The 144,179-nt window shown below is 46.7% G+C and overlaps 1 protein-coding gene across 1 annotated transcript; it reads right to left on the reverse strand.

The window, feature by feature from the left end:
- Window positions 1-94,375: 94,375 nt before the first annotated feature.
- Window positions 94,376-97,999, reverse strand: LOC143807863 (uncharacterized). Its single transcript, XM_077289851.1, has 6 exons — window positions 97,122-97,999; window positions 96,958-97,032; window positions 96,764-96,850; window positions 96,450-96,663; window positions 96,197-96,356; window positions 94,376-96,085 (listed from the first exon to the last, which is right to left on the reverse strand). The coding sequence occupies exons 1-6, from the start codon at window positions 97,329-97,331 to the stop codon at window positions 95,068-95,070; spliced, it is 1,764 nt and encodes a 587-aa protein (XP_077145966.1). The 5' UTR covers window positions 97,332-97,999; the 3' UTR covers window positions 94,376-95,067.
- Between the last annotated feature and the right edge of the window lie 46,180 nt (window positions 98,000-144,179).

Below are 144,179 nucleotides of genomic sequence, written 5' to 3' on the forward strand. Positions count from 1 at the left end.
GTAGGCCGTAACCAAAGTTGAAGGCCAAATGCAGTTTAATATCTGATACTATAGGTCGAAAGCCAGAAGGTTGAAGCTCAGCTTTATTCAGTTGAGGAAAAACACCAGGGAGGGGCAAACACCGTTAGTAGGCCCTAACCACCAATTTTTAAAATAACAGCACTTAATGAGAGCCAGAAGGTTGAAGCTCAGCTTTATTCAGTTGAGGGCAAACACCAGGGAGGGGCAGACACCATTAGTAGGCCGTAACCAAAGTTGAAGGCCAAATGCAGTTTAATATCTGATACTATAGGCCGAAAGCCAGAAGGTTGAAGCTCAGCTTTATTCAGTTGAGGAAAAACACCAGGGAGGGGCAGACACCGTTAGTAGGCCCTAACCACCAATTTTTAAAATAACAGCACTTAATGAGAGCCAGAAGGTTGAAGCTCAGCTTTATTCAGTTGAGGAAAAACACCAGGCAGGGGCAGAGACCGTTAGTAGGCCGTAACCAAAGTTGAAGGCCAAATGCAGTTTAATATCTGATACTATAGGCCGAAAGCCAGAAGGTGGAAGCTCCGATTTAGACAGTGGAGGACAATTTGAATTAGGGACTGCAGACAGACTTAGTAGGCTCTCCCCTGTGGACCATGCATCCAACACATTAACCCATTGCGCCGTAATGGACACGTAATCTTCCGTGGCCATGCCTACAGGTCCATGCGTCTGTTGTCAGGTGCACCTTTGTACTCACAGATTGCCAGAGTGCATGGACAATGCGGTCTTCTACATGCTGGTGGAGGGTTGGGATGGCTTTTCTCGCAAAAGAAGTGTCGACTGGTTAGCTTGTAGCGTGGTACAGCGTAGTCCATCATGGCCTTATTAATAGTAAATAAAATATATAACTAGGCTCTATGAACTTTTAAATAGGTTCCAGGGGTATACGGGCAGCATTGGTGTGGTCAGTGGAGGAGTATTGCAAGTAGGGGCCGCAGACAGGCTCACAAAGGCCTAAAATAACAAACAATAGGCTCATGGCAGTTTTATATCGGTTACATGGATACACGAGCAGGCAGCATTGTGGTCAGTGGAGGAGTAATGCAAGTAGGGACGGCAGACAGGCTATCAAAGGCCTAAAATAACAAACAATAGGCTCATGGCAGTTTTATATCGGTTACATGGATACACGGGCAGGCAGCATTGTGGTCAGTGGAGGAGTATTGCAAGTAGGGGCCGCAGACAGGCTCACAAAGGCCTAAAATAACAAACAGTAGGCAGTCATGGCAGTTTTATATCGGTTACATGGATACACAGGCAGGCAGCATTGTGGTCAGTGGAGGAGTAATGCAAGTAGGGACGGCAGACAGGCTATCAAATGCCTAAAATAACAAACAATAGGCTCATGGCAGTTTTATATCGGTTACATGGATACATGGGCAGGCAGCATTGTGGTCAGTGGAGGAGTATTGCAAGTAGGGGCCGCAGACAGGCTCACAAAGGCCTAAAATAACAAACAGTAGGCAGTCATGGCAGTTTTATATCGGTTACATGGATACACAGGCAGGCAGCATTGTGGTCAGTGGAGGAGTAATGCAAGTAGGGACGGCAGACAGGCTATCAAAGGCCTAAAATAACAAACAATAGGCTCATGGCAGTTTTATATCGGTTACCTGGATACACGGGCAGGCAGCATTGTGGTCAGTGGAGGAGTAATGCAAGTAGGGACGGCAGACAGGCTATCAAAGGCCTAAAATAACAAACAATAGGCTCATGGCAGTTTTATATCGGTTACCTGGATACACGGGCAGGCAGCATTGTGGTCAGTGGAGGAGTAATGCAAGTAGGGACGGCAGACAGGCTATCAAAGGCCTAAAATAACAAACAATAGGCTCATGGCAGTTTTATATCGGTTACATGGATACACGGGCAGGCAGCATTGTGGTCAGTGGAGGATTATTGCAAGGAGTGTCTGACACAGTTAGTACTCCAAAAAAACAAATAGATGTTAATGTCTCGCAAAACAACTATAAGTAAAAAAAGGGTGGCATGCTTAGGTACAGGGGTGGGCTCATCTGCAGAGTTTATGACAAAGTAATTTGGCAGTAAATTAGTATTTACTGGTGTCTATATAGGACACTGACCCAGACTACTTTAACTAGCATCATAGATGCAAACAAATTGGTATTGTTTGTCAGTGCCAGGCATTGAATGATGTCAGTGCATAGACTACACATTGGTGGAGCTGTGCGAGATAATTTTGCACGTGGTACAGCACAGTTTGAGCTGGGGGGGGAACTCTCTTGTGGCCGGCGGTACCGCCCCAGGGCCCCTCATGTTACAACGGCGTGTCTGACGTTGGGTGCGCACCACCACCGCCAGAGACACTACATTGTACTATGAGGGACCCAGTGGCAATGCCGTCGACCAAAAGCGGGCACACCCGCCTCTTCAGACAATCAGCACTGTAACGGGTGCTTGCGCCAAGTGGCGAGACAACGGCCCCGTGGGGGGATTGTTCCCTTTGGGGGAGGTGTAAACATGTCGTATGCTGGACAAACAGCTGCTGCAAATTAACAGATTGGAACACTCAGTAAGACCAGCCCACAAGCAAGACCTTTTTATAGGAAAGCTAGGTGTCAGCCGGGAAAGGTGGGGCAAAATAATTTGAAATCCAGGAGTGGTTCATTTTAATGAAGGTGAGATCATCCACATTTTGGGTAGCCAGACGAGTCCTTTTTTCGGTTAATATTGAACCAGCAGCACTAAATACTCTTTCTGATAGCACACTAGCTGCTGGGCAAGCAAGCTTCTGCAACGCATATTCTGCCAATTCAGGCCAGGTGTCTAATTTTGATGCCCAGTAATCAAATGGGAATGACAGTTGAGGGAGAACATCGATAAGGGAAGAAAAATAGTTAGTAACCATACTGGACAAATGTTGTCTCCTGTCACTTTGAATAGATGCTGCAGTACCTGTCCTGTCTGCGGTCATTGCGAAATCACTCCACAACCTGGTCAGAAAACCCCTCTGTCCAACGCCACTTCTGATCTGTGCACCCCTAACACCTCTGCCATGTAGCCCCCTGCAGCTTGTGTGAGAACCATCACCGGCGCTGTGTGCTGGGAATGCCTGAATCAAATGGTCTACAAGAGTAGCTTGTTTGGTTGCTAAGATTTGTTCGAGGTTCTCATGTGGCATAATATTTTGCAATTTGCCTTTATAGCGAGGGTCAAGGATGCAGGCCAACCAGTAATCGTCATCGCTCATCATTTTAGTAATGCGTGGGTCCTTTTTGAGGATACGTAAGGCATAATCCGCCATGTGGGCCAAAGTTCCTGTTGGCAAATCTGCGGTTGTGCTGGTTTGAGGGGCAGTTACAGGCAAATCTACGTCAGTTGTCTCCCTTAAAAAAACAGAACCCGGCCTTGCAACGCCACTAATTTCTGTTGGCCCAGGAGAAGCTTCCTCATTAAAAAAGTACTCATCCCCATCATCCTCCTCGTCCTCCTCCTCCTCTTCGCCCGCTACCGCGTCCTCTACACGGCCCTGACCAGACAATGGCTGACTGTCATCAAGGCTTTCCTCTTCCTCGGCTGCAGACGCCTGCTCCTTTATGTGCGTCAAACTTTGCATCAGCAGACGCATTAGGGGGATGCTCATGCTTATTATGGCGTTGTCTGCACTAACCAGCCGTGTGCATTCCTCAAAACACTGAAGGACTTGACACAGGTCTTGTAGCTTCGACCACTGCACACCTGACAACTCCATGTCTGCCACCCAACTGCCTGACCCGTGTATGTGTATCCTCCCACAAAAACATAACAGCACGCCTCTGTTCGCACAGTCTCTGAAGCATGTGCAGTGTGGAGTTCCACCTTGTTGAAATGTCGATGATTAGGCGATGCTGGGGAAGGTTCAAAGACCGCTGATAGTTCTGCATACGGCTGGAGTGTACGGGCGAACGGCGGATATGCGAGGAAAGTCTGCGCACTTTGAGGAGCAGGTCGGGGGACCCCGGATAACTTTTCAGGAAGCACTGCACCACCAGGTCTAAGGTGTGAGCCAGGCAAGGAATGTGTTTCAGTTGGGAAAGGGCTATGGCAGCCATGAAATTCCTTCCGTTATCACTCACAACCTTGCCTGCCTCAAGATGTACAGTGCCCAGCCATGACTGAGTTTCATTCTGCAAGAACTCGGACAGAACTTCCGCGGTGTGTCTGTTGTCGCCCAAACACTTCATTGCCAATACAGCCTGCTGACGCTTGCCACTAGCTGTCCCATAATGGCACACCTGGTGTGCAACAGTGGCAGCTGCGGATGGAGTGGATGTGCGACTGGGGTGTGTGGACGAGCTCTCGCTTCTGCATGAGGAGGAGGAAGAGGAGGAGGGGGGGCGAACGTCTACAGCCAACTCTTTCCTTGACCGTGGACTAGGCAAAACTGTCCCAATATTGCTGTCCCCTGTGGACCCTGCATCCACCACATTCACCCAGTGTGCCGTGATGGACACGTAACGTCCCTGGCCATGCCTACTGGTCCATGCATCTGTTGTCAGGTGCACCTTTGTAGTCACAGACTGCCTGAGTGCATGGACGATGCGGTCTTTAGCATGCTGTTGGAGGGCTGGGATGGCTTTTCTAGAAAAGAAGTGCCGACTGGGTAGCTTGTAGCATGGTACAGCGTAGTCCATCAGCGCTTTGAAAGCTTCGCTTTCAACTAACCGGTAGGGCATCATCTCTAATGAGATTAGTCTAGCAATGTGGGCGTTCAAACCCTGTGTACGCGGATGCGAGGATGAGTACTTCCTTTTCGTAACAAGAGTCTCATGTAGGGTGAGCTGGACTGGAGAGCTGGAGATCTTGGAACTAGCGGTGGTGCCGGTGGACATGGGTGACTGAGAGAGGGTTGGAGATGGTATTCTTGCCGGTGCCCTACATGCAGTGTTTCCTACTACTAACCTGGTGATTCCCTGACTGCTTTGGCCTGGCGACGAAAGCTGCACAGATACTGCAGGTGGTGTGGGAAATGGTCGGCTTACAGGGAGGGAAGGGATGTAGCGTTGCTGATTAGCTTCATTGGGAGAGGGTGCTGCAACCTTTAGGGACGTTTGGTAGTTAGTCCAGGCTTGCAAATGCATGGTGGATAAATGTCTATGCATGCAACTTGTATTTAGACTTTTAAGATTCTGACCTCTGCTTAAGGTTGTTGAACATTTTTGACAGATGACTTTGCACTGATCATTTGGATGTTGTTTAAAAAAATGCCAGACTGCACTCTTTCTACTATCGGATACCTTTTCAGGCATTGCAGACTGAGCTTCTTTAACCGGATGGCCACGCTGTCCTCCAACTGGTTTTGGTTTTGCCACGCGTTTTTGGCCAGATACGGGCCCGGTAGATGGAACCTGTTGTGATGTTGATGCCTGCTGCGGCTCCTCCTCCTCCGATTCAGAACTACTGCCACCTGCACCCTGTTCCCCCAATGGCTGCCAATCGGGGTCCACAACTGGGTCATCTATGACCTCCTCTTCTATGTCGTGTGCGATTTCGTCTGTGTCACCGTGTAAGCCGGTGGTATAGCGTCCGTGACGGGGCACCATAGTGTCCGCTGGGTTTGATTCTGCCTCAGTACACTGCGAGGGCAATGTTCTGGTCTGAGTCAAAGGAACAGCAGAGTAATCTGGCTGTGGCTGTGCATCTGTGCACTCCATGTCCGATTCAACTTCTAATGGACATGGCCTGTTAACTGTTTCACTGTCTAACCCAGGAACGGTATGTGTAAAGAGCTCCATGGAGTAACCCGTTGTGTCTCCTGACGCATCCTTCTCTCTTGTTCTGGGTGAAGAAGACAAGGAAGCGACTTGTCCCTGACCGGGATCATCCACTGACGATGCACTGCTCTGACATTTGGCACTTTCCGAGGAGGAGGCGAAAGAGCTAGAGGCAGAGTCAGCAATGAAAGCCAATACTTGTTCCTGCTGCTCCGGCTTCAAAAGTGGTTTTCCTACTCCCAGAAAAGAGAGCGTTCGAGGCCTTGTGTAGCCAGACAAGGAACCTGGCTCAACAACTCGAGACTTAGGTGCTGTACTGCTTTTACCACGACCACCTGATGCTCCACCACCACTACCATCATTACCAGCTGACAATGACCGCCCACGGCCACGACCTCTTCCACTAGACTTCCTCATTGCTTGCAAAACGTAACCAAAGTAACACTATTTGTTACTGTAAAACAACTTATAAGGTGATCTCAAACTTCTGTAGGATTTATATATACCTTTATAGGTGCCTGACACTGAAAGGAAAATCAGGCCCAATGTTACACACTAGGTTTTCTGTGGCCCAATAATTTGAGACCGATGGCACACACAGGCCCAGCACTCAAGCAGAAATGCCAATCTTAATCTCCCACTATTTTTTTTTTTTTTCTGGGAGAATTTACCCAAAAAAAAAAAAAAAAAGGCCCAGTATTACACAGTGTTTTCAGTGGCACACAATGAGAGAGAGATGCCACACACAGCAATGGCACGGAGGCAGACTTGACAATATTTATCTCCCACTAATTTTTTTTTTGGAAAAGGGAGAATTTAGGAAAAAAAAAAAAAAAAGGACAAGTATTACACAGTGTTTTCAGTGCCACATAATGAGAGAGATGCCACACATAGCAATGGCACGGAGGCAGACTTGACAATATTTATCTCCCACTAATTTTTTTTTTGGAAAAGGGAGAATTTAGAAAAAAAAAAAAAAAAGGCCAAGTATTACACAGTGTTTTCGGTGCCACACAATGAGAGAGAGATGCCACACACAGCAATGGCACGGAGGCAGACTTGACAATATTTATCTCCCACTAATTTTTTTTTTGGAAAAGGGAGAATTTAGGACAAAAAAAAAAAAGGCCAAGTATTACACAGTGTTTTCGGTGCCACACAATGAGAGAGAGATGCCACACACAGCAATGGCACGGAGGCAGACTTGACAATATTTATCTCCCACTAATTTTTTTTTGGAAAAGGGAGAATTTAGGACAAAAAAAAAAAAGGACAAGTATTACACAGTGTTTTCAGTGCCACACAATGAGAGAGAGATGCCACACACAGCAATGCCACGGAGTCAGACTTGACAATATTTATCTCCCACTAATTTTTTTTTTGGAAAAGGGAGAATTTAGGACAAAAAAAAAAACAGGACAAGTATTACACAGTGTTTTCAGTGTCACACAATGAGAGAGAGATGCCACACACAGCAATGGCACGGAGGCAGACTTGACAACATTTATCTCCCACTAATTTTTTTTTGGAAAAGGGAGAATTTAGGACAAAAAAAAAAAAAGGACAAGTATTACACAGTGTTTTCAGTGCCACACAATGAGAGAGAGATGCCACACACAGCAATGCCACGGAGTCAGACTTGACAATATTTATCTCCCACTAATTTTTTTTTTGGAAAAGTGAGAATTTAGGACAAAAAAAAAACAGGACAAGTATTACACAGTGTTTTCAGTGTCACACAATGAGAGAGAGATGCCACATACAGCAATGGCACGGAGGCAGACTTGACAATATTTATCTCCCACTAATTTTTTTTTTGGAAAAGGGAGAATTTAGAAAAAAAAAAAAAAAAAGGACAAGTATTACACAGTGTTTTCAGTGCCACACAATGAGAGAGAGATGCCACACACAGCAATGGCACGGAGGCAGACTTGTCAATATTTATATCCCACTAATTTTTTTTTTGGAAAAGGGAGAATTTAGAAAAAAAAAAAAAAAGGACAAGTATTACACAGTGTTTTCAGTGCCACACAATGAGAGAGAGATGCCACACACAGCAATGGCACGGAGTCAGACTTGACAATATTTATCTCCCACTAATTTTTTTTTTGGAAAAGGGAGAATTTAGGAAAAAAAAAAAAAAAAGGACAAGTATTACACAGTGTTTTCAGTGCCACACAATGAGAGAGAGATGCCACACACAGCAATGGCACGGTGGCAGACTTGACAATATTTATCTCCCACTAATTTTTTTTTTGGAAAAGGGAGAATTTAGAAAAAAATAAAAATAAAAAAGGCCAAGTATTACACAGTGTTTTCGGTGCCACACAATGAGAGAGAGATGCCACACACAGCAATGGCACGGAGGCAGACTTGACAATATTTATCTCCCACTAATTTTTTTTGGGGAAAAGGGAGAATTTAGAAAAAAAAAAAAAAAGGACAAGTATTACACAGTGTTTTCAGTGCCACACAATGAGAGAGAGATGCCACACACAGCAATGGCACGGAGGCAGACTTGACAATATAACTCCCACTAATTTTTTTTTTGGAAAAAGGGAGAATTTAGAAAAAAAAAAGGACAAGTATTACACAGTGTTTTCGGTGCCACACAATGAGAGAGAGATGCCACACAGCATGGCACGGAGGCAGACTTGCCAATATTTATCTCCCTGCAGTTATCTCAGAAAAGTATGGCAGGCAGCTGAAAAGGACTGCTGCACACAAAAGTGTGGACAAACACACAAGATAGCTGTGCAGAAAGGAAGGAAAAACAGGATTTGTGCTTTGAAAAAAGCAGTTGGTTTACAAAGCGGCGTACAAACAAAGCACCGCAGCTATCAGGGAGCCTTCTAGGGCAGCCCAATGAGCTACAGCGCTGAGGAAAAAAAAAGTAGCTTCCACTGTCCTGCAAACAAAAGGTGGTATTGGACAGTGGAAATCGCTACAGCACAAGCGGTTTGTGGCTTTATGTACCCTGCCTATCACTATCCCTGCTTCCGAAGAAGCTGCAGCAACCTCTCCCTACGCTCAGATCAGCAGCAGTAAGATGGCAGTCGGCGGGAATGCCCCTTTATAGCCCCTGTGACGCCGCAGAAAGCAAGCCAATCACTGCAATGCCCTTCTCTAAGATGGTGGGGACTGAGATCTATGTCATCACGCTGCCCACACTCTGCGTCCACCTTCATTGGCTGAGAAATGGCGCTTTTAGCGTCATTGAAACGCGACTTTGGCGCGAAAGTCGCGTACCGCATGGCAGACCCCACACAGGGATCGGCTCGGTTTCATGAGACGCCGACTTTGCCAAAAGTCGGCGACTTATGAAAATGAACGATCCGTTTCGCTCAACCCTAGTTTGAAAGGGTTAAAAAACACACACACACACTTGATTTAAAAGTATTTTAATGAAATAAACACAGCGGTTGTTTTAATATTTTATTGCTCTCTCAATCCATTTGCAGACCCTCGCTTGGCAAAACAATAAACCCACAATATACATACCTTATGCTGACCCGTCACATCCCACGAGGTAATCCATCTGAAGTGGTTAAAATAATTTACAAGCAGGAGCCCTGCAAATGCAGCTGTGCTCGTGCTTGTAATTCCCCGGCGAATGAAGGAAATGTAGGTCATTGACCTACATTTCCTTCAGTCGCAGTGATGCGCCCCTGCTGGATGTTCTCATGAACTGCAGCCTGGGAACTTTTTCCCACGCTCCAGGTCATATGAGGACATCCACCAGGGGGTGCATCACCGCGACTGAAGGAAATGTAGGTCAATGACCTACATTTCCTTCATTCGCCGGGGAATTACAAGCACAAGCACAGCTGCATTTGCAGGGCTCCTGCTTGTAAATTATTTTAACCCCTTCAGATGGATTACCTCGTGGGATGTGACGGGTCAGCAGAAGGTATGTATATTGTGGGTTTATTGTTTTGCCAAGCGAGGGTCTGCAAATGGATTGAGAGAGCAATAAAATATTAAAACAACCGCTGTGTTTATTTCATTAAAATACTTTTAAATCATGTGTGTGTGTGTGTTTTTTAACCCTTTCAAACAATTGGATTAATAATGGATAGGTGTCATAATTGACGCCTCTCCATTATTAATCTGGCTTAATGTCACCTTACAATAGCAAGGTGGCATTAACCCTTCATTACCCCATATCCCACCGCTACACGGGAATGGGAAGAGAGTGGCCAAGTGCCAGAACAGGCGCATCTTCCAGATGTGCCTTTTCTGGGGTGGCTGGGGCAGATGTTTTTAGCCACGGGGGGGCCAATAACCATGGACCCTCTCCTGGCTATTAATATCTGCCGTCAGTCACTGGTTTTACCACTCTGGCGGAGAAAATTGTGCGGGAGCACACGCCAATTTTTTCCGCCATTTAACCCTTTTTTTAGCAGCTACAGCGCCCAAATTTTGCATACACAAACTACTAACATTAGTAGTGTGGAAAATGCAAAAAAAATGGGGATATGAGATGGTTTACTGTATGTAAACCATGTCTCATATCCTGTCGGGTTTGGGAAGGAGAAATGAAAAGCCGGCAATTGAATTACCGGTTTTTCACAGATATCGCGCTGTAGTAAATATAAATACAGACTATATATATATATGTGTCTCAATGACATATATATATATATACTGTATATATGTTTTCCCGAATATTTGAGCACATAAATCCATTAGATGTCGGTTTTGCAACCCTGCGAGAAAATATCGCAGTACGGATGCCATAGGGATTACATACGGAGGATGCCATGCGCAAAATACGCTGACACACCCTGCCTACGGATCACTATTTTGGGAACATTTCTCCGTATTACGGCCATAAAATACGGACCGTATTGTCTTACGCCGAGTGTGACGCCGGCCTAAGGATTTCCTAAGAAACAAGTAATCCCTGCCTTTGTTGTGGCTGTCGAACAAAAGCAAAACATGCAGCTGCGTCAACTCGAGCATTTTTTTTTATCATGTCGAAAATACTTGAATAGGACACAAGCATACTCGGATAACACCTTATCCGAGCATGTTCGTTCATCACTAATTTCAGTGCAGGGACCCAGCATTTCCCTGCACTGCAATGCATTTCAGCTGAATGCGCATCCAAGAACGTACATCCTCCTGAAATAGTTACTGGTGTTGATGGTCACACCCTCAGCGATTGCAATAGTTGCGCCCCATGTGAGATCATAGAGCAATACAGAACATCAATTTTGGAGAAGAGCTATGGTTACCATTATGTTTGGACTGGCCCACCAGAGAACCGGAGGATTTTCCAGTGGGCCCAGGCACTGACACCTGCTGGCATACTGTCTAGCAGCTGCCTAGGGTCCACACTGCTCCAGGGGCCCCCAGCCAGTGGCTATGGGGCTCCTGAGTCAAGGGGGCCTGCCCTGTGCCAGCCTAATAGCAGCTGGAGACAGGATCCTGTCACCGCTGCTAAAGCAAAATGAATATTCACGCTTCCGCACTCCCCTTTGGGCATGGAGAGGCGTAAATACCATTTCTCTTTAATAGTGGGCAGTATTAACCGCAGGCTGCAGCTAACACTGCCCGCATGTAAAGCCTATCCATCGCACCTCACACACATGCAGGCACACACACAGCGCAGCACCTCCCGGCTTCCTGTTTGAGACAGCCCAACTTGATGACATCATCATCCAGCATGCTGTCTCAGACAGAAAGCTGCCAGCGAGGAAGAGGCTGCCAGGATGTGCTGCTGCTGCGGAGAGGTGAACTGTGCTGTGTGTCTGTGTGCCTGCATGTGTGTGTGTGTGTGGTGGTGCTGAAGGATAATGATATTGGTGGAGGGAGGCAATGATGGAGGTGATGGCCAATGATGGTGGGGGAGGCAATGATGGAGGTGATAGGCAATGATGGTGAGGGGAGGCAATGATGGAGGTGATGGGCAATGATGGTGGGGGAGGTAATAAAGGCAGTTACTGTATAGGCAATGATGGTGGGGAGGCAATGATGGAGGTGATAGGCAATGATGGTGAGGGGAGGCAATGATGGAAGTGATGGGTAATGATGGTGGGGGAGGCAATGATGGAGGTGATGGGCAATGATGGTGGGGGTAGGCAATGATGGGGGTGATAGGCAATGATGGTGGGGGGAGGCAGTGATGGAGGTGATAGGCAATGATGGTGGGGGAGGCAATGATGGAAGTGATGAGCAATGATGGCGGTGATGGGCAATGATGGTGGTGGGGGAGGCAATGATGGAGGTGATGGGCAATGATGGTGGTGGGGGAGGCAATGATTGAGGTGATGAAATGGGCAATGATGGTGGTGGGAGAGGCAATGATGGAGGTGATGGGCAATGATGGTGGTGGGGGTGGAGGCAATGATGGAGGTGATGTTGAGAACAATGATGGGGTGGAGAGGGGCTGCATTATACTTTATGAGGGTCTACATTATATTCTGTGGGGGGACTGCATTATTCTCAGGGGACTACATTATATTCTGGGGGGCTACATCGTACTATATGAGGGGAGCAGCATTATGCCCTATGAGGGGGTTTCAGTACACTCTATGCTGGGGCTGCATTATATTCTGTGGAGGGGCTGCATTATTCTATATGAGGGGAGCTGCATTATACCCTATGAGGGTGCTACATTATATTCTATGGTGGGGACTGAGTTATACCTGAGGGGGTTGCGTTATATTTTGTGGGGTGCTGCATTATATTCTATGAGAGGGGGCTACATTATATTTTATGAAGGGGGCTACATTATTTTATGAGGGGGGCTACATTATATTTTATGAGGGAGGCTACATTATATTCTATGAGGGGGCGACATCATATTCTATGAGGGGACTACCCCTCTATGATTCTACCTCAACCCCTGCTACATAATTAAGATGTGTACTACCTTATATTATAACCTGATATTAGCACGTTTTACCGCACAATTGGTGGTCTTGTATTTATTTCTACGTAGCTACTTAGTGGGCCCCAAGAATGATTTTCTCTGGTGGGCCCAAGGTGCTCCAGTCCGACACTGATTACCATCCCCTTGACTATCAACACTGAAACAGCATAAAAGATTCAATATGAAACAGGAAAGACAGATTAAAATAACTGCACTCTCTGGAAAGTAGCATTATTTAGCCAAGGTATTCTGGTAACAAGTTCTCTTTAAGATTCTTTACCAGTTAATTAGTTTAAAAGAATCTAATTAAATCCACTGGGATTCAATGTTGCTCCTGGGGTCATTATTTTTATATGCATTTGCATGGTTGTGTAACTATATGGATAATTAGATCAATCATTTTGATTCTATTTACATTCTTTTGATTTTAGTTGTTCATTCTACACTTTAACCTTTATATTTCTCACTAAAAAAGAAAATGCAGACACTTTAAGAAACTAAATTGTTCAAGAAATAAGGTATTTACAGTAAACTCATACTACCTGTTCTTACCAGGGGGATCAATTAATTGAATTTCTGTGAACATTAAAGAATGTGTTCTGCTATATGAATGCACAACAACAAGGTCACGTTTAAATATGGTACAGCAATCAGTAATTGCTGGCTGTCACAAAGTACTGACCTTCAAATTACTGACGCTTGGAAGTTATAAAAGTAGGCATCAGCAAGGTTGATGTATATTTGCAGTGCAACATCTTTTGATTGATATTGGGCCTACTTTCTTTGCAGAGAAGAGCAAAATATTCTTTAGCTTGCGATGTTTGCATCTATAAAATATTTCACTTTACTACACTGTTCAAATAAATTATGGGAACATTGTCCCATTAAATTTCAGGGATAATAATCTGTTCAATTAAGAAGTGATTGGTAATCAATTTCATCTGCTTTGGAGCAAATCAAGTTACAACAGGAGCAGTAGAGACAGGACAGCTAGATAACTCCCAAATGGTGAATGGTTTTGCTAGTAGTTAGATACAATTCCTCTCTATATAGTTTCTGTTTGATTCTTTCATAGTTTTGCATTTTCTACTTCGTGTCACTAATGGCAGCATGAGGTGATACCTACACCCCACTCAGGTTGTACCCGCTCCAGGATAATGTAAGAAGCGGGAAATGGGAGAGAGGGAGTCAGCTCACCGTGGTGTCAGATACAGCCAGGAATGTTGCACGGAACAACCCGGGAACAGGTGTATCATCAGGAAAAAAAAGAAGTACTCCAGTGAGATGGGAAGTAGTAGTGAAATCCAAAAATATCTTATTGAGATAAACACATTAAAAAGTGTGGTAAGATAACCAGCAGCAATAGTGTTCAAAAATGATTTAATCACTTTTTCTACTCAACACAGCCCTCAATGTAATGAAATTATTCATATTATCAAGAACTATCTAGCCATATTGAACCAGTACATAAAACTTTCCAATATTTTACATGACACACATGTCATATATGTTGCTAGGAAAGCTGCAACAGTTGGATCAATATTATCCCCTAGTCACTTGAAACATACCCCCCAAAAAACTCATGGCTCGCCCTCAAAGACTTTTTTAAATATGGCAGCAATGTCTTCTTGCGATCATGTACACAAAACAAAAATTTACATCTTTCTCCACTGGTCAGAAATTCACCATTCACAATTTTATAAACTGCAATACCGCAAGAGTCATTTACCTTATTGACTGTACAGTCTGCCGCATTCAATAAGTTGAATGCACTATTGAACCTCTCAAGAAATGCATCAGACGGTAATTATCTGATGCGCTCAACATCATCATGGCACTTTTCGCATGTACATGCATCGAATCTGTCTACCTTTATGTTTAGAAGCATCAAAAAAGTTTATAAGCCTAGCAGAGGATGTGATTTCAGAAGGAAAATCCTCAGTAAAGAGTCCTTCTAAATGTTTACTCTTAAAACCAGAGCTCCGTCAGATTTAAATATCAGACAGGATTTAATTTTACAGTATAACTAATACAAGTTTCATGTTCTTGTCTTTTTCATTACTTTCCTGTTTATTGTTATGGCATTTTGTGTTTTATGTACCCTCTTGATAAGTTCAATTTCATCTCAGATGTTTCAATTCACATGCATTTGCCTCATTGGACATTTGCTAACACGTGTTCTAATCTTGACTTTGCAGCTTGTAACCATGAATATGGCTTTTTAAGCTGAAATGCATTGGTCAGTGTGCTATTGGTGATCTTACCTCACTTTACATGAGTAAAGCAAAACAGGGCTCTCGAAGGGTTTTAACCCTGTAGCAGGACAAACATCTGCTTCTTTATATGAATTGCAACAGCAGGAGCCCTGGAAGAGCCCTATAAAATGACTTCTGGTAAAAAAAATGTATGCCATACATATGACATCCAAATTTTTTTGAATGGTTGAGTCTCTTCCGATTTATGAAAGAAACCAGTGCATGCTGCAATTTTTTCACAAGCAGATTCGGTCAATAAAAAAAAATCACTCATCTTCACTGCCCCATTGAATTACGGTGGTCTGAGTGTGGTCTGATGTTTTTACTGACCACATAAGGCTAGGTTCCCATTGCGTTAATGGGATAGCGCTAACGGACAGCGTTGCACGGCGAAAATGTCGCAATTAACGCCGTGCAACGGGTCCGTTAGCGCACCCATTGACAGCAATGTAAATTTAGCCTGCAGTGCATCACTAGCGCGTGCCTTTTTCGGCTCGCGCTAGTGATGTGCCGTTCTTCTGTGACGCGCCTCGGACGCTGCTTGCAGCGTCCGCGGCGCGCCCGAGGTCCGTTCCCCGCTCTCGCAGATCGGGGATCTGCGAGAGCGGGGACGTTAACGCGACCCCTGAACGCGGCCCCTAAATAAACATTGCGTTAGCGCAATCCGCTAGCGCTAGCGCTAAACGGATTGCCCTAACGCAATGTGAACCTAGCTTAAGACCAAAGGCATTGTCATGTGAAAGAACTCTGAAAGTCACTTCCATCCCACACTCTTATATGAGCTGAATAGTCTATTTTCAGGTCAAGTGACAAAAAAGAGGACCAAAGTAATGCTAATGTAAACGAGCGAAGATGGTGATCAGTAACTATTTTAATATATGTGCATTAAATCTCATACATAATTAGAACAATTTAGAAAACACAAATTATTGCGACTTCTTTAACTATTTAGGAAGATTAGAGTTGTTAAAAATTATAAAAATCTAAACACAGAAAACGACAGCTCACAATTGTCTGCATCACTCGCATCTTGGGTGCACGACAGCCTGAAGTGGCAAAGAAGTATAATTTACAAGAAGAAGTCGACACTCCAGTTCCCCTGGTTCAGTACTCTCTTGGAAATTCATGTGCACAAAGATGTGGTCTTCAATACATCTTACATGATTCACAATATAATTCCTTATTCATACATGTAATTGAAAATAGAGTCTGGAGAGAAGAAAATAGGAGGTGGAGCTGCGTGGAAGTAAGTATACTACACATAAAAAAGTAGACAATCAGCTGGGGGATGTGGGGAGAAATGAAAATGTTGCCAGACTGCTTCTTTACAGTAATCAAATAATAAAGGGAGATATGTTACTAATTAACACAAATCAATGAATTTCTATCAGGTTTTGGGCTGACCAGAGATCTGTGCTAGGAAAGATTGGGTTGAAAATTAAGACTCATTTAAGGTAGAACATCTAGAGGCCAACTGTGAATAGGAACCTGTCACCAGGTTTTCCCAATATAAACTAAAGCCATCAACTTTGACTGCTCTTTTACAGTAGTCCACAGACTTGTAAGCTCCCAACATCCCCTACATATGACAAAAAATTACTTCATATAGTTCTAGCATATGGTGCGGCCCAGTCCGGTGGGCATCTTTTTTAGTGCCTCCTAATTGCCTCCAGCTGCCTTCCTCCTGGATTGATTAATGTGGATGAAACGTCCAATGTCATTCACGAACAGCATTTACAACTTTCAATTGAACATCAAAGTAAGACATGGTGGGTGAAGGATTGGTGTAGGCCTGCTGTGCTGGGAGCCCTGATACCACATGCAACAGGTCAACCTATTTTCATGTTCAGCCACACTCAGGTGGCACAAATATCTGGTTCGTAGGCTACTATTGTCAGGAAAATATAAGGTTAGTAACATGGGTAGTTGACTCCAAGGAAGTGGAGGCCTGAAGGTCTTGGAGGCCTACTGCTACAGGCAACACGAATGAAGGAGACCCAACCAGAAGTCTACACATTTACAAGGTGGTGGAACCACTGTACCCTATTCTGTAACTAGGTCGCTTACCAAATCCCAACTCGGATAAGTGGCAGCAGGCAAAAACTGTGACCCAAGGAGGGACAAGGAGGTGGCACCAGGTGCAACTCCATGGCTGACCTTCAGAAGGTGGCAGCTGACCCCCTACAGCGGGTAGACTGTTAACAGCCCAAAGGAGAGATGAAGAATGAAGGAAGGCACTGTAGCAACTCTGGAACCATGGGTGCAGATGGGACCGGCTGAGGAACAGAAAAGCAGTGGCAGGTGTTGGCTGGACCGGGTGCTAGATGGGCACTGGCAGCAGGTGCAATCTGGACCGGCTGTTGGACACAAGTGCACAAACAGGTTTGAGCAGATGGGCATAGACAGGTAAGAGCAGATGAGTACAGGGTAGACAGGCAGATGGGCGGACCTGGGGAACCTGACAACTAGCAAGCATGCAAGGCAAACTAACGACGTAGCTCAGGCACTTCCATATTGGAGGAGAAGCCTTAAATAGAAGGTGTCACTCAGCTGTAGGCTGGAAATACCTTTGAAGGGTAATGTAGCGGCGCTAATGAAAAAGAAGCATAAAAAAGCAGCTAGTATAGCCCCTAAACCACACAGGGCGAAGAGAAACTCCGATAAATACAATTTAAAATAAATACCTGCGCTAAAATATGCATATGCGTTAAATAGTAACTATTTACCTATCAAAAGGGGAGACAATGCTGGAAACAAAAGGATTACCCATATGTAAGTCCACCAGGACCTTCGGACTCTAAGAGCAAGGATAAAGATTTGAAATGGATATATGCAAATACTACTATATTCCACAATTTAATAGACAGATCAATACTAGAACTAATATGACAGCTATGCTTTTAAAACAATATAAATTAATTAATCTCGTCGAGGATTGCGGAGCTGTATTCCTAAAGTTGGACACGCGATAGTAATCCAAAAATACATACATAGTAATACATACTATTCGGCGTGCAGACACCTGAAACTGAAGAGAGCCAGCGGTGGAGACATATGTGCTCTTGTAAAGTTGCAGTACGATTGTTACTTTCCTTCTGATGATCAGCGACGTGCGGAGGTGATAATCCCTCGGCGTGCTGTCCCGGCCGGTGACAGCCGCTCATGCAGCAGGAAGTAAGTACGAGATGAGCGCTCCGTAACGTTGCAGCTGATAGGACCTTCGGAGAATTCGGGTCACGTGTCCAATACGTCACGTGGTGCCCCAGTTGAAAGTACGAAGCACTGTAGGAGCCAAGATTAACCAACGCGTTTCGGAATAAACACGGATTCCTTCTTCAGTACTTTCAACTGGGGCACCACGTGACGTATTGGACACGTGACCCGAATTCTCCGAAGGTCCTGTCAGCTGCAACGTTACGGAGCGCTCATCTCGTACTTACTTCCTGCTGCACGGGCGGCTGTCACCGGCCGGGACAGCACACCGAGGGATTATCACCTCCGCACGTCGCTGATCATCAGAAGGAAAGTAACAATCGTACTGCAACTTTACAAGAGCACATATGTCTCCGCCGCTGGCTCTCTTCAGTTTCAGGTGTCTGCACGCCGAATAGTATGTATTACCCTCTTTTTGGATTACTATCGCGTGTCCAACTTTAGGAATACAGCTCCGCAATCCTCGACGAGATTAATTAATTTATATTGTTTTAAAAGCATAGCTGTCATATTAGTTCTAGTATTGATCTGTTTATTAAATTGTGGAATATAGTAGTATTTGCATATATCCATTTCAAATCTTTATCCTTGCTCTTAGAGTCCGAAGGTCCTGGTGGACTTACATACGGGTAATCCTTTTGTTTCCAGCATTGTCTCCCCTTTTGATAGGTAAATAGTTACTATTTAACGCATATGCATATTTTAGCGCAGGTATTTATTTTAAATTGGAAATACCTTTGGTTCATGTGGCTGGTTCCTTTAAGAGGGAAGAAGTGAGTGCCCTTAGCATTCTACATTGTAGCATTCTACAATTGAACCTTGGGGGACACTGACACATAGGGGGCGACATGAGGAGGTGATGTGTGAGTGGGAGATACTGAATGTCCCTGTCTGTAAAGTACGAGGAGATCCAAGAAAGGGCCAAGTCTGTAATGTCAACAGATCAGAAAGTATGTAGTAAGAGGGAATGGTCCACTGAGTCAAAGGCAGATGCCGGGTCCAGGAGAAGGAGGACAAAGTCGTGTTGCTTTCATTTGGTGGTTGGTAGGTCATTGGTGATTTTAGTCGGGGCAATTTCAGTGAAATGGTGCAGTCTAAAGCCAGATTGTAAGCGGTCAAGGAGGGAGCAAGAGGAGAGGTGAGAGGACAGTACTTTGAAGGCAGAGGTGAGAAATGATATAAGGCGATATCTAGACATAGAGGATGGGTCAAGGGTGGGCTTTTTGAGGATGGGTGTGATCGAGGTATGTTTCAATTAGGAGGGAAGATACCAGTTGTGACAGGTTGAAGAGGTGGGTTAGGCTTGGGACGAAGACAGTGGTAAGATTTGGAATGAAGTGGGACGTTGTTGTGTCAAGTTCACACGTGGTGAGGCAAAGTCATTAGCTAAGATGAGAGGAGAGAGAGGTGAAGCTGGTGGATGTAGGAGAGAAATGGAAGTGCTGAGTCTGTAGATCTGTTCACACATTGTATGTAATGGGCATCAGAAGTGTACTCCAAAGATTCACAGACTCAAGAGGAGGAAATCATCTGAACTGTTGGCCAAATTTTTAGTTTGATTCATGGCCGGATGAAGTTGGGTCCGAGCATAATCGAAACCCTAGTCAACAAATGTTTATCCCGTTGGATGAAGGTGATCCATTCATGACGAGACTCAGATACTTGAGATGCTGTACTGTGCTGTCAGGGCAGTAAGAGGAGGAGGGTGACTCTCAGGGCAAGGAGTGGGAGAACAGAGAGGATGCATTGGTGTACCACACGGCCAATCCCTGATTGAAGGCTGGCTGTTTCATTAGGTATTGCACCTGTGCATTTGCCATTTTATTTGGGTCTGCTGCACTCTGTCTGTGCAATTGTATCGAGGCCCATTTAGACAGGTAAGCATCTGCCTGTTTTTGGTGTTTTTTCCTTGAATTTTTCCTCTTTTGATGTTTTTCATGTTAGAGTAGGACTGGCAAACGTAAGGACTAGTGTTGAGCATTCCGATACCGCAAGTATCGGGTATCGGCCGATACTTAGCGGTATCGGAATTCCGATACCGAGATCCGATACTTGCCGCGTATCGGATACCGGAATCGGAAGTTCCCAGGATTCAAACTGCACAAATTTGTACGAAATCAGCCAATGAGAATGATTCCAAGTGTGGGCACATCCTGTTCAGCATGGAGGGCATGAAACTACTGGCAAGGCTGTGATTGGCTGCTGAAATGATGTCATGATGCAGTTTAAAAGTCGCTGGCGCCATTTTGCGCTCACTCTGCTGTGAATTCAGTTAGTGACAGGACGCTGTTTGCTGACTGAGGGCCAGTTTAGAGATAGCGATTTGCTTCTTTGTGCTTTTCCAAGGCTAATTTAGCAACCGCTGTGTTCACCTACTAATCACCTTGCTTTTGCCTTGTAGCGCTGTTTTCATAGCGATCTGCAAGGTCTGTGTGTGTGTGTGTGTGAGTGCAGCCCACTCTCTAGTCTGAGTGCAGCCACATAGGCCATCCATAGCTGGTTGTATTCAGTTCAGGGAGGGTGGTTCATTGCCTCATACTGTTCTTTTTTTTTTTTTCCAAGTAGTGTAGTCTGCTGCTAATTTTTTCAAAAAAATCCTATTAGTGTCTTTCCACCCGTCTCCAGCTAATTTGTGGAAAAACACTACATAGGATAACGTAGAGGAGGGTTTTTGGGCCTTGCAGCGCCGTTTACGGCTGTCTGCACGGTCTCCGTGTGACTGCAGCTCGCCCTGTAGTCTGTGAGCAGCCATAGCCTGGTTGTCTCCAGCTCAGGGTTCTTCACTGCGTCATACCGCAAAATCAATTTTCCTTTTGTTTTAAGTAGTGCAGGCTGCTGCACATTTTTTCAAAAAATTCCTATTAGTGTCTTTCCACCCGTCTCCAGCTAACTTGTGGAAAAACACTACATAGGATAACGTAGAGGAGGGTTTTTGGGCCTTGCAGCGCCGTTTACGGCTGTCTGCACGGTCTCCGTGTGACTGCAGCTCTATCTGTTCTCAGTTCAGCCCCCAAAAATAAATAAATAATAAAGTTCACCAAACACACCAGTGACACCACTTTACATTTGTGTAGGCCACATTAGCTCATATTAAAGTCTAGTCCACACTTTAGAAAATTAGTGTTTCTTATACCTGTTAGGAGTTGTTCAGGAATAAGCACACAAAGCTGTTAGTACTTTTCTGCTTATCTTTATCAGTCAACCAAGATGAAGAAGGCAGTGAGTAAGGCATGTGGGCGTGGGCGTGGGCGCGGAGCAGGGAGGGGACGTGAGGATTCTGTGCCTGCTGCGGGCACCGGTGACTCATCAGCACCCACTTTCACCAGGGAACAGTCATTCATGCGCAGCTTTGTTGCAGAGCGCCGTACACCGCTGCTGCGTGAAGAACAAATTGAAGCCGTTGTCGGATGGATGGCAGCTAATGCATCAACTTCAATTAGTGCCACATCCTCTCAGACACAGAGCACTGGAGAGCAGCCATCTGTCTCTTCACCACCTGCCAAATTGCCCAGGCAGACAGAGAGCCCAGGACAGGAGCCGTCTCTACTTCTGTTCTCTGAATCTCTTGGCTTGGAAACAGGGGGCCAGCCAAGCAGCATTGGAGAAATGGAAGAAGAGGCAGGGTGCAGTGATGCCCAACAGCTTTTTCTCTCTTCCTCTGAAGAGGCGGGTGGGCCAGTGGCTCCTGTCACCACATCGCAGGCCGCATCAGCTGATGATGACACTCAGGTGCCACTTACTGGTGCGTGCTCTGCTGCTGAGACTACCCAGGAGGAGCAGTTGGGGGCAGAGGGTAGTGTAGATGATGAGGTCCTTGACCCATCTTGGCGTGAGGGACAGGAAGGTGGTGGGAGCAGCTCTGAGGAAGAGATTCCCCGTACGGCCCAAACAGGGATAGGGAGGGGGAAGACTGCGGATCCTGCAGCCTCCACTTTGGCACCCATTAGGAGCATGTCTCTTCCAAAAGCCAAAAAGGGCGCTCCCAAGACTTGCAGTGCCTGGTCCTTTTTTGACACAGTTGCAGATGACATTTGCTATGTCAAATGCAAGGTGTGTCATCACAAAGTCAAAAGAGGGAAAAATGTCAGCAACCTCAATACCTCCAACATGTGGAAACATGTGCGTACCAGGCACGCGGCGGAGTTAGAAAAACACACTGAAGAGCTAGGCCAACCAACAGCGGCAGCTACCACCTCTTCAGCTCGTGTTGCCTCTTCCTCCAGCTCACACGCAGCTGGTTCGGCTTCCTCCCAGGAACGCCGTGGAAGAACCTCTGGCCTTGTTGTCCAGAGACCCGCTGTAATTCCACCCGCAGCACCACTTTCCCAGTCATCCACACACTCCCAGCCCAGTCTACAGCCATCGGTAGTACAGGCATGGGAGAAAAGGCGGCCTTTCTCGTCAAACCACCCACGAGCACAGGCTCTGACTGCAGGCATTGCCAAACGTCTGTCACTGGAAATGCTGTCATTCAGGCTGGTGGAGACTGACAGCTTCCGTGACTTGATGTCATTGGCAGTCCCACAGTACAATGTGCCCAGCCGCTTTTACTTCAGCAGGCAAGCCGTCCCTGCCCTGCACAAGCATGTGGAGGGACACATAAAACACGCGCTACTGAATGCCGTCAGTAGCAAGGTCCACCTCATCACCGATGCGTGGACCAGTCAACATGGACAGGGGCGATACCTTTCCCTCACTGCCCATTGGGTTAATGTCGTTGAGCCGGGTACAGACCGTGCGAGTGGCGCAGGACGTGTCCTGCCCACTCCAAGGATTGCAGGAATCCATTCTGTACGCATTGACTCCTCCTCTTACACCAGTTCCTCAGAATCATCGCTGCAGGAGCCGTCACAGTCCACCTCCACATTGACCCGTGATGAACGTTTACCTGTAACGACCGATATGAGCACAGCCGTGGCCAAACGTCAACAGGCCGTCTTGAAATTAATTTCTTTGGGGAATCGAAGCCACACAGCGCAGGAGCTCTGGAATGCCATCAAGCAGGAGAGCGATGTGTGGTTTGTGCCAGCGAATCTCCAGCCAGGCATGGTAGTGTGTGATAATGGCCAAAATCTGGTGGCAGCTCTGGGCCTCGGCAACCTCACTCACATCCCATGTCTGGCACATGTGCTCAATTTGGTCGTGCAGAGTTTTTTGAGGGACTATCCGGATCTTGATGCACTGCTGCACAAGGTCCGCCTAGAGTGTGCCCACTTGCGGCGTTCCAGCACGGCAAAAGCGCGCATTGCGGCTCTGCAGCGCCGACACCACCTGCCGGAACATCGCATCATATGTGACCTACCTACCAGGTGGAATTCCACGTTACATATGTTGGAGCGGTTGTGTGAGCAGCAGCAAGCTGTAATGGAGTACCAGCTGCATCAGGCGCAAAGAAGTCGCACTCCGCGCTGTTCAGACTTCACAACCACAGAGTGGGCCACTATGAATGACGTCTGCCAGGTTTTGCGTCCCTTCGATTATTCCACGCGGATGGCGAGTGCAGATGATGCACTAGTCAGCATGACTGTCCCCCTTATCTGCCTGCTTGAAAAATCACTGCAAGCGCTAAGGGATGATGTGGAAGAGGTGGAGGATGAGGATTCACCATTTCCATCATCTTCTGGACAGTCAGCGCCACGTGGTTCCTCACAAACGCGTAGGCAGGGGACAGTTTGTGAGGGGGATGAGGAGGAGTCAATGGAGGAGGAAGACATCCGTCCAGAGGAGGGAGTTACACAATTGTCCAGTACTCAGTGTGTACAGCGAGGGTGGGGTGATGATGAGCGGGCAGAGATCACGCCTCCAGCAGGGGACAGCGTTTCTTGGGCAGTTGCCAGTCTGCAGCACATGGTGGATTACATGCTGCAGTGCCTGAGAAACGACCGCCGCATCGCCCACATTCTCAACATGTCTGATTATTGGGTGTTCACCCTCCTCGATCCTCGCTACCGGGACAACGTAGAAAGCCTCATCACACCGTTGAACCGGGAGCGAAAAATGCGGGAGTACCAAGACACACTGGTGAATTCCATCATCTTCTCCATTCCAACTGAGAGAAGTGCTGCTAGTGCATTACAAAGCAGCTCAGTGCGTCCAGGCAGTGGTGGAGGCTCTGCACAAAGAGGGAGCAGAAGCAGTGCCTCTGCCCAAGGCAAGACCAGTATGGCCGAACTGTGGCACAGTTTTCTGTGCCCGCCACAAAAGACTACACCATCACAGACGGCTCCAGTCAGCAGGAGGCAACGGTTCCGTCAGATGGTGACAGACTACATGTCTTGACCTCTTGCTGTACTCCCAGACGGCTCTTCCCCTTTCAAGTTTTGGGTCTCAAAGCTGGATACATGGCCAGAGCTAAGCCAGTATGCATTGGAGGTGCTGGCTTTCCCTGCGGCTAGTGTATTATCGGAACGTGTCTTTAGTGCTGCAGGTGGTGTACTAACTGACCGTCGCATGCGACTATCCTCCGATAACGTTGACCGGCTTACTTTCCTGAAAATGAACAAGGCCTGGATCTCGCAGGAATTTGCCACTCCTCTTCCTGATTAAATAATTAGGTCACTGTCTACGTTATCCAGGTCTCCTGTTGTGTTCATCTTTCTACCACCTGAACTTAAATTCCTGGGCTCCAACACCGCCAGTTGAGGCTCAGAAGTGCCGTCTGCACAGTCAAAACATACGACCCAGTGTTATTGGGTTTCAGTAACGTCAGCTGATCCCCAGCTGTGTAGCCGGCAATGTGTCCTGCGACCGCCACGCTGACACAACAACTGAAATGTAAGGGAACCTGTCCCCCCCCCCAAGGCGTTTGTTACTGAAAGCCATCTTGTGCAGCAGTAATGCTGCACAAGGAAAAGGTAGCTATTTTTGTTTAGCTCCTTGCACACGCAGAACTTAACACTTATAAAATGTGTCCACTGATACCGTAAAACCGTCCCGGAGGTGGGACTTTCCTTCGTAATATGACGCAGCACAGCCGTCATTCCTACCCCCTTGGCGCCGTGCCCCGGCTCCTCAGCGTTGTTTGATTCCGTCCCGGAGCCTGCGCTGTTATGTTATCCCTTGGCCAGGCACACTTAGCGCTGCCCGTCTTCTGACATCATTTGGTGTCAGGATGGCTGCGCCTGTGCGGCCGCGCTGGGCGAGAGCCCGCCTCGCAGTGTCTTCTGATTTAATCCCACTGGGGGCCTGAGATCCATGGACATGCGCAGTGCATATCTGAACCTCCACCTCTCACTCATCTCCCTACGGCTTCTTCAGACTGTGCGGTGTCAGCTGGTCCCTAATAGCATGCCACGGCCATGACACCGCACAGTCTTAAGAAGCCATAGGGAGGGGAGTGAGAGGCGAGGATATGCACTGCGCATGGCCATGGATCCCAGGCCCGCGGTGGGATTACATTAGATGACACTGCGAGGCGTGCTCTCGGCCAGCGCGTCCGCACAGGCGCAGCCATCCTGACACCAAATGATGTCAGAAGATGGGCAGCGCTAAGTGTGCCTGGCCAAGGGATAACATAACAGCGTAGGCTCCGGGACGGAATCAAACAACGCTGAGGAGCCGGGGCACGGCGCCAAGGGGGTAGGAATGACGGCTGTGCTGCGTCATATTACGAAGGAAAGTCCCACCTCCGGGACGGTCTCACGGTTTCAGGGGACACATTTTATAAGTGTTTAGTTCTGTGTTTGCAAGGAGCATAATGAAAAGAGCCACCTTTTCCTTTTGCATCTTTTGTGCTGCACAAGCTGGCTCTTTCAGCTACAAACGCCTTGGGGGGGGGGTTAAAGGTTCCCTTTCGACTTTCTCCAATCAGGCTTCGGCCTACATTGTGTTCCTCTGCTTTTCCTCCTGTCCCTGGGCTCCAACACCGCTAGTTGCCGTCCAGAAGTGCTGTCTGCACAGTCCCAACAGTCCCTCCTCTGTTATTGGGGTTCAGTAACGTCAGCTGTTCCCCAGCTGTGTGTGTGGCAATCCCTCCTATCTCCTCCACCTCCTCCTCCTCCTCCTGTCCCTGGGCTCCAACACCGCTAGTTGCCGTCCAGAAGTGCTGTCTGCACAGTCCCTACAGTCCCTCCTCTGTTATTGGGGTTCAGTAACGTCAGCTGTTCCCCAGCTGTGTGTGTGGCAATCCCTCCTATCTCCTCCACCTCCTCCTCCTCCACCTGTCCCTGGGCTCCAACACCGCTAGTTGTTGCCTGGTAGTGCTGTACGCACAGTCAACAGTCCCTCCTCTGTTATTGGGGTTCAGTAACGTCAGCTGTTCCCCAGCTGTGTGTGTGGCAATCCCTCCTATCTCCTCCACCTCCTCCTCCTCCACCTGTCCCTGGGCTCCAACACCGCTAGTTGTTGCCTGGTAGTGCTGTACGCACAGTCAACAGTCCCTCCTCTGTTATTGGGGTTCAGTAACGTCAGCTGTTCCCCAGCTGTGTGTGTGGCAATCCCTCCTATCTCCTCCACCTCCTCCTCCTCCACCTGTCCCTGGGCTCCAACACCGCTAGTTGCCGTCCAGAAGTGCTGTCCGCACAGTCCCTACAGTCCCTCCTCTGTTATTGGGGTTCAGTAACGTCAGCTGTTCCCCAGCTGTGTGTGTGGCAATCCCTCCTATCTCCTCCACCTCCTCCTCCTCCACCTGTCCCTGGGCTCCAACACCGCTAGTTGTTGCCTGGTAGTGCTGTACGCACAGTCAACAGTCCCTCCTCTGTTATTGGGGTTCAGTAACGTCAGCTGTTCCCCAGCTGTGTGTGTGGCAATCCCTCCTATCTCCTCCACCTCCTCCTCCTCCTCCTGTCCCTGGGCTCCAACACCGCTAGTTGCCGTCCAGAAGTGCTGTCCGCACAGAGCCAAACACCTCGCCAATGTGTTAGTGGGGTTCAGCACCGCCAGTTGTTCCCCTGCTGTGTATACGGCAACGTGTACTGCGACCGCCACGCAGGCACAACAAGTTAAATTTAAGGGAACCTGCCCCCCCCAGGCGTTTGTTACTGAAGGAGCCACCTTGTGCAGCAGTAATGATGCAAAGGGAAAAAGTGCCTCTTTTCGTGGTGCTCCTTGCACATGCTGAACCTAACACTTATGAAATGTGTCCCCTCCTACCGTGATACCGTCCGGTAGGTGGAACTTTCCTTTGTGATGTGACGCAGCACAGCCGTCATTCTTACCCCCTTGGCGCCGTGCGCCGCCTCCTCAGCGTTGTTTGAATCAGTCCCGGAGCCTGCGCTGTTAGGTTAGCCCTTGGCCATGCACACATTTTGCGCTGCCCGCCTTCTGACATCATTTGGTGTCAGGCTGGCTGCGCCTGTGCGGCCGCGCTGGACGAGATCCCGCCTCTTAGTGTCTTCTGATTTAATCCCACTGGGGGCCTGAGATCCATGGACATGCGCAGTGCATATCTGAACCTCCACCTCTCACTCATCTCCCTACGGCTTCTTCAGACTGTGCGGTGTCAGCTGATCCCTAATAGCATGCCACGGCCGTGACACCGCCCAGTCTGAAGAAGCCGTAGTGAGGGGAGTGAGAGGTGAGGATATGCACTGAGCATGGCCACGGATCCCAGGCCCGCGGTGGGATTACATTAGACGACACTGCGAGGCGGGATCTCGGCCAGCGCAGCCGCACAGGCGCAGCCAGTCTGACACCAAATGATGTCAGAAGACGGGCAGCGCAAAATGTGTGCATGGCCAAGGGCTAACCTAACAGCGCAGGCTCCGAGACTGATTCAAACTACGCTGAGGAGGCGGCGCACGGCGCCAAGGGGGTAAGAATGACGGCTGTGCTGCGTCACATCACAAAGGAAAGTTCCACCAACCGGACGGTATCACGGTAGGAGGGGACACTTTTCATAAGTGTTAGGTTCAGCATGTGCAAGGACCATAATTAAAAGAGCTAAGTTTACCTTTTCCAGCATTAGTGCTGTACACGATGGCTCTTTCAGCTACAAACGCCTGGGGGGGGGGGGTTAAAGTTTCCCTTTCAACTTGCTCCAGTGCAGGCTTCGGCCTACACTCTGCTCCCTCTCCTCCTCCTGCTGACCCTGGGCTCTAACACCGCCAGTTGGGGCCCAGATGTGCTAGCTGCACAGAGCCAAACACCAGCCAATGTGTCAGTGGGGTTCAGCACCGCCAGCTGTTCCCCTGCTGTGTAGCCGGCAACGTGTCCTGCAAATGCCACGCAGACACAAAGCTGCCGCCAGTGCAGGCTTCGGCCTACACTCTGCTCCCTCTCCTCCTCCTGCTGACCCTGGGCTCTATCACCGCCAGTTGGGGCCCGGTACTGCTAGCTGCACAGAGAAAAACACCAGCCAATGTGTCAGTGGGGTTCAGCACCGCCAGCTGTTCCCCTGCTGTGTAGCCGGCAACGTGTCCTGCAACAGCCACGCAGACACAAGAACTGAAATTGAAGGAAACCTGTCCCCCCTCGCCCAGGCGTTTCTACGTTTTACAGCCACCTTGTACGACAGTAATGCTGCATGTGTGCAAGGTGGCTCAGAAACTTATTCTCCTTGCCCATGTTGAACTGAACACGTCTAAAATGAGTCCTCTGCGACCATTAAAACGTCACTCAGGTGTGATTTTCCTTTGTATTGACACGCAACAAGCTCCTTGGTAGCGCTGCCCGTCTTCCGGCATCATTGTTTGGCTGCCTGCGCCTCTGCGGCCGCCTTGCCCCACACAACGCCCCTCGGTGTCTTATTTATTTGGACTGCGAGGGTGTGATTGATGGGCATGAACGGTGCATTTCTTCGCCTGTCCCTCATCTCCTTCCGCCTTCTTCGGACTGTGCGTCTTCATGGTCGTGGCATGCGATAAGGGATCAGCTGACGCCGCATAGTCTGCAGCAGGTGTAAGAACCCAAGCGAGAGGCGAACATATGTACTGCGCCAGGCCATGAATCCCAGCCCCGCAGTGTGAAACACTGTAAAGACACTGCGGGGCTGGGATTCATGGGCATCGCGAACCGCAACGGCCGACATTACATGATGTCAGAGGATGGGCAGCGCTAACAGCGCAAGGCCAAGGGATAACACGAAAGCGCAGACTCCTGTGCAACAAATAACGATGCTAAGGAGGCCGCGCAAAGCACCAAGGTGGCATTTTTGCCAGCTGTACTGCGTCTCTTTACGAAGGGAACTCACGCCTCAAAATCAGTTTGACTGTGTAAGGGCCTAAATGTTATACGTGTTCCTTTCAGCGTGTGCAAGGAGCAAAATTAAAAGAGCAACCTTTGACTTGTGCAGCATTACTGCTGCATAAGCTGTGGCTCTTCTAGTTTGTAACACCTGAGGGGGGGTTAAAGGTTACCTTTGAAATTGGTTCAATTAGGCTTCGGCCTACATTCCGCTCCCTCTCCTCCTCCTGCTGACCCTGGGCTCTAACACCGCCAGTTGGGGCCCAGATGTGCTGGCTGCACAGAGCCAAACACCTCGCCAATGTGTCAGTGGGGTTCAGCACCGCCAGCTGTTCCCCTGCTGTGTAGCCGGCAACGTGTCCTGCAACAGCCACGCAGACACAAGAACTGAAATTGAAGGGATCCTGTCGCCCCACCCCCAGGTGTTTGTATGTTTTACAGCCACCTTGTACAGCGGTAATGCTGCATGTGTGCAAGGTGGCTCATAAACTTATTCTCCTTGCACATGTGGAACTGAACACGTCAAAAATGTGTCCTCTGTGACCATTTAACCGTCCCGGAGGTGTGACTTTCCTTTGTAATGACACGCTGCAACCCCCTTGGTAGCGCTGCCCGTCTTCTGGCATCATTGTTTGGCTGGCTGCGCCTCTGCGGCCACCCTGACCCACACAACGCCCCTCGGTGTCTTATTTATTTGGACTGCGAGGGTGTGATTGATGGGCATGAGCAGTGCATAAGTTCGCCTGTCCCTCATCTCCTTCCGCCTTCTTCAGACTGTGCGGCTTCATGGCCGTGGCATGCGATAAGGGATCAGCTGACGCCGCACAGTCTGAAGCGGGTGTAAGGACCCGAGTGTGAGAGGCGAACCTATGTACTGCGCCAGGCCATGAATCCCAGCCCCGCAGTGTTTTAACTATGTAAAGACACTGCGTGGCTCGGATTCATGGTCATCGCAAACCGCAACAGCCGACATGAAATGATGTCAGAAGATGGGCAGTGCTAACAGCGCAAGGCCAAGGGATAACACGACAGCGCAGACTCCTGTACAGCAAATAACAACGCTCAGGAGGCTGCGCCCAGCACCAAGGTGGGATTCTTGACATCTGTGCTGCGTCTCATTACGAAGGGAACTCTCGCCTCCAACACAGTTTGACTGTGTAAGGGCCTAAATGTTATACGTGTTCCTTTCAGCGTGTGCAAGGAGAAAAATTAAAAGAGCAACCTTTGACTTGTGCAGCACTACTGCTGCATAAGCTGTGGCTCTTCTAGTTTGTAACACCTGAGGGGGGGTTAAAGGTTACCTTTAAAATTGGTTCAATTAGGCTTCGGCCTACACTCTGCTCCCCCTGCAGAGCCTGGGCTCTAACACCGCCAGTTGGTGCCCGGTACTGCTAGCTGCACAGAGAAAAACACCAGCCAAAGTGTCAGTGGGGTTCAGCAACGCCAGCTGTTCCCCTGCTGTGCAGCCGGCAACGTGTCCTGCAACAGCCACGCAGGCACAACAGACCCAAAGCTGCCGCCAGTGCAGGCTTCGGCCTACACTCTGCTCCCTCTCCTCCTCCTGCTGACCCTGGGCTCTAATACCGCCAGTTGGTGCCCGGTACTGCTAGCTGCACAGAGAAAAACACCAGCCAATGTGTCAGTGGGGTTCAGCACCGCCAGCTGTTCCCCTGCTGTGTAGCCGGCATCGTGTCCTGCAAAAGCCACGCAGACACAAGAACTGAAATTGAAGGGATCTTGTCGCTCCACCCCCAGGTGTTTGTGTGTTTTACAGCCACCTTGTACAGCGGTAATGCTGCATGTGTGCAAGGTGGCTCATAAACTTATTCTCCTTGCACATGTGGAACTGAACACGTCAAAAATGTGTCCTCTGTGACCATTTAACCGTCCTGGAGGTGTGACTTTCCTTTGTAATGACACGCTGCAACCCCCTTGGTAGCGCTGCCTGTCTTCTGGCATCATTGTTAGGCTGGCTGCGCCTCTGCGGCCGCCCTGACCCACACAACGCCCCTCGGTGTCTTATTTATTTGGACTGCGAGGGTGTGATTGATGGGCATGAGCAGTGCATATGTTCGCCTGTCCCTCATCTCCTTCTGCCTTCTTCAGACTGTGCGGCTTCATGGCCGTGGCATGCGATAAGGGATCAGCTGACGCCGCACAGTCTGTAGCAGGTGTAAGGACACGAGCGAGAGGCGAACCTATGTACTGCGCCAGGCCATGAATCCCAGCCCCGCAGTGTTTTAACTATGTAAAGACACTACGGGGCTGGCATTCATGGGCATCGCGAACCGCACCAGCCGACATGAAATGATGTCAGAAGATGGGCAGCGCATGGCCAAGGGATAACGCAACAACGCAGACTCCTGTACAGCAAAATGCGATGCTCAGGAGGCCGTGCCTCGCACCAAGGTGGTGTTTTTGCCAGCTGTGCTGCGTCTCATTATGAAGGGAACTCCCGCCTCCAAGACAGATTGACTGTATAAGGGCCAAAATGTTGTACGTGTTTCATTCAGCTTGTGCAAGGAACAAAATTAAAAGAGCAACCTTTGACTTGTGCAGCACTACTGCTGCATAAGGCGTGGCTCTTCTACTTTGTAACACCTGAGGGGGGTTTAAAGGTTACCTTTAAAATTGGTTCAATTAGGCTTCGGCCTACACTCTGCTCCCCCTGCAGATCCTGGACTCTAACACCGCCAGTTGGTGCCCGGTACTGCTAGCTGCACAGAGAAAAACACCAGCCAATGTGTCAGTGGGGTTCAGCACCGCCAGCTGTTCCCCTGCTGTGTAGCCGGCAACGTGTCCTGCAAATGCCACGCAGACACAAAGCTGCCGCCAGTGCAGGCTTCGGCCTACACTCTGCTCCCTCTCCTCCTCCTGCTGACCCTGGGCTCTAACACCGCCAGTTGGGGCCCGGTACTGCTAGCTGCACAGAGAAAAACACCAGCCAATGTGTCAGTGGGGTTCAGCACCGCCAGCTGTTCCCCTGCTGTGTAGCCGGCAACGTGTCCTGCAACAGCCACGCAGACACAAGAACTGAAATTGAAGGGAACCTGTCCCCCCTCCCCCAGGTGTTTGTATGTTTTCCAGCCACCTTGTACAGCAGTAATGCTGCATGTGTGCAAGGTGGCTCATAAACTTATTCTCCTTGCACACGTGGAACAGAACACGTCTACAATGTGTCCCCTGAGACCATTAAAACGTCCCTGAGGTGTGACTTTACTTTGTAATGACACGCAACAACCCCCTTGGTAGCACAGCCCTTCTTCTGACATCATTGTTTGGCTGGCTGCGCCTCTGCGGCCGCCCTGCCCGACACAACGCCCCTCGGTGTCTTATTTATTTTGACTGCGAGGGTGTGATTGACGGGCATGAGCAGTGCATATCTTCGCCAGGCTGTCACTCAGCTCCTTCCGCCTTCTTCAGACAGTGCGGCTTCATGGCCGCGGCATGCGATAATGGATCAGCTGACGCCGCACAGTCTGTAGCAGGTGTAAGGACCCGAGCGAGAGGCGAACATATGTACTGCGCCAGGCCATGAATCCCAGCCCCGCAGTGTGAAACACTGTAAAGACACTGCGGGGCTGGGATTCATGGGCATCGCAAACCGCACCAGCCGACATGAAATGATGTCAGAAGACGGGCAGCGCATGGCCAAGGGATAACGCAACAACACAGACTCCTGTACAGCAAAATGCGATGCTCAGGAGGCCGCGCCAAGCACCAAGGTGGGATTTTTGACATCTGTGCTGCGTCTCATTACGAAGGGAACTCTCGCCTCCAACACAGTTTGACCGTATAAAGGGCTAAATGTTATACGTGTTTCATTCAGCGTGTGCAAGGAGAAAAATTAAAAGAGCAACCTTTGACTTGTGCAGCACTACTGCTGCATAAGGTGTGGCTCTTCTAGTTTGTAACCCCTGAGGGGGGGTTAAAGGTTACCTTTAAAATTGGTTCAATTAGGCTTCGGCCTACACTCTGCTCACCCTGCAGAGTCTGGGCTCTAACACCGCCAGTTGGGGCCCGGTACTGCTAGCTGCACAGAGAAAAACACCAGCCAATGTGTCAGTGGGGTTCAGCACCGCCAGCTGTTCCCCTGCTGTGTAGCCGGCAACGTGTCCTGCAACTGCCACGCAGACACAACAGACCCAAAGCTGCCGCCAGTGCAGGCTTCGGCCTACACTCTGCTCCCTCTCCTCCTCCTGCTGACCCTGGGCTCTAACACCGCCAGTTGGGGCCCAGATGTGCTAGCTGTACAGAGAAAAACACCAGCCAATGTGTCAGTGGGGTTCAGCACCGCCAGCTGTTCCCCTGCTGTGTAGCCGGCAACGTGTCCTGCAACAGCCACGCAGACACAACAGACCTACAAATGCCTCCAGTGCAGGCTTCGGCCTACACTCTTCTCCCCCTGCTGACCCTTTGCTCCAACACCGCTAGTTGGGGCTCTAAGAAGACAAGCTTGAATAGGTCCCCATCCTGGTTCCAGCACCGTAAGCTGGTTCCGGGCAGAGCCTTTGGCTTAGGTGCCTCCCTCTGGGTATCCGAGTTCCACCAACGTCAGGTGGTCCTTGGTAGTGCTTTCAGGCACGGGTACCTCCTGCTTAGTAACCGGGTTCCAGTAACGTCAGCTGGTCCTCGGTAGTTCCATTGGCTCTTGGACCTTCGGCTACCCATCCGGGTTCCAGTACCGTCAGCTGGTTCTCGGCAGTGTCTTTTGCTCTTGTACCTTCTGCTCCCCATCCTGGTTCCAGTACCGTCAGCTGGTTCCGGGCAGAGCCTTTGGCTTAGGTGCCTCCCTCTGGGTATCTGAGTTCCACCAACATCAGGTGGTCCTTGGTAGTGCTTTCAGCACGGGTACCTCCTGCTTAGTAACCGGGTTCCAGTAACGTCAGCTGGTCCTCGGTAGTTCCATTGGCTCTTGGACCTTCGGGTAGCCATCCGAGTTCCAGTTCCATCAGCTGTTTCTCGGCATTTTCTCAGCCTTCTTGTACCTTCTGCTACATTTCCAAGTTCAAGACCCTAAAGACGACGACCCGGAAGACCACCCCTAAGATGACGACGACACCAGAGACGACGACCACTGAGATGACGACGACCCTGGAGACGCTGACCCTGAAGACCACCCCGATGACGACGACCCCGGAGACGACGACCCTGGAGACGACGACGACATGGGAGACCGAGAAGCAGAAGAACAAGAGGCTGCAGAACAAAGAGCAGAAGAACATTAAGCATAAGACTAAATATCAGAGCAAAAGATATTATCTAAATTATAAGCAGAAGAAGACTAAGCAGTGTATGGGGGTGAGTCCGTTCCTCCTCGTGGTGCCCCTGGATAAAGCCTGATGCTGCAGGCCAAACTGAACGCGGACAAATGTAACTCTTTTGTGACAGGCAGAACGGAAGGTGTAATCTTCAAACTTTTATAGATAACAACTACGGGAATGCCTGTCACAAATAAGAATATGATGAAGAAGTTGAATATGAAAAAGATAATAGTTAAATAAAAAGAATATGAACAATGTAAAAAAAAAAAAATATAGGTAGAAGAAGAAGAAGATGAATAAGGTGAAGATAGTTGATGTCAAAGAAGCTGATGATGAGGATAATGAAGAAGAAAGTGTGGGAGAAGTAAAAAAGAAGGTGAAGGACGTGGAAGTAGTGAAACATCAATATCTGAAAAAAAAATAAAATAAATAACATAGTCAAAATCTTTCTAACGCCGAACGTCATAAAAAAAACAAAAAAACCTGCTATTCTATTTGTTTGGGCTAAACCTCTGTGCCTTTAATGTCTCCGCCACCTCCCCCAATACATCCTACATTATTCTTAGTTGTTTTCCTTCATGTAGAATGAACCTACAAGGAAAGAAAGGGTTTATTTTAATTCCGATATTTTCGTCCCATTGACTTGCATTGGGATCGGGTATCGGTATCGGATTAGATCCGATACTTTGACGGTATCGGCCGATACTTTCCGATACCGATACTTTCCATTATCGGAAGGTATCGCTCAACACTAGTAAGGACCCTTGACGTGAGTTGCCAGCTTACATATTATGGCCAGAATATCAACCAATACCTTACATATATTTATATGTTTTGTTTTGCACGTTGCATTTTTTGCAGGGTGCAGTTGGGCCCAAATGGTTCTGTACACTGTGGCCTCTGTTCACTCAGGATGCATTGTAGCACTGGGCAGCCCGCCATAGGTCGTTATTAATAGGCTGGAGCCAGATGCTCTGCATTCCTTGTGTGAACACGCCACATACAAAGTATATATCTTAGGGCATTGGTGTACCACACGGCCAATCCCTGATTGAAGGCTGGCTGTTTCATTAGGTATTACACCTGTGCATTTGCCATTTTATTTGGGTCCGCTGCACTCTGTCTGTGCAATTGTATTGAGGCCCATTTAGACAGGTAAGCATTTCTGCCTGTTTTTGGTGTTTTTTCTTGAATTTTTCCTGTTTTGGTATTTTTCATGAACTGGCACATGCGCAATCAACCGCATCTTCTGATTCTTCCTCCTTTCTCACTGTGACAAGTGTTGTCACACAGGTCTCCGGCCGCAGAACCTCCACTTGTTTACCCCCTACATTTGGAGTGACTGAGGGCCTGTCAGTTGATGAGGAAGTGGACTTATCTGCTGTTTTTGATTGATCTTACATACCAAGCACACCACATCTATCTCAATCACCTTAGCATCTCCGCCTGCACCTCTCTCACAGTCCAGCAGCTTGTTGTGTTCACCCTACTCCACCCTGTGTCAGCACAGCAGCGCGCCCTCATTTGTGCAGTTGTGCTCACGTAAAAGATTCTTTCTTCCTACACTAACAGCTTGAAATTCACCACCTTCTGTCTACTAATAATAATAACGTTTATTTATACATTGCAAACATATTCCGCATAGCCTTACAAGCCAGCAGTTCATATAAAACAGTCAAAAGTTACCAAGGTTAAGGTAATCAAACAATTAAAGCAAAACTAATGACAACTATGCTCTTTTGAGCCTACAATGTACAATGAGGTGGGGGTGACACAATTTACAGGTGCTTATTTACAATGATGGTACAACCATCTTGAGGTAATGGGGGTTAGATAAAGGCTGCATGAGTTTTTTGGGTACTGCTGAGTTTGATGGCAAATTATGCTCAGAGAAGTAGAGAATAAGCTATATATAAAAAGGACTTTGATTAGGGAACGCGATAGGCCACCCTAAACAGATGTGTTTTTAGGGAGCGCCTAAAAATGTGTAAGTTGTGGTTATACTCCTAATTTCATGGGGGACAAAGGGTAACAGGTGAGTTATCTAGGTAGGAGATTGAACTGAGCTGGACAAAGTCCAGATCAGGGGTGTTACCGTCTTTGTGTGTCTTAGAGTTTCAAAGTTGTGAGAGGCCACGAAAAGTGGCTAGTGATAGAAAGTGAGATGCAGTTGCGGAGGTGGGGCTGGTGAAGTCTCCCAGGAAAAAGGTTGGCAATTCAGAGAACATGAAGTATGGCAGCTACACATAAAAGTGGTCAAAGAAGTGGGTGGGTGAGCCTGGGGGCCGGTATATGACTGCTACTTTGAGGGAGAGGGGATGGAACACCCTGATGGTGCGAACCTGAAAAGAAGAATGGCATCCAATCAGCCTGTATTTATTGATTTAGTTAAAAACAGGATTGTTGTTGGCAGCGAAGAGTGTAGGGTTATCGTGGAGTTAGCAGTGATTGTACAGTGGGATATACTCATATTCCATGTGTTCTAATCTGGCGGTCGATAAGCCACATGCTAACTATTACTTTTCTGAGAAATAATTATTGTGAATAGCCTGCGGCCTCCTCAAATGATCGTCACCCAATCGTGTCATTGTCTATATGATAGGGGCCAGCTGAGAGCTATTCGCTACAAAGATCACAGTGCTTATTTCTGCATGACTCATGGCCTGTGATCTCTGTGATTATTGCATGGCCACTCCAATCTGTTGGCCACGTAAATGCAGCCTTTCCGCCTTGTGGATACAGACAGTTTCCGAAAGCTGATGGCCATCACAGTCCCCCAGTACCAGTTGCCCAGTCACCATTACTTCTTTAAGAAAGATGTGCCTGCACTACAGTAGCATGTCACAGTCAACATCACACTGACACCTGGAAAAGCAAGCATGGAAAGGGGAGTTATATCTCGATGACTGGGCACTGGGTGACTCTGGTGGCTGTGGGGGCAGTCGAGCAAAGGGCTGCTCCACAAGTCTTGCAATTCCCAAGACTTGCAGGGCGATTGGGGATGGAGAAATAACCCACTACACACCATAAGATGGATAACTAAACTACTAGACAACAAGGGTTGGAGAACTAAACTATTATACAGCTAGGGTTGTAGAACTAAACCACTACCCATCATAAGATGGATAACTAAACTACTAGACAACAGGGGTTTGTGAACTAAACTACTAAATAGCTATGATTGCAGAACAAAACAAATTAACGAAAATAGAAAAAATTGGAGTCCGGCTCAACAGGGCTGGATTTTCCTTTTATTTTTCAAAAGAAATTATAGTGCATACAAAAGAAAAATGTACATGGTCGACATGACCCAGTCGAAGCGTTTCGACTGTCATGTCATGACGAGTCATGAGTAAGACTGCCTAGTGCAATCGAAATGCGTCGACTGGGTCATGTCGACCATGTACATTTTTCTTTTGTATGCACTATAATTTCTTTTGAAAAAGAAAAAGAAAAGGAAAATCCAGTCCGGTTGAGCCGGACTCCAATTTTTTCTATTTTCCTTGATGTGAGGCCAGGGCGAGGCCGGAGTCAGGGCGCCAGGTGGATGAGCATGGAGCAAGTGTGTGAGCTGGAATCAAATTTCTATAAAACAAGTGAACACCAGAACATGTAGAACTAAACTAATAGACATCAGGGGTTGGATAACTAAACTACTGTACTAAACAGCTATGAATGCAGAAGGAAATAAATACACACCAAAACATGGAGAACTAAACTAATAGACAACAGGGGTTGGAGAACTAAACTACTAAATAGCTTGGGTTGGAGAACTAAACTAGTACACACCAGGGGATGGAAACCTAAAGCAGTAGACACCAAGGTGTCACTAGCCACCATGTCTTGGAATCCCCAGGGCTTGCAGAACAAACCTCTATATGTAACCTCCTCTAGGCCTCCACCTGCACCCTCAACCTCTGCCTTAATTAAACCCCCCCACCTCCGTACTGCGCAGCCAGGGCTCCCCGCAATCAGGCAGTGTTCACATTAATATGCCTCAGAGATTGGTCATACAGATCAACAGTTGTGGACAGCTATCCATGCCGAGTTTGAGCAATAGATGTCTACACTCAACCTGGAGCCAGGGAATGTTGTGTGCGATAACGGTGCAATCCTGGTGGCAGCCCTTCGCCAGGCTTACACATGTGCCTTGCATGGCTCTCATCCTCAACCTGATGGTACAGCAATACCTCCACCACTGTCCCAGCCTGGATGCTCTGTTGCAGAAACCACTGTCGTTGTGTGCTCACTTCCACCATTCCACTTCAGTTGTTCACATTTCCAAAAATTAGTGGCAGACACTAACAAAGTGGCATCAATTTTACCACAGTAGAAATATTACAATAAGGACCGACAGGGCTTCCACTACACTCAACCCAGCAGATGGATACCCAACCAGGAGTGTTCACATTTTAAAAATTAGTGGCAGACACCAACAAAGTGGCATCAATTTTACCACAGTCGAAATATAATAATAGGGGCTGACAGGTCTTCCACAACACCCAACCCAGCAGATGGACACCCAACCAGGAGTGTTCACATTTCCAAAAATTAGTGGCAGACACTAACAAAGTGGCATCAATTTTTCCACAGTAGATATATTATAATAGGGACCGACAGGTCTTCCAATACACCCAACCCAACAGATGGGCATCCAAGCAGGACTGTTCACATTTCCATAAATTAGTTAACATCTCCAGCAGCAGCAACAGCAAGCACAGATGACCCACTAAAGATATCAGAGACTGCAATTATGTGAAAACAATGCAGCACACTAAAAAGTACAACATCCAGTAACAGAAGTTGTCTTTGGATAGCACGTCACATTGTTGGTTCACTAGTGCTTTCAGAAACATTAACACCTACCCCACATACACCTTAAACACCAAGCATAATCCCCCTTACACCATGACCTCACTATTTTCCAGTCATGTTGATCAGATAGTGAGAAAGGAGCACACTGTTAGCAACTAAAAATTAGATTTTTTACTGTGCACAACCTCTGCACACAGCTGAATTTCAAGAGCACAAAATAAGGTAAAATATGGCATGATAAATCACATTACTCAGAGAAGAAAGATTTTTTTCAGTGTGGATGAGAACTGGATGACAAAGAAGATATGCTCCAAACTATTTTTTAAATAGATGTCCCATACTGTATGACGTTAGCAACTGATACAATTTTGGGGGGCCTGTCAATGAGGCCTGTATAACATTGATACATGTTCCAAATAATTTCAAAGTGAGATGTCCCCTTCTGAATGACGTTAGTAACAGTAGAATGTGTTTTGGCCTGTCAATGAGGCCTGTATAATATCGAATAGATCCTACAAACAATTTCTAATTAAGATGTCCCTTACTGTATTATGTTAGTAACAGAACACTTTTTGGGGGCCTGTCGATGAGGCCTATATAACATTGACTACATGCTCCAAACAATTTCAAAGTGAGATGTCTCCTACTGTATGATGTTAGTAACAGAAATTTTTTTTTTTGGGGGGGGGTTGTCGATGAGGCCAGTATGACATTGACTACAAGCTCTAAACAATTTAAAAGTGAGATGTCCCCTAATGTATTAAGTTAGTAACAGAAGAATTTTTTGGGGCCTGTCAATGAGGACTATATAACATGGGGACTATATGAGGAATTTATAAAATTCAAACTGAGATCTCCCCTTCTGTATCACGTTAGTAACATAAAAAATGTTTTTAGTGTGGATGAGGCCTGTATAATCTAGAAGATTGCCCATGGTGTTAGAACGCCCTCTTTCCTACAGTTACTGCTGGTAAGGTTCAGGTTTGCCAGAGAAATATGGCTGGCGTGCCATTAGATGTACTGATCAGGGCATGACGACAGTGGGAATGGGAACATGCAACAGGATCAGGTGAGAAATTGGATGTCAAAGATGCACATAATCTAGAGATAGGCTCAAAACAATTTCAAACTCAGATCTCAGCTGCTGTATCACGGTTGGAAAAACAATTTTTTTAATGTGCACAGCCCTGCACACAGAACAATTTCAATGGCACTAAATGGTAAGGTTGGATATAGCGGGCTGTATCATGTTTAGCAATATAAAAAAATATATATTTTAATGTGCATAAGGTTTGCAGACAGCTTCATATCCCCGCCACAAAATGACAACGTGGGATACATCAGACTGTATAACGTATTGCAGCAAAAAAAATATTTTTTAAATGTGTTAGGTTTGCAGACAGCTTCATATCACCACCAGAAAATTACAATGTGGAATACGGCGGGCTGTATCACATTTTGCAACAGAAAAAATTATTAATTATTGTCAATGTGCGTTAGGTCTGCAGACAGCTTCATATCACCACCACAAAATTGCAACATGGAATACAGCGGGCTGTATCACGTTTACCAACAGAGAAAAACAATATATTTTTAATGTGCATAGGTCTGCATACAGCTTCATATCACTGCCACAAAATGGCAACGTGGGATATAGCAGGCTGAATCACGTTTTGCAACAGAAATTTTGTAATATTTTTTATGTGCGTTAGGTATGCAGTCAGCTTTATATCACTACCACAAAATTTAAACATGGAAAACAACGAGCTGCATCACGTCTACCAACAGGAAAAAAAAATATTTTTTTAATGTGTGTGAGGTCTGCATACAGCTTCATTTCACCACCACAAAATGACAACATGGAATATGGAGGGCTATAACACGTTTTGCAACAGAAAAAAATATTCATTTTTTTAATGTGCGTTAGGTCTGCAGTCAGCTTCATATCACCAGCACAAAATTTAAACATGGAAAACAGTGGGCTGCATCACGTTTGCCAACAGAATTTTTTTTTTTTTAATGTGCATGAGATCTGCAGAGAGCTTCATGTCACTGCCACAAAATGACAACGTGTAATACAGCAGGCTGTATCCCGTTTTGCAACAGAAAAAATTTATATATTTTTTAATATGCGTGAGGGCCGCAGACAGCTTCATATCACCGTCACAAAATTACAATGTGGGATACGGCAGCAGGTATCCCATTTAGCAACATAAGGGGTGTAATTTCCAAAATGGTTTTGGCACATCAGTGGATCTTAAAATGTAATGCGGCATCCTCTATCAATTCCAGCCAATATTGAAATTTCACAAAAAACTGTGCAGTTGTTTTTGTCCTGTTACTCTTGTGCAATTTTTGGGGGGACAAAGAAAAATTTTCATTTTATTTACCCACATTGCTATAAACCCTGTGTAAAAATCCTTTCCTCTTGTATGGAAACAGCTCGTTTACATGCAAAACCATGCAGCCATTACTATTAGCTTTGTTGTCTTGCAAGTGAAACAGCTGTTTCTCTGTAAGATTAAGTGACTATGCAGGGAAAGTGAAAATATTCTCTGGCTGTATTCACATACAGAAAACATGCAGCTGCTTTTAACTGTAACAGCTCTCTGCTGCATGTTTTCTGCATGTGAATACAGCCATAATGTAGGCAATGTCCACATCTCATCGTCAGTATAAGGCATACCACAGAGAAAAGTTAAAAATCCAAAAGACATCTCCAGAGAGATGACTTATTACCCTCACATTGAACATACAGGATTAATTATAGCTCAGGAAAATAGAAAACTATCTATAACTAGTAAGTGTGAGAACACTAACACTTCAACCTTCATTGAAGTAAAGACCTCCTACAATGACCAGGTAATCACAGCAGATAAATGCTTTCAGAAAAAGACAGCAAGACTGAGATTTGTTTACACAGAGCTGGTGAAGTATACTTCCAAACCAACCTCCAATCAAAGAATCATTCTTAGGCATTTTGGATCCAGTGGTCAGTGATGAATATTGGGGTTTGCATTAATCCAATATTTAAGGAAGATTTCTTTTTGGTGTCACAGTGAAGGGACGTACGCATTCACTCACATCACTGTTAGGCCGGCAGAACTCCTTCAACTTAATATTGGTCCAATGGATGGTGCTATCTATGCCATGTTTCAACTCTATAGACAGATAAAATTGTGATAAGAAACATGACAACAAAGGTCAAAGATTTCCTGAAAATTAGGGATTTCATAAAATTCGAACAGACCTAGCAAATCTCACAACCAGCCCCCACATGAGCTAACCAAAGAGGAGTAACCTTGATCTAATATTAAGCAGAATTTGTGCCTGTCTTTGTTCATCCTGTACCGCTATAGCATGCAAACATGAAATATATGAAATTTGAATTGCATTACTGCTCTAAAAAATGGGAAAAATTTGAGAATTCTTAATGCACAAATTGGCCAATGCCAATTCATGTATACCTGCAGCCATGTGCTTAGTATTTTCCTATTTTCTAGAGCAGTAATGCAATTCAAATTTCATATATTTCATGTTTGCATGATATAGTGCTAAAGAGTGCTACTTTATTTGTATAAGTATATATGGAGATGGCTACTCTTAGTAAACACCTGTACACATCTGTTTTTCTGTTTGGAAATGATGGTCAGTCTTTTGATATTTGTATACATAGGTTCTCTGACTGAGCACTCCACCCACCAGCCTCTGGGGGACTTAGTCACAGCTGGATTCTACCTTCACATATAATTGTAGGCTATCAGCCCATGAGAGGGATCCCAGTAAGATAGGTACCAGCAGTGAGAATCACCTTATCAGGGATGCAGGATATACATGAATTAACATAGTAACATACCGTAGTTAGCAAGGCCGACAAAAGACGTTTGTCCATCCAGTTCAGCCTACATTCCATCAGAATAAATCCCCAGATATACGTTCTTCTAAAGAATCTAATAACTGTAAGATACAATATTGTTATGCTCCAGGAAGACATCCAGGCCTTTATTCAACCTCTTGACTGAGTTAGCCATTACCACCTCCTCAGGCAAGGAATTCCAGATTCTTACTGCCCTAACAGTAAAGAATCCTCTTCTATATTGGTGGAAAAACCTTCTCTCCTCCAGACGCAGAGCATACCCCATTGTGACCATCACCTTCTTTGGTATAAACAGATCCTCTTAGAGATATTTGTATTGTCCCCTTATATACTTATACATCGTTATTAGATTGCCCCTCAGTTGTCTTTTTTCTAGACTAAATAATCCTAATTTTGCTAATCTCTCTGGGTATTGTAGTTCCCCCATCCCCTTTATTAAATTTGATGCCCTCCTTTGTACTCGCTCTAGTTCCATTATATCCTTCCTGAGCACTGGTGCTCAAAACTGTACACAGTACTCCATGTGCAGTCTAGCCAGGGATTTGTACAGAGGCAGTATAATGCTCTCATCATGTGTATCCAGACCTCTTTTAATGCAGTCCATGATCCTGCTTCCCTTCCAGGTAAGTTTATCATTAACTAGGATTCTCAAGTCCTTCTTCATGTCAGATTTACCCAGTGGTTTCCCATTCAGTGCGTAATGGTGATATTGACTCCTTCTTCAAATGTGTATAACCTTACATATATCATTGTTAAACAGCATCTGTCACCTTTCGGCCTAAGTTTCCAAGTTATCCAGATCCATCTGTAGCAGAATACTATCTTCTCTCTATTGACTGTTTACATCGTTTTGTATCATCTGAAAATATTGATATTTTACTATGTAAACCTTCTACCAGATCGTTAATAAATATGTTGAAGAGAATAGGTCCCAACACCGACCCCTGCGGTACCCCACTGGTCACAGCGACCCAGTTAGAGAATATACCATTTATAACCACCCTCTGCTTTCTATCACTAAGCCAGTTACTAACCCATTTACACACACTTTCCCCCAGACCTAGCATTCTCATTTTGTGTACCAACCTCTTGTGTGGCACGGTATCAAACGCTTTGGAAAAATCAAGATATTCCATGTAAAATGACTCACCTTGGTCCAGTCTACAGCTTATCTCTTCATAAAAACTGATTAGATTGGTTTGACAGGAGTGATTCCTCATAAACCCATGCTGATATGGAGTTCCTTTTTATCTTATGCATTTGTATATACCATATTGTTTTGCTCCCATTTTTTATCATCTTTGTATATCTTTATAAACACTGCTTACCTTTCTGGATTAAATATATACAATTTAATAGCTCTGTTTCTTTTGCTCTGTAAACTGCACCCCTGAAGCTATGCACCACCTGTAATCCATGTCCAATCGCTCTGTATAAATGATTTGTGATGGCAGTTTGTCCTTTCTTTTGTCGTTATTTATGAGCTGGCAGTAACGGTACCGGAGCATATATACCAAATGTTGGAATCAGTGGTGTATTTGTCATACTCTCGCTGTGAGTTCCCAAATAAATGGTCTAGTAGTGGAACCAGCTATGGCCTCGTCCATCGCTCGTCAATCAATTGTCTAATTGCCCTGACAATTGGAGGCAGCGGAGTTGCATTCCCCTGACAAACTGGTGGCAGTGGTGGGATCTGCGTAACCTCTCCAGTGTCATCTGTGACAAAGTTATAACAGTTATGAGATCTGTGTGGATGGTATCCTTGACAACTGGTGGCAGAGGTGGGATCTCTGTGGCCACCCCGGCTGTTATCCTTGAATAGGCAGTTAGGAAATGTATGCTGTTAAGTTAAAGAGTCCACCGCTCAGTTAATTAGAGAGGTTCTAAGACTGATGACAGGTCGGAAAGTAAGCAGATCAAATGAAGTTCACTACAGTGGTTGTGGACCACAACTGATGGCCTGAAACTCATTTTAAAGTGCAAAACTAGGAGAACCTGTTGGATGAAACATCTTTATTGGGATGAGGCCCTAGACAAAACTGGTGGTTACATACTGCTCCCTGATGACAACATTGTGAGACAACTAAAATTTGATAGTAAAACCCTCATTAAAATTCTTATGCTTCAACAAGTAAAAAATTGATGTGAGCACATTGATTCTACAAACAATGAAACTGGGAAAGAAGGCGCAATAGGATCTTAACTGGGAACAAAAAGGTGGCAAGGAAAGGGATCCACTCATCTTATATAGTTGCTACAGAGCAACATGTAACTGGCATGAGAAAGCTATCAGCTGCTGCACGGACATTGGTCACTAGAAGGACCAAGCAATGAAAAATGATCGGGAGGGAGATGTCACTCCTGCGCTGCTGCTAATGAATCCACAATGGTTTCCAACGGATAAAAGTTTATTCATAAAACAGGTTTACAGGGTCAACGTGTTTCGAGGTAGCGCAAGACCTCATCATCAGGACAGAAACCTGGTGACTTGGAAAGAGTTAAAGTAAAAAAACTTTTATGCTTACCTTTCCTCACCTGTTGTTACACCTCCTCCATATTTGCCACAGATCTCCAGTCTTCTACACCGGTCTACTATTTTCCCAGCCTTCTGTTCCTTCTCCATTCTGAGGTGTGAGCTCAATCTTAGGTTTGTCATTTGCCTGACATTGTCTTTGTGATTGTGGTTTAATCTCCTGCACCTGAGTGACATTTTTGGGGGCCACCCTCTTTCTCAAGTTCTATTTTCAACTACTAAAAATGAATGTTTATTTCAATTGATGAATATAAAGAAATTGTTGAAATGAAAAAGTTAATGTTACCATCGGTTCTATTACAATAATTTTGAACATTGTGGGGGAGTAGCTGCATCACAGCATTGTATTGTTAAAACGAAGAAACTTATTGAGGTCAATAGGTTGACATAGTGTGGAGGATGGATGCACATTATAACTTACCTTCACTCTGTCTAGCATTCATACCCATCTGCCTCTATACATCTTCTCTCTGGCAGTTATTCCCTTTTATAAACTGTTTTACAGTTATTATAACAACTATATCTTCCCCCTTTGTCTAAATACTCCACACTTTGACAGCCTATTATGTTGTTTCTTTTATTTTCTTTATTGACAGTATTGAATATATAGCAGTATGAGGTACGATCTGAGAAAGCTGAGCCACAGGGGTCACAAATCAAAATCAATATGTTCTCTGTGTGGACTGCTAACATGTTTACATGCTTTTATTAAATGTTAGGGCACACACATAACAGCAGAAACTTAAAGAGAACTAAGATAAAATAAGATAAAACTAAAACAAGATAATTTATTAGTTGTATAATATTTATGATTTGCACCATAGGAATTTGATTTAATCAATCAGATTTGTTAGGCTTATTAAATGCAAAATAGCATTATAATTGAAAAACAAATAAATGAATCATAATGTAGCATGAAATGACTTACAATTTTCCTTTACTTCCCACATTAGTAAAGCATGAAGGCGTTGAAGTGGTTTGCCTGGATTTTATTTTTCACTATGATTTATTCCTTCTAAAGACGTTACAGAGATCCAGGGGATATTCATTACGTGTGGAGGGAAGGCGATTCAGGCAGCTAAAAGAAAAAGGTTCCGTATAGTAAATACAGTCAGGCTGTGGAATACCCTCCCACAGGAGATAGTAATGGTAGACACTATATCTGGATTTAAAAAAAGGCTAGAAACTTTTCTCAAAACATAAGGCATCGAGGGTTATAAATCTAACAAATAGAAAATGTATAACTGGCGGAGAAAGGTTGACTTTGACGGACCTATGTATTTTTTCAACCTACATAACTATGTAAAGCCAGTTTATCCCATACCAGCTTTTGCTTATAATTAAACATTTCCTAAGGTTTGTTATTCTCAATATGTCCCACCTGAATCTGTTGAAATTCAGAGAAAGGGAACGAAAAGCGCTCTATGTGTGAACCAGCTGGGAACAAGAGGGCAACCTCAACATGTTGGAGATGCTCAACTGAGGGGGTTGTGCTCCTCAGGCACAATGCTGATATGCAACAGAAGGAAATTCCACCAGGCTGCTGATCCTATAGCCAGGACCATGAAGATATCTAGATAAGAGTAAATACACTGATGATGTCTGGCACTGCCGCAGAAATGATAGGCAAAGTGGTAAAGAAGGCAAATTTATTCAGTTTAAAACAAAGCATAACTGGGATGAAGAAAGGTAATACTGTAAAAATATCCATTACTAGACCAAAAGTATATTCTTGAAACATTATTAAGCCTCATTTCAACAAGCAAAAAATTACTAATAATGCGTGCTCTCTATACATTCGTTCATACCTTACGGGGATAATGTGGATAGTCTGAAAATCCAAAATGACTCCCTGTTTATTACTTTTTGGAACCTATTAAAGCATTTGTCAGAAATCTGCTTTTAAAAAAAATAATAGTAAGCCCTTAGTACTTTTGTGGTGTGTATGAAAAAAGTGTCTGGATAAACTATGGTTTAAAATCCCATTGTTAATATTCAATGTGAACTTTTGGTGTAGAAACAAATATTTTTACGGTATTACCTTTTAATATATGATATAGATATTTATATTTATGTATTTTTATACTGTATGTATGTATAAAGTATATATCATTTAGTCCCTCTTGTAATGAAAGAATCAAGTGGTCAATTGAATCACACCTATCATGTGAGGTTAAAAGTTTGAATAGTCTGTTTCTTTCACAGACTTGATGAAGGTGACAGATTGTCCCAGAAACATTAAGTTTTAAACTGAAAAAAATCTGACTACTTTACCATCCTGCCTATCATCCTTGCAGCAGCGTCCAACATCATCGCCGTCTTTACTCTTATCTGGATTCCTGCTGCAGTTCTGCGCCTTTCATTTTAGATCTTGTGCTTTAAATCCAAAATGGGTTTACCACCCCTAATGTACATGTAAGTAATGATGATATGTACATTGGCAAGGTGTACAGCCACATGAGAACCACAAAACATAGTCCATGCATGTACGTTCAACCTCAGTAATGGAGCCTTCACTGTAAGAAATCTGCTGCGGACTTCTTGTGCCGTAGCTAGGAATCGTAGTAGATGGGACTGGGATGGGAGTAGGACTGGGGACATGAGAGATGTAGTGAGCAGTCATTATACTTTCTTGGAAAACTAGCACATGTTCATTGGAGCCTTTTTCATTACCTCTCCTGTTCTCAGTCAGCTCAAACTCAAAGAGCCTTTCATTGTGGAGATGGATGCTTCAGAGCAGGGCCGGCTCCAGGTTTTTGAGGGCCCGGGCGAAAGAGTCTCAGTGGGCCCCCCTTTAACACATACCACGATTCATGATCGCATATAAACACAGTCATGTAGTATATAACACAGCCCACGTAGTATATAGCACAGCCACGTAGCATATAACACAGCCATGTAGTATATAACAGCCCACGTAGCATATAACACAGCCACGTAGTACATAGCACAGCCCACGTAGCATACAACAGCCCATATAGTATATAGCACAGCCACATATTATATAACACAGCCCACGTACTATATAGAACAGCCATGTAGTATATAGCACAGCCCACATAGCATATAACAGCCCATGTAGTATATAGCACAGCCACATATTATATAATACAGCCCACGTAGTATATAGAACAGCCATGTAGTATATAGCACAGCCACATATTATATAACACAGCCCACGTAGTATATAGAACAGCCATGTAGTATATAGCACAGCCCACGTAGCATATAACACCCCATATAGTATATAGCACAGCCACATAGTATATAACACAGCCCACATAGTTTAGAGAACAGCCATGTAGTGTACAGCACAGAACACGTAGCATATAACAGCCCACGTAGTATATAACACGGCCCACATAGTATATAGAACAGCCATGTAGTAAATAGCACAGCCCACATAGCATATAACAGCCCACATAGTATATAACTTGGCCCACGTAGTATATCGAATAGCCATGTAGTATATAGAACAGCCATGTAGTATATAGCACAGACATGTAGTATACAGCACAGCCCCCCTCCCCCCAAGAATGGCACCATAGTCCAGTACTCACTGTTAGTTACAAAAAAAAAAAACACTCCTCACCTCTCAACATTCCCGCGCCGTTTTGCTCCCTCTCTGCTCCGGTCTCAGCAGCTCCCGCTGCACTGCCTGACACACAGCGAGTGCGTGATGACATCATCGCGCACACGCAGTGGCAGTGTCAGAGGCAGAGTGGGGAATGATGGGAGAGGGAGCATCAGGTGACGCTCTCTCCTCCATCATTTGCTTTGAACTTTACCGGCAGACGCCGGTAAAGTTCAAAGCGGCGGCGGGGGAGTTGGCGCTTGCGACAGGCGGCCCACCTGCCTCACAGGGGCCCCATAGCAGCTGCGTGATGTGCTGCTAGCTGAGGGCCCCTGGGGGAGCGGGGCTCTAGGCACTGGCAGCTGCCTGCCCCTAACGCCGGCCCTGAATGGGCCCCCCTGTCTCACCAGGGCCCCGGCACTTGCCCGGGTACGCCGGGTGCTGATGCCGGCCCTGCTTCGGAGGTCAGGGCAGGGATTCAAAACTCTGACCAACCTGGGTCCATGTGCATTATTTTCTGAAAAAATTATTGTCTGCTGGAAGAAATTATGATGTTGGGAATCGGAGTTTTTGGCAGTTAAATTGGCCTTTGAGGAATAGAGCCTTTTTTAGAGTGGGCGGTTCATCAAGTTACTGTGGTCACTGATCATAAGAATCTAGCTTACATTGCATCAAATAAATGAATAGCCCCCAGACAGGACAGATGGTCCTTGTTTTTCTCTATTTTTCTCTAGGTTTAATTTCTCCATCACATTCAGGCTGGGGTCCAAGAATGTGAAAGCTCATGCATTATCTTGCAGTCTTGATTTAGTTTCACCTACAGAAACTTTACAGCCAATAGGGAATGTTCAGTGAGTCCTAGGTAGGTGATAAGGTTTGGTTATAATCTAAAAATATTAAACTTTAAGTGCCGTCGGAAAAGTTTGGTCCAAAGTTTATTGGTTCATATAAGAGGTGATCAATCTTGTGACCTTTAGACTGAAGCTTACTCCATCTCTTCAGATCCCTAATGTTTTCTATAGATCCCTATTAAAGGAGTTTGTCCCTTCGGTAGTATCTCCCTCATCTCCACCTCCTCCAGTTTTGATCAATGGCTTGGAATATGAGGTTCAAAGGCTCGTGGATTCTCGAATGGTCCGAAATTCCCTCCAATACCTCATCCACTGGGGCTGATATGGACCCAACGAGAAATCCCAGCTCGAGATGTGAAAGCCGATCTGTTAGTCAGGGCCTTTAATTTGAAATTTCCTGGTAAGCCAGTAAAAAAGTGCATGACTGGAAGATTGCATGTTGTCCTCACAGTAATCAAGTATATTTACCTTCATTGTAAAACAGACAAAAGATTCCACTTAAAGAAGCACTCACACTTAACTTTCTATTTCCTAAACCTATGTAAATGTATATGTAGTGTAAGTGTGATATTAAACTCACTGATAGTTGGTGTTGAGTCCTTATCAGTCCCCGGCTTACTAATATAGGAATCCAAGTAATGACACGCAGCACAAGAGTTGTGTGATCATATGCAGGGATCGCCCAGGAGCGCATCTGGCCCCCCTGGTCTCTCACCCCTCTTTTTATATGGCAAAGAGATAAGCATTACAGACATGCGTACAAGCGCTCATATTCTCTAACAAAAGAGTATCTATTCTACTGATAACGTTCAACTTCTGGAATGTAGGTTAAAGGTCACAATAACAAGAAGGAATGCGTCCATAAAAGGAAATGTCTACCTTGCTCAAGTTTGCTCATATGAGCCAGACGTTTCTGAATAGGAAGACAAAATGGATTCTTCAATCTGATCTCTACAATTCCCCCCTTTGACATATTCCTTTTATGATCTATCACAAATCCCCTTTAACATATCCATATTTTAGATTACCACAGGGCCAAAGACAAAGCCTTTATTTTTGGTATTACACATGTACACGCTTGTATTCAATAAGAGAATCAAATCTAGTATCAATTCTTCCGTTTAACTCTCACAACCTTTTCTTTGTTCTGCAATAAGTATACTAAAATATAAAAACAAAAATTAGTACGGTAATATTAATTAGAATCACTAGAGGATAACATAAGAATAAAGAAGAAAATTTATACTCTTGCATCTATTACACAAAGTTTATCTGTGCATACTGAGATACCCTCGAGCACAATCTGGAATAGTACGTATATGACTACAATAATCATAACTATATGTATTATGCTCTGCATAATCCCAGCAACCCACCCGCCGATTCCTCTGAACCAGTTGGCTGGGTTGAGAAAAGAGAAAGTATCAGACCACCAGCTATCCTTATTCTGGTCATTGTCTTTATCATACTGATCTCTGAGTCGTTGTACGTCCTTTAATTTAAATGTCATGTACTAATTTTCTATGATGTTGCACGAATCTATTGTTCAAAGGGGTTAAAGAATTTAGTCTATCCCATGCCTCCGTTGAGGTTAATACTATTAACATCAATGTTATGAGTTTTATACTGCTCTTTTGCAATGGCTTGCATGTATCCATGATGCCTTTCCTTCAAGCTTGACTGATGTAGGTGTTGTCAACAGGACTTGGAAGGGTCCGTCAAATCTTGGTTCAAGAGCCTTTCTGGTGTGTCTTTTTACATAGACTTGATCACCTGGTTCCAACTTGTGACTTCCTTCAGTGTTGTCAGGATCTGGAAGGGAAGCAAAAACTTGTGCATGCACCTTAGTTAATTGTTTCTGAAGATTTTGCACATAAGAAGTCAATGACTCAATATTTAACACAAGTTGCTGTGGAAAATAACATCCTAAATTGGTAGTCCTGCCAAACAAAATTTCATATGGAGACAGTTTAGTCTTACCCCTTGGGGTATTGCGTATTGAGTAAAGGGCCAGTGGAAGGCATTCTGTCCAAGGCTTTCCTGTTTCAGCCATGGCTTTCTGTATTTTTAATTTTAAAGTTCCATTCATGCGTTCCACCTTACCAGAACTTTGAGGATGGTACGGAGTGTGTAACTGACTTTCAACACCCAACATTTTCAGTACATTTTGAAATATTTCTCCAGTGAAATGAGTACCCCTATCTGACTCGATCACTTCAGGGAGACCGTAACGGGGTATCAGTTCGGCAACTAGCTTTACAGCAGTGTTTTTAGCTGAAGCCTTCCGAACTGGATAGGCCTCTGGCCACCCTGAGAACATGTCCACACACACCAACACATACTCATACCCATTACTTTTTTGGCAGCTGGATAAAGTCTATTTGTAATCGCTGAAACGGATAGAGAGGTCGGACGTGGTGCTTCATAGGGGTCTTTGTTGTCTGTCCGGGATTATGTGCCAGGCATATAACGCATGCAGCACAATAGTCTCTTGCATAGTTGCCAAAACCTGGAGCCAACCAGACTTGCTTTGCCAGTAGTGTCATTGCATTTGCAGACACATGAGTAGGGTGGTGCAGTCCACCAACTACAATCGGGTACCAGGCTCTAGGTAGACATATTAGTCCATCTTTCTTCCAAATTCCTGCTTGTTCTTCTGCCCCTTCCTTTTTCCACCTGTCCCTCTCCTCTTCTCCTGCATCTTCCTGTGCTTGTCTCAGTCTATCTTCAGTATTTTCTGTGGGGTTTACAGTATGAACCTGCTGTAAGGGTTTGACCGCTGCTGCCTTGGCTGCTTTATCAGCCCTATCATTTCCCCTAGATTCCCTAGTGTCGAGTCTCACATGTGCAGCTACCTTAATTACTGCTACTTCTTTTGTTTCTTGTGCAGCCTCTAAGATCTGTTTGATCAGAGAAGCATGTTTTACATGTTGGCCTGACGCTGTCATGTAACCTCTAGCTCTCCAGATTACTCCAAAGTCAAACACAATACCATGTGCATACCTAGAATCAGTGTATATATTAGCTGTCTGATTCTCAGCTATTTTTAGCGCTTCAATCAATGCTGTTAGTTCTGCTTCTTGTGCAGACTGTTTCGGTGGAAGAGGTTCTGCTTTGAGAGTTTCAGATTCTGACACAACTGCATACCCTGTATGGAAGTTACCTGTGTCATCTGCAAACCTACTACCATCTATAAACAGCTCTAAATCTGGATTTTGAAGTGGTGTTTCGGATACATTGGGTAAGCCTACCGTTTCTTGTAAAATGAGCTCTGTACAATCATGTGTGTCTGTAGGGAAAAAATTTGCGTGTGGATCAGTGTCCTTATTCCCCCCTTCAGACTCGAGAGGTAGCAGTGTTGCTAAATTAAGAGTCTGAAGCCTAGCAAATGTGATAGTCTGGTAGCCCTAACGCTGGAGCTGAAACAAGGGCATCTTTTAATTGTTGGAACGAAATCTGACCTTCTTTTGTCAACAAATAAGGTTCACTTTTTACACAGTCATACAGTGATTGCATTAGTTGACTGGCATGTATAATCCATTGTCTACAATGAGACACTATTCCTAAAAATGCTCGTAGCTGTTTATGATTTCTAGGCTCATTCATCTGTCTTATTGCTTCAGTTCTTTGAGGTGTAAGATGCTTTTTACCTTGAGAAATGCAATGACCTAGAAAGACCACTTTGATCTGACAAACTTGTAGCTTTTGTCTATTCACTTTACACCCTTCTTTTCCTAGAAAACATAGTAAACTCACAGTGGACCTTTCTGCTGTTTCTAGATCTGGGCAGCAAAGTAGTAGGTCATCCACATACTGCAAAATTACTACCTGTGATTCAGGTTCAAACCTTTGAAGAACTGTTTGTAGGGCATTTGAATAAAGAGTAGGGGAGTGTATCATTCCCTGTGGAAGGCGTGTCCACGCCAACTGTTTGCCCTTAAATGTAAATGCAAATAAATGCCAACTATCTTGGTGTAAAGGAACCGAGAAAAATGCATTTGAAAGATCTATTACAGTAAACACTTGAGAACTGGCTGGTATCTGTGATAGTAACGTATGAGGATTGGGTACAACTGGGGTGATTGGATCTAGAACTTTGTTTATTTCTCTTAGATCATGTACCATACGATATTTGGGCATAGAACTCTTATCAAGAGTTCTCTTTTTGACTGGATACAGAGGAGTATTAGCAGGTGATTGTATCTCTACCAAAACTCCTTTCTCTCTATATCCCTCTATCTGTTTTGTAATTGCTAATTCCTGCTGGGCACTCACAGGGTATTGTCTGAGCTGTGGGAGAACAGTTCCTGGTTGCACAGATAATTTTACAGGAGAGATATGTAATAATCCCACATCAGTGTCACCCTGTGCCCACAGTGTTTCTGGGATCATTGAGAGATCTAGATCTGTGGTGTACTCTTTTTCTTCAGCATAATCCTCAAAAGCCTGAATTCTGACATATTGTTCTAATGATTCTGCATCATCAGGGATAGTCAACATAACTGTGCCATCTTCCCTAAAATTGATGTTAGCTTCTAATTTCTTTAGGACATCAGTTCCTAACAGACATGTTGGGGCACCTCTGGCATACAAAAATCTGGATGCAAAACATTTAGGTCCTAATGAGACCTCTAGGGGCACAGTATATGGCAGTGTTCGAATTACCCCATCATAACCCTCAGCAAAAGTTGTTTGTTCTGAAATATCTTCCGGATTTGGAAGAAAATCTTGATTCAAAATTGAGGAAGTTGCACCTGTATCTATCAAAAATGGAATCTCTCTCCCCCCCACATTCACCTGTATCATAGGTCTCCTAGCTGGTAGGGAAGTTTGTAACACATCGAGTCAATCTGAATCTGGTATGGAACCATCTATGATGGTAGATTTCTGCTGGTTGTCCGTTTGGGGAGGGTTATTTCTGGGAACAAATTTGCCTGACTTTATATCTGCCAACTTCTTCCTGCACTCTCTTTGGAAATGACCTGGCTTTTTACAGTAGTGGCAAGAAAAATTATGTCTCGCTCGTCCTCCTGTATTAGCTTGTGCTATTCTAACAGGCTTATGATTCTCTCTCATATCCATGGCTATTCCTAAACATCGTTGTTTCACAATATTTGGTTGTTCAATTGTTCTCCAATCTGGAGTAGAGGATTTAAATTTTTCTCTGATTTTCGGATCTAGCCCCTCTATTAATTGTTTTGTAAAAAGTCTCCTTACTGAAGCATCAGTCAAATCCAATCCTTCATCCCTAAAGCTATTTTCTAGTTCCTGACTATATTCTTCAATACTTTGCCCAAATTTCTGCATAATCACACCTGTAGACCCCCTTTCCCTCTGTTTTCCCCTCATGAAAATTATTAATGCCTCTGTGAACTGGGTACCTGATGCTTCTGTCTGTAAGGCACCCCCTTCTGCCACTGGTCTATTGGGCTGTAGGTGTGTCAATAATTCCTGAAAAAGTCCGGGGGACATTTTCATTCTACATAATTCTTCCCCGTCCGCCCAGACCCCAGCATGAGTCTGCATGATTTGTTGTATATACTGTGCAAATCTAACTGGAAACTGGATAGGATCTGGTGCGTTATGTAAGAGGGACATACCCTCAGCAGGGGACCAAGGGAAGTATTGTCTGGTCTGATGATATCTGGTGTTCATTACCCCGTCAGCACCAGCTTCTCTAAAAGGTCTTGGTACTACCCTAACAGGGGCAAGTACAGCGCCATATCTAGGTGTACCACAGGCTAGGCAATCATTTCTCCAATCTGGATTTTGTTGTCCACAGTGTGAACATTCCCATCCTCCTACCCCACCAAGATTGGGATACAAGGCTGGAAATTGTTTTCCTCCTTCTGCTCTTCCAGATGGTAGAAATGATTGGGCTTTTGGATCTAGGTAAGGTGGTGGGATTATATCACAACTTTTTCCCTTTCCCATGATCCATTTGGAAGTGTCTGGATCATACTTCCAATTCTCCTCTTTAGCTGTTTTTGAGACCTCTATCATACAATGTATGATTTCTTCCCACCCATTATCTTTGATAATTCCACCTCGTTCTTTACTCAGTCTTTCCCATTCTGTACTGAACATAAGTGCTTCTGAAATTCCCAATTTTCCTCTTACTCTTCTAATCTGACTTCTGACTGCCTTTCCACATCTTTCCTGTATGATATCTGCTGCTTCCACTTGTCCTAAGACAGTTTTGGTCTGTTTATTTCTCATTTTAGCTATTTCTACCCCAGGTGACGTTTGGACAATCACTGTGGTGATGTCTCGTTGCCTTCTCTCCTAGGGAGCTAAAATATCCTTTCAATATTTGCTATTTCTACCCCAGGTGACGTTTGGACAACCACTTCCTCTGTTGGTGGCGTCTCGTTGCCTTCTCTCCTAGGGAGCTAAAATATTGAAGGGCTCGTCTGCTCCGTTTCTTCTAATATGCAGGACGTACTTAAGTGCTATTATGCACACAGACCCAGCAACACCATACAGATCACAAAACTTTCTGTGTCAGTTAGCATACTTGTCCCAGGCTCATGAAAACCGCGTCCTGGGCTCATTCTATCACACCTTATCCAGGGAATGTAGAAACAAGTTCTATAGGAGAGTCAAGCATGGGCGGAGGTCTCCCAGAAGGACGCTACCTCATAACCCAGTTAGGCTGACTTCACCAATAACCTTGTTCTAACAATCGTGGCTTATTGTTCTACGTACTTCTATTCTTCTTTCACAACATGTCACAACCTTCACACTGTTCACACACTGTTCACACACTGTTCACACACTGTTCACACACTGCCAGGGACTAGACTCATAAATCTATACAATATGGTAACCCGAGTTTTATAGGTATCTACTCACTACTAGACTAACCCAGCGTGACACGGCTCATAGAGATCTTTCGGATAATACAGGGCAGATAAAAGAGAACTAATAATGTCTCTTACCTGGCCAGGTTTTTCAGTTCATTTGCCGTCCATTATCCGAGATCTCCGTTGTCCGTATCCGCAGGTAAATCTCGAGCAAACACTCTTATCTCAGGTCCCTGTTCGATGCGCCAAAGAAATGTTGAGTCCTTATCAGTCCCCGGCTTACTAATATAGGAATCCAAGTAATGACACGCAGCACAAGAGTTGTGTGATCATATGCAGGGATCGCCCAGGAGCGCATCTGGCCCCCCTGGTCTCTCACCCCTCTTTTTATATGGCAAAGAGATAAGCATTACAGACATGCGTACAAGCGCTCATATTCTCTAACAAAAGAGTATCTATTCTACTGATAACGTTCAACTTCTGGAATGTAGGTTAAAGGTCACAATAACAAGAAGGAATGCGTCCATAAAAGGAAATGTCTACCTTGCTCAAGTTTGCTCATATGAGCCAGACGTTTCTGAATAGGAAGACAAAATGGATTCTTCAATCTGATCTCTACATTGGCTTCACCAGTTACCAGCCCCACTCAGATCATTTAACAGTTGTCACGTGACAACTATTCCAATTTGTCGGATCACAGAAGGGTTTGTATGTGAGCCGGAAGACACTTTTGCAATATCAGGATCGGTGAGATTTATTGCAGGAGTGTGATCTTTGATGCAGATCAGGTTCCTGCTGCGCCTCTGAGATCATAGACCCAAACTCCAGTGTCACCCAATCTGCATGAAAGGTCAGTCTGCTGTAATAAATCACAAAGCGCCTCAGATAGAGCAACCGCAGACACAATACAGACTTCGGTTCTGGACTGATCAACTCTGAACCTGAAGGACATCACATATTACAACAATATGTATCTTTCTTTATATGTAATGTACAATATACTATGTGATTTCTTGCTGCCAGGTCCAGGTTTGATCTGCTGAAGAAACAGATTATTATAGTGCTTTGGAACAAAGCACTATACTGTTATTCCACCGTGGTAAACTTCTTCTTATTCTTATTATTCAGTCCGCACGTAATGCGGCCCGAACCGCTAAACTCACAGACTCCAGTGAGGTGTCATTTCGAAGCCAGCGTTCCTGAGAGGTGTGCTAAGTATTTTTCGTGTCGATCGGATTTGTAGTTTTTGCGCAATTTGTGTTTGAAAAAAGTCTTTCAATGCGTTTCAATGGAGAAATTTTCCTATACGTTTATAATGGGCTGGTTTCTGAGGCAATTTCTAAAAATAACTGCCACCTGGCTGATTAGCTCATTGATATGCGCAGTCAGACACAGTTACTATGCCAACGCCTATGAAATCTACATCAGCTCACCAGGTCACAAGTTTTGTCAGATAATATCAGCTCTTAAAGTGACAGTACAGCACAATTCCAAACCACTATCCGTAGTCTTATGATTATTAGACTGTGGCCCGATTCTAACTCATCGGGTATTCTAGAATATGCATGTCCACGTAGTATATTGCACAGCCACGCAGTATACAGTGCAGAGCCGTGCAGTACACAGCGCAGAGCCGCGCAGTACACAGCGCAGAGCCGCGCAGTACACAGCGCAGAGCCGCGCAGTATAAAGCGCAGAGCCGCGCAGTACACAGCGCAGAGCCGTGCAGTACACAGCGCAGAGCCGCGCAGTATAAAGCGCAGAGCCGTGCAGTACACAGCGCAGAGCCGCGCAGTACACAGCGCAGAGCCGTGCAGTACACAGCGCAGAGCCGCGCAGTATAAAGCGCAGAGCCGTGCAGTACACAGCGCAGAGCCGCGCAGTACACAGCGCAGAGCCGCGCAGTACACAGCGCAGAGCCGCGCAGTACACAGCGCAGAGCCGTGCAGTACACAGCGCAGAGCCGCGCAGTTTAAAGCGCAGAGCCGTGCAGTACACAGCGCAGAGCCGCGCAGTACACAGCGCAGAGCCGTGCAGTACACAGCGCAGAGCCGCGCAGTATAAAGCGCAGAGCCGTGCAGTACACAGCGCAGAGCCGCGCAGTACACAGCGCAGAGCCGCGCAGTACACAGCGCAGAGCCGCGCAGTATAAAGCGCAGAGCCGCGCAGTATAAAGCGCAGAGCCGCGCAGTACACAGCGCAGAGCCGCGCAGTACACAGCGCAGAGCCGTGCAGTACACAGCGCAGAGCCGCGCAGTATAAAGCGCAGAGCCGTGCAGTACACAGCGCAGAGCCGCGCAGTACACAGCGCAGAGCCGTGCAGTACACAGCGCAGAGCCGCGCAGTATAAAGCGCAGAGCCGTGCAGTACACAGCGCAGAGCCGTGCAGTACACAGCGCAGAGCCGCGCAGTACACAGCGCAGAGCCATGCAGTACACAGCGCAAAGCCGCGCAGTATAAAGCGCAGAGCCGCGCAGTATAAAGCGGAGAGCCGCGCAGTACACAGCGCAGAGCCGAGCAGTACACAGCGCAGAGCCGCGCAGTAGACAGCGCAGAGCCGTGCAGTACAGAGCGCAGAGCCGCACAGTATAAAGCGCAGAGCCGAGCAGTATACCGCGCAGAGCCATGCAGTACACAGCGCAGAGCCGCGCAGTACACAGCGCAGAGCCGCGCAGTACACAGCGCAGAGCCGCGCAGTACACAGCGCAGAGCCGAGCAGTACACAGCGCAGAGCCGCGCAGTACACAGCGCAGAGCCGCGCAGTACACAGCGCAGAGCCGCGCAGTATACAGCGCAGAGCTGCGCAGTACACAGCGCAGAGCCGCGCAGTACAGAGCGCAGAGCCGCACAGTATAAAGCGCAGAGCCGCGCAGTACACAGCGCAGAGCCGCGCAGTACACAGCGCAGAGCCGCGCAGTACACAGTGCAGAGCCGCACAGTACACAGCACAGAGCCGCGCAGTACACAGCGCAGAGCCACCCAGTATACAGCGCAGAGCCGCGCAGTACGCAGCGTAGAGCCACGCAGTATGCAGCGCAGAGCCGCGCAGTATACAGCGCTGAGCCGCGCAGTACACAGCGCAGAGCCGCGCAGTATACAGCGCAGAGCTGCGCAGTATGCAGCGCAGAGCCGCGCAGTACACAGCGCAGAGCCGCGCAGTACACAGCGCAGAGCCGCGCAGTATACAGCGCAGAGCTGCGCAGTACACAGCGCAGAGCCGCGCAGTACAGAGCGCAGAGCCGCACAGTATAAAGCGCAGAGCCGCGCAGTACACAGCGCAGAGCCGCGCAGTACACAGCGCAGAGCCGCGCAGTACACAGTGCAGAGCCGCACAGTACACAGCACAGAGCCGCGCAGTACACAGCGCAGAGCCACCCAGTATACAGCGCAGAGCCGCGCAGTACGCAGCGTAGAGCCACGCAGTATGCAGCGCAGAGCCGCGCAGTATACAGCGCTGAGCCGCGTAGTATACAGCGCAGAGCCCCGCAGTATACAGTGCAGAGCCCCGCAGTATACAGCGCAGACACGCGCAGTACACAGCACGGACACGCGCAGTACACAGCGCAGAGCCGCGCAGTACACAGCGCAGAGCCGCGTAGTATACAGCGAAGAGCCACGCAGTATATAGCGCAGAGCCGCGCAGTACAAAGCGCAGAGCTGCGCAGAGCTGCGCAGTATACAGCGCAGAGCCGCGCAGTATACAGCGCAGAACGCGCAGTACACAGTGCAGAGCCGCGCAGTACACAGCGCAGAGCCGTGCAGTACACAGCGCAGAGCCGCGCAGTACACAGCGCAGAGCCACGCAGTATACAGCGCAGAGCCGCGTAGTATACAGCGCAGAGCCGCGTAGTATACAGCACAGAGCCACGCAGTATACAGCACAGAGCCACGCAGTATACAGCGCAGAGCCACGTAGTTATACTGCCCAGTCACGTAGTATATTGTCCAGTCACATAGTATACTGCATATCCCTGTTAAAAAAAAAAAGAATTAAAATAAAAAAGTTACATACTCACCTCCTGGAGCGGCCGGTATCTGATGGTTGTTGCACCTCCTAGAGCGGCCGGTACACGATGCTTGTTGCACCTGGAGTGGCCGGTACCCGATGCTTGTTGCGCGCTCCGGTCCCAAGAGTGCATTGCGGTCTCACGAGATGATGACGTAGCGGTGTTGTGAGACAGAAAGACGGAAGTGCCCTTAGACAATTAGATAGTAGATTACCCCGCTCACCAATTCGGAACCCGAGAGGCCCGGCCCACCAAATCGGACCCCGAGGGGCCCGGCCCACCAAATCGGACCCAGAGTGACCCCGCCCCCTAAATCAGACCCAGAGTGACCCCGCCCACCAAATCGGACCCAGAGTGGCTCCGCCCACCAAATCGGACCCAGAGTGACCCCTTCCACCAAATCAGACCCAGAGTGACCCCTTCCACCAAATCGGACCCAGAGTGACCCCTTCCACCAAATCGGGCCCAGAGTGACCCCGCCCACCAAATCGGACCCAGAGTGACCCCACCCACCAAATTGGACCCTGAGGTGCCCAGCCCACCAAATCAGACCCTGAGGTGCCCAGCCCACCAAATCGGACCGAGTGACCCCACCCACCAAATTGGTCCCTAAGGTGCCCCGCCCACCAAATCGGACCCAGAGTGGCTCCGCCCACCGAATCGGACCCAGAGTGGCCGCGCCCACAGAATCGGACCAAAAGTGACCCCGCCCACCGAATCGGACCTAGATTTACCCCGCCCACAAAATCAGACCCAGATTGACCCAACCCACCAAATCGGACCGCCTGAGGGGCACCCAAGTGTGAAAGTCTTGCAGGGGCAGCCCGGGCACCATTCCAAAGCACTATCTGTAGTTCCTTCAGGAAATACCCATCTAGTTCTTATTATTATTCAGTCCGCACGTAATGCGGCCCGAACCGCTTCACTCACAGACTCCAGTGAGGTGTCATTTCGAAGCCAGCGTCCCCAAGAGGTGTGCTAAGTATTTTTCGTGTCGATCGGATTTGTAGTTTTGGCGCAATTTGCGTTTGAAAATGTTTTTTCCCCTCATTGTAATGCTTTTCAATAGGGAAATTTTCACATAGGTTATAATGGCCGGGTTTCTGAGGCAATTTGAAATGTACCTGCCACCTGGCTGATTAGCTCATTGATATGCTCAGTCAGGCCCAGTTACTATGCCAACGCCTGCGAACTGTACATGACCCTAGCAGGACAGTTTTGGCAGATAATATCAGCTCTTAAAGTGATAGCACAGCACAATTTCAAAGCACTATCTATAGTCTTATTATAATTATTGCCCCGCTCACCAAATCGGACCCAGCCCGCCAAATCGGACCCAGAGTGGCGCCGCCCGCCAAATCGGACCCAGAGTGGCGCCGCCCGCCAAATCGGACCCAGAGTGGCGCCGCCCGCCAAATCGGACCCAGAGTGGCGCCGCCCGCCAAATCGGACCCAGAGTGGCGCCGCCCGCCAAATCGGACCCAGAGTGGCGCCGCCCGCCAAATCGGACCCAGAGTGGCGCCGCCCGCCAAATCGGACCCAGAGTGGCGCCGCCCGCCAAATCGGACCCAGAGTGGCGCCGCCCGCCAAATCGGACCCAGAGTGGCGCCGTTCGGCCAAATCGGACCCAGAGTGGCGCCGCCCGCCAAATCGGACCCAGAGTGGCGCCGCCCGCCAAATCGAACCCAGAGTGGCGCCGCCCGCCAAATCGGACCCAGAGTGGCGCCGCCCGCCAAATCGGACCCAGAGTGGCGCCGCCCGCCAAATCGGACCCAGAGTGGCGCCGCCCGCCAAATCGGACCCAGAGTGGCGCCGCCCGCCAAATCGGACCCAGAGTGGCGCCGCTCGCCAAATCGGACCCAGAGTGGCGCCGCCCGCCAAATCGGACCCAGAGTGGCGCCGCCCGCCAAATCGGACCCAGAGTGGCGCCGCCCGCCAAATCGGACCCAGAGTGGCGCCGCCCTCCAAATCGGACCCAGAGTGGCGCCGCCCGCCAAATCGGACCCAGAGTGGCGCCGCCCGCCAAATCGGACCCAGAGTGGCGCCGCCCGCCAAATCGGACCCAGAGTGGCGCCGCCCGCCAAATCGGACCCAGAGTGGCGCCGCCCGCCAAATCGGACCCAGAGTGGCGCCGCCCGCCAAATCGGACCCAGAGTTGCGCCGCCCGCCAAATCGGACCCAGAGTTGCGCCGCCCGCCAAATCGGACCCAGAGTTGCGCCGCCCGCCAAATCGGACCCAGAGTTGCGCCGCCCGCCAAATCGGACCCAGAGTGGCGCCCCCGACAAATCGGACCCAGAGTGGCGCCGCCCGCCAAATCGGACCCAGAGTGGCGCCGCCCGCCAAATCGGACCTAGAGTGGCGCCGCCCGCCAAATCGGACCCAGAGTGGCGCCGCCCGCCAAATCGGACCCAGAGTGGCGCCGCCCGCCAAATCGGACCCAGAGTGGCGCCGCCCGCCAAATCGGACCCAGAGTGGCGCCGCCCGCCAAATCGGACCCAGAGTGGCGCCGCCCGCCAAATCGGACCCAGAGTGGCGCCGCCCGCCAAATCGGACCCAGAGTGGCGCCGCCCTCCAAATCGGACCCAGAGTGGCGCCGCCCGCCAAATCGGACCCAGAGTGGCGCCGCCCGCCAAATCGGACCCAGAGTGGCGCCGCCCGCCAAATCGGACCCAGAGTGACCCCGCCCACCAAATTGGTCCCAGAGTGACCCCGCCCACCAAATTGGTCCCAGAGTGACCCCGCCCACCAAATCGGACCCATAGTGGCCTCACCCCTTTAGGGGCTACAACTACCAAGCCAGCGCCTGAGGGGCACCCAAGTGTGAAAGTCTTGCTGGGGCAACCCGGGCACCATTCCAAAGCACTATCTGTAGTTCCTTCAGGAAATACCCATCTAGTTTTGATTGTAATTATAGTGCTTTGGAACAAAGCACTATACTGTTATTCCATCGTGGTAAACTTCTTCTTCTTATTATTATAGTGCTTTGGAACAAAGCACTATACTGTTATTCCACCGTGGTAAACTTCTTATTATAGTGCTTTGGAACAAAGCACTATATTGTAATCCGATCGTGGATAACTTCTTATTCTTATTATAGTGCTTTGGAACAAAGCACTATACTGTTATTCCACCGTGGTAAACTTCTTATTATAGTGCTTTGGAACAAAGCACTATACTGTTATTCCACCGTGGATAACTTCTTCTTCTTCTTATTCTTATTATAGTGCTTTGGAACAAAGCACTATACTGTTATTCCACCGTGGTAAACTTCTTCTTATTCTTATTATTCAGTCCGCACGTAATGCGGCCCGAACCGCTTCACTCACAGACTCCAGTGAGGTGTCATTTCGAAGCCAGCGTCCCCAAGAGGTGTGCTAAGTATTTTTCGTGTCGATCGGATTTGTAGTTTTGGCGCAATTTGCGTTTGAAAAAAGTGTTTCAATGCATTTCAATACGGAAATTTTACCATACGTTTATAATGGGCCTGATTTCTGAGGCAATTTCTAAAAATAACTGCCAACTGCCACCTGGCTGATTGGCTCATTGATATGCGCAGTCAGACTCAGTTACTATGCCAACGCCTACGAACTCTACCATGACAGTTTTGCCAGATAATATCAACTCTTAAAGTGACCCACCCACCAATCGGATCCCGAGGTGCGCAGCCCACCAAATTGGACCCCGAGTGGCCTCGCCCAACAAATCGGACCCAGAGTGGCCTCGCCCACCAAATCGGACCCGGAGTGGCGCCGCCCGCCAAATCGGACCCGGAGTGACTCCGCCCGCCAAATCAGACCCGGAGTGACTCCGCCCGCCAAATCGGACCCGGAGTGGCGCCGCCCGCCAAATCGGACCCGGAGTGGCACCGCCCGCCAAATCGGACCCGGAGTGGCGCCGCCCGCCAAATCGGACCCGGAGTGGCGCCGCCCGCCAAATCGGACCCGGAGTGGCGCCGCCCGCCAAATCGGACCCGGAGTGGCGCCGCCCGCCAAATCGGACCCGGAGTGGCGCCGCCCGCCAAATCGGACCCGGAGTGGCCCGCCCACCAAATCGGACCCGGAGTGGCGCCGCCCGCCAAATCGGACCCGGAGTAACTCCGCCCGCCAAATCGGACCCGGAGTGGCGCCGCCCGCCAAATCGGACCCAGAGTGACGCCGCCCGCCAAATCGGACCCGGGGTGGCGCCGCCCGCCAAATCGGACCCGGGGTGGCGCCACCCGCCAAATCGGACCCGGGGTGGCGCCGCCCGCCAAATCGGACCCGGGGTGGCGCCGCCCGCCAAATCGGACCCGGAGTGGCGCCGCCCGCCAAATCGGACCCGGAGTGGCGCCGCCCGCCAAATCGGACCCGGAGTGGCGCCGCCCGCCAAATCGGACCCGGAGTGGCGCCGCTCGCCAAATCGGACCCGGAGTGGCGCCGCCCGCCAAATCGGACCCGGAGTGGCGCCGCCCGCCAAATCGGACCCGGAGTGGCGCCGCCCGCCAAATCGGACCCGGAGTGGCGCCACCCGCCAAATCGGACCCGGAGTGGCGCCGCCTGCCAAATCGGACCCAGAGTGGCCCGCCCACCAAATCGGACCCGGAGTGGCGCCGCCCGCCAAATCGGACCCGGAGTGGCGCCGCCCGCCAAATCGGACCCAGAGTGGCCCCACCCACCAAATCGGTTCCAGAGTGGCCCCACCCACCAAATCGGACCCAGAGTGGCCCCACCCACCAAATCGGTTCCAGAGTGGCCCCACCCACCAAATCGGACCCAGAGTGGCCCCACCCACCAAATCGGTTCCAGAGTGGCCCCACCCACCAAATCGGTTCCAGAGTGGCCCCACCCACCAAATCAGCACCTGAGTAATGCAAACACCTCAGAATATCTCAAAACCTGAGGTAAAATACTGAGTGATGCGAACACTTCAGAATATCTCACGCCCTGAGTTGTCTACTTGTCCATAGGATTTTTGAGAATCGTGAAGTAAACCTCTGGGAGAGGTGAGCACCTCATAACTGGTTATGTTATGTTATGTACAGTAGATCTTTGGATGAGGCAAATGCCTCAGAGTGGGCCATATTGTGAGGTAACGCTCTGGGAGAGGAAAACGCCTCAGAGCTGCTAGTACCGTGAGGTAATTGTCTAGTTATTATAGTGCTTTGAAAAGCACTATCTTGTAATCTGAACGCTGCTAATTTATTATAGTGCTTTGAAAAAAACACTATTTTGATAATTCCTTGCTCTCAGTTCTACTGTATCTAATTGAGGGGGAAAAGCCTATTGTGTATGTTTTGGCTTTCTAATAGTTATGGATTCGAGCTGAAGGCACATCTTCAAACAGAAAACTTAAATTACACAAAAAATTGATAATATGCTTATTTTTTTGTCAATCAGCTGTGTGGTCAGCTGAAGTTGATTGCTGTGATGCAACCTAGGATTTTTACTTTCACTTTACCTCAGCCTGTGTGAGAGAGCACTTCAACATCTATTCAATTGTCATATTACACTGAACAGGTTAGAAAAATTATATGTAATTAATATATTAGTGATCATACATTTACTTATTGGCTCTTGTTATTGTCTGGTGCATTTTTTTTAACATTTGTTGGTAACTTATGGGACAGACACATTTTGGAGTCGCCAGTTGTTTTATGACAGGATTTTTCCATTACTCTGTTATTTGGTAGGATTGTTCTGAGAGGATTTTTCTATTTTGCTATATTCCCACTACTGTTATAGGTTTCCTATCACAGAAAAAGCTGAACGGGAGCATTTTTACCTTCAACTTTGCTACAGCCTGTGTAACCGAACACATCATCATCAATTCAATTAGCATATTACAGTGAACAGGTTAGAGACATTTTATGTAATTAATATATTGGAGATGATACATTTACTTACTGGCTTTTGTTATTGTCTGGTGCATTCTTTTTGGGGTTTTTTCTGTTAACCTATGGTGACAGATCCATTTCTGACCCACCATCTGTTTTATAGAATTTTTAGATTAGGTCTTATTCACACAGGAAATTAGTGCTAGCAAAATTGCTTTGAACAGAGGTGATTTTTTTTCTATGGGCTCCTATGGTAGAATAATTGCTAGCAATTTAAAATTTAAAAATTTAGGGCAGTGCTTTCCTGTCATAGGACACCATAGTAAAAATATAGTCTCTGTTCAAAGTGATTGTTCACTAGAAAAATCGCTAGCAATAATTGCTAGGGAAAATCGCCTGAGTGAATAAGGTCTTAGGCTTCATGCACATGGCCACTTTTGCCCAGTGCTGCTGGTAATTATCATTTTGATTTTCTCCACCATTACCATTATAGGTCAGTGACCTACTGTATAATCAGCAATTACCACTGGTCTTTTTGCTGGCCCCATTGAAATAATTAGGGCGCAGTCCTACTATGAATTTTCGGTGGTGATAATCGCAGCCAGAAAAAGCACTTGTGTGAATAGGCTCTTAAGGCCCCATCACACAGTACGAGATTTGTCATAACGATTTGACAATCTGTGATGTAGCAGGCTTGTAACTCTGACTTCATACTGTGTGAAATACTGTACATGGTTGGGCCCCTGCTCTTCTTTGTATAAGGTGAAAGTTCAGCCCTTTCTTTGCTCCTAGGAATCCTGCTGTGACCGCGCTATCGCTACATGTGACAGCGGGATATGACATTGTATACATATGTCGCAGAATCACAATTGCAGAGGTTATCTGCCAGTGTGACAGGGCCCTTACTCTGTTATTTTAGAGGATTTTTCTATTAAGCTACATTTTCAGTATTGTTACAGGTTTTTGGTCACCTGCTCTGTCATAGAAACAACTGAACGAAAGGCAAGAGGAGAAAAATGTATTAATTTTTGTTCTTTTTGATAGTGGGAATGGAATGGATTCATTTGGCCTCTGTGGTATGCTTTCCGTTTTTAAAAATACAAAAGCAAAGGTTGCAACCCTTTTGTTTCTGTTTAAAAAAACTGAAAAGAATACAAATGAATATAAAATGAATCATATAATTTCCCATTGCCTTCAATGAGAACAAAAACGAATCAATTTTTCTCCATTTTCTTCAATTCATGGATGGAGTAACTTGTAGAGAAAGGGAGTCAGAACAGTAGAAGTCAGCATTTAGGGCTAAAACACACGGCCAAAAAAAGCATCTGAATTCAGATGCTTTTTTTGGGCGTGTGTGAAGCTCTGCCCGCGAGTAAGCAGTGCAGAACTCTGAGGCTCAGGTGAGCCTCCGAGTACAGGCCAGACCGACCATGGCACTCAGAGACTGAACTCTGAGCACTGAGCAATTGTCGGGTGCTCAGAGTTCAGTCCCTGAGTGCCGTGTTCAGGCCGGGCTGTGCTCTGGGGCTCACCTGAGCTGCAGAGTTCAGTTCTGCAGACCAGGCATCCAGGGTGGATATCCCTGTCCAAATTTAGATGGGAATATTCACCCGTGTGTCTTTGCCCTTACTTTGACAGGATTTTTCAGACAGAATTTATCTATTAGGTTGTGTTCACACATTCATTTTTTTCAGTTATGCTGATCAGTTTTTTTTTCATTTGGCTGCACCAAAAAAAAAAAACATCTGTTTGCTTCAGATCCATTTTTATTTCAGTTTTTGAGTAACACAACAGCACAGGCTGCAGCAGAGATGTTTAAGTGTATAAAGCTAAAACAAAATGGATCTAAAGCAAACTGAAGCCATTCCGTTTTTTCAAGCTTCATTGAAATCAATAGCAGAAAAATGATTTTGTTACATGCTAAAACATATGTACGAGCACAATTATTGCGTGACTATATAGTGTGGCATCACACAACCCTGTTGCACAAAAATGCTATTTATAGTGCTTTGGAACAAAGCACTATACTGTTATTCCATCGTGGATAACTTCTTCTTATTATTATAGTGCTTTGGAACAAAGCACTATACTGTTATTCCACCGTGGTAAACTTCTTATTATTATAGTGCTTTGGAACAAAGCACTATACTGTTATTCCATCGTGGATAACTTCTTCTTCTTATTATAGTGCTTTGGAACAAAGCACTATACTGTTATTCCACCGTGGTAAACTTCTTCTTATTCTTATTATTCAGTCCGCACGTAATGCGGCCCGAACCGCTTCACTCACAGACTCCAGTGAGGTGTCATTTCGAAGCCAGCGTCCCCAAGAGGTGTGCTAAGTATTTTTCGTGTCGATCGGATTTGTAGTTTTGGCGCAATTTGCGTTTGAAAAAAGTGTTTCAATGCATTTCAATACGGAAATTTTACCATACGTTTATAATGGGCCTGATTTCTGAGGCAATTTCTAAAAATAACTGCCAACTGCCACCTGGCTGATTGGCTCATTGATATGCGCAGTCAGACTCAGTTACTATGCCAACGCCTACGAACTCTACCATGACAGTTTTGCCAGATAATATCAACTCTTAAAGTGACCCACCCACCAATCGGATCCCGAGGTGCGCAGCCCACCAAATTGGACCCCGAGTGGCCTCGCCCAACAAATCGGACCCAGAGTGGCCTCGCCCACCAAATCGGACCCGGAGTGGCGCCGCCCGCCAAATCGGACCCGGAGTGACTCCGCCCGCCAAATCGGACCCGGAGTGGCGCCGCCCGCCAAATCGGACCCTGAGTGGCGCCGCCCGCCAAATCGGACCCGGAGTGGCGCCGCCCGCCAAATCGGACCCGGAGTGGCGCCGCCCGCCAAATCGGACCCGGAGTGGCGCCGCCCGCCAAATCGGACCCTGAGTGGCGCCGCCCGCCAAATCGGACCCGGAGTGGCCCGCCCACCAAATCGGACCCGGAGTGGCGCCGCCCGCCAAATCGGACCCGGAGTGGCCCGCCCACCAAATCGGACCCGGAGTGGCGCCGCCCGCCAAATCGGACCCGGAGTGGCGCCGCCCGCCAAATCGGACCCGGAGTGGCCCGCCCACCAAATCGGACCCGGAGTGGCGCCGCCCGCCAAATCGGACCCGGAGTGGCGCCGCCCGCTAAATCGGACCCGGAGTGGCGCCGCCCGCCAAATCGGACCCGGAGTGGCGCCGCCCGCCAAATCGGACCCGGAGTGGCGCCGCCCCCCAAATCGGACCCGGAGTGGCGCCGCCCGCCAAATCGGACCCGGAGTGGCGCCGCCCGCCAAATCGGACCCGGAGTGGCGCCGCCCGCCAAATCGGACCCAGAGTGGCCCCACCCACCAAATCGGTTCCAGAGTGGCCCCACCCACCAAATCGGACCCAGAGTGGCCCCACCCACCAAATCGGTTCCAGAGTGGCCCCACCCACCAAATCGGTTCCAGAGTGGCCCCACCCACCAAATCGGTTCCAGAGTGGCCCCACCCACCAAATCGGTTCCAGAGTGGCCCCACCCACCAAATCAGCACCTGAGTAATGCAAACACCTCAGAATATCTCAAAACCTGAGGTAAAATACTGAGTGATGCGAACACTTCAGAATATCTCACGCCCTGAGTTGTCTACTTGTCCATAGGATTTTTGAGAATCGTGAAGTAAACCTCTGGGAGAGGTGAGCACCTCATAACTGGTTATGTTATGTTATGTACAGTAGATCTTTGGATGAGGCAAATGCCTCAGAGTGGGCCATATTGTGAGGTAACGCTCTGGGAGAGGAAAACGCCTCAGAGCTGCTAGTACCGTGAGGTAATTGTCTAGTTATTATAGTGCTTTGAAAAGCACTATCTTGTAATCTGAACGCTGCTAATTTATTATAGTGCTTTGAAAAAAACACTATTTTGATAATTCCTTGCTCTCAGTTCTACTGTATCTAATTGAGGGGGAAAAGCCTATTGTGTATGTTTTGGCTTTCTAATAGTTATGGATTCGAGCTGAAGGCACATCTTCAAACAGAAAACTTAAATTACACAAAAAATTGATAATATGCTTATTTTTTTGTCAATCAGCTGTGTGGTCAGCTGAAGTTGATTGCTGTGATGCAACCTAGGATTTTTACTTTCACTTTACCTCAGCCTGTGTGAGAGAGCACTTCAACATCTATTCAATTGTCATATTACACTGAACAGGTTAGAAAAATTATATGTAATTAATATATTAGTGATCATACATTTACTTATTGGCTCTTGTTATTGTCTGGTGCATTTTTTTTAACATTTGTTGGTAACTTATGGGACAGACACATTTTGGAGTCGCCAGTTGTTTTATGACAGGATTTTTCCATTACTCTGTTATTTGGTAGGATTGTTCTGAGAGGATTTTTCTATTTTGCTATATTCCCACTACTGTTATAGGTTTCCTATCACAGAAAAAGCTGAACGGGAGCATTTTTACCTTCAACTTTGCTACAGCCTGTGTAACCGAACACATCATCATCAATTCAATTAGCATATTACAGTGAACAGGTTAGAGACATTTTATGTAATTAATATATTGGAGATGATACATTTACTTACTGGCTTTTGTTATTGTCTGGTGCATTCTTTTTGGGGTTTTTTCTGTTAACCTATGGTGACAGATCCATTTCTGACCCACCATCTGTTTTATAGAATTTTTAGATTAGGTCTTATTCACACAGGAAATTAGTGCTAGCAAAATTGCTTTGAACAGAGGTGATTTTTTTTCTATGGGCTCCTATGGTAGAATAATTGCTAGCAATTTAAAATTTAAAAATTTAGGGCAGTGCTTTCCTGTCATAGGACACCATAGTAAAAATATAGTCTCTGTTCAAAGTGATTGTTCACTAGAAAAATCGCTAGCAATAATTGCTAGGGAAAATCGCCTGAGTGAATAAGGTCTTAGGCTTCATGCACATGGCCACTTTTGCCCAGTGCTGCTGGTAATTATCATTTTGATTTTCTCCACCATTACCATTATAGGTCAGTGACCTACTGTATAATCAGCAATTACCACTGGTCTTTTTGCTGGCCCCATTGAAATAATTAGGGCGCAGTCCTACTATGAATTTTCGGTGGTGATAATCGCAGCCAGAAAAAGCACTTGTGTGAATAGGCTCTTAAGGCCCCATCACACAGTACGAGATTTGTCATAACGATTTGACAATCTGTGATGTAGCAGGCTTGTAACTCTGACTTCATACTGTGTGAAATACTGTACATGGTTGGGCCCCTGCTCTTCTTTGTATAAGGTGAAAGTTCAGCCCTTTCTTTGCTCCTAGGAATCCTGCTGTGACCGCGCTATCGCTACATGTGACAGCGGGATATGACATTGTATACATATGTCGCAGAATCACAATTGCAGAGGTTATCTGCCAGTGTGACAGGGCCCTTACTCTGTTATTTTAGAGGATTTTTCTATTAAGCTACATTTTCAGTATTGTTACAGGTTTTTGGTCACCTGCTCTGTCATAGAAACAACTGAACGAAAGGCAAGAGGAGAAAAATGTATTAATTTTTGTTCTTTTTGATAGTGGGAATGGAATGGATTCATTTGGCCTCTGTGGTATGCTTTCCGTTTTTAAAAATACAAAAGCAAAGGTTGCAACCCTTTTGTTTCTGTTTAAAAAAACTGAAAAGAATACAAATGAATATAAAATGAATCATATAATTTCCCATTGCCTTCAATGAGAACAAAAACGAATCAATTTTTCTCCATTTTCTTCAATTCATGGATGGAGTAACTTGTAGAGAAAGGGAGTCAGAACAGTAGAAGTCAGCATTTAGGGCTAAAACACACGGCCAAAAAAAGCATCTGAATTCAGATGCTTTTTTTGGGCGTGTGTGAAGCTCTGCCCGCGAGTAAGCAGTGCAGAACTCTGAGGCTCAGGTGAGCCTCCGAGTACAGGCCAGACCGACCATGGCACTCAGAGACTGAACTCTGAGCACTGAGCAATTGTCGGGTGCTCAGAGTTCAGTCCCTGAGTGCCGTGTTCAGGCCGGGCTGTGCTCTGGGGCTCACCTGAGCTGCAGAGTTCAGTTCTGCAGACCAGGCATCCAGGGTGGATATCCCTGTCCAAATTTAGATGGGAATATTCACCCGTGTGTCTTTGCCCTTACTTTGACAGGATTTTTCAGACAGAATTTATCTATTAGGTTGTGTTCACACATTCATTTTTTTCAGTTATGCTGATCAGTTTTTTTTTCATTTGGCTGCACCAAAAAAAAAAAACATCTGTTTGCTTCAGATCCATTTTTATTTCAGTTTTTGAGTAACACAACAGCACAGGCTGCAGCAGAGATGTTTAAGTGTATAAAGCTAAAACAAAATGGATCTAAAGCAAACTGAAGCCATTCCGTTTTTTCAAGCTTCATTGAAATCAATAGCAGAAAAATGATTTTGTTACATGCTAAAACATATGTACGAGCACAATTATTGCGTGACTATATAGTGTGGCATCACACAACCCTGTTGCACAAAAATGCTATTTATAGTGCTTTGGAACAAAGCACTATACTGTTATTCCATCGTGGATAACTTCTTCTTATTATTATAGTGCTTTGGAACAAAGCACTATACTGTTATTCCACCGTGGTAAACTTCTTATTATTATAGTGCTTTGGAACAAAGCACTATACTGTTATTCCATCGTGGATAACTTCTTCTTCTTATTATAGTGCTTTGGAACAAAGCACTATACTGTTATTCCACCGTGGTAAACTTCTTCTTATTCTTATTATTCAGTCCGCACGTAATGCGGCCCGAACCGCTTCACTCACAGACTCCAGTGAGGTGTCATTTCGAAGCCAGCGTCCCCAAGAGGTGTGCTAAGTATTTTTCGTGTCGATCGGATTTGTAGTTTTGGCGCAATTTGCGTTTGAAAAAAGTGTTTCAATGCATTTCAATACGGAAATTTTACCATACGTTTATAATGGGCCTGATTTCTGAGGCAATTTCTAAAAATAACTGCCAACTGCCACCTGGCTGATTGGCTCATTGATATGCGCAGTCAGACTCAGTTACTATGCCAACGCCTACGAACTCTACCATGACAGTTTTGCCAGATAATATCAACTCTTAAAGTGACCCACCCACCAATCGGATCCCGAGGTGCGCAGCCCACCAAATTGGACCCCGAGTGGCCTCGCCCAACAAATCGGACCCAGAGTGGCCTCGCCCACCAAATCGGACCCGGAGTGGCGCCGCCCGCCAAATCGGACCCGGAGTGACTCCGCCCGCCAAATCGGACCCGGAGTGGCGCCGCCCGCCAAATCGGACCCGGAGTGGCGCCGCCCGCCAAATCGGACCCGGAGTGGCGCCGCCCGCCAAATCGGACCCGGAGTGGCGCCGCCCGCCAAATCGGACCCGGAGTGGCGCCGCCCGCCAAATCGGACCCGGAGTGGCGCCGCCCGCCAAATCGGACCCTGAGTGGCGCCGCCCGCCAAATCGGACCCGGAGTGGCCCGCCCACCAAATCGGACCCGGAGTGGCGCCGCCCGCCAAATCGGACCCGGAGTAACTCCGCCCGCCAAATCGGACCCGGAGTGGCGCCGCCCGCCAAATCGGACCCGGAGTGACGCCGCCCGCCAAATCGGACCCAGGGTGGCGCCGCCCGCCAAATCGGACCCGGGGTGGCGCCGCCCGCCAAATCGGACCCGGGGTGGCGCCGCCCGCCAAATCGGACCCGGAGTGGCGCCGCCCGCCAAATCGGACCCGGAGTGGCGCCGCCCGCCAAATCGGACCCGGAGTGGCGCCGCCCGCCAAATCGGACCCGGAGTGGCGCCGCCCGCCAAATCGGACCCGGAGTGGCGCCGCCCGCCAAATCGGACCCGGAGTGGCGCCGCCCGCCAAATCGGACCCGGAGTGGCCCGCCCACCAAATCGGACCCGGAGTGGCGCCGCCCGCCAAATCGGACCCAGAGTAACTCCGCCCGCCAAATCGGACCCAGAGTAACTCCGCCCGCCAAATCGGACCCGGGGTGGCGCCGCCCGCCAAATCGGACCCGGGGTGGCGCCGCCCGCCAAATCGGACCCGGGGTGGTGCCGCCCGCCAAATCGGACCCGGAGTGGCGCCGCCCACCAAATCGGACCCGGAGTGGCACCGCCCGCCAAATCGGACCCGGAGTGGCGCCGCCCGCCAAATCGCACTTGGAGTGGCGCCGCCCGCCAAATCGGACCCGGAGTGGCGCCGCCCGCTAAATCGGACCCGGAGTGGCGCCGCCCGCCAAATCGGACCCGGAGTGGCGCCGCCTGCCAAATCGGACCCGGAGTGGCGCCGCCCGCCAAATCGCACTTGGAGTGGCGCCGCCCGACAAATCGGACCCGGAGTGGCGCCGCCCGCTAAATCGGACCCGGAGTGGCGCCGCCCGCCAAATCGGACCCGGAGTGGCGCCGCCCGCCAAATCGGACCCGGAGTGGCGCCGCCCACCAAATCGGACCCGGAGTGGCGCCGCCCGCCAAATCGGACCCGGAGTGGCGCCGCCCGCCAAATCGGACCCGGAGTGGCGCCGCCCGCCAAATCGGACCCAGAGTGGCCCCACCCACCAAATCGGTTCCAGAGTGGCCCCACCCACCAAATCGGACCCAGAGTGGCCCCACCCACCAAATCGGTTCCAGAGTGGCCCCACCCACCAAATCGGTTCCAGAGTGGCCCCACCCACCAAATCGGTTCCAGAGTGGCCCCACCCACCAAATCGGTTCCAGAGTGGCCCCACCCACCAAATCAGCACCTGAGTAATGCAAACACCTCAGAATATCTCAAAACCTGAGGTAAAATACTGAGTGATGCGAACACTTCAGAATATCTCACGCCCTGAGTTGTCTACTTGTCCATAGGATTTTTGAGAATCGTGAAGTAAACCTCTGGGAGAGGTGAGCACCTCATAACTGGTTATGTTATGTTATGTACAGTAGATCTTTGGATGAGGCAAATGCCTCAGAGTGGGCCATATTGTGAGGTAACGCTCTGGGAGAGGAAAACGCCTCAGAGCTGCTAGTACCGTGAGGTAATTGTCTAGTTATTATAGTGCTTTGAAAAGCACTATCTTGTAATCTGAACGCTGCTAATTTATTATAGTGCTTTGAAAAAAACACTATTTTGATAATTCCTTGCTCTCAGTTCTACTGTATCTAATTGAGGGGGAAAAGCCTATTGTGTATGTTTTGGCTTTCTAATAGTTATGGATTCGAGCTGAAGGCACATCTTCAAACAGAAAACTTAAATTACACAAAAAATTGATAATATGCTTATTTTTTTGTCAATCAGCTGTGTGGTCAGCTGAAGTTGATTGCTGTGATGCAACCTAGGATTTTTACTTTCACTTTACCTCAGCCTGTGTGAGAGAGCACTTCAACATCTATTCAATTGTCATATTACACTGAACAGGTTAGAAAAATTATATGTAATTAATATATTAGTGATCATACATTTACTTATTGGCTCTTGTTATTGTCTGGTGCATTTTTTTTAACATTTGTTGGTAACTTATGGGACAGACACATTTTGGAGTCGCCAGTTGTTTTATGACAGGATTTTTCCATTACTCTGTTATTTGGTAGGATTGTTCTGAGAGGATTTTTCTATTTTGCTATATTCCCACTACTGTTATAGGTTTCCTATCACAGAAAAAGCTGAACGGGAGCATTTTTACCTTCAACTTTGCTACAGCCTGTGTAACCGAACACATCATCATCAATTCAATTAGCATATTACAGTGAACAGGTTAGAGACATTTTATGTAATTAATATATTGGAGATGATACATTTACTTACTGGCTTTTGTTATTGTCTGGTGCATTCTTTTTGGGGTTTTTTCTGTTAACCTATGGTGACAGATCCATTTCTGACCCACCATCTGTTTTATAGAATTTTTAGATTAGGTCTTATTCACACAGGAAATTAGTGCTAGCAAAATTGCTTTGAACAGAGGTGATTTTTTTTCTATGGGCTCCTATGGTAGAATAATTGCTAGCAATTTAAAATTTAAAAATTTAGGGCAGTGCTTTCCTGTCATAGGACACCATAGTAAAAATATAGTCTCTGTTCAAAGTGATTGTTCACTAGAAAAATCGCTAGCAATAATTGCTAGGGAAAATCGCCTGAGTGAATAAGGTCTTAGGCTTCATGCACATGGCCACTTTTGCCCAGTGCTGCTGGTAATTATCATTTTGATTTTCTCCACCATTACCATTATAGGTCAGTGACCTACTGTATAATCAGCAATTACCACTGGTCTTTTTGCTGGCCCCATTGAAATAATTAGGGCGCAGTCCTACTATGAATTTTCGGTGGTGATAATCGCAGCCAGAAAAAGCACTTGTGTGAATAGGCTCTTAAGGCCCCATCACACAGTACGAGATTTGTCATAACGATTTGACAATCTGTGATGTAGCAGGCTTGTAACTCTGACTTCATACTGTGTGAAATACTGTACATGGTTGGGCCCCTGCTCTTCTTTGTATAAGGTGAAAGTTCAGCCCTTTCTTTGCTCCTAGGAATCCTGCTGTGACCGCGCTATCGCTACATGTGACAGCGGGATATGACATTGTATACATATGTCGCAGAATCACAATTGCAGAGGTTATCTGCCAGTGTGACAGGGCCCTTACTCTGTTATTTTAGAGGATTTTTCTATTAAGCTACATTTTCAGTATTGTTACAGGTTTTTGGTCACCTGCTCTGTCATAGAAACAACTGAACGAAAGGCAAGAGGAGAAAAATGTATTAATTTTTGTTCTTTTTGATAGTGGGAATGGAATGGATTCATTTGGCCTCTGTGGTATGCTTTCCGTTTTTAAAAATACAAAAGCAAAGGTTGCAACCCTTTTGTTTCTGTTTAAAAAAACTGAAAAGAATACAAATGAATATAAAATGAATCATATAATTTCCCATTGCCTTCAATGAGAACAAAAACGAATCAATTTTTCTCCATTTTCTTCAATTCATGGATGGAGTAACTTGTAGAGAAAGGGAGTCAGAACAGTAGAAGTCAGCATTTAGGGCTAAAACACACGGCCAAAAAAAGCATCTGAATTCAGATGCTTTTTTTGGGCGTGTGTGAAGCTCTGCCCGCGAGTAAGCAGTGCAGAACTCTGAGGCTCAGGTGAGCCTCCGAGTACAGGCCAGACCGACCATGGCACTCAGAGACTGAACTCTGAGCACTGAGCAATTGTCGGGTGCTCAGAGTTCAGTCCCTGAGTGCCGTGTTCAGGCCGGGCTGTGCTCTGGGGCTCACCTGAGCTGCAGAGTTCAGTTCTGCAGACCAGGCATCCAGGGTGGATATCCCTGTCCAAATTTAGATGGGAATATTCACCCGTGTGTCTTTGCCCTTACTTTGACAGGATTTTTCAGACAGAATTTATCTATTAGGTTGTGTTCACACATTCATTTTTTTCAGTTATGCTGATCAGTTTTTTTTTCATTTGGCTGCACCAAAAAAAACAAAACATCTGTTTGCTTCAGATCCATTTTTATTTCAGTTTTTGAGTAACACAACAGCACAGGCTGCAGCAGAGATGTTTAAGTGTATAAAGCTAAAACAAAATGGATCTAAAGCAAACTGAAGCCATTCCGTTTTTTCAAGCTTCATTGAAATCAATAGCAGAAAAATGATTTTGTTACATGCTAAAACATATGTACGAGCACAATTATTGCGTGACTATATAGTGTGGCATCACACAACCCTGTTGCACAAAAATGCTATTTATATTTGCTATTCTGAGGTGATTCTTACTGTTGAAAACAATGCGTTCAGACTTTTGCCATGATTCTCTGGTGCAAGATTTCTGGCAAACACTTGCCCGTGTTTTTTAGCCGCTATACATCTGTCTTTTAGTTTAGTTGCTCCAAAAAACAGATCAGTATGAGAACCCCTTTACACTCTTCAATCATTGTTCATCAATTGTTCGGCAGATCTGTGGTTGCAGTGAAATTGTGGACAATCAAGGCCAGATTTGTGGCCATGTGCAAATGGAATATGTCCCCAATTTAACAGCAAGCACTGATGTGATGAACCATTAATAAACAATCATTGAAGTGTATAAATGGGTCCTCAGGGTTCATTGACATCTACATTTTGACAGATCCACCCTACTCTGCTTTTCAGCAGCAAGATGAATTGGTAACACACATAGAAACTATTACTAAAGGGGGTCTAATACTGTGATGTTGCTATAAGCGATTGTTGACAAGCATCGCTCATGGCTATATGCTGGTATGTTGGTCGCTTTGGTTAGACCCAGTGATACTCACTAGTAATCATAGCAACTTATTGAACAATTAGCCATGGTTGCAATTCTTCTAAAATATGGCAATATAAATACATTGCTGTGGTTTTAGCAGTATTGCTAGAATTGCATTTAAATGCAGTATTTGCCTGTCGCTAGTGACAGGTGAATGACTTGCCATCTCCCAGGCATAAGCAGTTAAGTATGATTTATTGCTCAGTACCCAGTTTGTGGCTGCATTCAAAGCTAGTAATATTGCTTGTTAGATGGCTGATGCCAGCCAATATCATTGATACTGATGTTCATTGTGTAAACCTCCCCTAACACTGACAAGAGGAGACCATGTACTAAAATTGCGTTAATTTGCTTGTGCTTTTTATAAGTGGAAAGACAACTCATGTATGCAGTATTTTTATCCTTGTTTATAAAAAGTGCTAGCAGATTAACATTATTTTAGTCTATGGTTCCTCTTTTTAGTGTTATGGGGGGTCACATGCACAGATATCTCTAGAAATATTGTTTGTTAGAGGCTGGCACCAGCGATCTAACGAACAATATCACTATATTAGAAGTGGGCTGCAATTCTGGCATCCAGTTATGAATTAATTGCTTGATGTGTAGCAGATTGTGGTCCATTCTGATGTTCACTATAGCTAATTGATAGTGCCATTTGAAAGCAGCTCTAGTAATATCACTAGACCTGAGCAATGTATTTTTATTGCCGTGGGTGTAGTGGAATCACAAACTATGATTTCTCTCTCTGATTAGCAGCCTTGACTGTTTGTGGCTGCCAGGGATCATTCACAGTGATATTCTCATGTGTAAACCTCCACTTAGTGCACGATGTTACAATGCGTTTTACTGAACTATGCAATAATGTAGATGTAAATGTAGCCATAGGACTAAAACACACGGGCAAGACTTTCGCATAACTGTTGTGTGATAAAATCTTCCTAGCAGTTGCAGCTCATAGTTTTTAATGGGCTTAAACAGATGGATGTTTTTCTTGCCACAATGGCGGCAAGTAAAAAAAGTGCTAATGTGTTATTCTGCTGTGGGTATCGCAGCACAGTAGAACAATCTAATATAATAGTCAAGCGACAAGGTCGTGTGATGTTACAACAGTGCCGCATGACTATCACACAAGCCCATGGGGGTTCACTCTTAGGGGAGCTTTACACACTATAATATATTTGGTAGTGATTGCTAGTAATTGTCGCTAGTGTGATTGCATGACCCAACGTTTGTTGCATTCAATCTTAGAGATGATCACTAGCGTTAAAAACAGCTTGTCTGGTTGGTCGTTTCAACTGCTGCAATGCAAAATCAATTCTATTACATTCCAATACAATTCACTCCATTTGAGATAATGAAAGTTACTGCGATCTAAAATCTGCTGAGCATCTGCAATCAATTAGTGATGGATTGCTCTGTCAGGTTTGTGGCTGCATTCAAATGGAAAAATATCGGCCACATACAGCTGGCACTAGCGATCACCTGCACAATATCATGAGCAATACATTGTGTAAAGCTCTCCTTTGGGTGTGTTTACACGATACAATCATTGTATGTCTGGTTGTTGACGGAAGCAAATTTGTGCAGATACAATATAATATCTTTCCTTTTGTACACAGCCACATATCTGGCAGTGCGCAATTAATTGCTCAAAAGTCATAGGTCATTTGCAGTCTGCTTTTCAGTGATATTTGCACAACTGTTGCAATGAATTTGTAGTGTAGCCAATGAGGCAAATTTTCACTGACGCAAATGTTTTAGTGAACGACTATTAGAAGTAGGATACACTGTCCTATTTGAGATTGGACATCCAATGTCAGATCCTATTGAGCTCTATGGGTCCATTGCTTACTAAGGCCAGTTTCACACGTCAGTGGCTCTGGTACGTGAGGTGACAGTTTCCTCACGTACCGGAGACACTGACACACGTAGACTCATAAAAATCAATGCATCTGTTCAGATGTCATTGATTTTTTGCGGACCGTGTCTCCGTGTGCCAAACACGGAGACATGTCAGTGTTCGTGGGAGCGCACGTATTACACGGACCCATTAAAGTCAATGGGTCCGTGTAAAACACGGACCTCATACGGACATTCTCCGTCTGGGGTCCGTGTGCGTGCAGGAGACAGTGCTACAGTAAGCGCTGTCCCCCCACATGGTGCTGAAGCCGCGATTCATATGTTCCCTGCAGCAGCGTTTGCTGCAGAGAAAATATGAATAATAGTGTTCAAAATAAAGATCTATGTGTCCGCCGCCCTCCCACCCCCTGTGCGCCCCCCCCGCTGTTCAGAAAATACTCACCCGCTCCCACGTTGGCTGTCACTCCTTCCTCTCTGCCCCGCGCCTTCTACTGTATGCGGTCACGTGGGGCCACTCATTTACAATCATGAATAGTCGGCTCCGCCCCTATGGGAGGTGGAGCCACATATTCATGACTGTAAATGATCAGCCCCACGTGACCGCATACAGGAGAAGATGGGGCCAGACCAGGAAGGAGCGACAGCCAACGAGGGAGTGGGTGAGTATTTTCTGAACAGCGGGGGGGGGGGCGCACAGGGGGTGGGGGGGCGGCAGACACATAGATCTTTATTTTAAACACTATTATTCATATTTTCTCTGCAGCAAACGCTGCTGCAGGGAACATATGAATCGCGGCTTCAGCACGATGCAGGGTACCACACGCGTGGGTACCACACGTTCCGTGTGGTACCCACTCGCCATACGGGCAGCACACGTGTGCCGCACGTATGGCCTACGTGAGTTCCCAGGCACACGGACACGGATAACTCCGGTAACGATTTATTCCGGTACCGGAATTATCTGGACGTGTGGGACAGCCCTAAATTAGCATCCAATTCAACTATCTGACAGTCTGATCTGATTTTTAAAGATCAGACCTGTCGGACTTTAATGTGAGATTGAATGTTGATCCATAGGAATCAATGGCTCCAACATCAAAATTGGATAGGGTACAATTAGATGCCATCAGTAGCATCTGACATTGGATCTGACTTTGGATGTTGGATCTCATGTCAGACAGTGTGTGCTAGGTCTTATTTGGCTGCTAGTGATTGTCGCAGCGCTAAAACTGAACTATTGGTTGTGTAGTCACAACAGCCACTATAGCTAGTGATGGATTTGTCTAAGGTCATGTTCACACTTGTCGGATTACAGACTGATTCTTCTGTCAGAATTTTCAGTAGGATTTTTCAGTTCCGTAGGCTTAATCTGAATTAACCCATAGGCAGCAATGTAAAACAGTCAAATCCCTGTGCACACTTGCTAGGGGAATTTTCTGACCGGATTCGTCCGGATTTTTCACTCCGCTGCATGTTGTTGTTCTCGTCGGATCCATGTCGGAGCTCCGATGGGGGCAATGCATTGTAAAAAAACCCGCTCCTAAATTCCGCCGGTAAATCCGATGCCAAAAGCAGTGGATCGGATTTATCGGCAGAATTTCAGCGCCCAATCCGACGGAAGAATCAGTCTGTAATCCGACAAGTGTGAACATAGCCTAATATCATAGTGTCTAAACCCATCTGTAGGCTGGGCTTACATGCCTAAATAATTGTGCTATCATTATAATGATTAAATAATTATTAATTCAGAGCTATGTTTGCAGTGAAATCTTGTACATATTGTTCAATTTGTACATGGCCACAAACCTGGCACTGAACAATTTTTCACTGAAAATCGTGTGTTGTCCTGCAGTCTATGCATGACTAACAACTTTTGGAGATAAATCGTTCAATGCCAGGTTTGTGGCCATGTACAAATGGAACAATATGTCCCCGATCTAATGAACAATGATTGCACAATCATTGAAGAGTGTAAACCTTATGTCTGTTATTTGACAGCATTTTGTTTCTGAAAACATGTTGCTAAAGGGATGCATTATCATTATTACTGTACAGAATGCCACGCAAAGGGAAACGATCTGAAGCTCAAAAAAAACGCTTGCAAAGAATCAATATTTCTGCTTGTGAAAAGTCTGGTAAGCTGCCACTTGGTCATAGCATAGAAGAGAAGAAGCAGTTAGAAATTGTGTGTGATGCTGCTGAATTACAAAAAGAACAGGTCAAAAGCGTTACTTCTGTACAAGCGTCTCATAGTCAGGGCGATTACAGGTATACAGAATTTTCCAGAAACAAACAGTGCACATGTAATTCCCTAATTTTTCTCATTGCCCTTAATGAGAACTCAAAGTTATCAAGTAATGATCTTGATTATATTTTGAAAGAGGGTGACTTGTTGTATACAAGCACAAAGCAAAAGCTAATTACTGAAGGCAAGTTTGTGCATGACTTTTTAGCTCATGATGAGCTTCCAGACACTGTTGTGTACAATATGCATACATACAGTGTTATTAAATTTCCCTCACAGTATGGATATTTAAGGAAGCGGGGACCTGATGGTGCGCCAGACTTTTTGGAACTTTCTGAAAGATTACAGTGTCTGTCTTCAGATATAAAATATGCACTACTCACAATGAGCAGTCTGACTATTGCTGTGTTCTGCAATAGTTTAGGCCACTTTGGTTTTTTCGATCCTCACTGTAGGTCTCCTGAAGGATTGTTCTCTGACACAGGTACTGCTGTAATGGTGACTTTTGAATATCTGAATGACATGATTGAAAGACTGCTTTTATTTCATGCATTGCTACCAACACCTGATGACTGCATTTATGAGTTTATGCCAGTTATGTTTATCTGTACAATGGACAGTCAGCAGGCAAACAGTTCTTCTAATATACAATCTGCAGTGAGCGAAAAGAATGCACCAGTCGACGAATGTGGTACTTCAAATTTAAACACATTAAACATGCTAAAGCGTAACAAAAATAGAAGACGCAGAATAGTAATAGCAAATAAACAAAAGAAAATGTACCATAAAGAGGTCATCAAATTGAGAAATCATATTTATTATGAAAAAAATAAGACAAACATGTTAAAGAACCAAAAAGACAAGTATTTAAATTATTCTCATTTTAGAATGAAACAAAAAGCATTTATTACAGATCGATATTCCCGTGATGCGCACTACAGGATGAAGCAACAATTATATGTCAAGTTGCATTATTCTAGGGATGCAGATTACAGACTGAGGAAAAAATCATGTGCAAATGTACGTTATGCTCATGATCCAGAGTACAGACTGAGGCAAAAATCATATGTAAATGTACGTTATGCCCATGATCCAGATTACAGACTGAGGAAAAAATCATATGTAAATGTACGTTATGCCTGTGATGCAGACTACAGATTTAAACGGATAGCATACATGAAGAAACGTTATCTCAATTACCCTGAATTTCAAAGAAAACGGAAAAACTACATGCGACAGTATGCATCAGACCTTCAAAACAAACAGAATAGGAAGCAACGTTTTGTAGAAAAATACAAAAATGAAACTTATTTCAGAATGTTTCATAAAATGTTATGTGCTTTCAGGATACAACAAAAATATAAGCAGTCTAAACTTCAACTAATTCGACAAAAAATGAAAGCAGTTAAATCAAATTCTGATGACAGGGTTAGTGCTATAATGCAACAAGCCATTGACGCCTTTCATATGGAAATACAGAGTGGACCAACTCACATCTGCACAAGCTGTCACAGAGCCCTGTTCCCCAAACAGGTGAAAGTGTGTAAACGTGAGAAATATAAAAAAAACACAGCCATGGTATCACATTGTCTTACAGGGAAATATGTTCATGTTTGTAGTGATGGCTGTCAACATGTAGAACTATGTGCAGTACCTGAAAGGATGACAGAGTGGATTTGCCACAGCTGCCACGAAAACCTAATGACAGGAAATGTTCCTCCAATTGCAGTTTTTAATAAGTTAGAACTGGCGCCAATTCCAGCTGAACTTGCTGACTTAAACATACTCGAAAGACACATAATAGCACTATATATACCATTTGCAAAAATAATCACTCTCCCTAAAGGGCAACAGAGAGCGATCCATGGTTCTGTTGTGTGTGTTCCATCAGAAGTGGAGACAACAGTCAATGCTTTACCGAGACCCATTAGTCAGTCTCAGTTGTTAAAAGTAAAACTAAAAAGACGACTTAATTACAAAGGACACTACCAATTCCAAACGTTAAATATGTGCAAAATACTAACTGCACTGCTTAAACTGAAAGAAGTACATTCAGAATACAAAAATATAGATATCATTCATAATAGCTGTCACTTTGATCAGCTATGTCATGACTTAACAAATGAAGATGATATAATAGAAAACATATCTGAAATTAGAGATGATATTCAACAAGCAATTGATTTAATGGAAACAGACAATTGGGATAACATTACAGTAAACGAAGAAGCAAGACCCAATAGCCAACTCCCAGAACCCTCAGAAGAAAACATTGATCAGGAGGACTTGCATGCTTCGGATCAAGAAACTAATGAACAGAATGGCGCTTGCTACTTTGATAGTTGTTTACAGCCATCTGATATTGCCCAAGAGCTTATAGCATTTGGTGAGGGTATCTTTTGTGTTGCACCATCAGAAGGAAAAAAGCCAGTGAGTTTTTTTAGAGTACCAAAACTAGAGGCTATGGCTTTTCCAGTTCAGTTCCCGACTGGTATTAACACCTTAGATCAAATGAACAGAATTAGGAATTTGACTCCGAGCAGGTACTTTAATGTACGTCTCCTTTCTGTCGACAATCGTTTTGCTATTGATTCAAATTATATTTTCTTTGCACAGTTTGTCACTGAAATGCATTTAGCAACATCCAGTATGTCCATTCAGCTCCGGAAAGGAAAACCTGTGACCAGAGATGGACGTAAAATCACAGTTCAAATGCTGAAAGATAAGAATGAAGTTGAAAGACTAGTAAGGAATAAAGATGCAACTAGATTTATGCAGCCATTGAGAGGCACTCCAGCTTATTGGGAGAAAACCTTGAGAGATCTTTTTGCTATGCTTCGTCAGTTGGGAACTCCAACTTTCTTCTGCACATTTAGTGCTGCAGAAATGAGATGGCCAGAAGTCATTCAAATAATAAAGGCGCAGCAAAATGAGCAAGTTAATTTTTCTGAGATGGACTGGGCCTCAAAATGTGAAGTTTTACATAGTAACCCTGTAACAACTATGCGTATTTTTGAAAAAAGAGTAGAAGCACTACTAAGACATCTACTCTTGTCACCCGCACAGCCTATTGGAGAGGTCATTGACTACTTTTATAGAGTGGAATACCAAGCTAGAGGATCTCCACATATACATCTTTTGGCTTGGTGTAAAGATGCACCTGAATTTGAGAAAGATCCCGATAAAAAAGTGTGTGAGTTCGTGGATAGATATATAACATGTCAGCTACCGGATCCTAATGCAGACCCAGATCTTTACAAAATTGTAACTGAAGTACAAACTCACAGCAAAACACATTCAAAGTCATGTAAGAAAGGAAAAAAACATTGTAGATTCGGATTTCCAAAGCCACCAGTAGAACATACTTATATAACGAGACCTGTTCCAGCACAGACCAGTGAAGAACAAGCAGCTGATTCAGACAGTGATCCATCTGTCATGTCCCTTGAAAAAGCAAAAAGGAGACTTAAACCCCTTTGGGATTTACTGCATAAACCTGAGGCTTCATCTGCAAGCATATCCCAACTACTTGCACAATGCAAATTAAGTCATGAGGAATACAAGTGTTGTATAAGTTTCCTAAACAGTTCTAGTGCGCTAATGATGAAACGACAGCCAAAGGATGCCTGGGTAAATAATTATAACAAGCATTTGTTAAGAGCATGGAATGCAAATATCGATATTCAGTATATATTAAATCCACACTCTTGTATAATGTATATTTTATCATACATTTCAAAAGGTGAACATGAGATGAGTCATTACCTTAAAAGAATTGTTGCCGACACAAGACAAGCTAACATATCTGATCGTGATGAAATGAAACAGATTATGCAGGCCTATTCTAAAAATCGAGAGGTCAGTATTCAAGAAGCCGTTGCCCGTGTATGCAGTCTGAAACTTAAATCCTGTTCTCGTCTTGTTGTATTCATACCCACTGATGACAATGCCTTAAAAATGAGTTTGCCTTTGAGGTCCTTAAATGATAAAAGTCCAGAATCAGAAAATGTTTGGATGTCAGGAATAACAGAAAAATATCAAAACAGGCCAGACACACCAGAGTTTGAAAACATGTGCATGGCAGAATTCGCTTCCACTTATAGAGTAGTCTATGGTAGGCAGAGAAAAAGCAGAAATGTCCTGTCCCTTCTAAATGGTATTGGATCCATTCAAAAACGAACACAAGGAAAACCTGCTGTCATTAGATATGCTCGATTTTCCCAGAAAAATTCTCCTGAGAAATTCTATGCCACAGTACTAAAACTATACCTACCCTACCGCTCACCTACACAGCTCAAACCAAAAGATTTCCCATCATACGAATCTTTCTTAGCTTGTGGAACTGTACAGCTTCCTGGAAGTAACTGTGTTCAGACCGTGTTTTCAATTGTCAAAAAAAATAGGGCACCGTACGAAAAATACAGTAAAACAGTCGAAAAGGCCATTGAAGAGCTTGAAAAAAATGGACCGATGGAGGATGCATGGGCGACACTTGCTCCAGAGTCTGAGCTTATTAGACTGGAGTGTATTTCAGAGCGTGAGGAGATAAACCCTGAGGAACTGAACGAATTAGATGATGTTCCTGAATACAGTAAAAGTCCCAAAAAGAAATGTACCACAGCAGCAACATTTGAAGGACCTGTTGCAAACCCTGCTGTGATGAAACAGATGTATCAGAATCTGAATCAAAGTCAGGCATCCATTTTCTATACAATACGTAAATGGTGCGTAAGACGTGTGTGCGGAGAAAATCCAGAACAGTTTTTTCTATTTGTGACTGGTGGAGCTGGTACTGGTAAATCACACCTCATTAAATGTATCTATTTAGAGGCATCAAAGATACTTCAGAGGCTTCCCAGGATTTCTGAGGAAACTGATATTTCCATGCCTACTGTCCTACTCTCAGCCTTCACTGGCACAGCAGCCTTTAACATTTCAGGCAAAACTTTACATTCCATTTTGAAATTACCAAGAAGTCTTAAACCACCATACCAGGGGTTGGGAAATTGTCTTGATGAACTGAGAGTAGCGCTGTCAAATGCTGAAATTATTATTATTGATGAGGTGTCCATGGTCTCCAAACCACTGTTTGCTTACATCAATTGGAGGCTACAAGACATTAAAGGTATCAAAAAACCTTTTGGAGGCATGTCTGTTCTAGCAGTGGGAGACTTCTACCAGTTGCCACCTCCAGGTAAAGCGAAACCTCTCTGTGTTTTTGAAGACCACATGCTTGATTTCTGGCAGGACCTCTTTCAGGTAGTTACCCTCACGGAAATAATGCGCCAAAAAGAGGATGTAGCGTTTGCCGAACTATTAAACAGAATTAGATTAAAAGGCAAGGAAGAGGCAATATCTGAAGTAGATAGAGCCTTACTTTCTCAGCAGTTTGTGACTCAAATTGAAGATTGTCCAAAGGACGTCCTTCATGTGTTTGCCAGAAATAAAGATGTAGATGAGCATAACGCAGCCATTATATCTGCTTTGCATTCTGTAGTGATAAACATCGATGCACATGACTATAAAAAAGATCTTAAAACAGGGCGGATGGAAAAGCAGAAAATACCTTTTGCAAGTCAAAAAGGGGATCTGCCAGACAGGCTACAAGTTGCTGAGGGTGCACATGTGATGCTGATTAGAAACATAGATGTGGAGGATGGACTAGTAAATGGTTCATTTGGAAAAATTGCTGCTATTGTTTCCCAATTAGAAGATGATAAAATAGTTGTAATGAAGCTTGGTGTTGAATTAGATAATCCAAATGCCGGACAGAAGAATCACAACAGGACATGCACACCAACAGGTAACTTGGTGTATATAGAGAGAATAGAAGAGCCCCTGAGCAAAAAAGGAGTTGTTCGTCACCAGTTTCCTATTAAACTTGCTTTTGCCTGCACAGTACATAAGGTGCAAGGCATGACTACAACTTCTGCAGTAGTTTCATTAAAGCATATTTTTGAACCAGGCATGGCATATGTTGCTCTCAGTAGAACAACTTCCCTTTCTGGACTACACATTTTTGACTTCAATGAAAATCAAATCTATGCTGATCCACAAATCACAAGATCTTTGGAAAACATGAAAATAGCAACAGTCAATAATGCTATGCCTTTACTCAATAGTCTTCAATGGCCAAGTTCTCCTTTTCTAACATTTATTCACCACAACGTGGAAGGACTGTCAGTCCACATTGATGATGTGAGAAGTCATCATGAAATGTGTCGTGCAGACATTTTATGTTTCACCGAAACTCATCTTTCAGGCCAATTTGTCAGTAATGACATAGAATTACAAAACTATCAAATGTTTAAAAGAAACAGGCAGGTTTCATATTCAACCTATTCTAATCTGTCTAATAAGAATGGCGGTGGAGTAGCCATCTATGTGAAAAATGACATTCAAGCAAGTCCAATGCAATATATGCAGAGCGTGACTGACCTTGAGTTCCTGGTTTTGAGAGTTGAGGCACCAATTCCATCTCTAATTTCAGTAATTTACAGGCCTCCAGATTACAGCACTAATCTGTTTTTGCCACAACTCTCTAACTTGTTGAATTCTTTAGAAATTATTCAACATGGTCCACTAATTATTTGTGGTGACTTCAATGAGGATCTATTGTCAGATAGAAAGAAGCCCATATTTGAAATGCTGCAGTCCAGAGGCTACAAACAGCTAATTACAGCAGCTACTACAGAGAAGAATACACTTCTAGATCATTTGTATATTTTCAGCCAGGAGTATTGTGCCGAATCTGGTGTACTCCAGACATATTACAGTTATCATAATCCTGTTTATTGTATTTTAACCTAATTTGCACTCCTGTAATCAATTGATCTCCTGCAGTACTGCTAGACATGTGGTTCTCCTCCCATTCCTTTCCCTGTGGAGGGTTAAATGGCAGGAGCTAAACTCAGGACAGGATGCAGGCAAGCACCTGATGTGTTGTGGATCTTTTCTCTTTTATGAGGGAAGCGCAGAGACTGGGAGTAAAAGTATGATTACAGTTTACTAACTAGTTGGCTGGGTTTTGACTTAATCTCCTCTCTATTCCACATGCACTCTAGCAATGTTATCTTTACTGAACTCAGGGCCAGGATGCAGACAAACACCTGTGCTGTGGATCTTTTCTCTTTTATGAGGGAATAGCAGAGACTGGGAGTGCAAGTATGATTACAGTTTACTAACTAGTTGGCTGGGTTTTGCCTTAAGGTACCGTCACACTAGGCGATATCGCCAGCGATCTGTGACGTTGCAGCGTCCTGTATAGCGATATCGCTATGTTTGGCACGCAGCAGCGATCTGGATCCTGCTGGGATATCGCTGGTTGCAGGGAGAGTGGACGAACTTTCTTTCGTCGCAACTCTCCCGCTGACACCGCTGGATCGCCGTGTGTGACGCCGATCCAGCGATGTCTTCACTGGTATCCATGGTAAACATCGGGTTACTAAGCGCAGGGCCGCGCTTAGAAACCCGATATTTACCATGGATACCATGGTAAAAGTAAAAAAAAAAATCACTACATACTCACCGTCTGTTGTCCGTCACGTCCCCTGGAGCTTGCCGTACTGACTGTCTCAGCGCCGTCCGGCCGTAAAGCAGAGCCCAGCGGTGAACCTGCAGTAACAGCGGTTCACCGCTGGGCACTGCTGTTACGGCCGGCCGGCGCTGAGACACAGTCAGTGCGGCAAGCGCCGAGGGACATGAAGGACGACAGAAGGTGCGTATGTAGTGTTTTTTTTTTTTTTACATGGGGACTTCGGCATCGCTGAAGACAGTTTCAGCGATGCCGAAGTCGCTTGGTCGCTGGAGAGAGCTGTCTGTGTGACAGCTCCCCAGCGACCACACAGCAACTTACCAGCGATCACGTCGCTGGTCGCGATCGCTGGTAAGTTGCTCAGTGTAACGGCACCTTTAATCTCCTCTCTATTCCACATGCCCTCTAGCAATCTTATCTGTACTGAACTCAGGGCCAGGATGCAGACAAACACCTGTGCTGTGGATCTTTTCTTTTATGAGGGAAGAGCAGAGACTGGGAGTACAAGTATGATTACAGCTTACTAACTAGTTGACTGGGTTTTGGCTTAATCTCCTCTCTATTCCACATGCCCTCTAGCAATCTTATCTTTACTGAACTCAGGGCCAGGATGCAGACAAACACCTGTTCTGTGGATCTTTTCTCTTTTATGAGGGAAGAGCAGAGACTGGGAGTACAAGTATGATTACAGTTTACTAACTAGTTGGCTGGATTTTGGCTTAATCTCCTCTCTATTCCACATGCCCTCTAGCAATCTTATCTGTACTGAACTCAGGGCCAGGATGCAGACAAACACCTGTGTTGTGGATCTTTTCTCTTTTATGAGGGAAGCACAGAGACTGGGAGTAAAGCCCCCATTACACATAATGAGATCGTTAGCAAGATCGCTGCTAAGTCACCAGTTTTGTGATGCTACAGCGACCTCGGCAGCGATCTTGCTGTGTTTGACACCTAGTAGCGACCAGACCCCCGCTGTGAGATCGCTGATCGTGACGTAACGGCCTGGACCATTTTCTGATCATTCCTCTCCCGCAGGGCGGCATGCATCAGCGTGTTTGACGCCTAAGCAACGACCTCCACAGCGATTTCCTGGTGCGTGGCTCGTCTAACAGGTCGGCGTATGGGTCGTTACAACGACCCATATCGTTGCTGTGTCGCTGTGGACGTAGTTGTTTTTGACATCTCACCAGTGATCCCAATGATCATTTCGCGACGTTCCAGCGATCCTGGCCAGGTCAGATCGTTGTTGGGATCGCTGGAGAGTCGCTTAGTGTGATGGGACCTTTTAAAGTATGATTACAGCTTACTAACTAGTTGGCTGGGTTTTGGCTTAATCTCCTCTCTATTCCACATGCCCTCTAGCAATCTTATCTTTGCTGAACTCAGGGCCAGGATGTAGACAAACACCTGATGTGTTGTGATCCATGTCATGTCAAATCCATCACGGATCACCTTCTGATGGAGAGGGGCGCAAGTGGAAACGAAGCCTAACCCTGTACTGCTGAGTGGGGTATCTTGCCTCAGCAGTCCTTTTACGTTTACTTATACTGTTGTAGTTTATTTTGTCTTTACTAGTTCTGTATTTACCTGAGACTATATCAGGTATACAGCAGTCCTTTTAAGTTTATTTATACTGCTGTAGTTTATTTTGTCTTTAATAGTTCTCTATTTACCTGAGACTATATCAGGTATACAGAAGTCCTTTTAAGTTTACTTAGGCTAGTTTCACACTAGCGTTTACTGCATTACGTCGCAAATCCGTTTTTTTGCCGAAAAAACGGATGCGTCAAAAAATTGAAAAACGGTGACAAACGTATGCCACGCATCCAGCATTTCGACGGATCCGTCGAAAATCCGCTAAACGTTTCCGTCGAAAATACTGGATGCGTTGCATACGTTGTATCCGTTTTACCATCCGTTGTATCCGTTTTTCCGACGGATCCGTTTTTAAAAGGGGAGGCTCCCAAAATTTGATTGGCTACTGGAAAATTTGAAAAACTATATAGTACTGTATTTACAGCCCATCTTTGTGGGTTTTAGTTTTGTGGCAGCGATGGAAGGTGTTCTTGGGAGGATTGCTAGTTTGGTTACCGACGTTATCTTTGAGACAAATCGCCTGGATATCATAGTGCGGGAGAAGGAGGCGGCAGCGGAAAGGCGTAGGATGCTTCTGCAGCAACGGAGACGAAGACGAATGTGGATTCATCCGATTAATCAACTACGGATGACCCGGGGTGTCCAGTCCACTCTGTACCTGGAGTTGCGGCACAATCCACACAAATTCCACAACTACGTGCGGATGAGGATTGAACATTTTGATTTTTTGCTTGCAAAACTGGAGGATGTCATCCGAAGACAGGATACAAGGATGAGGCTTGCCATCACACCGGCGGAGCGGCTGATGGTGACCCTGCGGTAAGCCTCTTTTTTTTATTTCATTGCTGATATTGAATGTTATATTACATGCTGCAGAAAATACTGCGCTGGCATATTGCGCACTATTTTCTGCAGCATGTAGTTTTGGTTTTCTTGGCGGACATTCAACTGCTTTATTTAAATGTCATTGCTGATATTGAATGTTAACAGACTGCAGAAAATACTGTGCTGAAATATTGCGTTGCATTTTCTGCAGTTTTTTTTTTTTTTGGTTTTTTTGGGTTTGATGACATGCAACTGCTTTTTTCCTGTCATTGGTCATTTTGAATGTTATATTACATGCTGCAGACAATACTGCGCTGACATATTGCGCACTATTTTCTGCAGCATGTAGTTTGTGTTTTCTTGGCGGACATTCAACTGCTTTATTTAAATGTCATTGCTCATATTGAATGTTAGATAACAGACTGCAGAAAATACTGCGCTGAAATATTGCGTTGCATTTTCTGCAGTTTTTTTTTTGGGGGGTTTTTTGGGTTTGATGACATGCAACTGCTTTTTTCCTGTCATTGGTCATTTTGAATGTTATATTACATGCTGCAGACAATACTGCGCTGACATATTGCGCACTATTTTCTGCAGCATGTAATTTGGGTTTTCTTGGCGGACATTCCACTGTTTTTTTACACCGGATTCATGCTGGTTTTATTGGGTCTCCTGTCATTTTAAAAAAAATTAACAGTGCCATATTATAAAAAATTGCACAGACAAACAATTTTTAACATTTTTTTTTTTTTTTTTTTTTATAAAGTTTCCTAGCTACGGGTGAATCTATGACTTCGCTCCATTATCAGTTCAGGCTGGGCATTTCAACTATCTCTGGAATAGTGAAGGACACATGTCGGGCTGTTTGGACCACTTTGCAACCAGAGTATATCCCCCAACCATCCACGGAAATCTGGTTGCGAAGTGCTGAAGAGTTTCAGCAAATTTGCAATTTCCCTAATTGTGTGGGTGCAGTTGACGGGAAACACATAAGGATTGCGAAACCGGCAGGAACAGGATCGGAGTATTATAATTATAAGAAGTATTTCTCCATCGTCCTTATGGCTATTGCAGACGCCAACTGCAGGTTCCTTGCCGTGGACATTGGAGCGTATGGACGGTCCAACGATTCGCAAGTGTTTAAAAACTCTCCGATGGGTCGTTGCCTTTATGGAGAGAGCTACGATTTCCCGCCAGCCAGACCACTGCCAGGAACAAATGACCCAGCCCTGGAATATGTCTTTGTAGGTGATGAAGCCTTTCAACTGTCGCTGCACCTACTGAAACCGTACAGTAGCCGGAACTTAAACCATACCAAGCGGGTCTTTAATTACCGGCTTACTAGAGCACGAAGAGTAGTGGAGTGTTCCTTTGGCATATTGACGGCGAAGTGGCGAGTTCTGCTGACGGCTATCAAGCTGAAAACAACAACTATAGACGAGGTAGTTAAAGCCTGTGTGGTGCTCCACAACTTTGTCCTGTCAAAGGAGCCCGTTTCTTTGGATGATGAAGAGTTGGAGACCACCTTGTGGGACTACCGCAGCAGCTCGGTTCGCTCTACAAGTTCAGTTACAAGGATGAGGGACCAGTTTGCCGATTATTTTGTCTCACCTGTCGGGCGGATCCCGTGGCAAGACATGATTGTGTAACCTGTTTCCCATGTGTAACCTGTTTCCCATGTGTTTTGGTTATGTAAAAAAAGTGTTTCTGCCCCCCCCCAAAAAAAAAAGGCCCAAAAGCGTGGTTTTCTTGCTAGTAAAACCATTATGTTATACCCTTTACATGTCTGGTGTTTGTTTTTATTAAACCTTTTTTTATTATATTACCTTAATAAATCCACACACACACAAAGAGTAGAATTGTAATCCGAATTTTATTTTAACTCTTTTTTTTTTTTTTTTTTTTTGTTTTGCAAAAAAAATATATATATATTTTCCAACATTTTTATAGAAAAATTAGAACATTTTTTAGAATCTTATTTACACACTTTACAAATTTTCAAAGTGTTGGGTGGAGATATGAGAGGAGGATGTGCCGGAAGGTTGGACCACGTCGATAGGTGGGGAAACCCTACTTGTTTGGGGTGCAGTGGAAGTGGGGGTTAAACCAAGAGGCTGACCAGAGGGGGGTGGTGTTGGGGTAGGTGGAAGAGAAAAGTTCAGTAAGGAAAACATTGGGGAAGTAATTTGGTCTAGGGGCCGGGATTGTTGTGGGGACTGGGTCGGGTATTGTGACTGGGTAGGGTAGTGGGAGTGGCGTGGGGTTTGGTAATGGTGCTGGTGTGGGGATTGGAGCTGGGTTTGGTAATGCTGCTGGTGTGGGTATTGGGGCTGGGTTTGGTAATGGGGGGTATGGTGTGGAAATGGGGCCTGGTGTGGAATTGGAGTGGAGGTGCGGTGAGGTGTGTGGGTCGATTCATTAATGGCCTGCAGTGCAGCATTATGGCAGGTATTCATTACCCGCATCTGTTGCTCAAAAGAAAGCTTCTCCATGCTCATGAGCATGGATTGGAAAAAAAGGTTGGCCGGATCGGGACTTACAGCTGAATGCAGCCTATCCAAGCGACTGCTGGTTTCCTGGCTTGTTTCACTGATGCGTGATTGCACCATGTTGAAACCAGCAGTCACTTGCTCTCCCAAAATTTTGAAAGAGCCTTGGAAGGATGCATTCAGGTGTAAGAACTCAGGAGCATAGCTCCTTTCCTGACCCCTCTGGCGCTGCCGCCACGAACCTAATGGTGGTGTCGAGGTGGCAGGATCAGAGGGGTGGGGTAAAGGGAACGCTAACTGTTCAGCATCAGATGCGAGCAATGAAGCCTGCAATAATGCTCCACTGCTTGGGGCGGATGAAGTGGAGGGGACAGAGGGGTCAGAGGAGAGGACAGAGGGGTCAGAGGAGGGGACAGAGGTGTGGGGCCTACCGACGTGGCCCTCAGTGGCGGACTCAGGAGGGATCGCTCCAGAGGGCGCAGAGGAAGATGCAGGCGCCCGGTGGCTGGAGAAGGTGCTGTGAAAGAAAAAACAAATGAAATTAATACATTGGAATGAAAAAGCCCTGACTGAAAGCAAACTAAGTAGACAGGTTAACATGGTTATTAGTGGGCTGTAGAATACTTACACTCTGCTTAGCATTGTTCGCCTCAGGAAGGAGAGGGCCTGGCCATATTTATATTTGCTCCTCTTCCTTCCTGCAGAGCCACTCGGGGCCTTCATCTCATCATTGAATTCCCTCTTAAAGCGATCCCTCAGTGACCGCCACCGCTTCCTAATCTTTCCAACTGTGAAGACAAGAATCAAAAGAAAAAACCAAAAATTGGTAAATGCAATACATTACAGTCAGCTCAAAACATCACTGGAAAGTGAATACTTACCTAGTTTGCTCTGCTGCTGAGGATGAAGGCTCTCCCGCCTTGGAAACAGGTTGCGACACACTTCGTCCCAGAGCCGACGGGTGACACCGGTATCAGCATGCCTGCGGTCAGCCATGTTCCACAGCGGCTCCCGCTCGCGAACCTCCTCGATGAGACAATCGATGTCAATGTCATCATCATCATCCTCCTCTTCTGCGGGAGCACGCTGTGAAGCCTGTGTCAAAAAAAAAAAAAAAAAGGAAAACAAACAAATTAGTACACTGAAATACTAAAGTACCAATAGAATCCCCCTCCCCCCCAAAAAAAAAACTCACTGATGGCCGACCGTGGCGACGAGTCCGCCGACTCTGGGACTGTCTGGGAGAGCCTTCAGCGGCAGCAGCAGGAGCAGCAGCAGCAGCCTGAAATGAAGGAAACAAATTCTCAGTTAAGGTAGGCAGGTGTTTAGTAATCTGTTTTGTGTATGGTGCAGTGTGATGTGCGAAGCAACTGTTTCACCACTACTTACACTTGGTTCCTCCTCCACTTGCATCTCTCCACCCGTCTCGCCCCCTTCTGACAGCTCCTCATCTGATTCAGCTTCCTGTTGAAACATAATGTATGCATGTAGTTATCCATAAAAATTTAATTTAAAGAAATTTAAAAAAAAAAAAAAAAATTGTGTTAACTTACCGATACACGCTGTTGCTGTGGAGGAGGGCTGTCAGAAGAGGACATCGTTTTGTGGTCCTGGTGGGCAGCGGCTGTGTCCTGGTGGGCAGTGGCTGTGTCCTGGTGGGCAGCGGCTGTGTCCTGGTGGGCAGCGGCTGTGTCCTGGTGGGCAGCGGCTGTGTCCTGGTGGTTCTGTAAGTTAAAGACACACTTGCAATCTGCTCGACACATTGAAGTAGCAGATTGGGGTCTTCAAAACTTACTTCTAGCTCTTTAGCTGTGGTCCTGGTGGGCAGCGGCTGTGTCCTGGTGGGCAGTGGCTGTGTCCTGGTGGGCAGCGGCTGTGTCCTGGTGGGCAGCGGCTGTGTCCTGGTGGTTCTGTAAGTTAAAGACACACTTGCAATCTGCTCGACACATTGAAGTAGCAGATTGGGGTCTTCAAAACTTACTTCTAGCTCTTTAGCTGTGGTCCTGGTGGGCAGCGGCTGTGTCCTGGTGGGCAGTGGCTGTGTCCTGGTGGGCAGCGGCTGTGTCCTGGTGGGCAGCGGCTGTGTCCTGGTGGTTCTGTAAGTTAAAGACACACTTGCAATCTGCTCGACACATTGAAGTAGCAGATTGGGGTCTTCAAAACTTACTTCTAGCTCTTTAGCTGTGGTCCTGGTGGGCAGCGGCTGTGTCCTGGTGGGCAGTGGCTGTGTCCTGGTGGGCAGCGGCTGTGTCCTGGTGGGCAGCGGCTGTGTCCTGGTGGTTCTGTAAGTTAAAGACACACTTGCAATCTGCTCGACACATTGAAGTAGCAGATTGGGGTCTTCAAAACTTACTTCTAGCTCTTTAGCTGTGGTCCTGGTGGGCAGCGGCTGTGTCCTGGTGGGCAGTGGCTGTGTCCTGGTGGGCAGCGGCTGTGTCCTGGTGGGCAGCGGCTGTGTCCTGGTGGTTCTGTAAGTTAAAGACACACTTGCAATCTGCTCGACACATTGAAGTAGCAGATTGGGGTCTTCAAAACTTACTTCTAGCTCTTTAGCTGTGGTCCTGGTGGGCAGTGGCTGTGTCCTGGTGGGCAGTGGCTGTGTCCTGGTGGGCAGCGGCTGTGTCCTGGTGGGCAGCGGCTGTGTCCTGGTGGTTCTGTAAGTTAAAGACACACTTGCAATCTGCTCGACACATTGAAGTAGCAGATTGGGGTCTTCAAAACTTACTTCTAGCTCTTTAGCTGTGGTCCTGGTGGGCAGCGGCTGTGTCCTGGTGGGCAGTGGCTGTGTCCTGGTGGGCAGCGGCTGTGTCCTGGTGGGCAGCGGCTGTGTCCTGGTGGTTCTGTAAGTTAAAGACACACTTGCAATCTGCTCGACACATTGAAGTAGCAGATTGGGGTCTTCAAAACTTACTTCTAGCTCTTTAGCTGTGGTCCTGGTGGGCAGCGGCTGTGTCCTGGTGGGCAGCGGCTGCGGTCCTGGTTTATCTGTTATATGTATAATGGATCTATAGTTAGACCACCCCCTGAACTAGGTAATGTTCAATGATAAACACCCTACTAAAATGATGTCAGAAATGTTCATACAGGTGAACACCAAAACCCCCCCAAAAAGTTGCACGTTATACCATTCATTTCCATGTCCCAAAAAACAAAATTTTTTAATGTTAACACCATGAAAAAATATATTTGACACATTTTATTTAAAATAAATAACCTCTCCCCCCCCCCAAAAAAAAAAAAAAATACTTTACAGGTTAACCTTTATTAAAAAAAATGAGCCCTCAACCAACCCTGTATTGCATGTGTAACCATTGGTACATACACCAGTTTTAAATTTACCTTTATGAAATAATACTACGGACATTTTTTTAATAAACATTTTATTATAATTTTTTTTTTGCACTTTTTTTTTTAAAAATCACAAGGAGCTGACATGCTCTTTATTTTAAATACAAGTACTTCAACTGCAAATGGTTATAACTGTAATAAAAAAAAATTCAACACTTTTATTAAATAGAAAAACCCCACACTCACACATTCAAACCACAAGCTGCACACCGCTAGACTTTTTTAAAAAACACATCAGATTTAAAAAAAAAAAAAAAAAAAAAAAATTTAAACCACATGCTGCACAGACCACTATACAGTCAATACATCAGAAAAAGGCAAATAACCAATTATACAGCATGGACAAATGCACATGCCATCAACAAGACGTACCCAAAAAACATGCATGGTATGTGTCCACATTCAGGATCGCATCAGAATTTGGGCAGGATTTCCCATCAGTATTTGTAAGCCAAAACCAGGAGTGTAAAAATTAGGTAAAGTATAATACGAAAACAGGCACACTTTTGCTTTTATCACCCACTCCTGGTTTTGGCGTACAAATACTGATGGAAAATCCTGACCACATCCTGATGCAATCCTGCACATGGACACATACCCTCCCACATGAACAGGCATAAAATTGGCAAAGGCATAATATGGTGCAGGCACATGGTACAAAAGCACACAGCCGTCCAAAAATGCACACATACACATGCACGCACATAGCTTTATGCAAATACACATATGTACAACAAAGGCAGAAAGGTGAAACCAATCAGAAGACGCATACACACACACACATACAAAAGGCTGACAATCCTTTGGCTGAAGCAGCAGGTCTTCACAGTGGCTGGCATCATGGTGGATCTGGACTCTAGCATGGCACTGGCTGGTGCAGGACGATGGCAGGCCTCAGGTTCTCTTCAGGTTTTAAGCTCTTGCTGTAGTCAGTAGTACCTCATACACACAGAAATGCACAGGCACACAGATGCACACTAAAATTGCAATACTCACACTGGCTATGGTGGCTGGAGTCTTGTAGCAGGATGTCTGGAGTCTTGTGGCAGGATGGCTGGAGTCTTGTGGCAGGATGGCTGGAGTCTTGTGGCAGGCTGGCTGCAGTCTTGTGACAGGCTGGCTGGGGTCTTGTGCTTGGCTGGGGTCTTGTGGCAGGCTGGCTCTTGCTGGCAGGCTTCTTTGCTTCTCTGTGTCTTGCTGGCATATGTGGGGTTCAAGGCCCAGGCCAGGTTTATATAGATTTGGGGGTGTCTGACCAATTGGCAACAAAATACTTCTTCTGAGCATGCTCAGTGTAAAAAAAACGTATTGCAGCGCTGCATTGCGTCGTACGACGTGTCCCGACGCATCCGTCGCTCATAGGCTTCCATTGCAGCCAACGACGTATGCCGCAGGATGCGTCGCGACACGTTTTTTAGGCGGAGACAAAAAACGTTACAATCTACGTTTTTTTGAGACGACGTGTCGCCAAATTTCGACGCATCCGTCGTAAAACGTACACGACGTATGCCAATCCGTCGCCATACGTCGCCAATACAAGTCTATGGGAAAAAAACGCATCCAGCAAAAAGTTTTGCTGGATGCGTTTTTTCTGAAAAAAGACGTTTTGAAACGTAATGCAGTTAACGCTAGTGTGAAAGTAGCCTTATACTGCTGTAGTTTATTTTGTCTTTACTAGTTCTCTATTTACCTGAGACTATATCAGGTATACAGCAGTCCTTTTAAGTTTACTTATACTGCTGTAGTTTATTTTGTCTTTACTAGTTCTCTATTTACCTGAGACTATATCAGGTATACAGCAGTCCTTTTTTCGTGTATTTGACTCAGGACCCAGTGGAATATGGGTTTTATTATTATTTTTTTTAGTTTTACAAGTAAGGTATGGATTCTTTTCTGTGAGTAACAATATTATGTTATAAATAACTACATTTTACAGAATAGTTGTTGATCCAGGGATTTAATCTGACTGCCATATTTGGAGTCGGGAAGGAATTTTTTCCCTATGTGGAAAATTGGCTGCTACCTCATGGGGTTTTTTGCCTTCCTTTGGATCAACACTGCAGGATAGGTACACTAAAATAGGCTGAACTGGATGGACACAGGGCGTTCTTCAGCATAAGGGGTCAAAATAAGAGTGTGTGCAAATTTGTAGGTAAAAATCGAATGCGGGGAGGCAATCTGTGGGGACCTAGCCAAGATTGGGAGAAGATTTATCCCCGGTATGTGACATCTAGGGAGACGCGGTATCCCTGGTATGGAACATATAATATACATATGTATGAAGCTGAGTTATGGCTCCTACACACGTGTTTTATTAGTGCGAATTTGCACTAAAAAAATGCACCCCATTGATTTCAATGGGTTTACACACACTAGAGATGGGGGGGGGGCTAGAGAGGAAACAGAGCAGACATATTTTGGTCAGTCAAGTGGGGAACATGTTAACAATCTTTCACCCATCTCTATTACACGTCTATCACCCAAATTTATTATACATGTCATTGCCCACCTGTCACACATATCTCTCAAGTCTTCTCGTGTCAATTGTTTGCATGCCTGAAGAAATGCTTCACACTTCTATCAGACACATATCGCAAGCACGCATCGCAGGCGTGCATCACAAGCATGCACACGATATATGCAGCGCAAGCATGCTCAGGATATATGCAGAGCAAACATGTACTGAAGGCATGGGGTGCAAGTGTTTGGACAGAAGGCAGGAAAGTCCGAGCACCCTCACATTAAGTGTATACCGCGACATGCACAGAATCTCCCCTGTATAGCCATTATTATTCCCTTCCTTGCACTTGGCTTTATTGTTATCAATAAAGTATATATTTTTGTATCATACTTTGTTAGACCATGTATCATCCTTTGTTCGGCGTTAGTGACATGCACAGAAGGCAGGAAAGTGCAAGTTGCGTGCACCCCATACACCTTATGTGTGAAGCACAAACATGCACTTGCATGCAAGCACAAGCATGTATCTAATGCATGTAATCGCGGCACCTATATCGTGCATATATCACACTGTACTTCTATGATGTAGTGGCATTTACTGAAGGCATGCATGCCACTTGCATGAGATAGTTTTATTGCAAGCGGACGGCTTGCATCTCCACTAGTTGGGTTCTCTGGCTAGCATGGGGAACTGACTCTTCTTTCAAAGAACCTGCACCTATCATCACCACACTTGGGGAAGGGGTTATAACTGATTTGCTTTGCAGGATCACGTGTGGCATATGTGGGCATGCATCACCACTAGTCATGTTCTCTGGCTAGCATGGGCTACTACTGACGCTTCTTTCATAAAGTTTTCGATTCTGTCGGCTCCATTTCGGGGTCCGTCTCTTTGCAGTTTTCTGTATAGAAGACGGACACCCAAGAGGACAACCGAGATGGCGCCTACACATGGCGGAAGACAAAACGTGTAAGAACCTGAACTGATCATCACTTTAGATTGTAAGCTTTTAGGAGCGGGGTTAGCGCTAGGTAGGAGGATAGATATGATGCAGGGTGATGAAGACTCCATTATGCTTCGTTTTTCTGTTAGCTTCGTCTCAATATTCGCCTCTTTGTAGTTTCCTGTAGCTGGACACCCACAGGGCAGAAAAACGAAACATGACAGACCCTGAACTGACCGCCATATTTGGGGTCAGGAAGGAATTTTCTTTCCCCCCTGAGACTCGGATCTCCGGGGGTTTTCTTCGCCTTTCTCTGTATCATCGAGTTGTGTCTCTTCTGTCTTACAATAGGAGGACGATTTGTCTCCCGGAGCTCAGGCTCCACAGGGGTCCTGATACTAGAGACGCAGCTCCTGTCCTATAATACACGCCATTATTAATGGCTCCTCTGCTAAATGCAAATAAAAGGAGTAAAATGTAAAAAAAAAAAAAAAAAAAGAATTTTTTGCAATCAAACTTTTTTTTTTTATTCGCAAAGCCAAATGTACATTGGCTACTCTAAATTTTGACCACCCTAGCTTAGATAGTCTCCCCTTTTATTTTTTTTAGTTAGTTAGGACTCGCAAGAAGATGAGGAGCCTTGACGTGGCTTGCGAGCTTACGTATTGCTGCACAAATTTTCAGCTACTTTTTTTTTTTTAAGAGTTGCATTTTGCATAAATTACGTTTTTAAAAACTGAAATTTGGGCAGAATACTAACCAAGACCTCATATACAATCATTGTGGTACAAAAAAGTAGACAAACAAATGAATGTGAGAATTTTGCATGGTGGGCTTTACACAATACAATATTGGTTGCAATATCATCTGCTAGCAGATAGAGATGAGCAAATGATTGCTTGGTGCCCGGTTCTCGACCAAGTTTAAGCTTAGAGAAATCTGATTGCTAGATCTTTGGTAGCCGCTTTTGGCAGACGATATTGCTAGTGATCTTGACTAGGGATGAGCCGAAACCGTCTTTTTGCCGTTAGTTGGAACCATTTCCAAATACTAACTTTTTTTTGTACGAATCTGAATACTAATACACACGAATACGAACATACGCAATAGGGGAAAAAGTGCGTATATACTGTACGTATGCATATTCGCTAATATGCGTACATATATTCGCTAATATGCGTACACATATTCTCTCATATACGTACGCATATTGTCTTATGTGTACGCATATGCATATGCATAGCGGCATAGGCGGTGGAGTCAATGGGTTACGAGCAGGGACTCCAGAGCTCCGGAAGAGTCCCTGCTCTTAACCCATTGACTCCACTGATGCCGGGACCTGCTCTTTCGCTGTCATCTCACATGCTGCTGATGCCGGGACCTGCTACTCCGATGCTGTGGGACCTGCCGATGATGATGATGCTGTGACCTGCCGATGGTGCTGATGCCGGGACCTGCCGATGGTGCTGATGCCGAGACCTTCCCGATGGTGCTGATGTTGGGACATGCCGATGATGCTGGGACCTGCCGATGGTGATGAGGCCAGGACCTGCCGATGGTGATGATGCCGGGAGCTGCTGATGGTGCTGATGCCGGGACCTGTGAATGGTGCTGATCCTGGAAACCTGCTCTGCTGACCCCACGCCGCCGACAGGTAAGATGACAGAAAAAAAAAAAATTGGGGGGAACGAACTTTCAGCGTGTGTTCGTATGCACCAAAAGTGAATACAAACACACAAGATTCGCTACTAATAACGAACCTCAGGGAACGGTTCAGCTCAACCCTAATCTTGACACATTTAAACTTCACCTTATATGTTCTGGGGATCTTCCACATGTTGGCCGATGTCAGATCTGCAATTTCCATTTTTAATTTGCTCTTACATTTTCTGAAGATCAAAAAATGGGCCCTAGGAGGCGCAAGTGGCCTCAGCAGGTCCCCAGGGGTTAAGCTCAACCCTGAGGGGCTACAACTACCAAACCAGCGCCTGAGGGGCACCCAAGTGTGAAAGTCTTGCAGGGGCAGCCCGGGCACCATTCCAAAGCACTATCTGTAGTTCCTTCAGGAAATACCCATCTAGTTATTATTATTATTCAGTCCGCACGTAATGCGGCCCGAACCGCTTCACTCACAGACTCCAGTGAGGTGTCATTTCGAAGCCAGCGTCCCCAAGAGGTGTGCTAAGTATTTTTCGTGTCGATCGGATTTGTAGTTTTGGCGCAATTTGCGTTTGAAAATGTTTTTTCCCCTCATTGTAATGCATTTCAATAGGGAAATTTTCCTATACGTTTAAAATGGGCTGGCTTCTGAGGCAATTTCTAAAAATAACTTAACTGCCAAATGCCACCTGGTTGATTAGCTCATTGATATGCGCAGTCAGACACAGTTACTATGCCAACGCCTACCAGGCCACAGTTTTGTCAGATAATATCAGCTCTTAAAGTGACAGCACAGCACAATTTCAAAGCACTATCTGTAGTCTTATTATTATTACAGTATACAGCGCAGAGCCCCGCAGCATACAGCGCAGAGCCGCGCATTATACAGCGCGGAGCCCCGCAGCATACAGCGCAGAGCCGCGCATTATACAGCGCGGAGCCGCGCAGCATACAGCGCGGAGCCGCGCAGCATACAGCGCGGAGCCGCGCAGCATACAGCGCGGAGCCCCGCAGCATACAGCGCGGAGCCGCGCAGCATACAGCGCGGAGCCCCGCAGCATACAGCGCAGAGCCCCGCAGCATACAGCGCAGAGCCGCGCAGCATACAGCGCAGAGCCCCGCAGCATACAGCGCGGAGCCGCGCATTATACAGCGCGGAGCCGCGCAGCATACAGCGCGGAGCCGCGCAGCATACAGCGCGGAGACGCGCAGCATACAGCGCGGAGCCCCGCAGCATACAGCGCGGAGCCCCGCAGCATACAGCGCAGAGCCGCGCAGTATACAGCGCAGAGCCCCGCAGCATACAGCGCAGAGCCCCGCAGCATACAGCGCAGAGCCGCGCAGCATACAGCGCAGAGCCGCGCAGTATACAGCGCAGAGCCGCGCAGTATACAACGCAGAGCCGCGCAGTATACAGCGCCCACCAAATCGGCCCCTGAGGGGCCCCACCCACCAAATCGGACCCAGAGTGGCTACAACTACCAAACCAGCGCCTGAGGGGCACCCAAGTGTGAAAGTCTTGCTGGGGCAGCCCGGGCACCATTCCAAAGCACTATCTGTAGTTCCTTCAGGAAATACCCATCTATTTCTCTCTGTTATCAGCCATTCCCAGTACTGCTGTCAGTCTATTTCTCTCTGTTATCAGCCATTCCCCTGTCCTGCTGTCAGTCTATTCTCTCTGTTATCAGCCATTCCCTGTCCTGCTGTCAGTCTATTCTCTCTGTTATCAGCCATTCCCCGTCCTGCTGTCAGTCTATTTCTCTCTGTTATCAGCCATTCCCCGTACTGCAGTCAGTCTATTTTTCTCTGTTATCAGCCATTCCCCGTCCTGATGTCAGTCTATTTCTCTCTATCAGCAATTCCCCTGTCCTGCTGTCAGTCTATTCTCTCTGTTATCAGCCATTCCCTTGTCCTGCTGTCAGTCTATTCTCTGTTATCAGCCATTCCCTTATCCTGCTGTCAGTCAGAGTGACCTGGCCCACCAAATCGGACCCAGAGTGACCCGGCCCACCAAATCGGACCCAGAGTGACCCGGCCCACCAAATCGGACCCAGAGTGACCCGGCCCACCAAATCGGACCCAGAGTGACCCGGCCCACCAAATCGGACCCAGAGTGACCCGGCCCACCAAATCGGACCCAGAGTGACCCGGCCCACCAAATCGGACCCAGAGTGACCCGGCCCACCAAACCGGACCCAGAGTGACCCGGCCCACCAAACCGGACCCAGAGTGACCCGGCCCACCAAACCGGACCCAGAGTGACCCGGCCCACCAAATCGGACCCAGAGTGACCCGGCCCACCAAATCGGACCCAGAGTGACCCGGCCCACCAAATCGGACCCAGAGTGACCCAGCCCACCAAATCGGACCCAGAGTGACCCGGCCCACCAAATCGGACCCAGAGTGACCCAGGCCACCAAATCGGACCCAGAGTGACCCGGCCCACCAAATCGGACCCAGAGTGACCCGGGCCACCAAATCGGACCCAGAATGACCCGGCCCACCAAATCGGACCCGGAGTGACCCGGGCCACCAAATCGGACCCAGAGTGACCCGGGCCACCAAATCGGACCCAGAATGACCCGGCCCACCAAATCGGACCCGGAGTGACCCGGGCCACCAAATCGGACCCGGAGTGACCCGGCCCACCAAATCGGACCCGGAGTGACCCGGGCCACCAAATCGGACCCGGAGTGACCCGGGCCACCAAATCGGACCCAGAGTGGCCTGGCCCACCAAATCGGACCCAGAGTGACCCGGCCCACCAAATCGGACCCAGAGTGACCCGGGCCACCAAATCGGACCCAGAGTGACCCGGGCCACCAAATCCGACCCAGAGTGACCCGGGCCACCAAATGGGACCCAGAGTGACCCGGCCCACCAAATGGGACCCAGAGTGACCCGGCCCACCAAATCGGACCCAGAGTGACCCGGCCCACCAAATCGGACCCAGAGTGACCCGGCCCACCAAATGGGACCCAGAGTGACCCGGCCCACCAAATGGGACCCAGAGTGACCCGGCCCACCAAATGGGACCCAGAGTGACCCGGCCCACCAAATCGGACCCAGAGTGACCCGGCCCACCAAATGGGACCCAGAGTGACCCGGCCCACCAAATGGGACCCAGAGTGACCCGGCCCACCAAATGGGACCCAGAGTGACCCGGCCCACCAAATCGGACCCAGAGTGACCCGGCCCACCAAGCCTCAACCCTGAGGGGCTACAACTACCAAACCAGCGCCTGAGGGGCACCCAAGTGTGAAAGTCTTGCAGGGGCAGCCCGGGCACCATTCCAAAGCACTATCTGTAGTTCCTTCAGGAAATACCCATCTAGTTATTATTATTCAGTCCGCACGTAATGCGGCCCGAACCGCTTCAGTCACAGACTCCAGTGAGGTGTCATTTCGAAGCCAGCGTCCCCAAGAGGTGTGCTAAGTATTTTTCGTGTCGATCGGATTTGTAGTTTTGGCGCAATTTGCGTTTGAAAATGTTTTTTCCCCTCATTGTAATGCATTTCAATAGGGAAATTTTCCTCTACGTTTAAAATGGGCTGGTTTCTGAGGCAATTTCTAAAAATAACTTAACTGCCAAATGCCACCTGGTTGATTAGCTCATTGATATGCGCAGTCAGACACAGTTACTATGCCAACGCCTACCAGGCCACAGTTTTGTCAGATAATATCAGCTCTTAAAGTGACAGCACAGCACAATTTCAAAGCACTATCTGTAGTCTTATTATTATTACAGTATACAGCGCAGAGCCCCGCAGCATACAGCGCAGAGCCGCGCATTATACAGCGCGGAGCCCCGCAGCATACAGCGCAGAGCCGCGCATTATACAGCGCGGAGCCGCGCAGCATACAGCGCGGAGCCGCGCAGCATACAGCGCGGAGACGCGCAGCATACAGCGCGGAGCCCCGCAGCATACAGCGTGGAGCCGCGCAGCATACAGCGCGGAGCCCCGCAGCATACAGCGCAGAGCCCCGCAGCATACAGCGCAGAGCCGCGCAGTATACAGCGCAGAGCTCCGCAGCATACAGCGCAGAGCCCCGCAGCATACAGCGCAGAGCCGCGCAGCATACAGCGCAGAGCCGCGCAGTATACAGCGCAGAGGCCCGCAGTATACAGCGCAGAGCCGCGCAGTATACAACGCAGAGCCGCGCAGTATACAGCGCCCACCAAATCGGCCCCTGAGGGGCCCCACCCACCAAATCGGACCCAGAGTGGCTACAACTACCAAACCAGCGCCTGAGGGGCACCCAAGTGTGAAAGTCTTGCTGGGGCAGCCCGGGCACCATTCCAAAGCACTATCTGTAGTTCCTTCAGGAAATACCCATCTATTTCTCTCTGTTATCAGCCATTCCCCGTACTGCTGTCAGTCTATTTCTCTCTGTTATCAGCCATTCCCCTGTCCTGCTGTCAGTCTATTCTCTCTGTTATCAGCCATTCCCTGTCCTGCTGTCAGTCTATTCTCTCTGTTATCAGCCATTCCCCGTCCTGCTGTCAGTCTATTTCTCTCTGTTATCAGCCATTCCCCGTACTGCAGTCAGTCTATTTTTCTCTGTTATCAGCCATTCCCCGTCCTGATGTCAGTCTATTTCTCTCTATCAGCAATTCCCCTGTCCTGCTGTCAGTCTATTCTCTCTGTTATCAGCCATTCCCTTGTCCTGCTGTCAGTCTATTCTCTGTTATCAGCCATTCCCTTATCCTGCTGTCAGTCAGAGTGACCCGGCCCACCAAATCGGACCCAGAGTGACCTGGCCCACCAAATCGGACCCAGAGTGACCCGGCCCACCAAATCGGACCCAGAGTGACCCGGCCCACCAAATCGGACCCAGAGTGACCCGGCCCACCAAATCGGACCCAGAGTGACCCGGCCCACCAAACCGGACCCAGAGTGACCCGGCCCACCAAACCGGACCCAGAGTGACCCGGCCCACCAAACCGGACCCAGAGTGACCCGGCCCACCAAATCGGACCCAGAGTGACCCGGCCCACCAAATCGGACCCAGAGTGACCCGGCCCACCAAATCGGACCCAGAGTGACCCGGGCCACCAAATCGGACCCAGAGTGACCCGGCCCACCAAACCGGACCCAGAGTGACCCGGCCCACCAAATCGGACCCAGAGTGACCCGGCCCACCAAATCGGACCCAGAGTGACCCGGGCCACCAAATCGGACCCAGAGTGACCCGGGCCACCAAATCGGACCCAGAGTGACCCGGGCCACCAAATCGGACCCAGAGTGACCCGGGCCACCAAATCGGACCCAGAGTGACCCGGGCCACCAAATCAGACCCAGAGTGACCCGAGCCACCAAATCGGACCCAGAGTGACCCGGGCCACCAAATCGGACCCAGAGTGACCCCGGCCACCAAATTGGACCCATAGTGGCCTGGCTCACCAAATTGGACCCATAGTGGCCCGGCCCACCAAATCGGACCCAGAGTGACCCAGCCCACCAAATCGGACCCAGAGTGGCTCCACCCCCCAAATCGGACCCAGAGTGGCCCCGCCCACCAAATCCTCAACCCTGAGGGGCTACAACTACCAAACCAGCATCTGAGGGGCACCCAAGTGTGAAAGTCTTGCAGGGGCAGCCCGGGCACCATTCCAAAGCACTATCTGTAGTTCCTTCAGGAAATACCCATCTAGTATTATTATTGTAATCCGAACGTTATTATTATTAGGCTTTTTTCTGCAATTAATGCTGCCCGAACCACTGCACGCACAGACTCCATTGAGGCGTCGTTTCGGAGCCAGCGTCCACGAGAGGTGTGCTAAGTATTTTTCGTGTCGATCGTATTTGTAGTTTTGGTGCAGTTTGCATTTGAAAATTGTTTTCCCCTCATTGGAAAGCATTGTCTCAATGCGTTTCAATAGGGAAATTTCCTCGTAGGGTATAATGGCCTGGTTTCTGAGGCAATTTCTAAAAATAACTGCCAACTGCCACCTGGCTGATTAGCTCATTGATATGCGCAGTCAGATCCAGTTACTATGCCAACGCCTAGGAGCCCACTAGGAAACAGGTTTTGTCAGTCAGATAATATCAGCTCCTCTCTGTTATCAGTCATTCCCCTGTCCTGCTGTCAGTCTATTTCTCTCTGTTATCAGCCATTCCCCGTACTGCTGTCAGTCTATTTCTCTCTGTTATCAGCCATTCCCCTGTCCTGCTGTCAGTCTATTCTCTCTGTTATCAGCCATTCCCCGTCCTGCTGTCAGTCTATTCTCTGTTATCAGCCATTCCCTTATCCTGCTGTCAGTCAGAGTGACCCGGCCCACCAAATCGGACCCAGAGTGACCCGGCCCACCAAATCGGACCCAGAGTGACCCGGCCCACCAAATCGGACCCAGAGTGACCCGGCCCACCAAATCGGACCCAGAGTGACCCGGCCCACCAAATCGGACCCAGAGTGAGCCGGCCCACCAAATCGGACCCAGAGTGAGCCGGCCCACCAAATCGGACCCAGAGTGACCCGGCCCACCAAATCGGACCCAGAGTGACCCGGCCCACCAAATCGGACCCAGAGTGACCCGGCCCACCAAATCGAACCCAGAGTGACCCCGCCTATCAAATCGGACCCTGAGTGACCCTGTCCACCAAATCGGACCCTGAGTGACCCCGCCCACCAAATCGGTCCCTGAGGTGCCCCGCCCACCAAATCGGTCCCTGAGGTGCCCCGCCCACCAAATCGGACCCAGAGTGACCCGGCCCACCAACTCGGACCCAGAGTGACCCGGCCCACCAAATCGGACCCAGAGGGACCCGGGCCACCAAATCGGACCCAGAGTGACCCGGGCCACCAAATCGGACCCAGAGTGACCCGGGCCACCAAATCGGACCCAGAGTGACCCGGGCCACCAAATCGGACCCAGAGTGACCCGGGCCACCAAATCGGACCCAGAGTGACCCGGGCCACCAAATCGGACCCAGAGTGACCCGGGCCACCAAATCGGACCCAGAGTGACCCGGGCCACCAAATCGGACCCAGAGTGACCCGGGCCACCAAATCGGACCCAGAGTGACCCGGGCCACCAAATCGGACCCAGAGTGACCCGGGCCACCAAATCGGACCCAGAGTGACCCGGGCCACCAAATCGGACCCAGAGTGACCCGGGCCACCAAATCGGACCCAGAGTGACCCGGGCCACCAAATCGGACCCAGAGTGACCCGGGCCACCAAATCGGACCCAGAGTGACCCGGGCCACCAAATCGGACCCAGAGTGACCCGGGCCACCAAATCGGACCCAGAGTGACCCGGGCCACCAAATCGGACCCAGAGTGACCCGGGCCACCAAATCGGACCCAGAGTGACCCGGCCCACCAAATCGGACCCAGAGTGACCCGGCCCACCAAATCGGACCCAGAGAGACCCGGCCCACCAAATCGGACCCAGAGTGGCCTCAACCCTGAGGGGCTACAACTACCAAGCCAGCGCCTGAGGGGCACCCAAGTGTGAAAGTCTTGCAGGGGCAGCCCGGGCACCATTCCAAAGCACTATCTGTAGTTCCTTCAGGAAATACCCATCTAGTTATTATAGTGCTTTGGAACAAAGCACTATACTGTTATTCCACCGTGGTAAACTTCTTCTTATTCTTATTATTCAGTCCGCACGTAATGCGGCCCGAACCGCTAAACTCACAGACTCCAGTGAGGTGTCATTTCGAAGCCAGCGTTCCTGAGAGGTGTGCTAAGTATTTTTCGTGTCGATCGGATTTGTAGTTTTTGCGCAATTTGTGTTTGAAAAAAGTCTTTCAATGCGTTTCAATGGAGAAATTTTCCTATACGTTTATAATGGGCTGGTTTCTGAGGCAATTTCTAAAAATAACTGCCACCTGGCTGATTAGCTCATTGATATGCGCAGTCAGACACAGTTACTATGCCAACGCCTATGAAATCTACATCAGCTCACCAGGTCACAAGTTTTGTCAGATAATATCAGCTCTTAAAGTGACAGTACAGCACAATTCCAAACCACTATCCGTAGTCTTATGATTATTAGACTGTGGCCCGATTCTAACTCATCGGGTATTCTAGAATATGCATGTCCACGTAGTATATTGCACAGCCACGCAGTATACAGTGCAGAGCCGTGCAGTACACAGCGCAGAGCCGCGCAGTACACAGCGCAGAGCCGCGCAGTACACAGCGCAGAGCCGCGCTGTACACAGCGCAGAGCCGCGCAGTATAAAGCGCAGAGCCGCGCAGTACACAGCGCAGAGCCGCGCAGTACACAGCGCAGAGCCGTGCAGTACACAGCGCAGAGCCGCGCAGTATAAAGCGCAGAGCCGTGCAGTACACAGCGCAGAGCCGCGCAGTACACAGCGCAGAGCCGTGCAGTACACAGCGCAGAGCCGCGCAGTATAAAGCGCAGAGCCGCGCAGTACACAGCGCAGAGCCGCGCAGTACACAGCGCAGAGCCGCGCAGTACACAGCGCAGAGCCGCGCAGTATAAAGCGCAGAGCCGCGCAGTACACAGCGCAGAGCCGCGCAGTACACAGCGCAGAGCCGTGCAGTACACAGCGCAGAGCCGCGCAGTTTAAAGCGCAGAGCCGTGCAGTACACAGCGCAGAGCCGCGCAGTACAGAGCGCAGAGCCGTGCAGTACACAGCGCAGAGCCGCGCAGTATAAAGCGCAGAGCCGTGCACTACACAGCGCAGAGCCGCGCAGTACACAGCGCAGAGCCGCGCAGTACACAGCGCAGAGCCGCGCAGTATAAAGCGCAGAGCCGCGCAGTATAAAGCGCAGAGCCGCGCAGTACACAGCGCAGAGCCGCGCAGTACACAGCGCAGAGCCGTGCAGTACACAGCGCAGAGCCGCGCAGTATAAAGCGCAGAGCCGTGCAGTACACAGCGCAGAGCCGCGCAGTACACAGCGCAGAGCCGTGCAGTACACAGCGCAGAGCCGCGCAGTATAAAGCGCAGAGCCGTGCAGTACACAGCGCAGAGCCGTGCAGTACACAGCGCAGAGCCGCGCAGTACACAGCGCAGAGCCATGCAGTACACAGCGCAAAGCCGCGCAGTATAAAGCGCAGAGCCGCGCAGTATAAAGCGGAGAGCCGCGCAGTACACAGCGCAGAGCCGAGCAGTACACAGCGCAGAGCCGCGCAGTAGACAGCGCAGAGCCGTGCAGTACAGAGCGCAGAGCCGCACAGTATAAAGCGCAGAGCCGCGCAGTATACCGCGCAGAGCCGTGCAGTACACAGCGCAGAGCCGCGCAGTACACAGCGCAGAGCCGCGCAGTACACAGCGCAGAGCCGCGCAGTACACAGCGCAGAGCCGAGCAGTACACAGCGCAGAGCCGCGCAGTACACAGCGCAGAGCCGCGCAGTACACAGCGCAGAGCCGCGCAGTATACAGCGCAGAGCTGCGCAGTACACAGCGCAGAGCCGCGCAGTACAGAGCGCAGAGCCGCACAGTATAAAGAGCATAGCCGCGCAGTACACAGCGCAGAGCCGCGCAGTACACAGCGCAGAGCCGCGCAGTACACAGTGCAGAGCCGCACAGTACACAGCACAGAGCCGCGCAGTACACAGCGCAGAGCCACCCAGTATACAGCACAGAGCCGCGCAGTACGCAGCGTAGAGCCACGCAGTATGCAGCGCAGAGCCGCGCAGTATACAGCGCTGAGCCGCGTAGTATACAGCGCAGAGCCCCGCAGTATACAGTGCAGAGCCCCGCAGTATACAGCGCAGACACGCGCAGTACACAGCACGGACACGCGCAGTACACAGCGCAGAGCCGCGCAGTACACAGCGCAGAGCCGCGTAGTATACAGCGAAGAGCCACGCAGTATATAGCGCAGAGCCGCGCAGTACAAAGCGCAGAGCTGCGCAGAGCTGCGCAGTATACAGCGCAGAGCCGCGCAGTATACAGCGCAGAACGCGCAGTACACAGTGCAGAGCCGCGCAGTACACAGCGCAGAGCCGTGCAGTACACAGCGCAGAGCCGCGCAGTACACAGCGCAGAGCCACGCAGTATACAGCGCAGAGCCGCGTAGTATACAGCGCAGAGCCGCGTAGTATACAGCGCAGAGCCACGCAGTATACAGCACAGAGCCACGCAGTATACAGCGCAGAGCCACGTAGTTATACTGCCCAGTCACGTAGTATATTGTCCAGTCACATAGTATACTGCATATCCCTGTTAAAAAAAAAAAGAATTAAAATAAAAAAGTTACATACTCACCTCCTGGAGCGGCCGGTATCTGATGGTTGTTGCACCTCCTAGAGCGGCCGGTACACGATGCTTGTTGCACCTGGAGTGGCCGGTACCCGATGCTTGTTGCGCGCTCCGGTCCCAAGAGTGCATTGCGGTCTCACGAGATGATGACGTAGCGGTGTTGTGAGACAGAAAGACGGAAGTGCCCTTAGATAATTAGATAGTAGATTACCCCGCTCACCAATTCGGAACCCGAGAGGCCCGGCCCACCAAATCGGACCCCGAGGGGCCCGGCCCACCAAATCGGACCCAGAGTGACCCCGCCCCCTAAATCAGACCCAGAGTGACCCCGCCCACCAAATCGGACCCAGAGTGGCTCCGCCCACCAAATCGGACCCAGAGTGACCCCTTCCACCAAATCAGACCCAGAGTGACCCCTTCCACCAAATCGGACCCAGAGTGACCCCTTCCACCAAATCGGGCCCAGAGTGACCCCGCCCACCAAATCGGACCCAGAGTGACCCCACCCACCAAATCGGACCCTGAGGTGCCCAGCCCACCAAATCAGACCCTGAGGTGCCCAGCCCACCAAATCGGACCGAGTGACCCCACCCACCAAATTGGTCCCTAAGGTGCCCCGCCCACCAAATCGGACCCAGAGTGGCTCCGCCCACCGAATCGGACCCAGAGTGGCCGCGCCCACAGAATCGGACCAAAAGTGACCCCGCCCACCGAATCGGACCTAGATTTACCCCGCCCACAAAATCAGACCCAGATTGACCCAACCCACCAAATCGGACCGCCTGAGGGGCACCCAAGTGTGAAAGTCTTGCAGGGGCAGCCCGGGCACCATTCCAAAGCACTATCTGTAGTTCCTTCAGGAAATACCCATCTAGTTATTATTATTATTCAGTCCGCACGTAATGCGGCCCGAACCGCTTCACTCACAGACTCCAGTGAGGTGTCATTTCGAAGCCAGCGTCCCCAAGAGGTGTGCTAAGTATTTTTCGTGTCGATCGGATTTGTAGTTTTGGCGCAATTTGCGTTTGAAAATGTTTTTTCCCCTCATTGTAATGCATTTCAATAGGGAAATTTTCCCATAGGTTATAATGGCCGGGTTTCTGAGGCAATTTGAAATGTACCTGCCACCTGGCTGATTAGCTCATTGATATGCGCAGTCAGGCCCAGTTACTATGCCAATATCTGCGAACTGTACATGACCCCAGCACAGTTTTGCCAGATAATTTCAGCTCTTAAAGTGACAGCACAGCACAATTTCAAAGCACTATCTGTAGTCTTATTATTATTACAGTACACAGCGCAGAGCCGCGCATTATACAGCGCAGAGCCACGCAGCATACAGCGCGGAGCCGCGCAGCATACAGCGCAGAGCCCCACAGTATACAGCGCAGAGCCGCGCAGCATACAGCGCAGAGCCGCGCAGTATACAGCGCAGAGCCGCGCAGTATACAGCGCAGAGCCACGCAGCATACAGCGCGGAGCCGCGCAGCATACAGCGCAGAGCCCCGCAGCATACAGCGCAGAGCCCCGCAGTATACAGCGCAGAGCCGCGCAGCATACAGCGCAGAGCCACGCAGTATACAGCGCAGAGCCCTGCAGTATACAGCGCAGAGCCCCGCAGTATACAGCGCCCACCAAATCGGCCCCTGAGGGGCCCCACCCAACAAATCGGACCCAGAGTGGCTACAACTACCAAACCAGCGCCTGAGGGGCACCCAAGTGTGAAAGTCTTGCTGGGGCAACCCGGGCACCATTCCAAAGCACTATCTGTAGTTCCTTCAGGAAATACCCATCTATTTCTCTCTGTTATCAGCCATTCCCCTTACTGCTGTCAGTCTATTTCTCTCTGTTATCAGCCATTTCCCTGTCCTGCTGTCAGTCTATTCTCTCTGTTATCAGCCATTCCCCGTCCTGCTGTCAGTCTATTCTCTCTGTTATCAGCCATTCCCCTGTCCTGCTGTCAGTCTATTCTCTCTGTTATCAGCCATTCCCCGTCCTGCTGTCAGTCTATTTCTCTCTGTTATCAGCCATTCCCCGTACTGCTGTCAGTCTATTCTCTCTGTTATCAGCCATTCCCCTGTCCTGCTGTCAGTCTATTCTCTCTGTTATCAGCCATTCCCCGTCCTGCTGTCAGTCTATTTCCCTCTGTTATCAGCAATTCCCCTGTCCTGCTGTCAGTCTATTCTCTCTGTTATCAGCCATTCCCTTGTCCTGCTGTCAGTCTATTCTCTGTTATCAGCCATTCCCTTATCCTGCTGTCAGTCAGAGTGACCCGGCCCACCAAATCGGACCCAGAGTGACCCGGCCCACCAAATCGGACCCAGAGTGACCCGGCCCACCAAATCGGACCCAGAGTGACCCGGCCCACCAAATCGGACCCAGAGTGACCCGGCCCACCAAATCGGACCCAGAGTGACCCGGCCCACCAAATCGGACCCAGAGTGACCCGGCCCACCAAATCGGACCCAGAGTGACCCGGCCCACCAAATCGGACCCAGAGTGACCCGGCCCACCAAATCGGACCCAGAGTGACCCGGGCCACCAAATCGGACCCAGAGTGACCCGGGCCACCAAATCGGACCCAGAGTGACCCGGGCCACCAAATCGGACCCAGAGTGACCCGGCCCACCAAATCGGACCCAGAGTGACCCGGGCCACCAAATCGGACCCAGAGTGACCCGGGCCACCAAATCGGACCCAGAGTGACCCGGGCCACCAAATCGGACCCAGAGTGACCCGGGCCACCAAATCGGACCCAGAGTGACCCGGGCCACCAAATCGGACCCAGAGTGACCCGGGCCACCAAATCGGACCCAGAGTGACCCGGCCCACCAAATCGGACCCAGAGTGACCCGGCCCACCAAATCGGACCCAGAGTGACCCGGCCCACCAAATCGGACCCAGAGTGACCCGGCCCACCAAATCGGACCCAGAGTGACCCGGCCCACCAAATCGGACCGAGTGACCCGGCCCACCAAGTCGGACCCAGAGTGACCCGGGCCACCAAACCGGACCCAGAGTGACCCGGCCCACCAAACCGGACCCAGAGTGACCCGGCCCACCAAACCGGACCCAGAGTGACCCGGCCCACCAAACCGGACCCAGAGTGACCCGGCCCACCAAACCGGACCCAGAGTGACCCGGCCCACCAAATCGGACCCAGAGTGACCCGGCCCACCAAATCGGACCCAGAGTGACCCGGCCCACCAAATCGGACCCAGAGTGGCCTCAACCCTGAGGGGCTACAACTACCAAACCAGCGCCTGAGGGGCACCCAAGTGTGAAAGTCTTTCAGGGGCAGCCCGGGCACCATTCCAAAGCACTATCTGTAGTTCCTTCAGGAAATACCCATCTAGTTATCATTATTTTACAGTTTTACAGATTACAGTCTACATATCAGGATTATGAGCTGTAATAATCAATGATTTATTATGGTTTTCCCATCTGTCCACAAAAAAATGCTGTCTGTACGTTATTTTTTGTTAAACAGCCTAGAAAAAATAAAGAGTTAAGTTAGCAACCCTGCACAGAATATATTACTCTATAACTACAGAGCATGAAATATTATGCTATATACAACATTGTATACCATTGCACACAGTATACTGCATACAGTGTACAGAAGCATATGTGACTAGTATATAGAGATGTGCAAATTAATGTGCAGGACACTGATCCAGCAGCCAGCTCAGTATTCTGTGGCTGCTACATGGAAGCCTTTTCTGTGAACTGCCTCCTACTTGATGGCATCTTCTGCTCTTCCTTTGATTTTCAGTCTGTGCAATATCATGCATGCTTCAGGCTACAAAGATGACATCACACAAGGACTCCAAATCAAAAGAGGAGCTGGAGATGTCGGTAGGTGGGGGACGATTTGCATTGCTCTGGTCTCTTGGCCATGGACTACTGACATGACCTTTGAACCAGGGTCCTGTGAATTGATTTGCTCATCTCTACTGGTATATGATATGCTTTAAAGCAGCACTCTCATCAAAATTTGTATCCTCTTAGTATATTGCAATCATCATAATGCATAACACTGCGTACTTACAATTGCTCATTTTGACCTTCTGCCCAACTAATTCTTCTGTTTTCCATTACGTCTATGACATCACATGATTAAAAATTGACTAGCTGAATCTGTCTAATCTCTATGTAGAAACATGAAGTATATTTTCCCTGCATTAGTTATAAATCACTGCAATGTCCCTGTCAGGAGGGAGAAGGGAGCAGCCGGGTCAGGAGTTCAAGAGGGGAATGATAAAAGCAGGGACAAGATATTTCCTCTTTCTGCACAGAGAAAAGAGAAGAATTAGCTGGGTAGAATGGCAAAATGAGCAATTGTAAGTACAGAGTGCTATATAATATGAAGGTTGCAATATATTAAGAGAATAAAAACTTTGATTATAGTGCTTCTTTAACTACAAACATCAGCTATCATACACAGAATAATATGTGACTGGTGCATATTATACTATGACAACAGAACCTCAAATATTACATACAGGTTGTAATGTAACACAGTAACATACTTAGCAAGGCCGAAAAAAGACATTTGTCCATCCACTTCGGCCTATATTCCATCAGAATAAATCCCCTAGATCTACGTCCTTCTAAAGATTGTAATCACTGTAAGATACAATATTGTTACGCTCCAGGAAGACATCCCGCCCTCTTTTGAACCCCTCGACTGAGTTTGCTATCACCACCTCCTCAGGCAAGATTTTCACTGCCCTAACAGTAGAGAATCCTCTTCTATGTTGGTGGAAAAACCTTCTCTTCTCCAGACGCAGAGAATGCCCCCTTGTGACCGTCACCTTCCTTGGTATAAACAGATCCTCATAGAGATATTTGTATTGTCCCCTTATATACTTATACATGGTTTTTAGATCACCCCTCAGTCGTCTTTTTTCTAGACTAAATAATGCTAATTTTGCTAATCTCTCTGGGTATTGTAGTTCCCCCATTCCCTTTATTAATTTTGTTGCCCTTCTTAGTACTCGCTCTAGTTTCATTATATCCTTCCTGAGCACCGATGCCCAAAACTGTACACAGTACTCCATGTGCAGTCTAACCAGGGATTTGTACAGAGGCAGTATAATGCTCTCATCATGTGTATCCAGACCTCTTTTAATGCACCCCATGATCTCGTTTGCCTTGGCAGCCGCTCTCTTGCACTGGCTGCTCCAGGTAAGTTTATCGTTAACTAGGATCCCCAAGTCCTTCTTCATGTTAGATTTACCCAGTGGTTTCCCGTTCAGTGTGTAATGGTGATATTGATTCCTTCTTCCCATGTGTAAACCTTACATTTATCATTGTTAAACTGCATCTGCCGCCTTTCGGCCCAAGTTTTCAACTTATCCAGGTCCATCTGTAGCAGAATACTATCTTCTTTTGTATTGACTGCTTTACATAGTTTTGTATAATCTGCAAATATTGATATTTTACTGTATAAACCTTTTACCAGATCGTTAATAAATATGTTGAAGAGAATAGGTCCCAACACCGACCCCTGTGGTACCCCTCTGGTCACAGCGACCCAGTTAGAGAATATAAACACTTTGTTGAGCGGGCACCATCCAAATATTCCAGTACAAAAGGGGATCACCATATGCATACCAATACACAGTAGCAGCAAACAAGAACAAGCGTATGCATAAAGATAGGGATCACCACAGTATAACTAGGAGTAGAAAAATCTTTATTCAAAGAACAACATGCACAAAGACATTTAAAAACAACTAAAAACATATACAGGAATAATGGGTCCACCATAATAAAAGATAAATACTGACAAAAATGTGCACCTTACACAGCTAGTGCAAATACTCTAACATCAATTAGCATCAATAACGGCTGATTCTGACAGCATACCTAATGCACATATGTGCACTAACAATGATCCAGAGTGCTGGGCAATTGGATTGATACTCATGGGCCACAAAAAAAAAAAAATTTTTTGTGGACCCACATATATACTAATACCAGGCGGGGATATAATGGAAAGATCATCAATACCCAAAAATTACCCCACTACGCCCTCCTGACCAATCCTCAGGTATCTCTTACCCAGCCCTAGTGTAAACACCTATAGAGACGGTCCTAAACCAGCAGGCATGACAGATCACAAAGCTGTGTGGGTGCCAAGACCCAAGACCCACGCGTATCGACGCTCAAGGCGTCTTTCTCAAGGTCAATGTGATACCACTCACGTTGTTCCCAGATATTTATGGTCAGAGATAATGTGAAGAGCACCTGTCAGCTGTGCAGGGGCATGGCGGCGCCGGACATTCAACCCGGTGTTGTGAACAGTTCACTGCGCAAGCGCTGGAAAAGCAGGATCCCATAAGGCTATACGTGGACATCAGGGCACGCGCAGAACGGGTCTATCTCAGAACTGGTCACCAGCATTCATCACATATGTAGCGTCCACACAACATCATAGTAAAAGGGTCCGACAGCGCCGATCCGGCACTCAGACACAAGAGCAACTCAGCCCATCAGCGCATAAGGGGATTTTTTACACAACCCTCGTCACCGTGACCCGCGCATGCGCCCACAAGGAGAACAATTTCCCCCATTCGCAAGGTACGCTTCAGCTAGTCAGTGTACCAATAGGCTATACACAAACTTGTGCGCCTGTGCCAAATAAATGTGCGGTTCCTCTGGTAACCGCTGGTGCTGGCCATACCTGAGGTGCCCAGGGACATCACTACAGCACCTGTTTTGTTGCGCAAGAATCCGGTAACATAAATACGGCATTCAAACATGTTGGCAGCTTACCCCCACAAGCATATGGGGACTCTCAACCTAACCAGCGTACGACAGTATCAGGGAGAATACAGCATACAGAGACAGGATAACACATACACACAACCATTCAATAGCCCTGGCCAGGGTACAGGCACCAACACATACTGTACATGTCCTTGAATACAAGTGCCACAACGGTTTATTAGATGCACCCACTACCCCCACCCAAAAAGTGAGCAAGGGGCTACAGCACGGTTATCACCACATAAATAACCTGCCCTATAATAATACCATCATAAAGGGAGTCATGCTCACCCCCAGCTTGGAAGTATATCACAGTCCCCCATACCAAATGTGTAAGGGGGTCTAGCAATATTTGCCCAATGCAACGAACACAGCCAGACCAACCCTTGATCAAAGGTCATGTCTGTAATGGCATTTTGGTAAGTCCCAGTGGGGGGAAATATAAGTGATATAACTTATGGGCGAGAATATTTCAGCTAGTGTGGTTTTAAATTATGTAAAATTATGTTGAAGAGCATCAACAAGCTCTAATGTCAAAAAATCCCCCCATAATGTGTCACTAAGATCATGACACCCGGGGGGAGGGAGTAATCCAATTTTTCAGGGAGAGAAGGGGTATACATAGACCAGGGACCAAACCACCATCAATAACCACGAGAGGGGCAGGACAGGGACAGACGCTCCAACAATAAACCAGTCTCCAACATATCCTACTAGTTAGAAGATCTACCAGCTATTTTCCTTATTCTCAAATCAGAAAACAATAAATGTGATACCAATTGACAAACAAAAGAGGACACATGATGAGATATTAAAGCAGTGGAAACACCAGTTAAATATGTCCCTCGGATCCAACAATTAGGAGCTGTAGTTCCTCCATAGTTTTTCTCTGCCCATAGGATTTCTTCTCCAGAGGGTCCCCGTGAGGTCGGGGCTAAAAATCCGTAGGGCCTGGTCAAGCCGCCAATAGTCGATGGGATCACCTATATCACCTAAAATAAAATCAGGGATAAGTTTAACATGTAGTGATACCCACAATCAACCCAGATCCATAGATCAAAGTACACGGAAAACCACAAAAAGGCCATAGGTCACAGAATCTAAATCTTTTTGTAGAAACCCGTGTACAGAAGCTCCTCATTTAGACCGCCCAGTGCTAGGCTCTTCAGTTCAAAAATTAGACGGGATTCCTTCCTCAACAGTTCATCTGTAAGCCTTCCACCCCTAATACTAGGGGTCACCCCCTCAAGGCCCATAACACGAAGGGTCCTGTAGCTGCCATTATGGTGTTCCAGGAAATGGGTTGCCACAGAGGTAATCTGTTTCCCCTTTTCCCTGTCACCTTTAGCCGTAGTAATATTCGAAATATGCTGTTGCACCCTGCGGCGCAACTCTTGGGTGGTTTGACCAACATAAATTTTTTGACAACCACATATCAGGGCATATACCAAATTCTTAGTGCGACAGTTAAAGTATGATTTTGACTTAACCCGAAAAGGTAGAGACGGGATATGGGTCCCCACCTCGGCCAGCATAAGAGGGCAAATCGAACAACTACCACACGGATAAGACCCAATGATGGTTTTACCTGTACACGTTCTGGTCGTGGGTCGCTTGTAGTGGCTCCTAGTCAGGAAATCCTTCAGGTTGTGCGCTCTCCTTGCCACCATTCTTGGTCTATTTGGGATAATAGTCTTCAGTCTCATATCACTGAGTAGGATCCCCCAGTTGGACTCCATTATATGGTATACATCTTTCCACTGGTTATTAAACCTTGTGATCAGACTCAACTGGTTCCTGTTGTTTCTCTGTTGTATCCTGAGGACATCCTCCCTTGGTTTTTGCCGAGAGAACTCGTATGCTCTCGAGACCACTCTGCGTGGGTACCCCCGTTCCTGGAAGCGTTTGGTAAGCAGTTTCGATTGTTCCTGAAAACTTGCCATGGTGCTACAGTTCCTCTTGACACGCAGGAATTGACCCTTTGGAATACTATTGCGTAGATGGTGTGGGTGGAAACTGGAGTAATGCAAGATGTTATTGGTAGCCGTCTTCTTGCGGAAGAGGGTCATGGTGATCCGATGGTCCTTGATCATGATCCTCAAATCCAGGAAATCCACCGTCCTGCTGGAATAACACGACGTCAACCGGATACTACATTGGTTGGTATTCAACTCCTTGACGAAGTCCACCAAGGCTTCCGCTGTACCTGTCCATAAGACAATAATGTCATCAATGAAGCGGTAGTTCTTCTCCAAAATGATTTTGAGGAGGTCTAGGACAAACGAGTCATGACCCCTATTTCCCGTTGTAAATTTGTCCAAAAAGTATCCCACAGCTGTAATACCTAGGTCATGGTTAATGTTGGTGTATAACGCCTCCACATCGAGTGTGGCCAGGATGGTGTCATCAGGTAATACCAGGGGATCCAACTGCTGGATGAGAAATGACGAGTCCTGTATATAAGAGTCCAGTTTTAGCACAATGGGCTGCAAGAAAAAGTCCAGATAAATGCACGACTTTTCATAAAGCCCCCCAATCCCCGAGACGATGGGTCTACCCGGTGGCTCCGACAAAGATTTATGTACTTTTGGTAACATATAAAACGTCGGAACCACCGGGTGTCTCACCGTCAGGAAGTCCAATTCCTTTTTATTGATGATGCCCTGGTCACAAGCACAATTAAGTAATCCATCCAAGCAAGACTTAAAGACTGGGGTTGGGTCAGAAGGCAGAGCAACATAGTGCCGTGGGTTATCCAGTTGTCTCCTAGCCTCCCTACAGTACATATCCTTCGGCCACAGCACTATGTTGCCCCCCTTATCCGCCTCCTTGATCTCAAAAGCCTTATTTTATCTCAGTCCCTTGAGCGCCCCTTTTTCCTCCCCTGATAGATTGTTATGACCCAGTCTGTCCAACCTCAAATCCTGAATGTCCCTGCTAACTTTTTCAAAAAAAATTTGAATAGCGGGAAACAGGGAAAACGATGGGGTTGCTTGTGAAGGCAGCCTTCCATCAAACTTCCGCCTACCTTGGTGATTTTCATTTTCTTCTAGCAGATCCGTCAGGTCTCGTAGTAATTGTCGGTCCATGTCCGTTAGCTCGTCCAATACTACAGGGTTCTGGTAAAGCATCCTAAAAGTCAATTGTCTGCAGAACAAATACAAGTCCTTTGTCAGCTCAAATTTGTTCAAAACGCTTATAGGGGAAAAGGACAAGCCCCTGGAAAGGAGTTTCTTTTCAACAGTGGTTAGGGTGTAGGAAGATAGATTTATGATATTCAACTCACCCACAACACCCTCTGGAACGGTGTCACCCTCTATTGTTTGCGATTGTTGTACCGAGTGACCCTCTTGAAACTCGGTGACCAGTCTCTGTTCCTGCCACTCCGCTTTTTCCGGCCTACAGTGCTTCCTTCTCCCGCGTCTGTGCCGCTTTCGCGGTCGCTGGTATCGGTGGACAAAAAATCACTCGAGACTATCTCCTGAATTGCACTGCCAACATTCACATCCTGAGCCAAACGTCTCCTGTTAGTCATTCTCTTATTCCCCTGGTGTGTCCATCTAAAGGCCTTTCCTTCTGCATAATCGGTTCTGTCCCTTTGGAATTTGTCCTTCTTGCCCCTGACAATGTCCTTCTCAAATTTTTCAATGATCACTTTAAGGTTCTCTTTAAAAGGGGTAACCTTATCCTTCTTGTCAAATTCCTCCAGCTTACCCTCCTTACTCGCTCTAGTTTCATTATATCCTTCCTGAGCACCGATGCCCAAAACTGTACACAGGACTCCATGTGCAGTCTAACCAGGGATTTGTACAGAGGCAGTATAATGCTCTCATCATGTGTATCCAGACCTCTTTTAATGCACCCCATGATCTCGTTTGCCTTGGCAGCCGCTGTCTTGCACTGGCTGCTCCAGGTAAGTTTATCGTTAACTAGGATCCCCAAGTCCTTCTTCATGTTAGATTTACCCAGTGGTTTCCCATTCAGTGTGTAATGGTGATATTGATTCCTTCTTCCCATGTGTAAACCTTACATTTATCATTGTTAAACTGCATCTGCCGCCTTTCGGCCCAAGTTTTCAACTTATCCAGGTCCATCTGTAGCAGAATACTATCTTCTTTTGTATTGACTGCTTTACATAGTTTTGTATAATCTGCAAATATTGATATTTTACTGTATAAACCTTTTACCAGATCGTTAATAAATATGTTGAAGAGAATAGGTCCCAACACCGACCCCTGTGGTACCCCTCTGGTCACAGCGACCCAGTTAGAGAATATACCATTTATAACCACCCTCTGTTTTCTATCACTAAGCCAGTTACTTACCCATTTACACACATTTTCCCTCAGACCCAGCATTCTCATTTTGTGTACCAACCTCTTGTGTGGCACGGTATCAAACGCTTTGGAAAAATCAAGATATACCACGTCCAATGACTCACCTTGGTCCAGTCTATAGCTTACTTCTTCATAACAACTGATTAGATTGGTTTGACAGGAGCGATTCCTCATAAACCATGCTCAAATGGAGTTAAACAGTTATTCTCATTGAGATAATCTAGAATAACATCCCTAAGAAACCCTTCAAATATTTTACCAACAATAGAAGTTAGACTTACTGGCCTATAATTTCCAGGTTCACTTTTAGAGCCCTTTTTGAATATTGGTACCACATTTGCTATGCGCCAGTCCTGTGGAACAGACCCCGTCGCTATAGAGTCCCTAAATATAAGAAATAATTGTGTGTTTATTACATTACTTAGTTCTTAGTGGGTGTATTGCATCTGGACCCGGAGATTTATCTATTTTACTCTTATTTAGCCGGTTTCGCACCTCTTCTTGGGTTAGATTGGTGACCCTTAATATAGGGTTTTCTTTGTCTCTCGGCATTTCACCTAGCATTTCATTTTCCACCGTAAAGACCGTGCAGAAGAAGGTGTTTAATATATTAGCTTTTTCCTCGTCATCTACAACCATTATTTCCTCACAATTTTGTAAGGGGCCCACAGTTTCACTTACAATTCTTTTACTATTGATATAGTTGAAGAACAGTTTGGGATTAGTTTTACTCTCCTTAGGCTATGTTCACATTGCGTTAGGGTGATTCATTTAATGGATCCGCTACTTAGTGGCACTAACGCAAAATTGATCCGTTAATGAGCCCATAGACTTACATTATCGTAACGCATCCTAACGCATGTCAAAATCGGCATGCGTTAGCGATGATGCGTTACTTTGTGACGCAACCTCGAACGGGGTTTACCACGTTTTCGGGTACGCTAAGTCTAACGCATAGCAAACGGACGTGTTCGCTGTGCGCAGACCTCTATTGCTAATGCAGGCCAATGCGATTGTAGAAAAAAAGATTTTGGCCATCAGCATTAGCGCATCTGTTTAACTGATCTGTTAAATGGATGGCACTAACGCGATGTGAACCTATCATTAGCAATGTGCTTCTCTGTTTCCTTTTTGGCAGCTTTAATTAGTTTTTTAGATAAAGTATTTCTCTCCCTATATTTTTTTAGAGCTTCAGCGGTGCCATCCTGCTTTAGTAGTTTAAATGCTTTTTTTTAACCTTTAATTGCCCCTCTTACTTTTTTGTTTAGCCACATTGAGTTATTCCTATTTCTTGTCCTTTTATTCCCACAAGGTATAAACCATTTACAGTTTGTTACATTTCCCATTTGTTATCTGTATTCTTATTTCTGAGGACCTTGTTCAAGTCAACCAGATTAAGGGCATCTCTAAGCTGGTCAAACTTTGCCTTCCTAAAGTTCAGCGTTTTTGTCACTCCCTGACAAGTCCGCCTTGCGAAACACAAGTGAAACTGTATAATATTGTGGTCGCTATTTCCTAGATGCCCGACAACCTGCAGCTTTGTTATTCTGCCAGGTCTATTACAACCCCTGCAAAAATTATGGAATTACCGGCCTTGGAGGATGTTCATTCAGTTGTTTAATTTTGTAGAAAAAAAGCAGATCACAGACATGGCACAAAACTAAAGTAAATTCAAATGGCAACTTTCTGGTTTTAAGAAACACTAAAAAAAATCAAGAACAAAAACTGTGATAGTCAGTAATGGTTACTTTTTTTTAACCAAGCACAGGGAAAAAATTATGGAATCACCCAATTCTGAGGAAAAAATTATGGACTCACCCTGAAAATTTTCATACCCCAAAATAATACCTGCATCAAATTAGATCTGCTCGTTAGTCTGCATCTAAAAAGGAGTGATCAAACCTTGGAGAGCTGTTGCACCAAGTGGACTGACATGAATCATGGCTCCAACACGAGAGATGTCTATTGAAACATAGGAGAGGATTATCAAACTCTTAAAAGAGGTTAAATCATTACGCAATGTTGCAAAAGATGTTGGTTGTTCACAGTCAGCTGTGTCTAAATTCTGGACCAAATACAACATGGGAAGGTTGTTAAGGGCAAACATACTGGTAGACCAAGGACATCAAAGCGTCAAGACCGGAAACTTAAAGCAATATGTCTCCAAAACAGGAAATGCACAACAAAACAAATGAGGAACGAATGGGTGCAAACTGGAGTCAATGTCTGTGACCAAACTGTAATAAACCGCCTAAAGGAGATGGGATTTACATACAGAAAAGCTAACAGAAAGCAATCATTAACACCTAAACAGAATAAAAACAAGGTTACAATGGGCTAAGGAAAAGTAATCCTGAACTGTGGATGACTGGATGAAAGTCATATTCATTGATGAATCACGAATCTGCATTGGGCAAGGTGATGATGCTGGTACTTTTGTTTGGTGCTGTTCCAATGAGATTTATAAAGGTAACTGCAGAGAACATGAAGATTTCCACAGTCATTGATGATATGGGGCTGCATGTCAGGTAAAGGCACTGGGGAGATGGCTGTCATTACATCTTCAATAAATGCACAAGTTTATGTTGATATTTTGGACACTTTTCTTATCCCATCAATTGAAAGGATGTTTGGGGATGATGAAATCATTTTTCAAGATTATAATGCATCCTGCCATAGAGTAGAAACTGTGCAAACATTCCTTGAAAAAAGACAGATAAGGTTAATGTCATGGCCTGCAAATAGTCCGCATTTCAATCCAATTGAAAATCTTTGGTGGAAGTTGAAGAAAATGGTCCATTCACTTCGCTAATATCCTCCCTTAAAGTGGACTTTAGACAAGACTTTACATAAAGACAAACCCCTCTTCCTCTCCGATTTTTATGATCCTTTCTAAACAGACTGTAACCCTGTAAGTTAACTGCCCAGTCATAGCTTTCATCTAACCAAGTCTCAGTTATTCCCACTTTGTCATAGTTACCTGTAGATATTTCTGCTTCTAATTCTCCCATATTGTTTGTCAGACTTCTGGCATTTGCGAGCATGCAGTTTAGAGGATTTTGTTTTGTTCCAATCTCCTCCCTGTGGATTGTTACAGAAATTTTCTTACCTCCCTTCGGAGTATGTTGTCTACTTTTCGCACATCATATCCTTCTTCAGTATGTTTCCTAGCTTCACGTTCGTGTCTAACATTTTTCTTCCCGTCCCCTCTTCTTCTAGTTTAACGCCCTCCTGATGAGTGTAGCGAATCTTCTGGCGAATGTGTGTTTCCCAGGTTTGTTGAGGTGTAGTCCGTCTCTGGCGAGGAGTCCGTCGTACAGGTAATTCACACCGTGGTCCAGGAATCCGAATCCTTGTTGTCTGCCCCATTGTCTTAGCCAGTTGTTCGCATCAAGGATCCTATTCCACCTCTTGGGGCCATGCCCATCTATTGGAAGGATAGAAAAAACTATCTGTGCATCCAGTTCCTTTACTTTCTTCCCCAACTCTTCGAAATCCTTGCAGATTGTCAGTAGGTCTTTCCTTGCCGTGCCATTGGTGCCAATATGTATCAGAAGAAATGGGTGGACGAGCTTTGGTATCCTATCGGTCACATCCTTGATCTTCGCACCTGGGAGGCAGCATACTTCTCTTGTGGTTATGTCCGGTCTGCAGATGGCTACTTCTGTGCCTCTCATGAATATCAAAATTTCCAGATTCATGTTTCGTGACTACCATCAGTCACAAACAGTATTATTACTCCCAGATGCGACTATTGTAAAAATAAGGAGAACAAAAGGGGAGTATTTACAAACAACTATAAGAATAAACTTTATTGACCATATACATAAGTAAAAACATACAAACCACTGTCAGTAAGTGACAGTGCTGTAAACATATAAAGTGCAGAAAAGAGGGACACCGGACATGCAAGTCCACCAACCATGCGATGTACTATAAATATCTCCATTGAGTATATGCTTAAGATACAGGCAGTATGTATAAAGTATTCGACCGTATAACTGACGACATTGATCCCCTAAGGGTTAATCCCTGTATGTAGCCACCAAACATGCATATAAATTACGGACATGTGTCCCAATGCAACATAAATAGCTAATGATGACTACTACATGGAGTGAAATCTCCCTGGGGAGGGGACCAGGACCACCCTGGTACCCCTTTTGAATGCCAGAACTCAGAAGGATAAAGGGTACCGCATACTTCACCTGAAGGTTGAGAGGACCGATTGCACAAACCCCGACGCGCGTTTCGCCGCTATTCGCCGTGCTTTCTCAAGGGGAGTGTGTTCTGTTGCCTATACCGCGTTTAAATACCATGTCCCGGGGCGTCATCCATATCATGTGGCCGTCACAGCTGTGTGTGAGTGGCGCGTGTGCGTCCCGCCGCGCCGGGTCCGCCCACCCCCGCCCGGACCTATCCAGCGCCAGGGCCAGACGGGCACCGATGGGTCCCGTCTGAGCCGAACGCCGGAAGTCGCCGGAGGGAGGAGAGCGGAGCCGCGAGGACGGAGCGCGCACGCGCACCACAGCCGGAACCATAGATGCGTGCCACAGCGTGGGGGGAGAGAAAAAAAGGATGTGCCTCATCAAGGCACACGCGCCACTCACACACAGCTGTGACGGCCACATGATATGGATGACGCCCCGGGACATGGTATTTAAACGCGGTATAGGCAACAGAACACACTCCCCTTGAGAAAGCACGGCGAATAGCGGCGAAACGCGCGTCGGGGTTTGTGCAATCGGTCCTCTCAACCTTCAGGTGAAGTATGCGGTACCCTTTATCCTTCTGAGTTCTGGCATTCAAAAGGGGTACCAGGGTGGTCCTGGTCCCCTCCCCAGGGAGATTTCACTCCATGTAGTAGTCATCATTAGCTATTTATGTTGCATTGGGACACATGTCCGTAATTTATATGCATGTTTGGTGGCTACATACAGGGATTAACCCTTAGGGGATCAATGTCGTCAGTTATACGGTCGAATACTTTATACATACTGCCTGTATCTTAAGCATATACTCAATGGAGATATTTATAGTACATCGCATGGTTGGTGGACTTGCATGTCCGGTGTCCCTCTTTTCTGCACTTTATATGTTTACAGCACTGTCACTTACTGACAGTGGTTTGTATGTTTTTACTTATGTATATGGTCAATAAAGTTTATTCTTATAGTTGTTTGCAAATACTCCCCTTTTGTTCTGTGCCTCTCAGTAGTGAGTCTCCCAACACTACTACTCTTCTTCGCTTCTTGGAGGTACTTTTTGTTGTCACTTCTGGGTGTTGCTGTGTGCCCTTTTCTTCTTTGCTTGCTGGTAGTGCCTCATCCTTAGGTGTGCCATCTTCATCCTCCACAAGGCCTTGGTATTGGTTTCTCAGTGATAGTATATAGTATAATGGACTATGAGTGCAGATATCAGATATTATACCAACTGCATATACTGCATATAACATAGGATATCTGTGTGCACATATATAGAAAATCCAGTATAAATGATAAATCCTTTAATATTCTATAATGTGTATGTTTTAACATCCGATTTCTGTTTCACAGAATGTCATATACGAGTAATACATTTTCTTGTATACCGGATGTGCAATAGTTTGTGCACAGATATACAGTTCTTTTTCAGTACACCCTCCAGAATCTGGAAACAAGCTGAGTACCTTAGGGTGCTTTCACACTGCGTTCTTACCCATGTTTCAGTGGTCCTGTCAGAGCTTGGGTCTGAACCCCCCACAAAACAGGTTTCAGGTGTATGCGCCGACAAGGCCATTGACTATAATGGTCTCTACAGAGTCAAAGTATTCTCTGTTGTGTATCATTTTTGGATGTATACGCCTACTGGAGGCGGACACTTCGATGAAGTAGACTGCGTGAGCTGAGTCCATGGACTTTTAGATGTTTGAAGGGACCCAAGATTTCCATCTGAGTAGGCTAAGGGTGTTTTGGCTCAAGCATAGACTTCACATTCAATAACATACTCCTTGAAATCCCTAACAATGGTAGGCCACCAAACATTTCTGTTTATCAATCAGATGGTATTATTAATCCCAGGGTGACATTTGAGTACTGATTCATGGATTCCTAAAAGACTCTCAGATGAAACTTGGGAGGGGGGGCAAATAATTTTTTGTGTAGGTCCTCCTCTAGGTCCAGAGAGATAGGAGGCATGACTATACTCTAATCTAGTATAGGAATAGGTTCAGAGTCTTCTGTTTGTGAGAAGAGATGATGTACCCTGTGACAACACTGCTCCAACACCCATCTCAGAGGTATCTACCTCTACCTCTACCACAAAAGGACATTCTAACTCATGCCGGACAAACACTATGTTAGCCGAAAATTGTTCCTTCAACTGCAAAAAGGCCCTGATTGCCTCAAGTTTCCAGTTAACCACATCAGCCCCTGTCTTAGTCAAATCAGTCAATGGTTTAGCTTTCTTGGAAGCATTTTTAATAAATTTCTGAAAATAATTTTCAAACCCAGCAAAGCATTGGAAGGCCTTCAGAAACTTGGGTTGCACACAGTCCTCAATAGCTTGGGCCTTAAAAATGTCCATGCTGAAACCTTTAGTGGACAAAACATATACCAAGAAGCTAACCTCAGTCTCTAAAAGCCCATTTTTCAAGTTTCGCAAATAATTTATTTCTGATTTTTTTTGTGTACAGAACAAGACTAACATCCCCCGTAATCTGAACCTCGCACTTCCGTCTCCAAGACTTCTCTCGTGCTGCGCCAGCTCTCTGGAATGCACTTTCCCAGACGATCAGACTGATACCTAGCCCCGACCTATTCAAGCGCGCTTTAAAAACCCATCTCTTCAAACAAGCCTACCACATCAACTACTCAGTAAACTAACTTTGCCCTGTTCCCTCTTTCCAAATATTATTCTGACTCTGCACCCTACTATTCATCTGTCTCCACACCCTCCATGCACATGATAACTGCACTTGATACTTGACTATTGCACTTAAACACACGGGCTGATGACCGGATCATGCAGCTTTATATGAAAATTCCTATTTATTATAATTGCCAGACCTGAAATAACAAGCACTTTTTACCTATTGTGTCCTGTAAGGTATCTCTTACTGAGAGTGTTGGGGGACACTCGCTTGACCGCGATATTTAAGCACACAGCACGGGTTTATAAAAGAAAGCAGTCCATACGGTTTATTAAGCCACATAAACCGGGTTAAGCACAGTTCATTACATAGAATACAACAGGCACCAACAGTCTCTTTGGTACCTGACGGGAGCTCCTGCTCCACCTTGCCGACTCTTCCAACAGCCTTTGGGTAAGCTGCCTAACGGGGATCACCAACTCGCCTGGTCAATACACAGTAGTCAGTCCAGATCTCACCGAAGGACTCCAGCTTCCCCACACTCTGTTAACACGCTTCTGGGTAAGCTGCCTAACGGGGGTCCCCAACTTGCCTGTCTGGCACACAGTAGTCAGTCCGGACCTCACCGAAGGACTGCAGCTTCCCCACACAGGAACAGTCTCTGGCTCCGCAGATCCTGGTCCTCACCTCGTTACCACAGGTCCTGGACCCCGTCCTCCACCTGTCAGCTTAGGTCCTGGACCCCGTCCTCCACCTTTCAGCTTAGGTCCTGGACCCCGTCCTCCACCTGTCACAACAGGTCCTGGACCCCGTCCTCCACCTGTCAGCTTAGGTCCTGGACCCCGTCCTCCACCTGTCAGCTTAGGTCCTGGACCCCGTCCTCCACCCGTTACCTCAGGTTACCAGGATCACGCCAGTGGCCTAGTCCGGGTATTCTTCAGGACGTCCTTCCGCAGCCGGGCACGTCCAATACCCAGGCCACCCGAAGCAAAGTCTCACGGTCTTAGGTGCTCTCCGGACCCTAGTCATTCCTAGGCCAATCCAGTACCATACGGGACCCTAGTCATTCCTAGGACAGTCCCCGGGACCCTAGTCATTCCTAGGACAATCCCGCACCGTTCCCAGGTGCTTGCAGGACCCTGGTCATTCCCAGGCCAATCCAGCACCTTCACCGGTCAGGTCCATACACAGGTTCCACACAGGAACCACACAGGACCTGCCGGACACGCCTCCCATGTGACCCACATCCTGGTCACATTATATACCTGAAACCACACCCCTGGATGTGTGTGTGGATGTGTGGCTAGTCTGACCCTCCCGTCTCTCATGACTAGCCTAGTAAGTCACCCAAACTTAACTATACACATTACAGAAACTCTTGAGGGACTACAGGTCCCAGCATAAACACAAAACATCAGACTTACTACGCAGACTCCCTCTGCGACACATATCGGCCATTCACAACACTGCCGATCACAGGTTCACCACGAATATCACCACAACAGATACGCCTCCATGCATATCTCGCAGAGCGCACAGAGCGCCCCCTAGCTGCCACAGGGGTCACTACACCATCACATATATCACAGTCCCCCCCATTTCCTTGTAGATTGTAAGCTTGCGAGCAGGGACCTCACTCCTAATGTCACTGTTTAAATTGTCTTAACTTGTATTGAATTTGTCTGTACATGTCCCCGCTTAATTGTAAAGTGCTGCGAAATATGTTGGCGCTATATAAATAAAAATTATTATTATTATTATTATATGTGAGATTCATAATCGGAAAATGTGTTAATAAAATGTTTAATAACTGCTGGGGTGTTACACAGACCAAAGGGCATCACAATATACTCATAGTGACCTTCAGGTGTGTTAAATGAAGTCTTCCACTCATCTCCTTCTCTAATAAATATAAGGTATACGCACCTCTGAGATCAAGTTTGATGAACCACTGAATACTGATTCTTTACAGTGTTTTTGTTAAATTCTTGATAGTCAAGGTATTAGAACAGCATCTTTTTTAAAAAAAACTTAAAAAAAACTGCTCCACTGGTAACGTGGACAGGCTGATGAAAAATTTTTGCAGACTGTCTTCTATATAATCTTTCATGTCCTGATGTTCTGGATCAGAAAGATTGTATATTTTTCCCTTGAGGAGCTGGGAATTATGTATAGGATCATTAGAACAATCATAATCTCTGTGTGGTGGCAATTTTTCAGATTCAGACACAGAAAAAACATTAAACATATTTTTCAAACACATGAGGTAAACCACTGGGTATGGTTATTGACAGACTGTAAAGGCACAGGTGATTGGCCTCGGGGAGACCAAAACATCCAACACCGCGGAGACACCATCACGTGTTTCTCAACGCAGTGATCCAGGACACTGCCCCCATCCCTTATGGGAAATATGCAAATGCATGTGGGATAGCTGCGGAGACACCATCACGTGTTTCTCAACGCAAGCAGTGAATAGCCAGGCCTTTCCCCGGGAAGGAACAACCACGGGAAGGGCAGCATCCAATACAGGAAAACCACCTATGCCAAGCATGGTATCCATCCACAGACAGCTGTTTCGGGGTGTTTGCCCCTCATCAGTGTGGAGTAGGAATCTGGCTATTAGGAGCAGTGCCTAGTAAAAGGCTGTAAAGGCACAGATGATTGGCCTCGGGGAGACCAAAACATCCAACACCGCGGAGACACCATCACGTGTTTCTCAACGCAGTGATCCAGAACACTGCCCCCATCCCTTATGGGAAATATGCAAATGCATGTGGAATAGCTGCGGAGACACCATCACGTGTTTCTCAACGCAAGCAGTGAATAGCCAGGCCTTTCCCCGGGAAGGAACAACCACGGGAAGGGCAGCATCCAATACAGGAAAACCACCTATGCCAAGCATGGTATCCATCCACAGACAGCTGTTTCGGGGTGTTTGCCCCTCATCAGTGTGGAGTAGGAATCTGGCTATTAGGAGCAGTGCCTAGTAAAAGGCTGTAAAGGCACAGATGATTGGCCTCGGGGAGACCAAAACATCCAACACCGCGGAGACACCATCACGTGTTTCTCAACGCAGTGATCCAGAACACTGCCCCCATCCCTTATGGGAAATATGCAAATGCATGTGGGATAGCTGCGGAGACACCATCACGTGTTTCTCAACGCAAGCAGTGAATAGCCAGGCCTTTCCCCGGGAAGGAACAACCACGGGAAGGGCAGCATCCAATACAGGAAAACCACCTATGCCAAGCATGGTATCCATCCACAGACAGCTGTTTCGGGGTGTTTGCCCCTCATCAGTGTGGAGTAGGAATCTGGCTATTAGGAGCAGTGCCTAGTAAAAGGCTGTAAAGGCACAGATGATTGGCCTCGGGGAGACCAAAACATCCAACACCGCGGAGACACCATCACGTGTTTCTCAACGCAGTGATCCAGAACACTGTCCCCATCCCTTATGGGAAATATGCAAATGCATGTGGGATAGCTGCGGAGACACCATCACGTGTTTCTCAACGCAAGCAGTGAATAGCCAGGCCTTTCCCCGGGAAGGAACAACCACTGGAAGGGCAGCATCCAATACAGGAAAACCACCTATGCCAAGCATGGTATCTATCCACAGACAGCTGTTTCGGGGTGTTTGCCCCTCATCAGTGTGGAGTAGGAATCTGGCTATTAGGAGCAGTGCCTAGTAAAAGGCTGTAAAGGCACAGATGATTGGCCTCGTGGAGACCAAAACATCCAACACCGCGGAGACACCATCACGTGTTTCTCAACGCAGTGATCCAGAACACTGCCCCCATCCCTTATGGGAAATATGCAACTGCATGTGGGATAGCTGCGGAGACACCATCACGTGTTTCTCAACGCAAGCAGTGAATAGCCAGGCCTTTCCCCGGGAAGGAACAACCACGGGAAGGGCAGCATCCAATACAGGAAAACCACCTATGCCAAGCATGGTATCCATCCACAGACAGCTTTTTTTTTTTTTTTTTTTTTTTTTTTTGTTTCCCCTCAGATGGGAAGTTCCACAGTCAGGTAACCAAAACTATAAGGAACTCATCTCCCAAAACAGCGTGCCACACACTTAGTGCCACCGCCATTCCCATCATCATTGGAAAACACACAAAAAATGTTTTAATTAACAACCAAAAACCACTTCAAGATACATTAACAAAATGTTTCCACTTTTTAGTCTTCCAAATTCCCTCTGCATCCACCTCCCCTCTCCTCCTCTGATCACACACAAAGCAAAAATACACTTTTTTTTATTTTCCCAAAATAATTTTTATACAGTTTTTAACCTCAATATCCTTCCTTTTAAACACATACACATTCCTCACATCCCACAAAACCTCTTTTATACATGCCATCATCAACCACAATACTCTCTCCTTCTCCCCACACATACCCAATCCAAACATAAAGAGCTCAAAAGACAACAGATTTACCTCACACAGCTCCTTACACAAATGACCCAGACCTGCAATCACACTTCTAGCATACTGACAATTCCAAAACAAATGCACCACACTCTCACTCCCACCACATCCACTCCTCGGACACCTCTCACTCCTCACTAAACCCCGATTTTTCAGAAACTCCCTCACTGGCAACACCCCATGCAATGACTGCCATACAATCTCACTCTGCCTATTTGTCATACCATTCACACGTACCTTCTTCCATACTTTCTGCACATCATCCCCTCTTACCATTTTAAAATCTGGCAAGAACAGCCTATGGGCTCGTCCTACAATAATGTCACATTCCATCTCTCTACACTCAATCATCTTATATACAGCTTTCTTCTTTTCTAACAATCTCACATCCACATCACAAAGTTCATACTTCACTAAAAATTTGTAAACCCACACATACCACACAGGAACCTCAAAAGCCACTGGGCTCCTAAGATCTCTTTCACGCCATTTCAAACGAAACAAGAAATTTCCAAACAAAAACCTGCACATACATGCATACTTCCCATCCATCCTAATCACACCTAGTACAAACACCATAATATTCACGCCGAAAAAAACATTCAAATTTGGGAAACCCAGTCCCCCCTTATCCAAACTCTTCATAACAATCTCTCTCCTTGCACGCTCCATACATGAACCCCAAAAAAAGACAAACAAAACCCTATTTAATCTTCTAATACACATGTGGCTTGGTGGAAACACCATCGCAACATACAAAAAAATAGGTAACACAACACTCTTAATAACTAAAATTTTACCAAAAAACGTAAGATCCCTCAAACTCCAAAAATTTAACTTACGCTCCACTCTCTCTCTCACATCCACCCAGCTTTCCTCTCCATCCAATTTCTCTGAAAATTTCACACCCAAAACCTTTATCGATCCACTCACCACATTCACTCCAACATCATCGCTCAGACTCCTTCCCCCAAAATTCTTACACTCACTCTTCTCCCAATTCACTTTAAAAGCAGATGCTCCACAAAAAATAGAAACCAACAACTTCACACGCCGTACCGAACACTCTGAATCACACAGCACACACACATCATCCATATAGCCACTCATCTTCCATTCTCTCCCCCCACCCCCGGGTACTTGCACACCCCGAATCACCTTATCTTTTCTTAACAAACATAACAAAGGCTCAATTGCGCAAATAAAAACGATAGGGGACAAAGGACACCCCTGCCGAACACCCGAAAATACATTTACTCTCCTCCCCACATTTCCATTCAACAACACACAACTGTAAATATTCTTATACAAACTTCTCACTCTCTCAACAAACTCAGAAGGAAAACCCATCTTCACCAACACACTAAACAAAAAACCATGCGCCAATCTATCATACGCCTTCTCAAAATCCAAACTCAACACATACACCCCTTTCTTACGATTCATGCAGTCCCACAAACAATCTCTCAACATACACAAACTTCCATGTATTCGTCTTCCAGGTACCGCACAACATTGCTCCTCACCCACCACACTCCCAACCACACCACGCATCCTGTTAGCCAAAAGTTTTGCATAAATCTTATAATCACAATTCAGCAATGTGATCGGCCTCCAATTTTTTAGATTTTTCAAATCACCTTTTTTTGGCAATAACACAACCACCCCTGCACGCATACCATTTGCCACCTCTGCATTCGCCCACATATACTTACATACATCCACAAAATCCTTCCCAATCACATCCCACATCACACGATAAAATTCCACCGGTAGACCATCCTCCCCCGGTGTTTTATTCAGCGCCATACTGCACACCACCTTCCATACTTCTTCACCCTTCACATCACCCATCAAACTTTCCCTTTCTATCCTATTCAAACTATTTTCCAAAACACTCAACACCTCACCCTCCAAACCTTCATCCCTCCATTTCACAGCATACAAATCATCATAAAACTTTGCCACTTCCTCACACAAGTCCGCGCCACTAACTTCATTTCCATCCATCCCATTCAAAACACTCATACTCTGTCTCTTCCCAAAAACTTTCTTAAAGAAAAACCGCGAACACTTCTCATTCTTCTCCAAATTCTCTAATTTGGCCCTATACACAATACTCCTCCCTCTTTCTAACAAAAAATCATTCACTTCTTTTTTCACTTTCACTAAATCTTCACTCACATCCATCCCTCCCGCCCTCAACTTATACAACAAACTCAATCTTGCATTTAAAAAAACAAACCTTTCTCTCTTTGCAGCCGCACACTTGTACCCGAGTTTTTAAAAAAAACTCTTGGTTCTCCATTTAACCCAATCCCACCATTCACACACATTTCTGAAATCACTCCTGCACCCACACCACTCTGCATAATGTCTTTCATACTCCTCTCTCACCCCCCCTCCTTCCAGCAAACTCACATTCAACTTCCACACACCTTTCCCAGCCACCTCATTAACATGCAGATCCAATTCACACTTCATACACACATGATCCGAAAAAAACACCCTCTCCTGTGCATAACTAACAGGAATCAGATTTTTTGAAACAAAACAATAGTCCAATCTAGACTCCACCCTCCCACTGTCAGAAAAAAACGTATTTAACAACGGAGTTATCTTGCATGCCCGCTGCATATCTTTTAAACCAAAATCACTCACCATATCCATTAACACTTTCCCTGATGCATCGACATTCACACTTCCCACATCACAGTTCATATCACCCACTATCACAACAGGCACTCTTCCTGGAATAAAAAACTTAATTTTTTCAAATAAAACTCTACGCTCCTGTTTATCCACAGGCGCATATACATTAATAACGCAAAAACGAACATTTCTAAACTCAAAATTTGCCAACACACACCTTCCAACCTCAATCACCATATAGTCACACAAACTCACATCATTTCCCTTCACCAAAAAACCCACACCATCATTTTTATTACAGGCACTCCCTGACCACACAGACGCACCATGAGGCCATTCACTCCCCTTCACACCATCCACAATACCACACTCCTGCAAACAAAAAATTCCTGCATTTTGAGTTGCAAAAAAATCCAAGATGGCCGCCCGCCGCAACCTGTTTTTAAAAACCCTCACATTTTGTGATATAATAACAAAACCCATAACATACACAGAAACAAAAATACTAAGAAAATCAACCTACAAACATAACATTACGCAACTTACATAAAAAACACACAAAAAAAAAACAAAAAAAAAAAACAAAACATTTTTTAAAGGCAAATGCTACTATATACAAAAACACTTAGCTACTGAAATAATAGCACATAGCTAACCAGCACCGCTACTGTCCTCCTCCACCATCTGCGCCGTGCAGCTTTCAGAGCCGCTAACCTCCATACACTCCTCCAGACGCGTCTTCTTCTGCCCAGCCTTCCTCCGGGGCACTCCTTCACCATCCTCAAAGTCACTAATTTCCCCACCACCCTCCCTGGGACACTTTCGACCTCCAGGCTCCTCTTCTGAGGAAAAAGCACCAATGTTTCCTGGGTCAGACCCATGAATCACAGACTCAGCCATCTCCTCCGTCCCAGAAGTATCAAAATCCATCAAATCACCCAACACGACTGCTTTGGTAACTGGGGACTCCTTTTTTTTTTTTTTTTTATTAATCATAGCACGCTCTTCCTGCTTTGCAGCTCTCCAGAATTCCTTGTCCTCCTGCTTCTCCCTCTTCCTCCTTGTCCTCCTGCCGTTTATCCCGCCTTCTCTCAATCATAGAGGGCGGAATTACCTCAGAGCTTTGCTGCACAGACGCCTCGCCATCCTCCCGCTTCCTCTCCTCCTCTCGCTTCTTAACCTCCTCCTCTCTCTTTTTTTCCTCCTCCTGCCTCCGCTCCTCCTTACGTTTCTTTTCTTCCTCTTCCCGCCTCTCCTCCTCTCTAGTTGGCCTCCTCGGCACACCATATGGACAATCCTTATACAGGTGCCCTGTATTACCACAACGGTCACATTCACGTGGCATCGGACACTCAGCCGCCACATGGCCTTCTCTTTTGCAGTTACGGCAAACCAAACTTTTATCGCACATATTCTGCAAGTGCCCAAACTGGAAACACTTCCTGCAGTATAGAGGCTGCCCTGCATATGTCAGAAAGCCCCTATGACCCGCCACTGAGAAATTCGCCGGGGGGTGGGTGAAACCTCCCAAACAACTTGGGTCTCTCTTCAGTTTCACACGAAACACAAGTTTACAGTTAAAAATGCCCAAGCAATTTCTCTGTTTGTCTCCACCCTTAACATATTCGCAGTACCGAGCCAGGAACTGCTCCAACAGACTTACTTCAGTATAAGGATTATAAACAGTAACCGTCACAACTTTTTCCATGAGCCCAAACAGAGGCTCCACCCGCACTCCCTCCAGGCATGGGTCACCATCATGACTTCTGAGCCACTCAAAGACTGTTAAACAGCAAGGCTCACTCACAAAGGTAACATCATAAGTACCTTGGTTATGAAATTCGTTCACGCTGAAAATATCAGTCCGATGAGCTCCAGCCTTTCCCTCCAGCAGGTCACGAACCACGTACACCACGTTGTTTTTGGCACCATCTTCCACGACCACACGAATTGTATTCTTAATGAACATCTTCAAACTTCTCTGCCGGTACGAATACCGCAGCAATAAATTAGCAGCACGCTGCTAGGAAACACTCGCACCCTCTGACCGCGACACAAGATCGCAGCCAGAAGGCCGAGAGGCACTCCTACCCACAGACAGCTGTTTCGGGGTGTTTGCCCCTCATAAGTGTGGAGTAGGAATCTGGCTATTAGGAGCAGTGCCTAGTAAAAGGCTGTAAAGGCACAGATGATTGGCCTTGGGGAGACCAAAACATGCTGCCCTTCCCGTGGTTGTTCCTTCCTGGGGAAAGGCCTGGCTATTCACTGCTTGCGTTGAGAAACACGTGATGGTGTCTCCGCAGCTATCCCACATGCATTTGCATATTTCCCATAAGGTGGTTTTCCTGTATTGGATGCTGCCCTTCCCGTGGTTGTTCCTTCCCGGGAAAGGCCTGGCTATTCACTGCTTGCGTTGAGAAATACGTGATGGTGTCTCCACAGCTATCCCACATGCATTTGCATATTTCCCATAAGGGATGGGGGCAGTGTTCTGGATCACTGCGTTGAGAAACACGTGATGGTGTCTCCGCGGTGTTGGATGTTTTGGTCTCCCCGAGGCCAATCATCTGTGCCTTTACAGCCTTTTACTAGGCACTGCTCCTAATAGCCAGATTCCTACTCCACACTGATGAGGGGCAAACACCCCGAAACAGCTGTCTGTGGATGGATACCATGCTTGGCATAGGTGGTTTTCCTGTATTGGATGCTGCCCTTCCCGTGGTTGTTCCTTCCCGGGGAAAGGCCTGGCTATTCACTGCTTGTGTTGAGAAACACGTGATGGTGTCTCCGCAGCTATCCCACATGGTTATTGACAGAGTCACAGAAAAGGACATACATTTCATCTGACAATCAGGACTCCAATGTACAATATCACCTAAGTGCCAGTCAATAATGGGTTCTATTTACGTAACCAAGGCATGCCCATGACCACAGCTGCAGATACATTTTCTAGACAAAAATCAAAATAGATTCACTATGTAGGTTACCAATGGGTAGTGACACCTCCTTGGTGACAAACTTCACTACCCCAAGGGTGAGAGGTATATTATAAATGGCATTGACTTCATAGAACCACAGAATGTTAGAGCTGGAAATGATCTCAGGGGTCATCATGTCAAACCCCCTGCACAATACGGGATTCACTAAACCATCTCAGCCAGATGTCTTTTCAGCCTCTGTTTGAAGACTTCCATTGAAGGAGAACTCACCACCTCTCATTGCAGGCTGTTCCACTCATTGATCACTCTCAATGTCAAAAAGTTTTTTTCTAATATCTAATCTGTATCTTCTCCTTTTCAGTTTCATTCCATTGCTTCTTGTATGTTCCATGTGCAAATGAGAATAATGATGATCCCTCTACACTGTGACATCTTTTGAGATATTTGTAGACCGCTATTAAGTCTCCTTTTAGCCTTCTTCCCAGATCCTTTAACCGTTCCACAAAGGACATATTTTGCAGTCCGCTCACCATCCTGGTAGCTCTTCTCTGAACTTACTCCAGTTTTTCAATGTTTTTTTTTTAATATGTGGTCCCCAGAACTGAACGCATTATTCCAGATGAGGCCTAACCGGATGAGGAGTAGAGGGGAATAATTACTTCATGTGATCTAGACTCTATGCTTCTCTTAATACATTCCAGAACTGTGTTTGCCTTTTTCACACTTGACTCATGTGCAATCTGTGATCTATTAGTATAGCGAAGTCTTTTTCACATGTGCGGCTGCTTAATTCTATTCCTCCCATTCTGAAGATGCCATTTTAGTTTTTCTTGCCCAGATGTACAATCTTGCATTTCTCCTTGTTAAATACCATTCTATTAGTCTCTGCACATTGTTCAAGCTTATCTAGATCATTCTGAATCTTTTCTCTGTCTTCTATGTTGTTAGCTATCCCTCCTAGCTATGCAAATTTGATTAGTTTACCTTCAGTTACCTTATATAGATCATTTTTAAAAATGTTGAACAACACTGGGCCAACACAGAGCCTTGTGGTACCTCACTTGAAACTGTCACGCACAGTGTAGGACAGACTAAGTGCAACACAAAGGGATAAGGGGATGGGAACCAAACAATAGGGAAGGGGGGAGTGGAGACCCCTAGACAGATCTAATGTCACCCTGTCTGTCCTATCATTCCTATATAGGTTCCACACCTATCGCGGAGCAGGATACCTAATCCCTGCCTGACCCTGGCAATAAGCCCTGCACCGGGGAGGACAGGATGATTGCTAGTAAATCCCTACTGCCGCCAAAGACAGGATACACAAACCAAGGGAACACTTAGCTTGAGTAGACTCAGAGAGAAACATGAACGTCCTCCAAACACCAGAGAGGAAAATAGCTGACTGCTACAGCGCCAAGCCTCAACAGGGAAGTGCAAATAGAAAATAACACCTGTAACTCCCAACAGGATGTTTGAAGTTATAAACACTCAGATCCAGGTGACATCTTTAAGGCTGGGGGAGGTAGCCACTAGTCTGCAAGGCCAACCGCTGAGATCTTCTGCAGCTAGATGCAATGCGACTGTATACAGCCTCTGACACACCCGTGACAGAAACACTCTTTTAATTGGATGTGCAACCATTTAATATCACTCTTTGAGTACAATCACTGAGTTATGAATCCACCTAGCCATATCCTTGTCATGCCATACTTCGTCATTTTTTCAATAAGGATAGTATGAGATGCTTTATGAAATGCTTTGCTGAAGTCAAGATATACTATATCTACCGCATTTCCCTAATCCACCCAGTCAGTGATACCATCATATAAAATAATTGGATTAGTCTGGCATGACTTTTTTGCCACAAACCCATGCTGGCTCTGGTTAATTACTGTATTCTTATCCAAGTACTTACATATATTCTGTTTAATAATATGTTTAAAGATCTTTCTTGGTATAGAATGAAGGCTCACAGGCCTGAAATTTCCTGTCTCCTTCTTCTTTCATTTTTTGAAGC

This window comes from Ranitomeya variabilis, chromosome 2 (genome assembly GCF_051348905.1).
Source record: "Ranitomeya variabilis isolate aRanVar5 chromosome 2, aRanVar5.hap1, whole genome shotgun sequence".
NCBI lineage: Eukaryota > Metazoa > Chordata > Amphibia > Anura > Dendrobatidae > Ranitomeya > Ranitomeya variabilis.

Bases quoted from the DNA above. Each gene is read 5' to 3' on its own strand.
- LOC143807863 (XM_077289851.1), bottom strand. From the start codon at position 97,331: ATGTGTCGAGCAGATTGCAAGTGTGTCTTTAACTTACAGAACCACCAG. The intron at 97,033-97,121 runs GTAAGTTAACAC...ATGTTTCAACAG, and splicing joins CACAGCAACAGCGTGTATCG to GAAGCTGAATCAGATGAGGA. The intron at 96,086-96,196 runs GTAAGTATTCTA...TTTCTTTCACAG, and splicing joins CGAACAATGCTAAGCAGAGT to CACCTTCTCCAGCCACCGGG.